Consider the following 144,179-nt stretch of genomic DNA (forward strand, 5'->3'; position numbering starts at 1 on the left):
TTAACTTTCAGACGAGTGACAGGAACTAAAAAAAAAAAAAAAAAAACCAAAAACCAAAGTTGGCCACACACACTGACACCATTAATGTTTATTGCAATGCCAAAAGTGTCAGTGCTGCAGAACATGTTCTTCCCATCGAAAACTAATTGCCTTCACTGTGCATGAAGATTCCGTTCAAACACAGCTGGAAACTGTGAAGTCAAACCACAGTCATTTATAAGATACACATTTTGCAAAATGATCTCAAACCACACATTTATAAGATACACATTTTGCAATTTGTGCCTTGTTTCCGCACTCATTTTTTTTAATCAGCATCCCACGTGGATGCTGTGTTCTTAGAGCCAACAATGTGGAGAACTAATGAAGTCATGTCGTTTTCTCATAGTGAACCTTTCAAAGTTGAACACAGTCTTTATGCAAAATCTCCTAGAATTGAAAGGAAATTATGTTCTCTTATCATTCTGCCGGAATCTTTAATAGCCAAAACACTTTCGATTTTTGACAAATAGCACAGTGGAATGCTAGCACATTTGCCTCAAAGTCAAATTTTGGTGCGAATTTCTCTGAAGTTTGCCTTTTTAGTCGAGCTTGCAAAGATTCCTTCCCTAGTTTCTTGCCGCATTTTCAAAACATACATTCTGAATTTTATTCAAGAATAAAAATCAGCCTCTGCAAGTCGATGTCATCTAAAACAAAATAAGTCTGTGTAACGTGTTTAACACTTTATTCATAGAAAACCACTGAGTCCAACACAAATCAATATAAAATGGTAGTAGCGATACATAAATAATAATAAATTCTTGCTTTATAAACAGTAGCTCAAGAATTTGCACCCAAAACAAAATAATACAAATAAAAAGTGGTGATGTTAAGCTATCATACTTCTGTGGCAACAAATACTGGAAATACCTTTTTTTTTTATAATCAGTAGCACAAAGAGGCAACAAACACTTTCAACATTCCCTTAAGTTAGAAAGAACAGAAAACCAAACAAACTGGGAAACAGTTGGTGAACTAGGCGAATGACTGCTACCAGCAAATAGTACTCTCCTACAAAAAAAAAAAAAGAATGGATGTGGAAAAATGTGAATCTCCTCTTAAACAGACAAAACAAGAGGCAGGAAGTCCCGATGTTGCCGCTTTGATAAGATAAATCACGGTAAAGCCGGCTTACGAGAGCTTCCTGTTAAACGGGCAAAAGTACGTACGTACATGCCACGGTCGTGTGTTCTTTCAATGGATGCTTTCGTCATCCAGAAGTTTCCACCTTCTGAAATGATGCAGCATGGGGTTAAATCAAGTGTACTGCAGAACGTCAATGTCACCAATGCTTTGGACAAGACAAGGCTAATGGCTTGCGGAGTGAGCCCATGACCAAACAATCTGACGTAGAAGATATCAAACAATAAATTCAAACAAAGGAATGGAGGTCATCCAAAAGGCCATCCCGTTTGTTCAGAGTTGTAACATTGAACTGTTGTTCTCTCTTTTATGAGTGCCACCACATGACGACATCTTGAGAAGACACTAAAGGCTTTTCTGAGTCCTGATTGAATCAAACCCAGAAAGAAGTAAAGCAACGATCTTTTGTACATTGATAGGTCAGAAAAGGCATTTTCTCAGGTTCAATGTTTAGCTCTCCATCATATGCCGCAACATAGTCAAGTCAGCATTGTACAATTGCAAAGCAGGCTGGACCTCGGCGGGTTGGTTGTCCCCCCCCCCCCACCGGCCGCCTCTCTAATAGTGGTTCAGTCCACCGGGTCTCATCTTGCGCTCTTAAAGAGCGATCCAAGTGGTTCTGCATAGTCAGGTTTAAGAATGTATCTGTGCCCATTTTCCTCAACTTACATGCTTCTTTTGTATTTTTTGGAAACATTTTTCTTTGCAAATGTAAAAAAAAAAAAAGAAAATACAAACAGTAAAATATAGCAAAACAGAAATGTACACAGGAGCACCTGAGAAATGTCTTTGCTCTTACAAAAAAACAAAAAATGCTGTCAAATCCCCCACATCCAAAACAGTTCAAGTACACCCACACTCCCACCCCCCCCGAAAAAACAAAATAAAAAAAAAATAAAAAAACAAAACATACTTATTATAAATAATTATAATTTTACAATTTTCTGAATTGACACTTTCATATTTACAATATCTTAAATGCTTAATGCTACTATTTTTGTTTTGTTTTGTCTCGTTAAGTGATGTCCCTGAGAACAAAGTTTAGCCTCTCTTTCATTCTTCTATTTCTTCAATTAAAATAACAGGACAAAAAAAGAAAAGAAAAGTAGATTAGGTGACGTGGAAGATCACCTCTAATGGAATGTAAAAAAAAAAAAACATGCAAGAAAATGTCCCTTTTTAAAGTTCGCCTGTCATCATCAGAGGCTTTATGACTGCCATCGTTTGTCATACAAAGCAAGCAAACAGCAATAAATAATAAACCGGCAGGAACGTACTGAAGAGGTATTTGTGTGAAGTGCTTGTACAATGACGTTTCGTCTGACCAGGAATATTAACCTTCTGAGTGACTTATCGGGAAAATGTCCAAAAAGTTGGCCCGTTCTGACATTTCAAGTAGTATTAGAAGCACATCATATATGATGCAATATATTGTTAGTGCTGTTTAAGCTTTCCTTTTAGGCTTTTCAAATAGAATGAACATTTCTTTTCTAGGTATTTTTGGAAAAGTGTCAGTGAGCAACCAAAGTTGCAAATATATTTACTAGTTTCGTAGAGGAAGTTGAGTTGGGAAATTCTCAAGTTCCCACAAAAGATCTTACGATGCAAAAGGAACTTTAGCTACAGGCAGAGGGAAGAGCCGCTGGTAAACAAAGGCCAAATATATCTCAAGCCCTCCAACCGAATACCAGATGACATCATGTGGCTTGGAGAAGAGAAACGCAGAGGCTTGACTACATATTGCTTAACAGTAAAATTAGTATGCGAAAAATCAACGCAGTCCAAACCATTTCGATTCGTGGCAGAATAAAACAAAATAAAATCCAAATTATAGTCCGCAAGTAGAGCAGCTCTGAAGGTATGTGGGAGCTAGCCTTACACTGCTTTTGGTCAGATCTTTGGAATTTTTGTTGTTGTGGCTTGAACTCTCTACGTATGAGCCCTGAATGAAACAAGGTGATTTACAGGGGTCTCAAACTCCAGTCCTCGGGGGCCGCATTCCTATTTGTTTTCCAAGTTTCCCTCGGTAAACACATCTGATTCAATTATCAGGCTCCTGCAGAACGTGAGGATGAACTGATCATTTGAATTAGGTGTTTAACGAGGGAAACTTGGAAAACATGTAGGAATGCGGCCCCCGAGGACTGGAGTATGAGACCCCTGATCAACAAGGATGTTAAGGGTGATAAATATTACTGTTGAGGTATGATCATAACACTGTGTGTTGTCATCCTCAGTGGGTTATTTTTTTTTTTTAATAAACATTTTGATGTTTCCTCCATTTTTTAAGGCCCACTTCTTCCCAGCTGCTTTTGGTTTTTGTGCCACGTGTAAAAAATAAAAGCTAGTTCTGCTTTTCACAACCTTATGACTTTTTTGTTTGTCATCATTCGTTGGTAGCGGGCCAGGAAGTCGTGATTTGTTCTTCATCTTTGACATATTGAGCCATTTGCCCCTTTTAGTAGTTTCACTAGAGCAATGCTTCCTGGTTCACATTCAACAACCAAAACCACCACGTTGGAGGGAAAAAAAAAAATAGTCAACCAATGGCTCAACTTAAGTAAAAACAAAAAATTCAAAATGTGAAACAGAAATATATAAGGTGGGTTACTTCCTTAAAAGGATGATCCTCTTGGGGTCAACCGAATCGTTCCCTAACCAGCATCATGAGTTTCTTCTTCCCCTTGTAGATTTGTTTGAGGTTGTCTATGAACTGGCCAAACTGAATGTGGCCATCCTGCGCCAACAGGAAAGTTTCCCGCGCTTTGCTCAGGAACTCGATGAACTCGCCGTAGTGCCGCGGACTGATGTGTGTCAGTCGAGAGTGCGTGGTGTTGATGTAGGCCGAGATTGTAGCGTCCAGGAGCTGGCGCAGAGGCGCCTTGTCTGTTGCCATCAGTTTCCCGGAGTTCCTTCTGCCGGGAATGCCGGCCAGACCCGGTGCCGTCATGGTGCACCGGCGCAGGATATCGGACAGCACGGTGGCGCAGTGCACTCCTTTCACCACCAGGGGAATAATTGCAGCGAGCTCGTTTTTCCCCAGGGAGTGACTGAGCGAGCAGGCCCACAAAACGTCATTAATGGCTGGGTGGGTGTCCTGGTTGTACGCCAGGTTCAAGTGGCTCATCGCCAGGGAGGCTAACTTAAACGAGCGCAGCGGGTACCCTCTGTGCTCCATGTACCTGGCGATGGTAAAGAGCTGCGAGTAGGTCATCCCCGTGGACGCCGCGTCGATGACAATTTGGTAGGCCGTCTCAAAGGTGATGTGGTCCTTCTCGCAGAGAGTCAGAGCAGACAGGGCGCAGTTCTGCGGGTCCTTCATGGCGCACTGCAGCGCTAACGTCCTCGCGCAACTAGCTAGCTCCTCTCGTTGGTTGTAATCCAGGCTGAGGCGGAGGATGGTGTTGTGGGACATGACAGTGGCTGCAACGATACTGGTGGATTCGGTGGGTGTGAAGAGGGTGTACCAGCTCTGCAGAATGCTCACGAGGGCACGAAGACCTGAGAGGAGCAGTGACACACAATGGAAAAAGATATTGGTGTGAAAAGACGTGGATTAGTAAAGATTTAGAACTTACTTCAGATGCTACAAGTCGACGGCAAAGCACTACATTTACAAGCTTTGGTCCAAGCATTACTAAATGGATTAACTGACACGTCCTTAAAATCAATCTTATCTCGATATAAGGACATGATCATGTGATGGGCAAATTTGGTTTGCCTGCTCTTGGGGAGGGCAGGATAATATTTCAACATACCGACTTCAGTGGCACAGGTTACCAGCCAGCGGACCATCTCTCTCCTTCTCCAGTTGAGCGTGGACAGAGTCATCCTCATCACCTACAACATAATTGGGGACAAAATGATTGCGCGACTGTGTACAAAGGGAAGACTAACTTCAAGTTTAACTTGGCATCTTGGCTATCTACGGGTTTCTCCATCATGCCCATTTAAATATCAGAAGAGTTGGCTTATTTATTTTGCACGTCGAAAATATTGTTTGCAGTGACGCGGATTGGAAAATAAAACAAGCACAATCGTTTGTGGAATTACAGACGTGTCCTAAAAGTCGCAAACGCACAGGCACACACAAACCTACACACACTACCTGAAGTCCCAGCTCCAAGGCCACATTGAGTAGAGTTATATCAGGCGGGCTGTCTGCAGGCGTAGCGATTTTGAAGGCATCCTGGGCTAGTTTAAAGATCAAGGATGAAGAATGGATGTTTTTCTGAATGACTTCCAGAATTGTCCGCAATCTCAACATGTCACCTAGAAATAAGGAGCAAAGGATTTGGATTGGCAAAATCTTAATGAGATGCCCGTTCTGGGTAATGCTTGGACTGTACCTTTAGCAGCAGTTAGCATCGTCGAAGCGAGCTCACACTGCTGCGTCTCCAAGTGTCCCAGAGTGAACCAGCGTGGATATCTATTTGTAATGATGGAAATACCATGGCGAGGTTGACCAATATCCACGGAGGCTGCAGATGATTCCAGAACTGGCAATCTGAAAACAAGAATGCAACAACTTCAAGCTCATACAATTCACGGACTACAGAAAAGGGTATGGTCGTTTTTATTTATTGAAAAAATTCAAGTGGTCATATGCAGGTTATGACTTTCTTATATTGATATTTTACTATTTAATAATATAATATTTTATATTTGATAGACCGTGGCATGAATTATTTCAGGATTTACTTTATAACATTTTTTGTGTGCCTAAATAGACTGAGCATATATATAGTTATTAAAGTTTCCCAGCTTAACGGCCCAAAATTAGAAAGTAGCGATTTTATTCTTCCTAGAAAAAAAACAAATCACAGACTGCATTGGGACCAAGGCGTTTTCGAACAATTTAAGTTTAGATCGAAGAAAAAAGTCTGACCTCATGGCACGAAGAGCCACCTTATATGCCAGGTCTGCATCGTGTGGCAGCAGGGCAGAAAAGAGGTACTTGGCAAAAGTGTGCATAGGAACACTCTCCCTGTGGGTGACTTCACCAAGACCGCTGAATGGACCAGCTGCATAGAAACAAAAAAAGAAATCATTCTCAGTTTTCAAGAACCATTTATCATTCACTTGACTCAAACATATTCAAATGTTCTTTTTTTTTAAAGTGATTTTAGTTTTATTGTAAGATGAGTTACATAACAATATTTCAGATATTGACTTCAATTATTTTCATCTGTATCAGACATCACAAGTCTTCTGCAAACACTGGCTTGTCATGTGTAATGTTGTACCTTCTAGTAACTGTATGGCCTGTCTCCGGAGAGTCTGAACCAGCACGTTGTCCAGCTCGAGCTCTTGCAACTTTGTCACAATTTGCTCTTCGTTGCGGCACACCTTCAAAACAACACGCATATCTCAAAGGTTACACATTGCACAATATTATGCACAGCGTATGCTCAATACGACATGTTGCAATACACACGCAAAAAACATGTTTTTTGAGTACGCGTTTGAAAACTACACCAAAGAAACGGATAGAATTCATTTGCACAAAACGTTTAATTCATCCAGATAAAAGAAATCTATTTTATGCACCTATTTTTTTTTGTGAGAACAAAACACCATACATCCATACCTTCTCCTGAGCGTAGAGACCTTCTGGCATAATCCTTTGTTGGCCCATGCCCATCAGAGTCACCTCCAAGGCGAGAGTCAGGTAAGACTCTCCTCCATCATGACTGCCCCACACTGGCACATGGTGGTAGACAGGACGCCTGTGCTCACCCTCTTATAGATGGGGAAGAAGAAAATTCACCCGTTCAATCAATCAAGTTTCTAACTGACTTTCAGCTATTTGATTAAAGCTTAACAGAAGTGTATAGGGCATGGAATGTGGCCTGCGACCAAAGGTCCACATGTTCAACTCTCTGACTACGATTGGGATAAAGAGTAAATGAGCAGCAGCCTTCCAGGAACAATAAAAACCGAGAGGGACACAGCAAAAAACGATGGAGGTACAAGTGGAGGGTCAACTGGCAATACAATGTTGTCTAGGAGCTGCAAAGATTTACCAACCTAAATCCGACCAGTTTGTGTTAATGATTTTGTACCTCCGGTGTCCATAGTGCTGTCGTCGTCGACTCGGCACGTTTCGGTGAGCGTTGTAAACAGGCAGCCAATGGGGTCCAGAGGATGTCCTACCCAACCCTCTAGGTTCGTGGTGGTCGTCACGCCCCTTTGAAGAAGATCTGGGGAGATCAAGAGCAGATTGAGCGGAACCCTGTATTGCTAAAAAAGAGAATGTGTGTGTGCATTACCTTTCTTTTGATGTCTATAGATATCCATCTCACGCTGTTGTAATAGACGGAGCGTGTTGATGATGGCCACCGCCAGTCGCAAGGCTTCCCTGGAATACCCATGGGAACGCAAGGCATCTACACGAGCGCATGCCGTCGGTACGTGATCTGTATGTTTGACAAGAGACGCGCAGAAATTCACCACTGGTCATTGATTAACATTTTCAATGTTTGACATACTTCACTCACTGTGTGCGTGTGTACGCGTACCGAGCCAGAGGGGCAGGCCCTGTGGATTAAACAGTAGACTCTCCTCGTCTCTCTGGTACGATGGAGACATGTAGTAATCGCTGCTGATGATTCTCTGAAGGTGGCTGCCCTGCCAGTGGAGGTTGCAAGCCTCAACCGCCCGGCTGAAAACGGTCCTCCTTGGCCTGGACAGAGAGTCTGACAAGGAAAACACACACTTAGCACTCGGGAATACGGCTTGTCGTTGATAATGGAATTATCATTTATAGTTGGTATCAAACAATCAAATGTACTGTCAGAACTTGTACGGTATTTTCAATGCTATCAGTGATTATCTTGAACTGCATGTGTGTTTGCGTACTGACCCTGTGCAAGGTTGCTCTGCGGCAGAGCATTAGTAATGTTCGGGAGCTCGCGACCATAGTTGCCATCTTCCAGCGGGCACACGTCCATGTCGCTCCACTTCTTCATCTGCATGAGCCAACTGCTCTTCTCCTCACTCTTACAGTGGGGGTTTAACACCACACACACCCACAATGCACCTAGAGCAGTCAGCATTTTTTTAATATCATTTCAAAACAAGACAAAGTCTGATTTTGTCAAACGTGTCAATACTGCTATTTTTTTTTCAGTCTTTGTCAAAGGAGTGTTATTCCTGTTTCAGATGCATGTCATGATCACACCCGCTCACCCAGGAAGTGTTCTCATTGACCTCCTAAATGCTCAGATTGATTGCACAGAAGCTGAGCAGCTTTATTGATTTAAGGGCTTCATTATTCCATGAGGAAAAGAAAGGCCGAGACAGAGAGAAACTACAAAAAGGTTTCACTGACTGTACTTACTCAGCTCATCCCAAAGTTGTCTACATTTGTCCGTCATGCCTGCGCCTTGTTGTCTCCAAAGTGACAGCCGAGGGTCTGCCATAAACTGTTCTGTTATGAGAGTTAGCATCCTGGCACCATTGGAGTCACGCATTCTTAACATCTCGCGCACCTAGAAATCCCCAAAAAGATAATCGTTGGCACATTTTGGAATCGGCGGTCATTCATGTCTAAGTGTCAGTACTCGGGTGGTATTTCATGGTTTGCACAACAATATAGCATATAATTTTATCTTCTGTGTGTTCAGGTTGCTTACTGGTGCATTTAAAAATAAAGTTGGGAGGAATACTGACATGAATCAAGCAGAGCAAAATGTACCTTAGCAAACATGGAGTTGATCTGCTTCCCAGAACCGTAGTATCCTCCCTGGGACAAAAAGTGCTTGACTTGTTCCCGGACTTGATCTTCATCCAGATGCCAGCAGTTGTCATCGTCAATGCTTGCGCCGGCAGTTGGATCGGGAGCACCTGAATAAAATGATTAAAAAAAGCAGGCCATCATGAGAGACACGCTGACAAAAAGGTTTTTCTACTAAACAGGTCAAGAGCATGGTAAATTGATTTAAAAAAAGACTCTGTCGAAAACAACATTAGACTTCCCGTGCTCATGGAGGACTTGCTAAGCGCTGCAAAGTGAACTAAACAAAATGTGGAACTCAGTGTTTATTTTGATTTCTGCAGCAGGAAGTTTGCCAGCACAACTTTGCTTTCCTTTTCCTTCTCTGCATGTGTTTCTACATCTAATTTGGAAAAGGGGCAGGGGTTACTTTGATCAAGAAAGAAGCTGAGCAACTAAAACCACAAATTTCAATCTGCCTGTAGGAAACAAACCAGCAACATTCCTCAATTAAAGCCTTCCATGTGGATCAACAGCGTCCATGGCCTGTTCTCTTGTTAAACACAGACAGGAAGCACGATGTGGCTTTGCTGAACTGGAGAGCTGCCGAATGTCAGCATTAACAGGAGGAGACCAAATTGGAAAAAAAAAAAATCATTGTATTGTAGGGTGTTTCGAGTTTGCTATATCCATGATGTACGTGTGTAGAGAATAGTTTCGAATATTTCTCTCCAGACACGTGAGGAAGACTAGGTTGGCGCACCGTGAACTTGGTTGATCTCAGAGTTAGATGAGAGGATCTCGTCAGCCAGTTTCTGAGCTGTGGGCAAGACCTCTGTGTGGTGGGCTGTAATCAGGTATTGGACCAACTTCTGCAACTGGTCTCTGTTCATTTGGAACAAGGTTTCTGAGATGGGCAATCGAAGCTTCACCTGCAACATACACACAAGTGACACAGGATATAAATATGTCTGCCATTTTATTTTAAGTCTTTATTATGTGTGCCTGACAAGGCGTGCTTTGTTTGTCCAGCTTTTGTTTACATTGCATTGTTATAGTTTTAAAGTTGTTCCACCTGTTCAGAATGTCTTCTTATAATTAGCTTATGTGTATATTTTACCTGTTCAGGCTTGCGGATCCTGTACAGAGATAGCGCCACCACGTGGGCGCAGTAGAAAATATCCCGATCTCCACAGCTACAGGTGACAGAGGTAATCTTGCAGCGATCAAAGCTGATGGCCACCTTGTGGGTGACCTCTGGATCCAATGTGGTGGCAGGTTCAGTTACCGTACCACTCAGATGAAACCCTGCACAAGAAAGAAGGTAGAAAATAGAATAATTAATTGGCTTCCTTTTTTATTGTGATAAAGAAATAAAACATCTCCACAATAACTTAACATTTCCCCCTCACTTTTATCATTTTAGAAATGTGTGATATTAAAAGGGAAGAAACAAGGGAGAACCTATAAGTAGTAACTTGACGCCACATATCTAAAACAGACGGCAATTGGTCAGATTTGTACTGTAAGTATTTTTAAGATGTGTACAAATTAGTTTGTAGCCTACAACAACCTCAGGGCTTTATCTAGAGCCAGACAATCAGCAAGAAGATGGGGAGGGAGGCAGCGGGAGCAAACTGAAAGGCAATGACGAGCTTATTTTGGGCCGTGGCAAAGGGAAATGTGCTAAAATCTTGTTTTCCCAAACCTACACACGCCCAAACCATAACATGACCCAACCCCCAAATCCACCCCCGCAATTAAAATCTGGGGTATGAGCCAGCATGGTGGTACAGATGAATAATAAGGGCTTCCTTAAGCCATCTCCTGGGCAAAGCCCCTCAACAGGCTTTCCTTTTCCCGACCAAATGTTGTGAGCGCACACACAAGAAAGCTGTCACACCCTGCGATATAATCAGCTGAAAACATCATTCATTGTGGCAAAGAAATAGTGATAAGAAAAGATGGACAGAAAAAAACAAGAGCTCAGAGGCTTGCACCATTTTCCAGTAATTTCACCGTCAAAATGATATCATGTCTTTAATAACGATATTTGAATAATGACAGTGACAATCTTTTCTTTAGCACACCACTTTTCCAACTGTGTCAAATAAGGGCAGAGCCTTTTTCTCCACAAGAAAGAGGAGACAGAAAAGAATGGCCATGAAAGGAGAGGCGTGGAATGAAATGAGGAAGCATCTTGTTTGCATTGCCAACAGACATGACATAGCCTGTGTGCAACTCTTGCTATCAGTCCAGATGATGGAAAACCTCCAATCACGTTAACAAATGTCATAGCTTTAAACGACTCGCTATCAAATCCAGTGCAAGTAGAACGATGAGCAAACCGTTTCGACCATTTTTTTTTGGGGAAGTTTCCAAATATTTCAAATGTGTTGATAAAAAAATCCAACGTTCACCGCTACTGGCTTATTGGAAAAATATTTCACTCGTATTGTATGGACTCGCCAATTTGTAAACTCGTAGCTGGAGGAAAAAAAATAGATTTCGGATTTTAAGAATTAAAAGATCCAGAGTGACAAATTCAGATTGTTAAACTATTGTGTGTCTGAAACATGAAGCGTTTGTTGCTGCATCAAATTATACTACAAGAGCTCCCTGTTATCTGGGTACTCTCTCATGTGAGTGCTCCTCAATGTGTGGTGAAGAGAAACAGTGTGTCTTCAGCAGATGGGGATGCAATGGCACTTGATTTAAAAAAAAAAAAAAAAAGAGGATGCTGCATCCGGCAGCCCGTGTACATGTACATACAGACATAAAACACAGCGCACAAAACAACCTTTCAAAGCCTGCTTGCTTTTTTTTCTAAATGCCAGGACCAAAATTTAGTAGCAAAAAAAAAAACACCCAGTGATATTCACAGAAGATATCATTAATCTCTCACACGACACACAGACTGCTATTTTATTTTAAATTGCAGGCAGCGTATTAATTTTGATCCAAGGTGATTTATGAGTGTGCAGCATAGAAAGATGCAGATAAATCCAAAATCCACAATCACGAAAAACTTTTCGTTTCACTTGAAATAAAAACTAATGCATGTGAACATTTAAGTCCAAGAAATATAGACGAGTGAGGAAACAATCAAATGTGAGCGTGGAGTGGGGGAGTGGAAGACAACAGCCGCCATTGTACATCTTTCCATTGTGCATCCACAATTGCGCACACAGCGCCGCCATCTGTCACACAGTGCAAACCCCGCCCACCCCGCAGCAAGTCAACCAATGAGGAGGCAAACAATTGCTCATGCTCATAGGCCATTAACCCTAATCAGCTGGGAGAATGGCGCCGGGCGGTGAGCCAAAGTATATGTATGTGCACGCACACGCATAGACGCATTTAAATGACAGCAGCCTTATTCCGTTAATGCCTCCCCACAGACAAACCCGGCCCACTCATTTCAAATTCCAAATAAATAATCCATTGATTCTCCCCAAGGTTCCACAAAAATATGACACGTTCCATATATCTCCAGAAAACTTGAATTTTAAAACCGATGCAGTTCACGCGGATTGAGGATGATGCGGCTCATGGCATGGGGGTAAATTTGCTTATTTGCCCGGTCGATCAATAATAGAATATATTATTTCGGCCCTCTGTTGGAATAAATAACCGATACACTGACAGTAAATATGGATATTTTTTGACAACACGGTGCTTAATTTCTCCATTTCTTTTCATGGGATCGCTCATCCCATAAATAGGGGTAAAGTAGGTGGAAGCAGTGGTTGGCCAAGAAGAACGGATGCTAAGACCCACCGGCAAGAGAGATGACGGAAAAACACTGGATAAAATATATAAAACGTAATTAATGTTCATGGCGTGAATTTGTTTCATTTTTGGGCTATGCACTATGCACTTTGCAGATGTACTTGATTCTTTATACATTGTATCAAGTTTTGGCATAAAATGAATCCAGAATTTAATATTTTCCTTTTTATGTATTTTTTTTCATTTTGAGTCACATATATATCGTTTTAGCACAATTACCACCCACCAGTTTGACTAATGACGTTCAAACGTCATCTTACCAAACGCGCAGGAAACGTGCAGGACGAAATAATATTTTGTGTTCCGTTCGAACCTTTTGAGAGGTTGTAAATATCTACAATACTGTAAACACAATTATTGCGTGAATGTTTGCACGCTTGAGTCATTCCTTTATGATTTGTGTAGTAGTCAAGGACACACACAAACCTTGTCTCCCATTCTTCCTCCTTACGCCCTCCCAGCTCCATGCCTTGGTATCCATCCCCCTCCAGCAGCAAACGTATCCCCTGCAGCCCTTCCCATCTCCCATCTGTTCTGACAGCTCCAAGGTTAACACAGCACCCCTTTTTGCACGCTCCCACTCACGCAGACACCCACATGGCCGTGTATTCAATCAGCCATCTATCTGTGCACAACAGACGTGCATATGCACAAATACCCATTGGCCACACTGAATCATCTCCTCCCTCTGCCCATCCATCGATGCATCCATCCATCCATCATTCAGTCATCCATCCCTTCCTCTTTGCGCTGTTTGCTGATGCGATAACAACCAGATTGTTTCATTTGTGATTTCCCAACAGCTCTGCCCCAACATGCACACAAACTCAGTAACCGCAGGGACTCATTTGTCATGTTTTCACTGAATTGATTACCTGATTTTCTCTTTTCTATTGCAACAGGGGAAAGTGGGGGGATGTCGGGGATGGGGTTCATGGCAGGTTAATTAAGTGCCTTTCATCTTATTTGTCAGTGCAAAAAAAAAAAAAAAAAGACCCAAAATACAGCTTTGGCGAAACAGGTGGTAGTCAGCGAATTCCCCACCTGACTGACCAGGTTAGGAATAAAAATAGTTTCGTCGTAAAGAACCACTATCATTATGATGAATGCTTTAAGTGCACACACACACCCCGAACACACACCTACAGCTGATTTAAGGTAAACAAGGGGTAAGGAGGAAGGTATGGCATCCTTTCCTTGCCTGCATCTAAGATTCAATCTGTCTAATTTGAAAGGAAGCCATACAAGCAGAGAGCCAGAGCAGCTCAATTCAAGACAGGCACACATTCTGTTGTCAAAGAACTCACTTGCTCAATTCAAAGCATTGTATTGTAAAGGGTGTGCATAACAGCATTTAAGAGGAAATAGCTGAAACGCTGCTTTCAGCTTCCACGAGAGCTCAAAAGGTGCAGTCTGATAAGAGCTGCCATGCTCACACACACACAAACACATTGTGTAGAACGTGAAGCTGAACTTCGGGTTTAGATCAATCGAAGGACATGTGAGTGTGTATGCCAAAAGCTGTCCTTTCACTGGTTTGTGTAGATCCTGTTAACTCAAGGCTAAATAAATCCAGGGAACAACCTTCATTTGCTCTTTGTTGGCTAGTGAAGCTGGGCTCTCTGTTCGGCTATCTTGCAAGTTCGGGCCTGAAAGTTCTCGTTTGCTATCAAAGTGACAACCTCGCAAGATATACGACATCAGCTTCCACAAGAAAAGAACAGCCATGTGACCAAACATCTCTTTGAACAACCGCAATTGACCGTGGGTCCGCACAAGACCTTGACCACGTCATTTGTCGATAACATGGTCCATAGTGTCAAAGCTGTCGTTTTTGCAGATACTGGCTGACTGTAAGGTCCATAAGGCACCAAATTCTGGTCCGCCTACACACCGACAAATCTGACATCATGAAAACCGTTATTTGACTGACCACTGTCATTTTCAACTGACCCTAACCCTAACCCTAACCCTAACTGACTTTATGACGTTGTATCAAAAGTTAAAACTCATTTATTAGTTTGATCCCCTAGTTCGGTGGAGACCACAAGAGTAGAACGCCACTGGTTACACATATCTACTGCCAATAATGAATCAATGTGAAACCGCGGCATTGCACTACTGCGTCACTAGATCTGGGGTAAAGAAGGTTACGCACCCCTGACGTACACGATTTAATCTTGTCCCTGATTTTCACAACAACTTTGTCTGAGGTGCACGTTAAAAATCTCTTTGCTGTCAACTTATTTTCCTGGTTACTACAACCACCATGGATTTAATGAAAAAAGACCAAAATAATTTTATTTTATCATGGTCCCATTGAATTTTACTTGAAAGGCATGTAAAGAATATGTATGTATTGATAGCAATAGAATAAAATGTGCACCTGAATATTGCAGTATACTGTACGCACATCAACAATGTAGTAATAGTACGTCACTGCCATGTGAAAAAAAAAGACAGAGCAGATAATTACTATTGATTTTTCAGGACACTCTTTACTTCCTAGCAGCTAGCAAGAAAAACATTGGTTGTAGTTTTGTTCAATTTTATTTCCATTCAACATTTTGGTGGAACAAAAAGGTCATGACATTTATGGTGTGGTGGGACCATCTGCATGTCTGAGGTTAGGAACCTTTCCACCTACGGATTAGACTCCACCCCTGCAGATCTGATCATGGCGAGCTTTGCACAATCACGCATGAAATGAATCATTAATGAAATGTAATGAAAACAGCTTGCCAGCCAACATATAACCTGGAAATCTACACATGCCCTCTCTCACACACACACTTTCAAATAGGGGGTAGGGACTTCTGGTTGACTTCATCGAGCTCCCATCAAGCCCTGCCACCATATGGGGATTGGGGGGGGGGGGATTTGAGTGTGTGCATGTGTGTGTATTTCAGAGACAGTATTAAAATGCACACAAAGGGCATTACCAAATCAGCTTGAATGCATTATGACGCCACTCTTGCCAGATTAAGAGGACCCCCTTTCAACTCATGTACCCTGAAGATGTGTTAATCTTAAACACTGCAGCTTTACCACTGTAGTAATAATCACATGTTATAAGTCCACCATCTTTAATTTCCAGGTTTCTCTCTTTTGCTGCTTTCTTGCTTTGAGACACACGGAGGAGCTGACGTGGCAGACAGTCATGCTAGAGGTTAATCTGATCAAGTGTGTGCGTATTTCTCGTAGCAAATTGGATGTCAGCCATGACTTGGAGTTATCCTTCGAAGTCACTCAATGTGGCGTTGGTTCGGATATCTCCAAAGTGACGCCGATGTTGCAAGGTATGTCGGCGGTCAGTGCCCACCAAAAAAAAAAAAATGGCAATACAACAAATCTGTTTAATCGTATAAAGACGTGCCAGTCAAGTGATTATAAGATAAGAATGAAAATGCGAGCTGAGTCGTCACAGTCTGCCACAGCTTCCAGCACACGCACGCCCAAAATAAAATTATAATTTGTTTACATTGTTTTCATTTCCCCCAGGGGGGCAATTTGTGTATTTTGGGTCCGGCATACCTGCAAAAGCATCTTATTTACTTTAATTTGTTTTGTTATTTACTGTGTTTTGAAGTATTTCTAGTTTCTTCAGTTTTCAGTGCAGATACTTTAAAACAGGATATAAATAAATAAATGGTGATAATATTTTTTTGCCGTATCGGCGCAGCCCTAATGTCAACTCTCACACAACGATTCAACAAAGAAGGATGCACACGCAGACGCGCACTCACACACACACACACAAACACACACAGAAGGAACAAAGATGGCGTAGGCTGGTAAACAATGCTACACAATGCCGTTTAGAAGCCTTGAGTTCACAAAAGAAAATACTTCCAAATGCCTGACATTCATTGAGTTTGTCTGTCACCCTCATACTGCTAAGTGTGTTGAGAGAGAAACCTTGACAACATTCAAAAGGGAATAGATATTGTTCCTCAGAACATTATTTCTCTCCACAAATTGCCTTGCAAATTAAATATTCATTTCACTCATTTTCACGACAATACAGATGCAGCAGTTGAAGTGTGTAGGAAAAGTTTGTCAGCAATAAAAAAAAAAAAAAAAAGCTATAACCAAAAAAAAAACCCTATACATTTGCTGCTACCATTTATGGTTTATGATCAATAAACATGACAGGAAAAGATCACAAGTCTCCAAGTCATCACTATGTTCCCAACAATGTGAAGTGGAATCCCCCTGAGCTAGGCCTGTTAAACCTTCACGATTTGTTATGTTAACAAAAGAACCTTTGTCATAGCCGTGTAGACAAAACTTCGCTCCTAAATCACCCCACAATATTAGTGTGCATAGACCACAGCGGCTACTCCTTTTGTAAATGAACCAAACCAGGATTCCAATTCCTGGAAGAAAGCGAAAGAAAGAACACCAAATTCCTGTCATAGTGCTGCTCGAAAAATAAAGTGGCCGACCATATTGGGTACGACAATATTTTGGAGTCTTTTGTGTGTGTCTGCCGATTGGCATGAGACAAAGTTACGATTCACCATTGATTGGGCATTATTTTTATTTCCCTTCATAGGTTTCATTTGACTCACTGGGTTGGTTAATGAAACCTGATGAGGAAACATTCAGGTCTGTTTCTTTTCTCTTAGCGTCCTGTGGATCAACACAAGACGTCAACACAGACTTTTGGATTCGATTTATACGCTAAAAAAACAGCTCTATTGACTCACCCCTTATATTAGATACATTGCATATTTGAATGAATCTCCTTTTCCTGTATAAATATTGCGGGTGACAGAAACAAACCGAAAACTCTCAACTGTACTTGACAATGAACTGATGAAAGTCTTGCAAACAATGCAGGGCTGAATTCTTATGACTTGCACTGGATGAATCAGAAAGTTAATGAAGAGAAGTACAAGCCTGTGCAAAGTCAGCTAGTATTCCCATAATCTTAATGACGCAGATAAGCACAATGAAATTAAAAAAAAAACTCTTCACAATTCTAAATGCGGAATTTTACTGAGGTTTGTTCTTGCTTGTATTATGAATGTGTGGATTTTAACTCATGAAACCATGAGAGTGGATGGATGGTGGGTGGACGGTATGATAATCATTTCCGAGCCATGTTTGCTTGCTGCGGTGTGAAAGTGATGATTATGATTTACACAGATTGTTACTGTAGAATGGAACGTTCATTTCTAAAGACAAATTATTTGATGATTATGGCTCAATGCATTTTTACTGGGCAACAATGATCATGAAGCGACCCGGACCGAATGTCCATGCCAGAGGTCACCAACCCATGGATCACATGGGTAGCCTGTAAGCCTGCTCTAAAAACAGCTTCCCAGTGATGGGACACTGTGATTTTCTAGGAATGATCATTAGAAAATGTAAACGCTGGCAAAAAGTTATAGAGATAAAACATCTGTTCCCAATTTTTTACGAGAAATCACATCGAGCAATAATAATTCATGAAATATGTTTACCATTAATAGTAACATTATTAATGGTCTGTTATTTCAAAGGGGGCTTTCAAAATGTCAGTATTAAATCTGTACCTCTGAGATTTAAAATGGTTGGTGACTCCTGTTACTCCAACTTTTAAAAAAAATATTTTGTTCCAGTACAAAACTCCGCACGCGTGCACAGCATCTATCTATTGAAACTCACATTTCGAGTTCTCTCCCTTGATCAATGTCAGTCCCATAAAACATCCAAACAAAAGCAAAAGGGGAAAGCAAGTGAAAGCCTCTTCACAACAATGTGTGCTGTGGGCTGAATACAGAACACAACACAAAACAAAAGTGTGAGTGACAGCCAACTGGCTTGGTACCACTTGGCACAGCCAAGGCCTGCTTGTCTTTGGCCTGACAATAAAACACACATTTATGTGCACAGACAATGCCGCCCACTCTTCTCAGGTGTAAAGAAAAGCACAGCACTCAACACTTGAAACAGGTTCTTTTCATCAGTCAAAAGATGCACAACAAGATGTCCCTCCTTTAATCCTCGGAACAAAAAACTGAAAATTGAGACTCTGATGACGGCTGGGGGGAAAAAAAACTGTAGTAGCATCCAACCATGTAAGATCAGCATCCTGACTAGTATGACTAGAGATGTTTTTGGCCAGCTCAAACTGCACTCTTATTACTTTTCTAACAATACGACATAATAAAATGATGATATAATGGCATGATGATAATAAACTGACTGGCAATTTTATTTCTTTGCCCAAAAATACAATACTGTTGTGCTTCTTTTTAATATGAGCGCTCTTTTTTTTTTTAAATACACCATCAATATCGCCGCCCACACAAAATCGTGATAATCATGCTATTGTGAGGTTTATATTGTGATAATATCACATATTTGGATATCAATACCTAGCCTCAGGTGTACAGGGTAAGAAAGCAAGTTGTGCTCATATGAAATAAGACCAAAGGGATGCAATGAAGGGCTTGTGTGAAAAGAAACAACCAGTACAAAAAAGTGCAAGCGAGGGGCGGGGGGGTGCAGGCCGGCTTACTCAGCAGGAAGCTGTCTGCCAAGGCAGGAGTCAGGCGGGGGCCGAGTGTGATGTCTGAGTGTGTGTGCACGCATGCGTTATGTCTGTGTAACGAAGGAATATAGTGGCCACGTGCCAAACACAATGCACTGCAAAACTGGACGCGCGTATTGTGTTGGGGGGGGAGTATGTGTTTGCATTCCTTGCATGCATTCTTGTGATTTCTTAGAATAAAAGTGAAAGGGGGCAACAGAGGAAGACTGGATGGAAACATCCTGCCTGTATCAGCCCACTAAGTTAATAAGTGGTGGACAAGATAAGAAGAAGCAACTGAAAGCTGCTGGAAATATCAAAAGCCTTGAAAATGAAATGTTTTTTTTTTTAAAGGCCAGTTAAGTGGGGAATAGGAAACAAACCAGTGTGGTGTGATGCTTGGAGCATTTGTGCTGCTTTTCTTAGCTCCCAAAAAAAAAAAAGCACCGGTCCCATCTGGCAAGGACACGAGCACAAAGTCATACACAGATATATAGCGCTATTGTCTTCGAAATGTGAAGAGGGTTAAAGGGTTTCTCTGCTGACTCCTGGGCACTTGGCACACTAATCCTGTTATCTATGTCCCAATAAGAAATGCATTCATGAAAAGAGCTGGCAAAGATGCTGCCCTGGAAATACTTGGAGGCTCCTCGTGTCTCCATTGTGAACTGCCAAAAGGAAGTAAAGCAGTGGCATTGAGATGGTCAAGGTAAGCGTTGCATGGCCTGGCTTGACTTTTAGAAAAATGACTTTTTCTCGCCTTTGTAGTCTTTTAATATTAAAAGCATTCATCCATTTGTGCTGCCATCTATTGAGACAGTTGAAATGGTCACCTGGCAACAGTTTCAAATGTTAACATGGATGGTAAACCCCTAAATGGTTGCATACGCCATTACCAGACATATCCTAACCCTAACCCTAACCCTAACACAACAAGCTTTTGCGTGTGTTGATTCACATATCAGGTAACCGCTGGGGAAGAGAATCTTGTGAAGAATCTAGGCCATTTTGATTAAAATTAGAGTGAATTGAAAAGGTGGAGAAAAGGAGGACAGATGAAAGGAAACAATGGGTGTTCGACAATGGCGGAGAGACTGATCATAGTCTTTGAGTATTCCCACAATGAAACACAAAAGGCCCTGCCCCCTCTCGAACTACCGGTTTCCGACTGAAATCGTCTTGGTAGGTGCGCCATGCTAAGTCTACGGTGTCCTGAAATAGAAGGGGTCAGAAAAACCAGGAGTATTTCAGACATATATATGCACAAACGCCTTCCATCAAAATCAGCATGCTGCCATACTTTTCTTGACTTGATAAGTTAGCAATTTCAGTAGAAAAAAAAAATGGAAATGGACAGCCCTTGGTAAAAATCAAAGGTAAACATACGATATGTGATGGCGATTTTCCATCTGGACGGTATTTTTGCCAGCTCTCGCTTACCACAGCACTCTTAGAACGAACAATAATTTTACCGGTCCTAAAAAAAGTACAGACGGGCTCAAATGTTCGGTTTATTCTGCCCAACAGGTAAACAATTTAAGAGGGCCTAACCGACAGCCAAAATTTGCTATATGGCCCATGCTAACCCTAACCCTAACCCAACCAGACAGATCCTCATGACTGTTGACCACATTAATCATGCTGAACGTGTATGGGGGGGTTAGTGCACTTGACTGCTCCGATCAATTTGGCTTGATTCCCTTCTTTTCTTGGGGCATGCCCATCCTCCCCCATTGTAGAACACCTTGTAAGCCCACTACCACCACACACACACACACACACACACAAACGTGTGATGAACTGCTGAGAGTGTAATGAGGACCCTCCCTTCCCATTGGCTTTGTGCGTGCATGTGTGTCCGTGTGTAGATGTGTGTGAGCCAGAGGTGACAAGTTGCTTGTGTTTATTTCTGCATTTGCCTTTCAGCTCATTTTGCGCCTGTTTCCTTCCTTCACACCTTCTTGAAATCTCCCTCCATTTTCTTCCATACTTCACACTTTTGGTGTCTGTCAATTCTCACCCAACCCCCCCCCCTCCAAAAGAAAAAATGATTTTTGTTTTTCATCATCCCCTCATGTGCTCCATTCTAGAGTTATCTCACCATTCTTTTGGGCTGTAGTAAAACAACCACTACAAAAACTCACAAAGTGGCATGATTGGCAGGCAGGCGTGAAATAGACAGTGCACACACACCGACGCACACGTATGGAAATAACTGACGGAAACTCGAAATTTATATATGACTTATACAGACCAACATGACCAAACCCATTTGAACGTGACTCATAGTGACGTGGGAAGTCTAAACGACGAAGGGCTGACTAACATCTCCTTAAACCTTTTAAAACCTGGAATTATTTGTGTTTTTAAAAGCACGGCAAAACCCAAATATGTCAAATGTCAAATAAGACGACCCAAATGATGTCTCGTGTAAACTGCCGATCGAGTTCCTCCTTCAAACGAGTCATTGTTTTTTGTTCTGCGCGAGCTCTTGCTATATCTACAAGGAATCTTGTAGTGCAGGAAGTATCTTCCTCACCATAGCTAGCCAAACCTGAGAACATTTCTCATTTTCACATTATTTTCCATCTTTACAGATGGAATAACGCAGTGTGTGCACATTTAAATGTAAGTAGACTTAGTCCATATATAATAGAATAATAAATAAATAATACAGAAATAAAAATGCAAAATAAATAAATAATAATAAAAAATGAGCCTGAAGAACTTAACCAAACTGTTTTTTTGGAAACTAATATTTTCTTTCACAGCAGTAATTTATGAGCGCTTTGGTCACTCAGCCATTCAGGGAGTGACGGTGCAGCACAGACAATGACAATTTACACATGGATAAAAACGGAGTGGCTAAGGCTTATTTTCATTTATATTAGAGTGCATGTGAATGAAAATGGCACAAAACAATGCATTCACACCAGCCCACCAATTTACTAATGCACAAAGAGAGAGGGAATCACCATAAATGGTGATGCTGTCTTCAAGGAACACCATTGTAAGGCTTTTTAATCCAACATGCGCCTTTTTTTTATACAAATGAGGATATGAACTAAATGTAAAATAAAAAGACCAAGACGGCCGGATCAAATCAATTCTAATGATAAAAATGTGAACACTTGGAGGAGGCCGGGGATGATGAATAGTGCACTTAATTTTAAATACAGCATGCTTTCATCTAGCAGGAAGAAAAACTGTAGTTGAGAGACATGTGCACATTTGCAACCAAAAAAGGATGTACATTATATTTTGATTACCATCTTGGCTGAATGTCAATGTATAGAAATAGTTTCTAATGTATCTATAATGGATGCTTCGAACACAATGTGCTCCTATGGGCACTCGTCAGTCGTGGCTCTAATAGTAGCAGCACTGTTGTTACGATTGCTGAGGATCTTGAGGAAGCACAATGGAGACAGCCATTAACTACAACTTGTATGTGTGCATGTGATGACTATCTGTGGCTGACATCTGGGAGCTACTGCTGCCTATTTCCAAGTGGCCAAAACAATAAAGCAAGACATTTTCAGGTTTCAAAAGCAAGCGAAAAATGGAAAACAGAGATGACCAATGAATGGGAGCAGAAATAGAAGGGATTTCTAGGAGGTCCTTGAGTAATCGATGGAATAATTGATACGTTTTAGGCGCTGACGACATGTCATCATCTTCCATTGCTCCAAAAAGCGCAACTAACTTTTAAGCTATGAGGGGTATTCTGGGAAGTGCAACAAAAGAGAGAAAACTGAGTAGAGTTGTGCTTGAATGACTTCTATCCAACCATCAAGTAGATGGATCAATAGAAGCAGATGAATTGCACCAAGAAAATGGGCTGGGCATCGGTAAAATGAGGCAAGGTTACGTACGGTTAATGCTGGTGAAATTATTTTGATGCAGTACAAATACAAAGCCTGACAATGTTTGATGTTTTTGAATTGCAAATTTGGCAACATGCTTTACAGAGGAAAACACCCAAAATGTACTTTTTGTTTTATTCCACCAACTAACAACTACCATGCCTTTCAAATATTTCCTTCCCTTCCATGTCTTTTCACGCACCCTTTCTCCACATTTGTTTGGCAATTACAACCATCCAACATCAGAGTCATCCATTCCTTTCAAGTCCAGCCTTCCTCTGACTGAAACATGGATGGCAGCCAAATGTGTAACGACGCACATGCACACTCAAACACAACACACACATACACACACGCAAAACTAATAAAAGACAGGTGTGGGATGGTGCAATAACTGAGAACAACAGCAAATGTCTGCTTCAAAAGCTACAAGGACAAAGCTACCATTGATCACGTCCACCCATGAATATAGAAGCACTAAAGGTGCAGGAAAATACACAATGTTGAGAAATTCTAAACACCGGACAGGAGGAACTTGAGTTTGTTTCATCCCAGCACATGTGCAGTTACTGTATATTTTTAGAACAGTTATTAACTGGAAAAAATGGAGTGGATGTGGAGGGATTTGCAAACACTGGCCACGGTTTCAGGTGACACGGAGTACAGGGCTGCCTAATTCAGATTTACCGTATTTTCCGGACTATAAGGCGCACCGTGCTATAAGGCGCACCTTCAATGAAGGGCCCATTTTGAAACGGTGTCCTTATATAAGGCGCACCGGACTATAAGGCGCACCGTTAATGCATCATGTCAGATTTTTAATCCAAATCATTCTCCATTTTAACTTTTTTATTTCAACTTCACACAAATTACTTCATAATCACAAAATAATGATCCATAGTCTTTTTGATTCATGATTCATAGTCTTTACTCCACCTATGATTGATTTCATGACACAATGCTTCGGGCCAGTTTAAATTTAGGAATTTGGTCCATATAAGGCACACCGGACTATAAGACGCACTGTCAGCTTTTGGGAAAATTTTAGATTTTTAGGTGCGCCTTATAGTCCGGAAAATACAGTAGTCCCTGTAGTCATTTCTATATAATATATATATATATATATATATATATATATATATATATATATATATATATATATATATATATATATATATATATATATATATATATATAATTTCTTTTTATTTTTCCCACCAGCCATTCTCAAAAAGAATTGGAATTTTAAATTAAAGAATTAAAGGGGAAAAAAGCTTAGTGGAAAAGTGCCGCACTCTAGCCACTGCACCAACGGATCTCAGCGCTGCCACCTGCCAAAGTGCGTGATAAAACTTATATTGCCAATATAAACAGAAACAGTATTGTCTCTAGTGTGAGAGCACACGGCACTAACTGCCCTGCGTCGACTAATGTGTAAATAGTCGCTTGAGGCACTTGGGGAGAAATTCCTTGCTTTCCTTCTCATCCATGCATTTGAACAGGAAACGTGCCAATTCAGCAATTTTAATGATGAATGCACTGAGAGCATCAATGTAAAGCACAGACCAGACAATAAAAATAGAAAAATATTTTAAATAGCAAAAAAAACCTATTTAAATATTGCTCTCTTTGAACGTTCAAGACTCCTCCAGTGCCTGCCCTGACTACACGGCCCTGCAGACTTGTGCAACTTGCAGGGGTGGGTAAAAATATTGATTGATGAATGCATCACAAAACTTTCTATTTCAATATCTATTCAGCAACTTCTATCCATAATTCAATATTGATTCCGCAATATTGATTCTTTCGGATGCCAAGCAGCGTTTGAACAAACATTAACATGCCAACAAAAACAAGCAGTAGAAGCTTAAAGTGAGCCTTCTACTTTTAAATCTGACATTTATATTTATTATGGAAATTTCCCGTTGACAACCCAAAGATGTACACAGATTTGAAGGAAGCAGTTTTGGAGTGGTTGAAGTTAAGCTTCCAGAGTGACTGACGTTGACGGAACTATCACTACTTGAGTTGTCCCCATATTTTTTTTACTCATTATTATTATTCATTTGTGTATTATTACTGTTTACTTAATCTGAGAATTTAAATCAAAATTGAATCAAATCGCAGACACGATGACACTTTGAGGCAGCAAAATGAAAAACTGAGCAGATCTACTTCCAAGAATTGAGCAGGAAATAATAAAAGCAGTTATTTCGATACTATTTGCAACTTTTGAAAACGGACACAGGTAAACCATTACCTGGGTTCAAAATGACACTTCCTACCTGGCAGTGTGAATCAGAGCCTTTTAGAAGCACTTGGAAAATCCCCCTGACTGACTGTCACATAGTTTAATCTCGTTCAAGTCTGCTGCCTCGCTTTGTCAGAGCCACCGTCGCTTCAGAAGGCATTGGGGACCCATTACAGCTTTATGTAACATTCTACAGACAGAGACGTGGAAGGGACACACATGCATTCGCACACAGATCCTTCCTACCCCCCTTTCTGTGAACAAGGTTTTTTTCTGCAGCTGGCTAACAAAGCATGACCCAATAATCCTGAAGCTGGACTCAAAGATGAGGAACCCCCCCGCCCATCCACGAACCCGCCCTTCCCTCCCCAATATCCCTTCCTCCTGCTCTCGGAGGACTTTATAACTGGCAAGGGAGCTTCTGGTCATACATGTGGCGTGTTGGGGGAAGTGGGGGTGGTAAATACACAAGCGCTCTTAGCTTTAACCATTCTAATTAGGACTTGGAGCTAGAAGTAGATTATTACACATGGGTTGATAAGTTGTTGATGAGCTCACACGTCCCTTCAATTAGACAGTGTTACAGTTAAACCCAGACAAACAAAAGACTCGACTTGCAAAGAGTCGTTTGCAATCGACTCTTGCAATCGTGTCGTTCAGGATTCTCTGAATTGCGTATAAAAGGTGTTTTCAAATCGGATTCGCTTACCATTAAGTGCCAGAACTGTCTTTCCCAGGACTATTTTAGGCTGCTTTAGTTTTGTGGTGTTACAATAGACAGACTATTATTTAAAGGGGCCCTGTTTCAGCAATTTGGGACAATATAAGTCTATTTCTGGAGTAATTTCCTTCAGTAAGTGATATATAGTTCCCCTGTTTTGAATCATTAGCTTGGCTGCTAACAGCCCGGTTGAGGTCACAGAGCTAAATCAAAGCATATGAGAAATAACTTTGGATATGCTGTTAGGTCTCTTCCTTTTCCGGTGCCTCATCGTCTGGTTCGTAATCAGGATCGTGCACATTCTGCGTCTGAGCCATTTTTGCCAACTCTCAACTCTGCAACACATGTAGGCTAACTTCATGATGCAATGACGTAGTTGGTCTGAGGCAATCACCAGGCGCTAACATCCAAGTAGCAACACTAACTGCTTATCCAGGATATTTGTGGAGACTGAAGAGTACAATTTGGAAGAAAAAAAAGATTTTTTGATCGGGCCTGTAATTTGGAAATCAAATTGTGATCAAAGAGAGAATAATGCAATTATAGTTATTATGACATTTTGGACATAAAGGTGTCATTTGGTGATCACCTATTGTAACTGAAGTGTGCAAAAGAATGTGTGAATATTTTTTTAAGGTGCGGATGTGAAAGACTCAATGCGGGACAGGGGAACTAAACCATCCTTCTCCGTCGTTCCTTTCGTCAAAGGACGCTACAGCAAATTGTTTACGTTTCAAACTTAGCTGAAGCAGATGCCTTTGATCCAATTTTAAACCTCAACTTGGAAGACTGAATCTCAATTTTCCATTATAACCGCATCAAAACACAAAACATATGGAGGGATATTTATTGTTTGCATTATTGTCGACGCTTTATGTGATCTTTTCTGTTGTTTTGGTTTCGTAAAATGCTTTGTTACTGCAAAAGTTGTTGTGAAAGTACTGTATTAATAAAGATGCATTGTGTAAACAGAAGCATGTGAAAAGCAGTAGTAATAGTAGTTAATAGTGCATGGCAGCTTATCCAAATGTCATGATTTAAATATAAAAGTTAGTAACTGGTTACCATGTACCACAAACTGAAGAGCAGGCCAAATCTTATCTTGACGTCAAACAACTATTTATACTGGTCTTGTGTTTGTTAACAGAGAGACAAAACCATGTGCGGACCTGCTGTGATTGACCTTGGGGGGAGGATGAGAGACATTTAAGGCTGCTGGTGTTTGCTTTCAGATACTGTACATTGTTTTTGTTCGTTAAAATGTCAGTTTACACCCGAGGGGATGTCACTTATTTGACCCCAAAATATGTTTTGAATGACTACATGACCTGCACAAAGCAGCATGCTGTGCAGCTTTTAAGCACGTGGCAGTGTTTATGATAACCGGAAGTGTCCTTTCTCGCCGTCGCCGACATTCTTTGCATACGGTGCTCGATTACAGGCAATCACCAACGCAGCTAGAATTATCCTGACATTAACACTTTAATGAAGGTGCCGCTTTCGGATCATATCTCGCAAGCTTGCACAAGTGCATCGAGCCAGATGGCACTAAACAAAGCTAAAAGTAAATCTCGCTTTCATATTCACAAGTCTCACGTTTCAAGATAGTAATGGAGCAGAATCAATGGCCATTTAAAAAAGATGCAATAAGATACAGCAATCCGAAAGAAGCCACAGTTTGCAGCTTCCCCTGATACCTTGAGGCAACATGAAACCCCAGACAAGCTCCAGTACCTCTCACGCCATATGGCCAAACAAGAAAAAATAGCCCAATAACACTAGGAGGCAGTTTCGCCCCCCCACTCTCCATCAATTTCAATCCCATCTATTTTCGTCATGTCCAATCTCACGTTTGGCTGTAAAGACTAATGAGGCTGGTGTTGGAGAAGGAGCTTTTGCGGAATGGCCCTTTGTTTGAAAACATCCTCTCTGCAGTGCTGGAAATGCGAGACGCTTATCGATCATTTCAACTGTGAGCCTTTTGTGTGGCAAGCGTCTGCGGAACGCACGCAAAGAACGCGTTGTAGCCAAACTACTGCCGGAAAACACCAAGCTATTTTCCACGCCGGTGGCGTCCGCTTCTCTTTGTCCACTCCGACCAGCAGCGAGTAAACACAGCCGTATGATGGGGGGACTTTTTTTTTTCTTCCACGGATTAACATCGGATTAATCATAATAAGAGACCCAATAACAGTCTTTGTTCCAAGACACTGCCAACCAACGGTTAGTTTTGGGAAAAACTCTTGCAATTGGGAACTGACACAAACAAAACATAAAGCCCCGTTGAGTCCTTTTGTATCGGTGCCTGTCAGCAAGAGCACTCGTTTGCGCCTCCCCCTACTTGGCTGCGCGTCGACGGCTCCAGTCAGCTCCGATCGTCCAGGGGAAAAAAAGTGAACATTAACTCATTTTTGGATTCTTTTGGTGGTGTTTAACTTGCCCCAACACATAACACGTCTTACTTTTATTCCAAGAGTGTGCTAAAGCGCAGCGAAGCCACAATAGGAAACCCTTCAATTTTTAAACAGCGGTTCCTCGGTTATGTTTAGCAAGCAACCTTATCGCCAGTCTCACGCGGACATGATCTTATTTGTCAAAAATGTCGATTAGGAAGCTTGAGGAAGTTAACCACATGTCACACGGTAACTACTCATTCACGCTCGGGTTTAGAATTTAAAAACAAGAGTGCGTCAATGGAGCGTGCGCGGTCAAGATTCTGCAGGGACGCGCCGCAAAAGTCAGTCTCGCCAAAAAGTTGAGCGAAAAAAAGATGTCCACTCACCGACTTGCAAAACGTTTTCCACGCAGCCGGTGTCAAGCAACCTGATACCACGGCGGAAAGGCAGTGCATCTCCCGTTCCTACTCCTCCGGTTGTTCCCACGGTCGTCGTACCAGTGGTAGTTCCTCCGCCACCAGCAGTAGTTGTAGGTCCGACTCCGACAACCACTGCCCCGCTGGTAGCCGTCGACGGACCCTCTTCGCCGAACACGCGGCATTGAAACGAAGAGTACATGCATATCTCCTTCTCGTTTCTGGGAAAGGACCAGTAGACGATACGACGCTGCACGGGTTCAGGTATCCGCTCAAAACGCTCCTCGACTCTTTCGAAGGCCCACTTTTCCGCTACTGCCTTCGCGGCACAGTCCAGGAGGGACTCCGGGGAACGTTGTCGATAGCTGGTTAAGCCGCTACTGTATCCGGGCCCAGGGCCAGGACCCCGTGGAGCTGGTCGTAGGCAGGGTCGCTTACTAGCCGGTGGTAGGGACAGGAGAGGATGGGGTGGATCTCTTCGTCCTTCCGCCATGGTGAGCCGATCAACACTGACTAGACTCAGCGTGCGCAGCGGACAGAGTTTCAGCCGGAACTCGACCACGCACGCGCGCACATACACGCGCAAACACGCGCGCACACACACGCGTTAGTTGCACGGAGTGCAGACAAGACTTCCTCCTTGATCCTTCAAAGTAAAATACATTTCAAAGAGAAGGTCGACATTCCCAAATAATAACACAATGATTAATACCAATATCTGTCATTCTAAACCTGTAAAAGAAAACAGGTTTATTTATTTTTATAGTCAATTCTAGTCTGGTTCTTATTAGTTAACTTCTTACTATGTATCGAGGTGCTTTGATGCAATTCAACAGGCGTAATAAAATAGAGAATGGTGACAAGAAAGAGTTTTCTTTGATGCAAAATGTCTTTTTATTCAAATAAAATCCTTTCTTATACTTATCGTCGGGCTTGTCAAATGTGCATTTAAGTTAAGAGCTATTATAAGAAAAATAAAACAATTCCTCCTCATGAATACCAAAGATACTGTTTTTAAGTCACACTAAACGTGTCTGATACATATCAATAACTCCATCCATCCATCCATCCATCCATCCATCCATCCATCCATCCATCCATCCATCCATCCATCCATCCATCCATCCATCCATCCATCCATCCATCCATCCATCCATCCATCCATCCAACCCACCAATTTGAAGCACTTTGAAGGAATTTTCCAGAGGTAGAGGATTGGGATACTTCAGATCCAAGGTTGAATCACCATTTTAAATTTGTTTAGGTCTTGAATATGTTTAGGATGATATATAATAGACCATGATGACAACATTATGTTTGTGCCATCATACACTTGAACACGCACATGTATACATCACTCAGAGAGGGAAAATAATTACAGAGGTCAAGACCTGTGAGCAGTAGCCATGACATCGGAAAGGGATATGCAGCAGGCGAGCCAATATTCCCAAGGCAACTGGTGCAGCTCTAAAATTTGGTTGTTGTTACTGATGATAATTTTTTTCTGCTAGTTATTAGTACTTTGATATTTTCTATTTTTGTAGTGTGCTTCATGAAACGTGCTAATAATTTTGTGCAGTGGCTGTCCCACACTTTTCGATATATACAATGATTCATTTTCATAATAAGTAATGCTTGCCTGGATGGTAAAGTTTCATCAGCTCAGAATAAAAGCAATCTATACATATAATGGCTAATAAAATTTTGAATGAATTGGTTGAGTCATGGTTGAGTCGCTCCTCTGACATTGACACTATTGAAAACGCAGGAGCGACATTAAACGCTCAACATGGAGACACAATCCAGATCTGCCTCCCTCTGTGCATCACTTTGCCTCCTTTAAAAGGCGGCTTTTTGGTATGCAATTATATTGAACAATAGGCCAAAGCCAATGGAGGATGCAATCCGTTACCATGGAAATGATTATGATGGATTTGTGGATAGACAGAGCAGGTAATTGGAAAAAGATTGATGGGTAACAGAGTGAAAGAAAGTGATAGAAAGATGGAAGAAGAGGGGGATGAATTACTAAAGCAGCCGTGGAGGGAAGAAAGCCCCATTATGCCCTATCTTTCTACGATTTTTACAATTATATAATGATGCATCTCTTGCTCATCAAGTCAATAAGCAATCACTCCGTTTTACTTTACACTGACTCCCTCTTCTTACTCCTTTTCAAGGGTTGTGCTTTCACCCTTTTCTCTTTCCCTCACTCACTATTGCAGTTCTAACATGAAAGAAAAAGCGGAACATAATAGTTAGTAATGCCTGTCATCAAATCATGCTGTGCAGGCAGGGGTTGAATAGAGATACCCCAGTGTGAAGAGCCCACACCGGCAAATAGTCTCAGCCCCATTTATTGCAATAAGAACACATATTGTGTCTTTTCTGATGTTTTGTGTTAGCAGATTTCCAACCTGGATTAGTCAGCAGTCAGGTGACAGGGACCAGATTATGATTTTTTTGGGGAGGAAGCTATTATACTTTAACAGTATCTTTCCAGTCCTTGAAGGCAAGTTCAACATCATCCTATTTACACAAAAGTCATTACCAACCAAAATGCGACCCCAGCATCGATGGATATGACCAAAACTCTATTTTGAATATGCTACCTTGCCTTTAACTTCTTTTTAGTGAGCTTCTATACATCACTGGATCAAAGGTCACATGGCTGACCCCTGACGGCACAGTATAAGATGGGTGGTGATTGACTTGGTACCAATATTATAGATATTTGGGTCAATCCGCCCACCTCTAAATTTCCTTCTTGCTTTCTCATCATTATTTTCCTCCTTAGTCCGTTTTCCTCTTTATCTATCTTAGCCACCAGTATTTTCACTCTTCTTTACAAATCTTCCTTTGTGTAGTAGCCCTCTTAAGTCTCACTGACCATCCCTTAGTCTTTGCTACCGTCACTGCTCACTTCTCTCTTCTTCACTCCACCGTGACCCTTCACCCTATATTTTTCTCTTCCCTTTCTCTGTCTACTTTTCTCTTTAGCTAGCCTTTTCTTCTTCCCTCTGGGTATCAGGGCTTTGTGGAGACCCTCAGCTCAGTCCCCGGTGGGAACCCCAACAAGAGAAAAAGATGCAGAACAAATGCTGAGTGCTGTGAGGGAGGTGTGAGCTCACTTATTCAGAGGTGTCCACAAATAGGCCTGCAGGGGTTTACCATGTAAATCGCGACCAAATGCTTAGGTGTCAACGTTGGCTGGGAAACTGGGAAACACCGGAGGATACCAAAGTTACAGCATATTATTATTATTATTATTATTGTTATTATTATTATTATCATCATCATCATCATCATCACCATTATTATCATTATTATTATTATTATTATCATCAACATCATCAATATTAATATTATTATTATTATTATTATTATTATCATCATCATCATCATCACCATTATTATTATTATTATTATTATCATCATCATCAACATCATCAACCTTATTATTATTATTATTATTATTATTGGCAATCAGATAACCACAACAACAAAAATAGCTAGCAGCCACCAATGTGAAGTACATCATTCTAACAACAATGCTATTTTAAATCCCACAATTATAGAGTCAACTTTTTGCCACATTGTTTTCAGATTTGCTCACTATCCCTTAATCACACCATGTGGTTAATGATGCCAGACAAATGAACAAATATACAAAGAAAGTAATTAACTAATCAGAGCCATGAAATGCATTTTCACTGTTTGGCCTTGTGGTAAATGGAATCTGACAAGCAGTGAAATTGCATCCATTGGACTTTTCAGTCAGTCCTCATTGCAAATTTGGTACAGACAGTGGAACCTCAATTTAAAAAACCCGGAACCAACAGTCAGCTTTAATGGACAGAAAATAGTGTGCACCCCTAAAAATACCTTTCTACCGTAGTTGTCAACGTCTATTACTTCCAGTCCTTACCATGGTTGTTTACTGTCACTGATCACACTCATCAGTACCCCATAAAATGTGTTCTAAGATATGTTCAACTGATGGAGAAAAAAAAACTTTTCCAATCAACATGTCACCAAGCGTATGAAAATAGTGACAGGATGGCAGTTCAACCATCCAAAGGTCAATGAGCAAACAATACAGAAAAGAAATTGAAACGCTATCATCAAACGATGGCACTCATGCCATCATCTCAGCCTCTCCTTCCACCTTCATTGCCCTGAGCCATCATTTTACCCTCCATAACCTCCTTTCCATCTCACCATTGCACTCCATCATCCACACCCAATGCTCTCCCCTTAATATCCAGTTAATGCAACTCGTCATTACGCAGTCCTTGACTGTGGAATGTGTGTGCAAGTGTGCTGCACAGAAGGGAGGAGATATGTGATCTATATGTTCCAGATCTCTGCTTGCATTAAAATGTGGGACTTGAAGTACATTACAGAATCCTTTTTGGAAGAAGTTCCTCAAGGGTTGTTGAAAACAAGTGTATTGGAAAATCCTTTCCATCCAACATTCAAATGTTTCGCCATGTTTCGGTATTTTAAATTAAATATATCACGAAAACCACTTCTTGAATGCTTGGTTTGCTATATTAGTCTTGGAAATCTTTCCCATCATTTAAAACCAAATAGTCGTATAAATCTTTATACTTTAAATAAAAGTAAAACCCTTATGTGTATAAATGTTTGTTCATCTGGATTATATATTTGTATATGCATGCATTATTTCTCTTGCCATTGTTCTATGTATTAAAATGTAATGAAGTGTGAAACAAGCTCTTCAGTCTCTGTGGTGAAGGCTAGAAAAAACAAAACAAAATAAAACAAAGTCCCTTGTCAACACATCACACGTTTACCATTTATCACATCCTCCCACGATGCGCATCAGCAAAACTCTGGATATACATGATGGTAAAGGTACGCAAAAACATGGCGGCAATAACATTTATTATGAATTAAATGAAAACATATCAATGGAAAAATATAAATGTGGTAACCAACACTGATCTTCTTTATTCAGAATCCTTGAATTCCACTTTGGGCCATGTACTACATGTACATACTGCAACTATAGGCAGCTCATGTCATACTTATACTGAATAAATACTTTCATGACACTCCATAGATTTGACCAAAGTACTCAAGTGCAGATTCAAGAGTTTTTTTTGTTAGCAAAAGCTTTAAATGGTTAAAAATAACTATTGATTGCACGAGTAACATGTTTTCTGTAGATATGATTAAAAGCCTTTTCTATATGTAATCTGTATGCAATTTAAAATTGCAATTTCAAGCATGTACACTGTGCAATGGATTACATTTTTAATCCTAACCCTGCCCCCAAGTGCCGGCCCTTCTACCCAACAGTGGATCTCCATTAGCTGAAACCTCCGGAGGAACATCATGACCTCACCTTGCCCCAAGGCCCTGCTCCAGTTTTCATTTATTTGCAGTGGCCAGACAAAGCCACTTGTCAGTGTTCACATCCAGCCAAGCACACAAATATGTTCCACACTGTTATTAAAAATATCTTTAAGCACAGTCGGAGGTGGAGTAGGTTTTTCGAATTTCTGGAACAAATAAACTCCTGTCTCTTCCGAATGTCACCATATGATGCTGCAGGCTAAACGCTACCTGCCAAGAAGCCCACGCCTGTCAAATTTTGGCTCAGGCAACCGCAACACACTCAATATAAAAATGCATGACCCCAGCGTGTTAATTGAAGGTGACAGCACTGCAAATTATTAATTCCCACTTAATTTAAAGTCAGTCAGATCAACATCAGACCCGACAAATTTCAAATTCTGACGGCTCGCATTTTTCTCCAATGTCTTTGTTTCCCCTCCTCCATTGGGTACCCCCTCCCCACTTCTTCTTTCCAGCTGTTAAACCAATTAAATGCTCACAGAGGGTAGACTGCCCACTCTCCTGTTGAGAAAAATACATGCAATAAAAGCCTTCTCTGTGCAGACCTATTGTGTGATGGCAAGGCCGCCATCTTTAATTATGGCCTACGCCTCCACCCTTCGAGACGCTGAATAGCACTGTGCTGTCGGTACAGACAGCTTCTGCTGCCGGATCAGCTTTTTGTATTTTGTGTCAAGCAAGTCTCACGAAAAGGACTGATGTTGGTGGGTGGTACTAATCCATTGTCAGACTTAGACAATTTGAATGGCTTGGAATCTGGAATCCGTGTGTATTATACCTGAAGAAAACTGGCAAAATGGGTGCTCAGAAACATAAAACCTACTGCGTACTACAATATTACACCACTAGTGTAGAAATCATGCAGTTCTACTTTATGGCAGGCATTTATTGGGGTTCCGGTTGTAGCGGTAATAGTGACTTGGTCATCTGTACACTTCATTAAATGGTAAAAATGGAATAGGAGGAAGCCCCTTTAAAAATATGAAGTCATGTATTCTGATTAGAATGAATGACCAAATGGGTTCGATGTCGTTTGAACATTTGTCCTGTACCGTATTTTCCACACTATAAGGCACACCTAAAAACCTCCAATTTTCTCAAAAGCCGACAGTGCGCCTTATAATCAGGTGCGCCTTATATATGGACCAGTACTGAGCCACTACAGCAGGCGTGTCCAAAGTCCGGCCCGCGGGCCAAATGTATACTATATCTTATATATGGACAAAGTTTTAAGATGGGCCATTCATTGAAGGTGCGCCTTATAATCCGGTGCGCCTTATATATGGACAAAGTTTTAAAATGGGCTATTCGTTGAAGGTGTGCCTTATAATCCGGTGCGCCTTATAGTGCGGAAAAAGAAAATGAGAGGTGAACCAAGATTGTCCATTGTCTGAAGCGCTCCCAAAAATAGAACAGGAAAGGCTGTCACGAAAGACTTCTGATGACAGAGAAAACATCCTCAGAAAACCAATATGGAATTTGTTGCAGCATTCTTTGGTTTTGTCCATGGCAATGACACTATCAAGGCATATGGTGGAGAGAGGCCAATGTTCCTCCTTGGTAACTTGGAAGGGGGGTACCCAGAGCCGGTCTAGAGAATGCGAGGCATGAAGAGTGGGGACAATGTTGACTACTGTCCCCCAGAGAGAAGCCTTGTTCCAGGCTGCGGTTGTACAAGAAGTCAGCTTCTCTTTGAATGAATGAAGGATGGATGAATGTGGGACTGACTGGCTGTCTGGATGGATACATGCCGGCCCGCTTGCCCACAGAGCAGGCATGCGAAGGAACCAGGGCAAGTCTGGGGAATGCGAGGCATAATGTGAGAACAAAGCCAGCAACTGTCCCCTAGAGAGAGGCCCTGTCCTGGGCTAAAGGGCAAAAGGAGTCAGGCTTATGAGGACGGATGAATAGATGACCAGCAAGCTTGCTGGTTAACAAGAAAGACATGCAAAAGTTTCAGTCGAATCTGGCTGAGGTGGTTTCATCACAAGAATTATTTTGAAGAAAGAGTTCGGCAGTCTTTCTACTCTTTAACCTCCTCAGAGCTTTCCCCACTTTATACTCTGCCTTTGTATGTTTTTCATGACCTTTGCCCTCATTGCATTCATTTTCTCCATTCAATAACTCCTCAGAATAATCCGTCCATGTACTCATCACCCTTTCCTCACTTATTTGTATATTTCCTTCTCTGTATTTATTTACCCTTGCCTGCTGCAGATTCTTCCCAGCTTGTTTACTCTGCCTTGCCAATAACTCCCTTTTTCTTCCCTTTGTGTCCTACCACTTGTACAACTCATCGTGTTTGGTCTTCGCCACTTCCCACTTCAACTTTTGTGTTTTCTCCTTTCTGCGCTATTCAATTTTCTGTTGCCGTATCAACCCAATCATGTGCCACATCCTTGAGACGACCCTGAACTCTTTCTTAACGTTTTTACAACATTCCTCCTTTCTTACAACTTACAAACATGTTCCTCCACTCCACCATACTCTCTTTCATTTAATAGCATTATATTTTCGAATTCTTCCCACAACATTTAAATCACAAATGTGTTCCAAATGTCTGTCTCACTATTATTATTATTATTATCATTATTATTATTATTATTACTATTATTATTATTACTATTATTATTATTATTTTATATATATCTATATTATTTTAGTCTCTTCATCTTATTTTATGCTTACTTTTTTGTGGTCCCCAGCCTTGAAATACTTAAACCCCCAACAAACCGTGTGGGATGTGAGCAAGTCATTTTCTTCCCACTTGTGGCAGTCGAAAATGAAAACCAATCAGAAAACGACAGAATGGCCAATCATCAACAGGAAAGTGAGAAGTAGCCAATTAAGCTTGTTTGTCTGCGAGAACAAAGGAAGTAATATTGCCGAATGATTGCGCCACCACTGGGCTACACAAACATGCTCAAATGATACCTTGCTTGTTACCTTCCAACCCTACTTTTCCAGGAGTGTCCGATCTTGATTGCGTCTGTGATGGAGAGAGAGAACACCTCATTATTACACTAAAGCAGTCGCCATCTCAAAGCCAAAAAAACTGTATTTTGTTTTCATCAGGGAGCTATTGAGTCACCAGCTCTCAGGGCCAACACGTGCACACACACATGCAAACACACACACACACACACGCATGCATGGACACGAATGCACACTTTGTCTGCAGACTGGCAATCTTATTTAAGATTTGCTTCTAATACCAGTCCACTTAATGAAGCTGTAAATTTGGAACTTGGGAGGAGAGCCTCTCTAGAGCTCCTCTGAGAGATTCCACAATGATCCGGAGCTGAGCTGGTTAATTAACTGATTGTTTGGTTGGCTGGAAGCCAGAGAGAAATACACATGGCTCGACAGCAAAACAGGGGGAAAAGAGTCCAGAAAAGGAGTGGACACAAAGGAAGAATAGATTTACATTAGGTTGCTTGTCATGTAAAGCGATATCACGCTATTTTAAGATGATAATTATTTGTGTACAATTATTTTAGATTTTTTTTTTTGACCATGTGGAATTTTTTTGTGATTTCTTTAAAGTGTTTTTTTTATTTTCATGAAGTTCACCGGTGATGAAATTTGTATTAGCACATTTTTCCTTGTTGAAATATGTTTGGCATATAAAAAAAAGTGTAGACTTGATAAACTGAAGGTTCAGCCTTTTTGGTTGGCTTTATTTCCCTGTAAAATTCAGATTTTTTTGTTGTTGAAGTTGTTTGAATGAATTAGTCAACATTATTGAATGTCAAACATTATTTATTGCAATAGATGTAGTCTCCAACTACATTTATAGTCAAGGATCATATTGCAGTTAGAGCTTCTTGCTGGTTCTTTTAAGCACAACAGACCCAGCTGTGGAGGTCTACAAAAAGAGAAAACGTAAATATGTTACCCAGACAGGCAGTTTGAGTTATTTTAAGTGCTTTCTTTGTTTCTCACAAGGTTATTTCATAAGCTGAGATGAGTGTGGTTACCTCAATGAGCTTTCCTCCACTGATCTCAGAGGTGTGGTGGTAGTTGGGAAAGTTAACACTCAGCTTGCCTCCCTCCATTTGCACGGTGGCCTGAAAGAATGTCCTTCGTAGTTATTTAACGGTTCCGACAACCCATAAACATGCCCTTTTTCTATCCTACCTTGAATTTCTTTCCTCCGATGGTCTCCATTTCGCTTTCCTTGCCAACTGTAAATTTGTTGGCAACCTTCGCATTCGTGGGATAGATCTGAGTCCAGGTGAAGTCGTTTCCTGCCTGGGTCACCTCTGTGATCAGTTTGTAGTCACGGCCCTTCTCAATGATGTCAGCAGGGATACCTGGAGAAAGAACGAGGCAGAATGGTGGTCAGCGCTCAGATTTGAGTTTTTTTGTCGGTCGTAAATATGAATCCAGCTTTACCGAGGAGTTTGCAAAAGTCATCATAGCCCTCCTGGGATTCAGTTTCCCATCGTCCAGCGAAGGCCATCTTGGTGCTGTTGTGTTAGGAGGTGATGAGGCAAGCTGAGGGAAAGGCAAGGTAGCGAAACCCAGACGCTTCTGTATTTATATCCTGCCCACCGCTCACCGCCTCCCAATCATCGCTGAGAATGATGACTTCAGTCAGCGATCAAGGATGAAGAAAAGTTTATGGAGGAAAAAGCTGACAGCAGGGTAAGCTTGTGTCTCACCGCCAGGTCGTTGAACTTTCCTGCAACGGCCTATTGTCACAGGCTGTAGTTTTATGCCGTGGATTGTGACATCAGATATTTGTCTTTGTTTTAAAATATGGGTCGTTTTTTGAAGCGGTTTCTTATCTCTACAACCGAAAGTTGGCTCTATAATAAAGTGGATCATTGAAACGGCGATTTATTATCTCATATTTTCTTTCTGGATTTATCTGAATCTATCTATCTATCTATCTATCTATCTATCTATCTATCTATCTATCTATCTATCTATCTATCTATCTATCTATCTATCTATCTATCTATCTATCTATCTATCTATCTATCTATCTATCTATCTATCTATCTATCTATCTATCTAATGTACATAGAAGGCACTTTTGTTTTTTATATCACAAGTCCTTGATGCAATCAACTATCCTTACTGTGGAATTAAAATATTGATCGACCCACTGTTAGAAAGCGCAATATCCATTCCAGTTCCTGGCTTTGAATCTCTGCTCAGGCCGATCCGTGCGTTGACTGGCAACTTAGTCCAGGTTATATACTACTTATATACTTGCCTTGATGCCCCTTGAGATTTGTATTCATGACAATTTGTAAGTTTGTGCCACTTGCTGCAGCACTCAGATTCAGTTTCTCATGATACAGCCAATTCAAAGAGCAATAATCGTGTTCCTAAAGCATGAAAAGTCAGTGTGGCCTTGAAGCTCTTTATTGATATATAAAACATCACGTTGGGCAAGATCCTATAAAAGACACCCGCTATCTTTATCTCTTTGGCTGACTTTTCACTCATGCAGGAAGCCAGTGCTTTAGGCCCACGCAAGATTTAAACACAAAAGAGCATGTACCTGGATTTTTCCACGAGCTGATAAATCCATGATTTTCTTGCCTCTGACTTCGACGTGCACATTACAGACTTGCTTGATGTTAGATTTGTTTTACCTTTTACTTGTTTTAGACCAGTTCTGGTTCAATCACATGTCAGTATGGTTTTGGTCTTACAGTCATTTCATGTATTCACTATAAAACACACTCCAAGCAGTTTAAGTACATTTTTTTTTCGTAAATGCATCATTAAGTTTGCTGCAAATTCTTAAAAAAAAATTGGTCAATAAATAGAACACAAAACTCAGCAATAACAACTTTGTATACCAACTAAAACCCTTCATTTGAACTTTCAAAAGCACAATTTGATTCGTTCCTTTTTAGAAAACAACTTTCCGATTCGATATATTTAACAAAACAAATCCATCAAGTCACACTTGTGCTTTCATAAAATTTGTCAGAGTAATTTTAACAAACAAGCTCTCAACTCTTTAAATTTCCCCTCAGAATCAGAAATGAGTCACTGACGGAGTCATCAAACACTTTTGTTCAAATATAGATTAAGACAGGCCAAACAAGTTTCTTTTTTATAACTGCAAAAATAATGGTTATATACTGTACATAAACCTGTAGCCTGCTCTTAATGCTTTCAAGGACAAACCAGATGAATAGTGAACAAAGTCCAGTTGTGGGCATTATAACCCTTTAGTTACTCTTTAAAAGTTCTGCACAGTTTAAACTTTTTGAACAATCAGTAACACGAACGTTACGGCTGTTACCGAATGTCCAATCACGTGCCGATGAAGTCATGCTACTCTCCTCCTCCGATGTTAGGCACCAAAAAATGCGGGTGACAAAGAGATGAGAAGAAGGCAAGAATGTGAACAAAATGAACAAGAAGTCCAACAAGAACAAAAGATGGCAAGAGAGAGGGAGGAAAAGATTCTCAGGAAAGATACATATAGATTCCTTTTATCTACAGCTCGAAAGGGGAGGCTTGTGATGGAGGGATGCCTTGAAATGCAAATGATTCTGCTGCTAATCAAAGCAATAAGATTAGCCTTCCAAATTGAGAAGAAAGGCTCCATTATCTAGGCCGAGTGTCATGTTTAATAACGTGGAACGGCATGGTAATTCACCGCTGATGCAACTGGAGCCTTCCAATGCGTGTGCGTGTTTGCGTGGATGTCTTACAGAGTTGAGTGTATGCGTGGAAGAGTTGTATGTGTGTGTAAGGAAGACACAAAAGATAAAACACTGTCGAGCAGGGGTGTCAAACTCATTTTTTTCACGGGCCGGATTGTAGTCATAGCTTCTTTCGGAGGGCCATTATGACTATTAACCCGAATAAATATATTAGCACCTCATATTATATACAGGAAAAGCTACAAAACAAAGTGACAAATAACTCGTTTTCAAATCCGATGAGTAAAAACTCAAATATTTTGAAAAACAGATATTATTAAAAGTGAAGACAATTTGCAATTCTAGTAATGACACATGAATTTGATGCACAATTTATCTTCGCGGGCCACATAAAATGATCTAGCGGGTCGTATCTGGTCCCCGGGCCTTGAGTTTGACACCAGTGCTGTAGAGCATGCCCAATTGCGCAACTTTGTGTGGGTGTGACTTGTGAAAATTTTTTTGTTAGGCTGGGCTGCCATACAAAGAGATTGTGATTATTTGATAGCGTGATTTCAGTAATACAACAATCTCTATCTCTCTTAATCCATTTTAAAATGAATATCATTCGGATAGTTTGAATCCAACTCAACCGAATTTATAGGCACTGAGAGATTTCAAAACTCATGGGAATTATTTTGTGGAAAAAAATGTCCACATTTTGATGGCAATATTTACATTTTATGGGGAAAACAATTTCAAAATGCAAACAATTCAGACTGTTGTAGGTCTCACTAAGGAAGTAATGAGATGAAATTTGATGGGCTAATAATTCAGACATGGGCCCTAAAGCAGAATTAGGATCATCTTAAATTTCCATTTTCGTCTTTATTACTGCTTTCATCATCTTTGTATAATAATAATCACTCTGCCCAAAAAGGAAAAATACTGGACAGTTTGTTCAGGCCATAGCAGAACCAAACAGACAAGATGAACGTACTCTACCGAAATAGCTCACCCGACAATCCACCAATCATTTACGCGAATATAGTAGTTCAATTTGACCATGACTACTGCTGGCTCAAAATACTAAAGATGGCAGCACCTTTCACTTTGAAAGGCTGCCTCCGTTACACAGGCAACAAGCCCGTGTATCCAATAAAGGCCGAGACAGAAATAGGCCAGAGAATCTGCCAACACTGAGCATTCTGTTGTTGTTATCGCTACCGTTTCTCAATCCATCCTGACAGCTTCCTCTCCTTTGAGGAAGGAAGCAGCAGTCACTGGTGAGCATGAAGCCTTCCCTCTTTCAGGCCCGCCTCCACCCCTCATCCAGGGAGCCAAATTATGCCTCCATTAATATTGCATATTACACGAGACTCACAGAGAAGCCACATGTGTATCAGCCCTTTGTCTTCATGTCAAATGAAATATGCTCGGCAATCATCAGAGGTTGAGCGCGAGCCAACAAGAGGAGGGGTTGGAGGTGTGGGGGTGACAGCAGGAGGGGAGGGTGACAAGGGTGAAGGCTGGAGGCTTGAGGATATGAGGAAGGAAGGAGGAGGAGGAGGGCTGCCTGGAGACAAGTGGCCTCTTAAGGGGTAAAATAATGGATGATGAGGTGAGAGGAGGGACGAGTGAAATAAAAGTGAGGTAAGAGACGAGGGGAGAGAAATGAGGAGCTGTGCAACATGGCTGGAATAGTACTGAAAAGTTCCAAACGGCAGGCAACCTTCTGGAAAATATTGTATTCTCATAATATGGAAAGGAACCTGGTTAAAATGTGTGTTATTTTTCAACAATAATAATAAATATCAGTGTCTTGAAATGGAATTATGCTATGTGACTTGAAATATGTTTTTTAAATATGAAAAAAAATCTTGGGATAAAAAATGTATAGTATTTTCTTTTACTGTCTAATTACTGCCTTTTTCCACAATTCATTAAAATATTCTAACAAGCAGATTTAAGAATTTACAATCTATTTAATTACGCTATTATATGTATTTTTTAATAATATTGTTGTGCTTCATATTATTGAGTGCTTTTGCAGGGGCTGGAACATATTAATGTCATTTCCATTCATTTCACTGGCGAAAGATGCTTTGAGATATGAATGTTTTGAGTTATGAGAGCGGTCAGGAATGTAATGCATATTTCAGGGCACCAAATATCATGCCAAGACGCCATCATTCATTCAATAGAAACAGTAGACTGCCATAAAACACCTTTAAGTGTCTATATTAGGAGCCACCAAGAGCTTCTTGGGGGTTAATCACACACACACACACACACGCATGGACACACTTGAGAATGAGCAACTAGCAGGTTGTCTGACTGATTAACACAAGCTCATCTGTGGTCGAGTACGCTCCTGACGTACTGAGATTGCCGCAGCCTCTTGTTCACCCTCATTGTAGGAAACGACACAGTGGCTCACCGTCGAGCGCACTTGTCAGCCTCTTATTGCCAAACCTCTCACAATCGGCAATTATGTCTGCATGTGTGTATGTCCCCGTTAAAATGTGTGTATCTCTGTCCCTCTCACTGACTCTCATGTCAGCAGCAGCAGCAGCTTCCAAGCACTTTTATCACCTCACTCAAACCTGATTATTAATTATAGTCGGCAAACACTGTTACCAAGGAGACAGCCATAACATCATTCATTAGCACCATCCAAGTAAAAAGTCTTGCATATGTAACCTGCTTGTTGCCATATGAAAAGTAACACACCACTTTATAATGAACCCCACCTCGGGCCACAAAGGCATAAAGTGATCAAAGTGAGGGCGGAAAGGAAAGTCTGTCATGCCTGAGTTGCACAGAGGCACTCAGCAGTGATCAGCCTGGAGCAGCGCCTGCAGCAAGGCTCTCTCGAAATTTATTTTCACTTGCGTGCATGTGTGTGTATGTGCGTGTGTTGATGATAAAGACACTTGTGCTAAAATGAAGAGCATATTACACATATTATCAGGCAATAGGAACATGGTTTACAATGCTGCACAGGTGTGAAACAAAACAAAACACACACACGTTTGCAGGCGCCACTGCAGGTCACCAATTTATGCATGCTATTGTCAATAAAGTTTTGCAGGTCACCACTGAGGTCATCGTAATTGTTAAAAAATGGCAGTCGGCCAGCATACTGACCAATATGGCTGTAATGTTTGTCTAAGAAGTTTGGTGTGTGTGACCCCTCCCACCCCCCACCAAAAAAATAATTGGTTATCGTCTGGTGGGTGCAGTAGCAGATCATGTCCTCCACTAACTACCGGACCATCTGTTTTCTTTTCATAAAGCTGAGTGCTGTTGTCTCATTTATATTTGTTACATATAAAGAGTGACGTGCATATTATATATATATATTATATCTATATTATTATACATTATATATATATTACGTGTATATATATATATATATATAAAATAGTATGATATAATAAATATATTATATATATAATTGAGTAAGTATTACAAGATGGGGCCATAGCCATTGTCTTGCTGCACCAATGCAGGCAAGTCCCCTGAGGATCTCATCATATTTGTGCACGTCAGTCATGCATACATTTATTGTCTGTATCGTTTGCCACTACACACCCCCTGTCTGGATTGTATACGTATATTTTTGTGGGGGTAAGAAATAAGTATTACAACTACCTCATTGAATATGTACATAGACAGGCAGAGGAAATTGTATATTATCAAGACAGGTTGTAAGTTGATGGGCTCCCTCTTTGACATCAACATAGCCCAGCCGATATAATAACTAACAGAAATACTGAGGCACAACAATCCTTCTGAAAACCCAGGATTTTTGCCAACTATAATATTTATAAATATAGTGGGATAACCTATGAATAGCCATTTGTAGTCACATATTTGAATCTAAACACAAATTCATATGGAAATTTGATGGGAGTATACTAAACATCTAGAATTGACTTGATGATTATGCACATTGTATAAAATATTTCTTGGATTATGGATAGAATGGTGTTAACTTGACAGTAACACGTACCAGTGCTGCCATCTATTGGTTTTCTCTCCTCTCGCATGCTCACTCACTTCTCTGTGCTTCACTTGTTTTAAAATTTGAGTCTTTTTTTTTTTTGACAAATCCCAAAGTGTTTTAACCCTGAGTAAAAACAAAAGTTGAAACGTTTACAAAAACTGTTTAAATTTTTTATAACACGTTAGTAATCCAAAGTTATGATACAGGTTTGTATTCATTGGCTTTGCCTCTTTAGCTTCTGATTTCAAGCTTTGTTGATTTTGTCTATGCCATCAAGTGGATCATTACTGAATGAAACAGCAATCATATGCATTATGTGGGAATTGTTTTCAGACACGTTAGAAAATAATTCGAGCCAACATACATATAAAATAAACCTTAGATAAACTGCTGAGTAGTCGACTCACTCTCAACCGTTCTTTCCTCCATGCAAATATATAAAATAAATTTTCTCACTGCTTCCATTTCCTTTGCTCATTGGTCCTTGATGTGAGGTAGCTGTGGTAGTAAAAATGACTGAAGAGTGCAATGAGGGTGGAAGCGTAGACAATCACGATGACGTTCAACAAGTCAGGGTAATCGCAATCGGCGAAAAAGTTGTAAACGGTGTGCAAGGTTACCAGGAAAAACTGAAGCTGTGAAGAGAGAGAGAGAGAAAACAGGAAAAATTATATGAGATTTCAAAAAAGTCACACTTCTATTCAACTCTTTCCCATTGGAAGATCAAATTCTTATCAGTACAGACCAATTACACTCATCGCACAAAATATTTGTTGAGTAATGTTTTTAAAAAAATGCCCATGATGGATTTTATTTTTCACAAAAGTGAAACTACAATACACATATGCAGACACGGCTTCAGGTCAGCCAACTGTCAGAGAAGACTATTTGCGGGTCACCACTGAGGTCGCCATAATTATTCTTACATAATAGAAGCCGTACAGAGAAGAAACAACAGCAGTCATCATTATAAAAGACAACAGATGGTCCAGAGCTGAGCTACAACTGCAACTACCAGAACAATGACCAACTAATCAGGAGTTTGTCGCACACCAAGCGCCAAGATAAACACTAGTACACATCATTATTGAAAAGACGTTTATCGTGCATATGGGCCAATAAATGATATCTCTGAAAAAAAAAGCTACTTGGGGAACAATTGACTGTTTTCTTTGTGCAGTCAACGCCAATCATCCAAAATGATTGTATCTGAAGTAGTGAGTGATTACTAAAGACTGCTTTAAGGCTGTAGAGATTTTAAAACTGTAGATCACAGGTGTCAAACTCAAGGCCCGGGGGCCAGATACGGCCCGCCACATCATTTTATGTGGCCCTTAAAGACAAATTGTGCATCAGATTCGTGTGTTATTACTAGAATTGCAAATTGTCTTCACTTTTAATCTTTTTTTTTTAAATATTTGACCAGTTTTTATTCGTCTGATTTGAAAACAAGTTATTTGTCAGTTTGTTTTGTCGCATTTACTGTATATAATATGAGGTGCTCATATATTTATTTGGGTTGATTCATAATAGACCTCCGAAAGAAGGCCCGCGATAAAAAAAAATGAGTTTGACACCCCTGCTGTAGATGGACAAGTGCAACCAACATGTCTATTCAATGCTAATGCTATTAATACTAACCAGCTGTAGGATGGTAAGGTAGTGTTTCCACCAAAGATATTTGGTCATACTTGGTCCAATTGCCGCAAGACCATAGTAGGAATACATCGCCACATGAATCAGGGAGTTGACCAGGCCACTAAAGAAAGCTTTGGGCACATATGACACAAGGAGTAAATATGTGCACGCTTAATGATATATCAGCTTTGTGTATTTGCAAACTCACACTGGCCCCCTGGTGTGAACTTCAACCCTACCCAGCAGTTCAAAATCATGGTGCTGTGATGGTAGACGTGGAGGAAGGTCAACTGGCTGTTCTTTTTCCTCAAGATGAAAAACATCTGGGTGACAGAAATAGTAAATAGATGCTAATCAAGGTTCCTTTTGAATTATGGTCAATATATTTGAACCAGAAACAATAATCATACTTACTGTGTCACAGAACTCGATATATTTGGAGATGTAAAACAGCCAGCACACACTGGCCATCTGCGCAAAATGGTCAGAAAAGGTTTTAATTAATTAGTCTGTTGTCAAAATATTTTACAGTAATTTAGGAAGAAAATTAATCTGTATTTGATAAATAAAAAAATAAGAAAATACATAAATACATACAAAAATAAATAAATAAATAAATTTAAATAAATAAATAAATAAATTTAAATAGATAAATATATTTAAATAAATAAATAGATAAACAGAGTTTATTATATATTATATATTACCCTCACGGACAGTGGATCATTGCTGTAGTCAACTGGCTGACACAACAGACTATAATTTGCCATCCAGGAAGATACTGTAAACTGCAAAAAGAGAAGAACAGGAAACTCAAAGGTAATGTAAAGACAACAGTTATGTTGTTAGTTATTTTTTTTTTATAACTTCTGCATCAGTAAAGGAAATGGAACAACACTGCCATGTATCAGTTTTTTTTAAGAAACTGTTGAGCAGGAAAGATTTTCCATTTATATGTTAAAAAGCACAGCTGACAAGGTGTCAATTTGCACTTGTGGGCAAACTGAAGTTACCTTGCTACCTCAGAAAAGCACCTTAATTGTAGTTAAGTGTTACTTCTGAATACCACTAAGGGCTCTATTTATTGTAATTGTAATTTTGCGTCATTGTGGGTAAGAACACGGGATGTTATTCACCAATCAAAACTTAAATTAACTTTCCAAATGAGAAATTCCAGCTTATTTCTTGCAAATCAAATTGGAGGCAGATGAATAAATCAGAGCGGATTCATTTGTTTGTAACTCTTATTTTTCTAAAGTATAGTTGTATCTTTTCCTCCATATATCTGAATTAGCCCATTTTGTTCAAAATTAGTAATAGAAAAATAATAGTCGTACCTCATAGAACATGTATACAGACAGGGAGACCATCGTGAAATTGTAAACTATCAAGACAAGTTTGAGGTTGACAGGCTCCTTCTTTGCCATCAGCTTCGGCCCAACCCAAACAACGAATAGGTAGCACATAATTATGAACCCAACAGGTACAGGAGAGTAGACCAGCAGCCAATTTTCTATCCTTTTGTCTAGACAGAGAAAAAGTACATCAAGAACATTCCAGAAATGTTTTTGTGATAAAAGGATAAAAGGAAAAGATAGTGAACGCATACCTCCCTTTTCCAGAAATTCTTCATAGGATAAAGAGGCTTTTTGCCATAAGGTGAGCTCCTGGGAACCCTGAATTTAAATAGAAACAATAAACATTGTGATACAAAATAAGCAACCAAGAAACACAAATATAGAGGTAATAGATAAATATTTAGAATAGCATGTTCTGTAAATGCCACATGCTAGAGAGAGAGTGAGACGTAGAGAGACATCCAACCAGTCACACCCAAGGACAATTTTAGAGCGCGCTAACGGCCTACCAAGCATGTTTTTGGGATGTGGAATGAAACGGGAGTACTCCAGGTAAATCCACGCCGAAATGGGGAGAACATGCAAATGTTTACAAAGGAACACCGGAGCAAGAATAGAACCCTCTGAACTGCGAGGCCGACATGCCCCACCATGCCAGCCCCACCCTGATATTACATTGCATTAATTATACATGATTTCTGTTGATTACATGATGAAATGTAGAAAGAAAATTCATTAACTTGCTACAAAGAAGTGAGATTTAACTTGTAGACCAAATGTCAATCAATGAAGAGTTTGGCAATGGAACATGCACACACCTAAAAAAATATCCTCAGCCACCATCAAACTTCAATTTTACTAAGAAGCTTTTACTATTCTAGTATATACTGTTAAGCATGAGGACCTACCTCCATTTAGGCGGCGATTTATTTATTTTCCTCTTCAGTTCCAACACCAGTCCAACTCATGCTCCATTTCAAACGTCAAAGTGAGGTAATGCAACTTCTCATTGAAGCATTTCCTGTTCTGCAACAATAAGTCATATTGCCTCCTAGCGACACCTCGCAACTTTCAACTGAATCATTTCTAGGTGCAACGGTTTACTACTTTCACTACCTACTTTCACGACTTAAGTTTGGCAATGAAGCAGGGTCAATATTGAAATGCAAAAACAATAACAGAAATAAGAATTCACCATTCTAGATGTGTTTTAATTCGTGCACAAACCTTACACACTTGTGACAGATTTATTTTACTTTTGACTACCTTTCATTACTTTTCATACATTCACAGAAGAACTTATAATCCCTTCAAATCATGCTTCAAAGAGTATTTCTTTCTTTTTGCACAAGCACTTCTAGCAAGTGGAAAAACTTGATATGAGTAAGCAAACCGCCCATACAGGAATGTTCCACCCATGCAGGAATTCCATTGTCATTTGCATCAGACTCATCTCAACAGAACGAACTAGCAGGTCTAAAATTCTCAGTTTTTAAAGTACACCTGATAGATACTTTCATTGGAATTGTCATTGTTTTGGTTTTGGTAAAAGATAACTATGAAAATTACTCTTCTGATATCTACCAAATCAGTGCAACCTTTAAATTTGAACACTATCTAATCTGAAAGGGCCCTATTTTCATTCCCAGGGCAAGTTCAGCACAAAACGCAGTCTAACTGTATGCATGGGTGGAGTTTTCTTTCTTTGAGGATTTTGCTTGACATGTGCAGATAGAATAGGGCACAGGTGTCAAACTCAAGGCCCGGGGTCCAGATATGGCCCGCCACATCATTTTAAAAACGAGTTACTTGTTGTTTTGTAGCTTATACTGTATATAATATGAGGCGCTCATACATTTATTTGGGATGACAGTCATAATGGCCCTCCGAAAGAAACTATGACTACAATGTGACCCGTGAAAAAAATGAGTTTGACACCCCTGCAATAGGGCGTTATGCGCCGTTGTGGGACGGAAGCAGGTGACTCTCAGCCAATCGGAGTGGTGACAGAAAACCGACATATCCGTATGAATGACTTGCACATGAGTCATAACAAGTAATTTCTCTTAAAAACTTGTGATAAATAAGTCTCATAAAAATTAAAGTTGTGCATCCCCAATGAAACGAATTAAAGAAATAGCAACACCAAAACCTTAGGACTCCGTACATGTTGTAAAATAATATAATTATATAATAATATAATTAATATTGGCATTAATTACGGCAAATTCTAATTAATGAAGCACATGAAAGACAAAATGTTTGTACACAATAAACATACTGAGGTGTACTTAGCATCTTCTGGGTCTGTCTGAGAAACAGCAGCTTTCAGTCCAAATTCAGCGTCTCTCCTTGCACATCCATCTGCAGCTTCCTGTAGCCAGGTTCAAGACTGTAGACTTCATTAATAGGAGCACACAGGGAGGAACGAAAGCAACTGTTTCAGCTCACTTAGAGAAGACAGCACAATCTTGTTTTCAGTACAGACAATTCCCTTATATTTTACTACAACTGTTGAAGATAAATGTCTACTCAAACCCAATTGTTCTCCTAATGATCTTTTACAGGATGGAGACTGTGGTTTGAGGGCGGATGATGGTGATGAAGGTGACCGAGGCTTCCAGTTGTATTATGCTGCTGTTGATGATGATGGTGAGTCGGATGGTGGTGCTCTATCGGAATGATTTTAGGTGTTGTTACTGTCATTTTGGAATCCACTGCATCCACTTGATTTTTGGGTGATGCTGTGGTGTGGTTGACATTAAATGGTGGTGTATCATTCTTTGTGAGAATGCCATTTATTGTTGTAAAATTAGCCTGGGGAGTATAAAAAAAACATTATTAACTATTAATCTGGTCTCTCAGCCTCTCACATTTTATATTCAGCAAAATAATATGATGAAAATATTACAAACAGCAGTATGATGCAAAGTCATTCAATTCCACACAGCTCTTTTTAGTAGATCTTTTTAGATTTTGCAGTCCCGTCAATTTATTTGATGTGTAACAATATTGCATTTGTGTTGAAGTGATTACTCACAGTGCAGTTGCAGATGTTTTTAAGATAGGTGGCTCTGATGGCAGCCTCAACATAAGGATATTGCAAGAAGCTGTATGGAAGCACTATATGGAATGTGAGGAGACCACACCTGGACAGGACATGAAAGAATGACCTTTGACATTTGGAGTTTCCTTAATGTTGGGAAAGCCAAGCCCTGCAATGTGTAAGATTATTTCACCTGTCGTAGACCAAGAAGTCATCTTTGTCACCGTCCAGCACCCCCCACACATCATTTTGAAAGGGAGTCTGTTGGTAAACTGGAACTTCAGGAGGTGCTTTTCTTTTCAGCTCCCAGAACATTGCTCTGGACTGAGGGTCTTGCTCATTAACTATCATGAAGGAAACCTCTGTCAGATTGTTACGGTTCAGCTTGTCACGCAGGCCTTGGATTCTAAAAATGGACCCAGAAAAATGAAAAGGTTACTAGTGTTATCTTTCACACAATCTCACCACCACTGCTTTTAAAGTAATCAATATGAAATATGAATTGGTTTTCTTACTTGGAGGCCTGAACGAGACAGAAATGTCAGCTCGCCTTGAGTAGTGCCACCACCACCACACTTCCAAGCACCATCTGCATGGGTGCTTGTCCTTTTATGTCCCAATAGGGGGCAGGTTTACAGATCCTGGTGCCTGCATCCTCCCCCTCTACTAATAGACTGGCTTGGGAGGCCAGGAGCAGGCCTGGCAAGGCTGCACATGTCCACAGCAGCAGGGGAGAGAACATTGTCCTCTCTGGCTGTTGAAACACACCCACCTGAGAAAGGGCATGAATTTAGTCTTAGTCATTTACAACATAGTGCAGGAAATAGTCTGTAAATTTGTAACAGTAGCTGAAATCGTACATTTGGTTGATAGACGATAATGATCAGCACCATGGTGTAATATTTTTTTTACATAATACCAATACTACGACTAATAATAATACATTTTATTTGTTCGCTGCCTTTCAAGACTCTCAAGGTTTCTGATGATATAATAATCATCATCAAGTGAAATTCATATTTACAAAATATAAATACAAAATCTTTTTTAGAATTCTAACCATAACAACTCACCTCTGTTGTATCCTAGCTGTCCTATTGACCTAAAGAGAAAATTAGATCTCTGCTGTTTTTGAAGCTTCTGCGCTGGACTCTTCCCCCCTAAAATCAAACAAAGAGGTGGAGTGAAACTCTGTCCACAAACAGTGCACCACGTGTCTATTTAAAGTGTTTAAGGTTGATCAAGTCCGAGGTCCATGCCTCGTAACTTTCTCCTGTTTAAAAGTAGCTTGTGTACAGTATAACAAATCCAACAAATTCTCACTTTTATCTTGGATTATACATGACAGATACCTGGCATAGTAGGAAAGCAATGAAGTCAGCTAGTTTAGGATTAGTATACTTAATGCGTTAACCGCTTTATGATGCATCCATATGGCTTCAAATCCATCAAATTTACTCTTTGGCATTCAAATTAAGAGGTAACAGTGTAAATGTAATATACTATACGTGTTGTCAAAGGCTACTGTATTTTCTGGACTATAAGGGGCACCTTAAATTCTCTCAAAAGCCGACAGTGCGCCTTATAGTCCGGTGCGCCTTATATATGGACCAAATTCCTACATCTAAACTGGCCCGAAGCATTGTGTCATGAAATCAACCATAAGTGGCCCGCTGAAGACTATGAATCATGAATCAAAAAGACTATGGATCCTTATTTTGTGATTATAACGTAATTTGTTGCGTCTGAAGTTGAAATAAAAAAGATAAAATGGAGAATGATTTGATTTGGATTAAAAATCTGACATGATGCATGAATGGTGCGTCTTATAGTCCGGTGCGCCTTATATAAGGACAAAGTTTTAAAATGGGCCATTTATTGAAGGTGCGCCTTATAGTCCGGAAAATATGGTACTTTTAAGCAATTAAACTTCTATAAATCTGGGTTGCAACAATGAAACTAAAATAAAATGGTGACAACAGCTGAGATAGAAAAGAAAACCAGTGGTCTACAATATTATGGGTAACTAAATGCCATGTGACTCAAAACTCACACAATGTGATCTTTGGAACAAAGTAAGAGGCCAAAATCAATGACAATTATCAGTGCAAGAAGAGAACCCAGTGCAAAGTTTTTCAATACTTTAAATAGTCGGCTACTCGCATTACATAACGGTATACATATAACACATTGATCAAACCAATATTTATTTTTAAACTTGCTAATTTTTATCCAATGTGTCCAATTTCAATATTGAGTGCCTTACCTGGAAATAATCTGTGCAGGCACAGAGAGAACAAATAGAGAAACAAACACGATATGCTTCAACAACAGAACTTTCATCTTAGAAGTATCATAACATTTTACCCATCGAGAAAAATGTGTTAACATGCTACATGCTTGTGCAATTGCAGGCTTTGTTGTATAATTTTTCTTAGTCTGACACATCATTATTAATATTTTCTGGATTATTGTGGTCTCTTGTATTTTTGTGTTCCTTGGGTTTTCTAAACGAGTCGTAAAATGAGAAAAAAAAGTTTGTGTTTGGTCTGCTCGTGGTCACGACTCAATTGGTTGCATGTTTTAAGTTTCTTAACAAATCTCAGCATACTTTTGTGTAACCTCGTGTTAAGCGCGTTCTCCTGCATCTCATCAAACTTAAAGAGCATCCTTAATTAAATGGTGCCAAGCAAATAGATAGCTCTCATTTGCTTGATGAGTCACGCAAACAGCAGAAATCAGGCCAAGACATCAAGAAGGTCTTTCTCATCATTGTCGCCAACATCTTCGGTTGGGCTATCACAGGTGGCCATGAGTCCCAGGCCAAGCTCTGCCAATTCCTCACAGCTCATGTCAGTCGTTACCATGATCTTGGTTTCTAGGCGGTTACATAGAGTCCGGTAGGAGGGTAACGGGTACCCCAGCTCTCTCAGGTACTCGTAGCCTTTGGTGCCCACCGCGCTTCGAATCTTTCTAGCCTTCAGGATAGTCTCTGGAGACCAGACGGCTCGGCGAGACCGCTTGGTGAGAGACAAAGCGCGGATCTGGTCCTCATATAGAAAGTTCTGGAGTCCCTTCTCAATACGGTCAAGCCTGTAGAGACGTTTCTTCATCTCTTCTGCCTAAGACACACAAAGCAATAGACGGTAAAGAATGATTTCTTGCTGAAGGCACACCCTAGAGTTAGTGAGTTGATCTACTGCACAGAGATTCCAGATTTTAATCTAAATCTCAGAATTTGCATAATCTGCATGCTTTTGTGATTCCAATCAGATTTTACTGACAGCTCACCACATTCCAAAAAAGATGCACACTTAGACATGGCAATCGAACATTGGTGTGCAGCCCTTCGACTGTATATCAATCCATACCATTAAAATCGCTCTCTCACCTCCTTTTGTAGTCTTATGGTGTGCTGCATCTCTTTTTCCAGCTGTTTTTTGAGGAGATGACATTGTGTGCAGGACTGCTGGTCCACAGCTGGCCTATCTCCATCCTCCTCTTCCAGGCCAAGCAGAGGAGTGCGTCGAGCATAGCCATGGTCACCAATATTCAGCTCCTTCTCCACTACAGGCAGAACACAACTATTCTATCGTACTTCCTTATTCTGCTGGCCATATGGTTTAAATGGAGGTGTAAAGTAGGGTAGAGTAGAATTTACCTAGCTCAGGTTTCAAGGGCAGCATAATGAATGGAGTAGTAATTGCAGGGTAAGGAGGGTCTCCGGCACTGAAGAGAGTTGGGATGGCATTGGGCTTCAATTTCTTTCCTCCAGCTGGGGATTTTGCCAACTCCTCAAACTGACTCGGCTCAAAATGGTCCTACAATATTGAGAGGATGATGTGGTCATATTGATAGATTGATTTAAAAAATAATGTTACAATAATAAATACAAAATAAACATAATACATGAACATAACAACAGAAAATAAGCGTGGCAAGGATGATCAGATTACTGTTTTTTTTTTACATAAAATCACTACTCCTTAATAATGAATATTGTGTATATTTATTTTTCACAGAGGGATTGACAGATACTGTACTCACTTGGCATAATCTCGAGTGTGGAGTTGGTTCAAAATCGCGTCGGCAATTAACAACCCATTTCTTCTTCCTGACAGGGTCTTTGGGAAATCTATACAGTTGTTTCCCGATGCTGGTTGAATTGGAACAATTAGGAGCCGAGCATCCACCCATTGTACACGAAAACAAACAAACAAAATAACACCTGCGTTAATAGTATTGTTGTTGTATGAATTTGTTATGCTGACAAACAGGCACCGCAGAGGTAATCATCTTTTTTTTTTTTAAGCAAAACTGCACATTTACATTGCTTGAAAAAAAAATAATTTGTCAATTGTCAGCTCACTCACATGACGAGACTGATTGGCATAATAATGGTAATGTATTAAACCTAAATTACAAAACATCCGTATTCAACTAAGTCTTTCTGACTTTGTTTGAGCCAAAATGGCGACCTCGTTTTCTAGTTGGGCATTTGACGTCATTTATGTGCCCGAATCAAATGCCTGAATTAAAAAAAAAGCACATCGAAACACGCTCCAAATTAACAGAAAGTCTTGACAATATATACAATAAAAAACTCTCAAAAGATTACTTTGAGGTGTATACGAAATTATATTGACATCCTAAATATTATTTTGGAAAATATCGCTGCTGGCCAAACAGGCTCATGTTATCTCTCTATGTGTATGACGCTAAAGGACCCACGGAGCACGTTGTGGACAGTCGTGTTTACCTTCCGATTTATACCCCTAGTCGGCATTCATATAGTGACTCTTATTTGTATAAACAGTTATTATTGCATTACGACTACATTACGTTATATAAAATCGAAAGAACCTGATAATGCAAATTATTGGTAGGGTTCTTTCCCCCTCCCAGCTCAGCTATTTCAACTAAATGCACAATTGACGCACGTTCGCGATCCTTTTCGCTGTCCATCAATATAAGCAGCTTCTACTTTTGAGAAAGTCAAAATGACATCCTCGTTTGTTGTTCCTGTTATTGATGTTCAGAATAGCAACTTTAAAGAACTTTGGCCTGCTATGGTAGTGGCTATTAAAACATCTTCCTTCGTTGCTGTTGATACGGTATGTGAATTAGAAAATAGGATTAAATGCTGTAGTAGGAATAAAAGATGCAACAAATGACCCCTACTTATTGCAAGTTATTGTTGTAGGAGCTGAGTGGCCTTGGAAATAGAACATCATTGCTTGCAGAGTGAGTAGAAATCTTCTGACCTTCCTAATTTCAACTGGAATTCCTCCGAATCTTATTTTGAGGCCTTCTTGCTAATGTTGTCTTGACGATTGCGTTTCAGATCTATAGAAGACAGGTATAAAGCGATTTGTCATGCAGCCCGCTCCCGCTCCATCCTCTCCTTGGGAATTGCCTGCTACAAGATGCTCAGCGATGAGGTGCAAAAGATGAGATATTTTCTGCTTTGAATTTGAGACATATGTAAACTAGCATAACATTAGCTGAGTTGATCTCATAAATTATGTTGAAGCTCTAAAATGTGCCCTTCTCACTTTTGATCCCAGGCTGCAGACACATACCTGGTCCAGGTATATAACCTCACCTTACTGTGTTCAGAGGAGTACATCATCGAGCCCCAATCAGTCCAGTTCCTCGTACAACACGGGTTTGACTTCAACAAGCAGTATGCAGGGGGGATCCCCTATCACAAGGGTAACGATAAGGTAATGATCCCATTTGAGCTTGTTGAAAATTTGGTTTGTAATTTTTTTCACCCATCATCTTGCTGTCATTCAACTACATGCTGTGGAGCCAAGCGTATCATTACTACATTGTTTGACAGATTAGAAAAAATAATGCAAATAAGTGTTGGGCTGTAGTTTTGAGGTTTCCTCTCTTTCTCTGTTTTTGCAAGGGAGGATCAGACAACCAGGGTGTTCATATCCGGGCTTTATTTACTGAGCTGCTACGTGCAAGAAAACCTCTGGTGCTCCACAATGGCCTCATTGATATTGCTTTTCTCTATCAGGTAGGATTTTTACATTCATTTGTCCCGTTCAGGTCTTCTGAATTGAGAGATTTCTTAAGCAGATAGTTTTCAGAACATTTACTTAATGGATTTTTTTTTTTTTTAGAATTTCTATGCGCATCTACCAGATCGTTTAGCCACCTTTACAGCCGACCTCTCCGAGATGTTTCCTGCAGGCATCTTTGACACTAAATATGTCACGGAATTCGATCTTCGCTTCAGTGCCTCATACCTGGAGTACGCCTATAAGAAATGGTGTGTATTTTCTTTCTGTGCATACATGCTAATGCAAGCGTCTTGCTCTGAGAAAGTAATGGGAAGGATATACAGTTAATGTCTGTAATGTATTTGACTGCTTGGTTGTCTTTCTCTATTCCTTCCAGTAAGTTGGATAACAGTCGAAATGAGGCCTCTGTTGAAACTGGTCGTCATGTCTACCTGGAGTTCTGTCAATATGCCGGCGCCATGTCCCGCTATGTGGACCACAGAATCTGTCCAGCTGGAGCTCCGAACTCGGAGAACACTGAGATTTGCCAGTCCTTCTCGGTTAGTTTCACCTAAACTTTGATCATAAATAGTCCAAGTGAAGCATAGTTATTGTTTGGAATAAAAGGGAATGGGAATCAGTCTGGAGTTTACTTATCTCAAGTTAAATACAAATGGTACACAATTTTTTTGTAGTCAGCAAATACATTTTTGCATGTCATCTCCTATCCTGTCCTAAATTTTCTGTATTTGTCTTTTCAGGCATTTGGGTGGTGTTCAAAAGGCACCAAGTGTCCTTTGTCCCACGACACTGACCTTATCATTTTCCAAGATGATAAATCAAAGGATGACAAAAGGAAAAAGAGGAAACGTCAAAAGAAGAAGAAGAAAGAAGAGGTAGAGGATGACTCCTCCAATTTGGACGGTGCTCCCCAAAACAAAATGCCCCATTTGGAATTGAATTCAGAGGAGGGTCATCAAGATGTGACAGCAGGGTTTCTGGAAATTACAAATTTGATGGACAGTAATACTCATGAAGGTGAAAATGTGAAAACAAATAGCGAGGGGAATGAATTAGGTGAGCACAACACAGAGTCCACAAACACTGAAATGACCGGAAAAAGTGAAAACAAGGCAGAGTCGGGCACCCACCGAGCCGGCTTCGATGCCTTCATGACAGGATACATATTTGCCTACTCGTGCACACTGGTGAAAAAAGAAGAAGTGAATGCAAGCGGAGAGGAGCAGATATGGCCTCCAACCTCCTTCAATAAGGTCTACCTCAGTGGCAAGTCAACGCCCCTCAACATAGTAAAGAGCACCTTCTCCAAGTCATCCAAGGCCCACATGCAGAAGATGGAAATGGTTTGGGGAAAAAAGAAATAGAGGATGGAGGATAAAAGACGAATCTATCAAGTGACTTTGGAAATTAAAAAAAAAGGTATTTCTAGATAGAAGGATGCTCATTGGGCCATCATCATTAACATTCTCATGTTTTAATTGAACTTTTTTTATAGAGAAAGCTGAAAAAAAGAGTTCTTATTTGTTTCATATTATGTTCTGTCAAGTGCAGCTGAGCCTGTGTTGAATTGAAAGTGCTATGTAAATAAAGGTAAGAATCTTCGTTTTCAAAATGGTGTGATGTACTTTTCTACTTAAATTTGTACCTAACCTTACTAGATCTGGTAGCAATTTTCCCCTACCCATTTGTCATGCATCTCATCATCAGTTTAACATTATATTTTGTGTCCTAAGGATTTTTATTTATTTATTTTCTATTTCATTATTTTCTTTCGTTTTTCTACATGGTTCAGTAATATATACTTTTCTGAATGGAGTGGAATCTTTTTAAGCTCTACTGCATTCATTCCCTGCATTATAATTTTGTGAAAAACAAAGCACACACCTCCTGTACAGGAGGGGGCAGCATTGTATCATTTACGTAGGATGATGTTTAAGAGGCCATAAGGAAGAAACAACTTCCGGCAATGCACATTGCCGTTAGTTGAGGTGACAGTCCACTGATAAACTGTATTGCACTGTATATATTATGGTACCCTAATGGCTTAATCATCCTCGCTCACTGTAATCAATCTTCCAGTCACTTAAAGCAAGCTTTGACTCCTACGAACTGAAATGGAAAATGATGGAATCGACTACAATATTGTGTTTCCAGATGAAGCGACTATCGGTGAGCATCGTTCGACACCTGTGCCGTATTCTAGTTAGCCTAGCTTACGTGCTAACTTTTTCAAATCGGCGTAAATGTCAATCTCGTATTTGCGTGCTAAATTAGGTTTACATTTGCTTAGTTTGGACGTGATAACATTAAGTGCGCATCCTTTTTCCTTTTCCAGAGGCACACTGGCAGGGAACAAAAGAGCCTGTTGTGATATTGTTGGGATGGGCAGGCTGCAAAGACAAACACCTCACTAAGTACAGCTCCATCTACAATGAACAGGTAAAATGTTTTATTGTTAATTTGAGTTATTATTTATTTGTGTGTTTTGGGGCTATCTTAAATTATTTTCTGATTTTCTTCCAACACAGGGTTGTGTCACTCTCCGTTACACAGCTCCACTCAAGACTGTATTTATCTCAGAATCATTTGGATATAGAGAACTTCGCTGTACAGCCCTCAAATTGCTGGAGATCCTCTATGACTACGAGGTGGAGCAGAGCCCCATTTTCTTCCACATATTCAGTAATGGTGGCTTCATGCTGTACAGATATATTATAGAGCTTTTGCACAACAACAAGCAGTTTAGTTCCCTGTGTGTCATTGGGGCTGTTGTGGACAGCGCTCCCGGTAGTGGGAATGTCATCGGGGCTGTGCGGGCACTGGCAGCCACTTTGGGGCCAAAAATAAGTTCTATTTTGAAGTACCTCCTGCTAGCAATCTTCGCAGTGACTGTTTTCCTACTGCGAATCGTGCTATACCCCTTGACAAAGTATGTGCATAAGAACCATTACGATGCAGTGCAAGATAGGCCACCCGTCTGGCCACATTTCTTCCTCTACTCTCGAGCTGATCAGGTGATCCGGCCAAAAGATGTCAAGCTCTTTGCAGATACCCTCAAGCTTAAAGGTGTTCCAGTGGACAGTTATGATTTTGTCTCCAGCGCCCATGTGAGTCATTTCCGGGAATATCCGGAGCAGTATACATCCAAGTGCCGCCATTTCCTAATTGCCTGTATGAAGGACACCGATGGGACACGGATAAGGAAGAGACACCGGATTCAGGATCAGTGAAGCATGGAAATGAAAGTGGTGTTCAGTAAGCTGACATCCTAACAAAATTCTCCAGGTAGTTGACATTTTTTTGGTTAATCGGATATGTACAACAATTGAATTAATTTGTCATGAGTTTGAATTATTTTTAGCACATGCCGTCTCAATTTTTTTTTAAAAAATACACACAAAACAGGTAGTTGATTCACACTGGATGAATGGGACTTAATAGAAATTTGATTTAATGTGTTTGATATGTGATGCCTTATAGGTTAGTATTAGTAGTTGGGCAAGTGAATTGTTATAGATATTGGAGCATATGCCTGCAGTATGTAATCTTTGAGATGTAATGGTGATTTTCATGAAGTTGAAAACCTTACCAGAGTGTTGTAAAGTTAAATGTGGAGTTAAAAAATGGAACATAACACATTACGGCAGATGTCAAAGATGAAATGGCTTTTGATTTGCTTTTTTTCCCAGAAGATGTTGTGATTCCAGGGTGGAGTGAAAAAAAAAAAAAAACTCAATTGGCGATCAATGCATTGTGGTTTTTAAAAAATCTACACAACCCTATTCAAAACCTATCAAATTTTTCTTTTTACATATAAAATGTAAAACCAAGATGAATCTTTTTCAGTTCCCACTTTTCTTTTTTAAACCTTCTTGAGTGCCTCTGATTAATTCCAAGTTCAGTTGTTAATTTGAAACTTCTCACTTCCCTTCTTACCTAAGGCCTCGGTTCCAGCTGAAGTAAAATAGACCCAGACACTTTTGGTGATGTGGGGTGTTGTCCTTGTGACAAACATCCTAACTTTTGGAATTCTGGCCACAAAGTTCCATCTTGGTTTTATCGGCTCTCAACAGTGAGTAGCTGATGTGATTTTTTTTTCTCAGATGAAACCAAGGTGAAATCAACTTGAGAAAAGACTTTTTGTTTCCTTTGTATGTATCCTCCACAGGTTTCAAGGTCTTCTTCCCAACTAATGTGCCTTCAATGAATCAGACTGCTAATAAAACTTCTCAACCATACTTGCGTTTACAGTAATTTGTCCTAAATGATTGCTGCCTGCTATTTTCTGTCAATATGTGGAGCTGTAGAGAGGAAAAGAAGAGAGTAGTTTGCATATGGGCACAGCCAAATAAAAATCAATCATTCTTTCATTCTACTGTATGCTGGGTCATCCACAGCTATTTAAAACCAGTACAGATGCTTGGAATGCAAGTGCTTCATAAATTCTCGTACTCTAACTTTTGAAGGTCTTTAACATGTTGAGTTAAAGTGAAATGATTCTTGCAACTTTACAAGGTTTAAAAACAATGCCCAAAATCTGGCCCGTGCTTAAATTTAGACCGACCCGATGCATTGTGTCATAAAATCAACAATATGTGGCCCACTGGCACTATCGTGGGGATCTGCACGCCCCGGGTCGAGCCATAGAAATGAAACGCATACCAACGGGAACGCGCTCATGATCGGGTGCGAGCGCGTTCTCACCTGTCACTTCCCAGTTTACGCGCAGACAGGTGTCCATTTGCAAGATCAGTGACAAACATTTCCTCATTCAAATGTTTGCACGCCAAGGATTATGAGGACGCTAAAAGCAGGGACGCTGCAATTGATGCTGCACAGGGAAAGGCAAGATTATCCACGGATTTCTGGTGAGAACTCTTGTCTACTTACTCCTAACTGTACAAACACTATTCCACTCACAGTGATTGCAAACAACAAAAAGACTGGTTTATTATTTTGTGATGATATAGTATTTTATTGCGTATGAAGTTAAAATAAAAATAAAACGGAGAATGATTTAATTTAGATTAAAAATCTGACATGATAGAACCTGGCCTGCTTACTGCAGTTGAAACACCAATATAACCCTTGTCATCAATATAACAATAATTAAACTCAATAAATGCAATAAAACAATCAAATTTCATAAAATCGTTTATTTGTATTTAATTTATTATTATATTTTATCTTTAACTATCCAGTTAATGCAATTGACAATGGATTCTCATTTGCTATATCAACCTATCTGCAGACAGTATCACAACATTTCCTGAGGAGGGCAGCATTGACTCACATTCCACATCCTTCTATAGATTCTCAAGTAAACAGTGCCCTGGGCTTCAGTAAAGACACTGCAGCATCAGTGTCACACTTTAGATCTTTCATGTTTGCACTACTTTGAGTTAGCTGTGGTCTCGTGCTTCACATTTGTTTAAGATACTGTCCCTAAAAGTTCCTAAAGTGTCTCATGCAGCAGGTTTATGCAGAGGGCACAAAAGAGCTCACGATGGATGGTTGATTGGAAGGATGGATGAAAAGACGAGGTAAAAAATGAGGCCTTGACGGAAGAAATTACCCCACAAAGTTAATGAAGTCTCACAAGCTGATGAGGGGGAAATTGCTGCGAAGCAGGGTCAGCGCTTTCTCTTTAGCCTTTCCCTCTTTTGCAGAAAATGGCTGCAGTCAAGAACCATACTTTTAGAGGACACAGACCACTTCAGCACAGCAATTTGACTTGTGTGTGTGTGTGTGGGGAGTGGGGGCGCACCAAGATTAATAGTATTAAGTGGTAGCACTCAGCATTACAGTCTCGATATTCTTTTTTCCCATTCTGACAATCGCAGGCAATATAGCGCACGTTGCCTTAGTTTCATTGACTGTGATTTACATTTTACAATGTTATGTCAGGTTGTGATAGACAATTTAAGAAAAAAAAATGCATATATGTCCATGTTCCAATTGAGCTGACTGACAATTCGACCAAGCCTAGCAGATATTTCAAAAAATGTCATTCTGGCTTTTTAGTTTAATGTCATTCTCAATATGACTTGCTTGTATTTATACACACGGTGACATTTTGGATGCTGCTCTGTGAACTCGCCTTCTAGATCATTGGATCGGATGTGCACGATTTTATCTGACAGTTGCACACACATACAATATCAGATAATATCAGATGGCAAAACTCTGATCTTCTTCGCTGTCTGGTTATTTGTTGATTGACATTTTGATTTTAAAGCTGCCTTTCTTTGACTTTTCGACCAATGATAACAAAAAAGAAAATACACTTTTTCTCTTCATTGTAGTTTCTAATCAATGTCACAGGAACATCTAATATATACCGATACTTGAGATCGATACTTCCTCCTAAATATAAGTTAATTTTGTCCTATCTGTAATTTTACACTTTTATGTAAATTAAATTAGAGATTACAGATTTGACTCCAGAAAAGACTTGTTTTTATTATTTCCAATGGGGAGATGAACAAATTCAAACAAACTGCAAACTTATATATTCTATACATTTTTATTGACTTTTTTTCCCCTGGCCATTACTAAAATGTTGTTTACTTACAGAGAGGGGGGGGGGGGTCCACTTCTTGTCCCCACTGTATAATGTTAGAAAATCTACTTTGTCATATACACCATTATATTCATTTTATGAAGGCTTAGCCCTCTCCACACATTATCTCTCCTTCCAAGCACAAACCACACGCAAGCTCCCACTCAGATATGTCACATTGGGTTTACCGGTCCGTGTGATACACCCTGTTTTGAGAACCTGGCTTTTCTTCACCGGCGTGCGCCGCATGACTGGCTTTATGATTAGGTAGAGTGGGCAGCGGTTGAGAAGTAACTCAAGTCAACCCCTAATGAGCAAAGTATCCCGTCGAAGTCAAGTTTTGAGACAGCATGGGGGCATGGACATATGGAAAGCCACAAAAAGAAGCTTATGCTTCATGAGCACGCACAGCTTTCCCTGGGTCGAAATCCAGAAGACCAAAGTCTTGGTGCCTTTGAGTAACTTTAAAAGGTCTCCTGGTGTTTTGGATTGAAGAATGAAGAGGAAATTGATGTGTGGAGTCTGAGAAGGGAATCAGTTTTTGGGGCAGGCAAGGAGGTGTCCTCACAATCTACCCTGGGCTATCTCATCCTCTCAGCCCTCTACTTAAGACCAAAAGAGGGAAGCGAGGCGATGGAATGTTAGATAAAGAGAGAGCCAAAAGGCAAGGAGAGAGAGGAAGATGGAGAGTATGAGGAGCAGCAGTGTAGCAGCCCCTCAGCATGTGTGCTTCTCGTAGCCTATTCAAAGCCAGCGTGCGCACGTGTGTGTGTTCCTTCACAGATGTCCTTGAACAGAACCCCCTCGGCTGTGCGGATCCCTGCTGCCACTAGAGAACATTTGACAAGCAGCGGGCTCTTGTTAGAGCGCTGTCAAATTAGAGGTGTGTGTGTGTCTTGGGTAAATGTCCGTGGGAGTGTGTGTGTGTGTGTTTTTTAGGCTCACACTGTCAAATTAAAAGCAGCAAACAAAATGTGCATGTCACACAGACAGCCTGCTACTGGTGCTTCTTTGTCTATTTGCTTGTAGGTGAATATTTGAACGTATGTTACATGCATCATTTTTTTTTTAACATTCTTTCAAGCCAAATATGTTGAAAGAACACAAACACCTCTCGTCAGGCAGCAAAGACTTCATACAGTGCCTTCTAAAGAATCTATTTGTGTTGCTCCACTAAAGAGCCTAATGTTACTTTGCCTTCATTAAGAAAAAAATGTTATGATTTATGCAGTTGCCGGCTGACTAATATCTTTAGAAGTTTTTTCCCCCTTATCTTATAGCTGGGCGGCCGATTCATCTTCAAGAGTGATGAAGGGAGGTTGCTCTCTATGCAAAACGCATTAAAGCTAAATGAGGAGTCTATTACTCAAATCTGCCTGATAATCCGTTAGCTAAAGACCCCTGGCCGCTAACTAAACAGATTATGTCATTGCTACTACCACTGGCTTGACAACTGTACACTCCTTCCATTCTCACACACGAGTATACAAACTTGCACAGTTGTGCACAAACATTGGCAACTTGAGCATCCCTGCATGAATTTTGACTTTTGGCCAGTTTGTTAATTCCATTTTCACCAGCACACTTCATAGAATTAATTCTCTACTCTCCGCCCACTCTTTATTTGCTGTTTATTGTGTGTGTGTGTGTGAGAGAGAAAAAGGGATGCGCAGGGGACTCATGAAGAAGCCGTGTTTGTATGAACATGGGCAATTCATCATGCCTTGATTAACATACAAGCTCATCCTCCCTCTTGTTCTCGCTGTGCTTTCGGTCATGTGGTGATAATTACAAATAATTTATTCCTACCGGTTAATTGTCTCCTATTTTTTAACAGAGGGCCGCTGTTATTAGAATCACATTTTTATTGAAGTTACTTGTTTCTCCTTGACATCACGTCAGCTTATCCAATCAAGCAATTTTTATATTGTGAGATCAGGAGCAAGTTTTGTTTTGTATGCCGTCCCCGGCTATACAATATCTGTGACGATCACTCATGCAGCATGCAAACTAATCACAATATTGACATTTTGCACCGACTCTAATGTTATCATCTGAAACACTAGTGACTGCGCCAGCTGGTGCCTCCGCTGTGAACTAATGCAACAAAGGGAAAACTAGGGGGGAATAAACCTTGAGGTCGAAACAGAATCATGCACCGCAGCTGCTTCACTCAAGCTAATGGACCTACACGGACCTGCAGTTTAATCCTGCTCCCACCACCGGAACCAGGGAAGCATGCATGAGGAAGTCAGAATTTTCATTTGAAGAATGAATGGGAAGAATATACTGTCCATAATGACAAACTATCAAATTATTATTTTTTAAAATTTATTTAGTATCATACATTTTTTTATAACTGTATTTATTATTTATATATACGTACATTCAAACTTTAAAATGATCCAGTTTTACATAAAGTGACATGACCAAGATCCATCTGTCACATTTACAAGATGATTTCATCCAACGGGTGGCAACATTTACTGTATATTATATCATATATCATCATTAGAAGCAAAAGTGACACAAGCAATACTAAGTATTGGAAATGCAGCTGCTCATTTTTGTGTCATCTTTAGTGTGGACATAGAAAGGACCTGCATCACACACGGATGCACAATTTGGTGCAAGAAGGTCGGTCTCCAAGTACCCATGACCAACTACTTGCATTTGCCAATCTCATTTTATGCACAGACCCCAGCGAGTCAAAATCACAATTCTATTTTTCTGAAATTTTTTTCCCCCTAAGTTATAATTCTAAAAGTAATCAGCTCGGCTTGAGACAATACATGATCCATCCAGGTCAGACATCAGTGTCCCTATCATGCCAGACCTTGCAGAGGGTTGACCTATGCTCAGCCTGTCTTGTTCCCAATGACCGTTTGTTACTAATTAATAGACTGAAGGCCATTGTGTCATGCTGAATGGAACACAAATTATATGCATTATACATGACCACATCTCCTTGCACTGCCAGACACACAAAACTAAAAGATTCAGTCAACAATTCTACATGTCGGCCAATGGGAATAAATGGAATTGCAAAAATAAATTCAATTACAAGCTACAAAATTATCAATTCAAAATTGTTAGATGATGGGAGCTTTACAGTTTGAATCCCACTGCCTAAGCTGCATTGAAAAGTAAAAAAAAAAAAAAAAGATAAATCTAGGCTCTTAAATGGTTGGTGTGGCTCTTTGAGTCCTTGGTGACACTCACTGGACACAAACCCACACACGTGCACATGGTAGCAGAAGTTAATGTATAAATTGCCATTATCTAAGCCGCCGCCAGTGGCAGTGGCACCCCCACCCCCTGATCACCTCAGCTGACAAAAGTTAATTTGCACTAATGATGTTTTACTCCTCTCATTATCTTAAATCATAGTCCCTTCCCTCCCCCTTCCCTCTTGCACAAAAAGCAAAGGAGAAATGCAAATAGCAAGGTGCAAAAAAAAAGATGCAAAGCAAAAGAGCCACAGAGTAAGTGTGTGTGGAATAACAATTCAGAAAACACTCAGCAGTTTGCAACTGGCATTGTTTCGGACGAAGCTGATGTTCTCGAAAACAGCTTTCTGCCCTTATAAATATTTTAAAGCATGGTATAATTACCAACGCTACTCAAGATCATTTTTGATTAAGAGATACCCACGCTCAAGTGTTTTTTACTGTACACCCTGCCAAAGAGTTGTATTTATGTTGCAGGCTTAAGTGGTGGACAAATAAGAGTTGAAGTCTAACAAGTCTAGTGTTTAATGATTTAATGAACTTTTTAATATGTAAATTGGAATATTATAGTTCCCAGTGTGAAATAAGCTAATGGGTATTTTAGTGTACTATATTGAATGTAGACCCAAATTATCCTGCAGAACTTTATAGAAGGCACATTAAGATTTTCAAACAGAGGTAACTAATATCCACCATAATAATACTTTCCATTTAATTGTTAGTGTGTATCATGCAGTCAAGACTCACTCATTAGCATAGTTGTCAATAAAAATGACGTTATGTTATGGACCAGTCTTACTATCTGACTTGTTTTGGAGGAATTTATTCTCCTTTTTGATAATTTACCATTTTATACAGTGCATAACACCTCAAGAAGGTTTTCCGGTTGTTGTGTGACCATAATTTGGATGGTCATCCATTTCAAGGAGCTTGATGGATGTTAACATGTACACAGCTGCTTTTATGTCCTTAGTGACATAAGCAATCATTCAACACCACACACGCACACACACATGCCGGGAGCATGCCATGTGAGTGATGATCACTCGCTATGAAGGGGTGAGGGATCAGGAAGTAGCTTTCGTGACGGATCAAAAGGTTACATGGCAACCAGGCGAGGGGCTTCCTGCATGACAGAAACATTCTTCAAAAGGACGGCGGCCAAAGCGATCAGTCCTCCAAATAGACAGCGTCCAGTATCTAGGCTGATGTGTTTGCTTCATCTTAAGACATCCTGTCTGTCTGTGTCTTCATCTTCATCACGTTCACCCTGATCTGGCCCTGATGCTCTCCGCAAAGGGTGATTTCGCTTTAACCTGACACATTTCCCATAAACGTCATTCTGCTTTTTTGGCTCATGTTAACTTTTCACGTGTCACCTCCATTCACATGCTTGGAGGAATTTTATTTGACTGCATATGAAGCATTTTAAGTGTCTGTGGCTGAACCATACTATTTTGGAGTTAAAAAATGATCAATCGCTATTAATCAAATTTCTCACGAGTCAAAACTAGACTTTTTAAAGAGATGGCTAATTAATTTGATCTCTTTAAAAGCTTGAACTTTTTCTGATTTGCAACAAAACATTAACAAGCACAGATCAATTCTCACTTGTTTTCTCAACAAAATTAGCAAGTCAAATGAAGACAAATGCTAACAAGAAGTTACCTTCAGCACAATGGAATGGCAGGAGGTCATCAAGTGATGAGAGGTTGCACGTTAAGTGACTATATATCATCATATCATTCTTTTTCTATTGTACTTGTCCTGTGGCCTTCGGGAAGGTATAGAATCACACCACCCCAAACATAATAAAGGTAATTTACTACTGAAGCAAATTCCTTAGCTCTGGGCCTCCACTCCATGTTAAACAGCCAGCTGACCTTTAGCGTCTGATTTCATAAAGAGGGACAAAATCAGATTAGCTCTGGACAGGAAAGGTCAAATGCACTAGCAGTTGTGGTGGGAACGTCGCCGCTAGCCGGCAAGAAATACACATTGCGACCACAGCTGTGTGGAGTGCATGCCCGAGTGTGTGTATGCATGGGTGTGTGGCAGCGCTACTGACGGCAGTTAGCCCTTGTGGCCTCTAGAGCCGTTAGCTGAAAGGGCAACATATCTGACATGGGTGCCGTGCTCCCTTTTTATGGCCCAGTGACCGCACATGCTGATACACATAACCATGTGCACATTGGCTGTGTGAGGACATTTCATCCTTGCAGTTTTTTTTTAAAAGCACAGATACAAACCATCAGCCACGCCTTATATATGGACCAAATTCCTAAATTTAAACTGGCCCGAAGCATTGTGTCATGAAATCACTCATAAGTGGCCCACTGAGGACTATGAATCATGAAACAAAAAGACTATGGATCATTATTTTGTGATTATAAAGTAATTAGTTGCATCAGAAGTTAAAATAAAAAAGATAAAATGGAGAATGATTTGATTTGGATTAAAACTCTGACATGATGCATTAATGGTGCGCCTATAGTCCTTATATAAGGACAAAGTTTTAAAATGGGCCCTTCATTGAAGTTATAGTCATTATAGTCCAGTGCGCCTTATAGTCCGAAAAATACGGTATATAAGGACAAAGTTTTTAAAATGGGCCCTTCATTGAAGTTATAGTCATTATAGTCCAGTGCGCCTTATAGTCCGAAAAATACGGTATCTATATTTTGATATCCATCCATCCATTTTCCGAACCGCTTAGTCCCCACATAAGATTAAAATCTGTACAAATAATTTTATACTATTCACCAACTCAGATGTAGTCCTAAATGAAATATCAGTAAACAATAACATACTTCTTACTGACTCCAATCTATCGCTACAAAAAAAAACTAAGGCGTTGGGTAATACTGTCAGAGGTATTCCTTTAACAACGCTTATGAATGTACAAACTATTCCCATGGATGGTATGAGTACACTTCTGTGCAAATGTGCTGCAGCACTGGTTAACAAATAGCTTACTGTATTTCAGTAACTCTAAGTTTCCTTCTTGTGTACATGGTTGAAGCATTTGCATGTGTGTCTGTGTGTGTGTGCGAGACATGGTTAATGTTGATTGGGCTGCCTCACAGCAAGATGTTGACAGTACCATGTCTGCTGAATGAAGGAGATGATGGTAACAAGCACGGGGAGGCGGTCAACACCCCTCCTGTTTACAATATGGAGGTACTCAACCTGTCGAGACCATAACTACTGCATACAACTATGTGTGTGTGTGCAAATGTGTGAGTGCAGTAATACCACCTTGTCCGCCACCACTTTGTTGTCACATGTCTCCAGCTTGCTATGTGTGGGCATACCAAGGGGGTGAGAAGGAACTTTGTAGTAAAGACAAGACACACACATAGCGCTAATTATTCATGAGCAAGGATAGATGCATTTTTTTGGTGCCCAGTCAGTGCTGTGTTAGGTGACTAGGACCAGGACCTTCTAAAGAAAAGGAATTGGGGCCCAATTCAGCACTGGCCATGTCATGGGCTTGTGCACAGCAGTTGACATTTGGAACATGGATAGTGAGGAAATTCATAGTTGTCTTAAAAAAACAAAGGATTGTATGAAGGGAATCAGAAAAGAGACCCATAGCTCACGTTGTGAAGGTGACTGGCAAACTCCTCGGTGCCCCATAGACACCTTTTTGTAAAAGCAGGTAAAAGCCATACTGGACTTTGGAGGACTTCATCTTCTCCATTGCTTGGAGGTCCTTGCCTGAGGCAGGCCCCTTAAATAGGACAAATAGGGTTACACCTTTATCGCCACAGCAATAAATTGCTTAATTTACTGTACACACTACAAAGGTTAACTATAATCACTGCATTTTCCTGTGTGTTTTTGTTTTTACTTGCCGACTGTGACTTGGACCTTTTTGTACCTTTTTCTTATGTTAACTGTTTTAAAACTGTCTTTTCTTTCTATTATTATTATTTAAAATGATAGGATTTATAGACTTATATGGGAAAAAGCATAGAGACTAAGCATTAGGAGGAATGATGTGAAAGTAAATAATCCCAGTTAGACTAAGACATGTACAAGGGCCATAATGGCTCCGATTTAATTGCGCTTGTAGAACACCTCAAGTTAAAAGCTAACACAGTTATCATAATAGGCCACGCCAAACGTCAGCCAACTCACTTTTTTTAAAGGCAAGCTTAATTTCCCATGATGATGATGATAATGATCAAGTGGACAACATGCTCAGAAACAATTAGCGCTAGCTGCTGAAGTGGACATTTTCTCTCAGTGGAACATCAAGGGCCAGGGCATAAATAAGTCCCCTTGTCAGCGATTGCCAAGTGACAGCTAATGACTCCCATTAATATGCAAAATAGACGCCATTTTTCTTTCCTTTACTTCATGTGTGCGTGTGTGTACGTGTCGGATACTTTCATGCACTTGGTCTGCCCAGTGCAAAGTGACCAGCACAAGAACATTTCTAATTTCGAGTCAATTATGTCATTGAGCTCGTTTGGATGTTCATTTGTATGCAAATGGGGAGACTGTTGAGTAAGTAGAGTGAAACTGGCATCAGACAACATAGGACAAAATTACTCACGAAATGTTGACCCACATGGACAATTTGTTGGACCTGCCTCGCATGATTCTCCAGATAATGGATGGACCATACAAAAACCTTCACATTCGATTTATTAGGTAATGAAATTACGATACTTTTTCTATTGAAGTAATCCAAGAATAACTAATAAAATTGCATTACGTCAATATTATGGTATGTGGATTATGTTACTAACCACATTTATTAACAAGTACCGTATTTTGCGCACTATAAGGCTCTCAAAAGCTGACAGTGCGCTTTATAATCCGGTGCGCCTTATATATGGACCAATATGGATTCGTGGATGAGGACTAACTTATTAAAGTGAGCTTTACGTGTTTATTTTGTGTGTTGTGTGATATTAATGTTAGAGCAACGTTGCGTGATTGATATATTGTTATTGTTTTCACTACTTCGAGTGTTACTATATTGTGATTGTATTAACGTTTGAGCAACGTTGAGTTATTTATTCTATGCGCCTTATAATCCGGTGTGCCTTATTTAAGGACAAAGTTTTAAAATGGGCCATTCATTGAAGGTGCGCCTTATAATCCGGTGCGATTTATAGTGCGGAAAATACGGTAACTGTAACAATAACTTGCACCGATTAGTTCTCTGTGGTTCTGAGCCAGGGCTGCGGTTATGATCCCCAAGTTGATGAATCTAAAAAAATTAGATGAATTCTAATCTTAAAGTTGATCTGGTTCTTATCTAGTGCAAGCTGTGGCATGAAACGGCGAGCTCATCATTTTGCCACCTGTCACCCAGAAGATTCCAACCTACGATTTAGCAAAGCAGGCCCGCTCCCAGTAAATGATTCCTTGATCCATCATTCTACTGCTATCTGATCTCATGCTGTTGATTAGATGCTTATTGGAGTGAGGAGGAAAGATATCAATATGATCAAGGGGGAGAAAAGGTTGAGCATGATGGAGAGTGGAGGATGCAGAGAGGATGGGGAGGGAAATGCATACCTAACTTCCTGGCTATGATGTGTGCTCACCATTGCTGCCTCATTAATACCACTAAAATATCTTGGTGACATCGAGCAGCCATTACAGCAGCCATCAGCAGTTAATGAACAGATAGAGTCTACAGCATTGCCACTACATTCATTATCACTGTATTGGAGGTGATGGTGCTGATTAATAATTGGTTTGTCACGCGTAGATTTTGGGTGATTAATAAGGGTATTGATTCAGGAGAGGAGGCTTTGATAAGTGTGTGTGTGTGTTTAAGCGGTGGGGTGACACGAGGAAAAGTGCATAGACCAGCATTGTGGTTCAGAAAGTCAATGTTTGGCCAAAAAGATACTGATCAGAGCAGTATATATATATTTAACTTTGGCCTTAAATTTGTCCTTATGGGTAAGCCATCCGTCCATATATATATATATATATATGTGTGTATATATAGACGTATGGATGGATGGTTTACCCATAAGGACAAATTTAAGGCCAAAGTTAAATATTTTACACAAACATGAATCCCATTCAGCGTAGAAACAAAACAGACATATCAATCTCTGCAATCGCTCCATCCAGTCTAGTGTGTGTTCTGTTCCATTATGGCTGACTCTCAAAGGAGACATCTTGTTCTGTGTCTATGGAGTAGATTCATGACTATTGATCAGCCATGTACTGGATATATAGATCTGTTAAGTATATAGATAAGACATTTATTATGGGTGATCTTCATCCAATATATATGGAGCCGCTACGTAGATATATAGATCGACCACAGACAGGTTTATAGCACATTATCTAGATCTGTACTCAAATGCTGCTTGAGGCCTCTGGAGAAACTTTCCTTTGTTTTTCATCCACTCCATCCAGGTGAAAGACCTAGATGAATGAAGATTTTTTTTTTTTTTTTTTGGCTGCGCTATCAGAGAGCCACACAGTATATGACAAAAATGCAATTTCAAATAATAACCAAAATATAAGTTTGTTTCATTGAACCAATGTATATCACAGTATTCCTCTGTCACGTTTACTTCTCTAAATAAATTTGAAATATTTCAGTACATGGATTTGGAAAATAATATCCGATTAAGTACTATGCTTCCAATGACACAAGGTGGCTATCTTGTTATGTGAGTGTAGAAAAAAATAATCTGTACATAATAAACTGGTTGAAGTTATCTTTTTGGGGGTTTAGGGTAAGGGTTAGGGATTCTTTGCAATGCTCCAATATAATCTTATCAACAATACTCTCACTGCCTTTATTTAATGTACAGAAATATCAAACATAATATATCCATCCAGACATCACTGACCAACCGTCGTCAGTATCCTTAGATGATGAAGTGACACTGAGCTCCGTTGCAACAGAGGGAGAGGAAGCCTCCCCTCCCTCTCAGATTAAAGAAAGCCTCGGTTTCCGCAGGGACAATAGGGAAGAATTACCATATGAATTTGACCACGGCCTCTTAAAACCATCAATCTCCCCACGCTGAGCTCCATGACGCCAGATAACCCCCTGAATATCCCCTCTTAACCTCAATTTCTCTGGATGCATTAAGAGGTGCTTGCTGCAAGGCGAGGGGAGAAGGAGTTGAAGGTGTTGAAGTTGGCCTGCACTGGCCTGCTGCTACATTTCTAACCCACACCCAAAACATGTTCATTGCAATTAATCATGTGTGTGTATATATATACACCGTATTTTCCGCACTATAAGGCGCACCGGATTATAAGGCGCACCTTCAATGAATGGCCCATTTTAAAACTTTGTCCATATATAAGGCGCACCGGATTATAAGGCGCACCTTCAATGAATGGCCCATTTTAAAACTTTGTCCATATATAAGATATATACATTTGGCCCGCGAGCCGGACTTTGGACACGCCTGCTGTAGTGGCTCAATATTGGTCCATATATAAGGCTGATTATAAGGCGCACTGCCGGCTTTTAAGAAAATTGGAGGTTTTTAGGTGCGCCTTATAGTGCAGAAAATACGGTATATATGTATATATCCCAATGTAAGTATGTTTTGTTAGTATTTATCTACAAAACTGAATTCCTAGACTATCTACAAAGCACTTAATTCCAATTCTTTCAGTATCGGGACACTAAAAAGAGAAATATAACGCAAGGAAAAGGTCATATAATTATGGAATATGATGGAGTTTCCCATTTGTCAGGCAGACATACAGGTGGATAACATAATGCACATGTCCGAGTTCGATACACGTCCTTAGAGGGGGGAGGTGTGTCAAAGGGAATGGAGAGGCAACAATGATATAGAGGCATCAGCCTCTACGGGGACGAGCGACAGAGAGCTGTAGTGAGAGAACACAGGTGTAATAGATTTCTGGTGTCTGTATTTCATGTTGAAAATTGGCTGGTACATCCAAGCGGTTTGATCTATGAGGGCCGTCGTCTTAAGAAAAAACCTTAGTAAATGTGTAATTTCTCCCTTGATGGAACACAGGCGAAAGGCTATTCTTCTTATTCCCTCTCACTCGCTCTTCATGTTCTGTCTTGTTCTCGCTCTCTTTTGGGATGTTTCCATGCTAGATTCCCCTCCCTCTCTTTTCTTCATGCTCGTTGATGTCTCCATTTCATTACCACCCCTCCATCTATCAACCTCTCCGAGTGATTTTCCCTCCACATCGTTGTAAATGTGCTCACTGGATTAAGTTTACATGGATGACAATAACAACATGACTCATGAGCGTATTGTAAAGAATATCTTATTTGGATTTTATTTAGACAAGACTTGCAGTCTTCTCTTGTGGCATTGGTGTGGCCTAGCACTGCAGTTAAGTTGCACACAGTACTGTTGTCTTACAAAACATACTGCATATATATATATATATAGTATATATAAATACTACCTGACATTTGCCTTTGGTAGTTTCCTTCGATAACAATCTATTTTTTGAAACGATGCCTGATTGCTTCTCATCATTGAACACAATCTCAATGCAGACAGATATTGAGAACCTCCAAAATTCCAATGCTTGACCCTGAGAGAGGTATAAATAAAATAAATGACATAAAAAAAAAAAAAAAAAAAATGGAGTAGCATGCCAATAGTCCTGATTTTAAAACAAATGAACATTTATTTGGGTGAACAAAGCACAACCACGTTGGCTGGCTTGTAATGGCTCTTGTTTGCAAAATAGAATATCATCCTACAAGAGTTTTTGCTATTTTTTGCTATTTTGTGGACTGAGGAGTAAAACAAATACGTCATATGGGTGCATCTTGTTAAACAAGAGTTAAGTGGTGAAATAATTTACTTTTTAGTGGTTTAGGTAAAATCATGTTATTCTAGTGGTGTCATTAATTAATCCAAGAGTTAACAACAAAAGAATGTGATTAACCACGATTAAATATTTTAATCGCTTCACAGCCTTTTTTTTTTTTTTTTTAAATAAGCATATGACAACTACCTGGCAGCATACAAAAGAGCCCAGTATACATTTTCCAGCTAAGACTGATGAGTGATAGATGAACAGAAGCCATCACAAATCACAAGTGGATGAAGTACTGCTGTGATAGTCGGTGGCCAACACGTGCTAATAATGTGAGATCGGTTGTCTCTATCAGCGGTGGGCTGGGCGGGCCTTTTAATCATGGTCTAAGGGGTGCCGAGCCTCTCTATCATCATTGAACTGTGTCCAGGGCTAATTGTGGCTATATTTCACTGTCCCCGTGGACTGCACATCGCAACGATCTGCTGCTTTGCTGCAAAGCCCCACACACAGAAGAAAAGTGGTATGAATGCATTGAAAAATAGGTTGCTTTTTTACTTTAAACTATTATTAAAAAAAAACAAAGATGTTTAAGTTAGGATAATATTGCTCAGTATTAATGCTGCACCAACATGGGCAACTTTCATGATGTGTCAGCACTCATTTTAATATATAGGGTCTTTGACAATTTGTTTCGTTATGGCACCGAAATGCATGGGTGCTAGTGTTGATTAATTCCATAGTGCAAAATAAAAATAATACAAATGCATATTATTAAGAACAGTTGCTTGACTGGTCCAGGTGCAGTTGAGTAAAATCCTGAATTCTATCCTGTGTTGCCAAACATACAAGAGTGCAGTGTTCAAGGACGTTTTGTAGTTTTCCATCTGTATTGTCCTTAATGGTGCTTTCATCCTTTTAATGAGCAGTTAAATAAAAAAGCAAATGTTTCAGGGAAATTGTTACAAGAGAGGTAAGTGAAAAGTAAGCAGGAAATACATTGCCTTCTCTTCAAGCCTGACATTTACAATACGTAGTAAAGTATTTAGAGTGGCCGGCGAAAGCACTGCCATGGCATCAACGTATTTACAGCAGTGGGTGTAAATCTGATAGTGTTTATGTGACTATTAGCACTGATGGCTCTCTGTGGTTTGCAGAGAAGTTGTGATCATTGTGCACATACAGTACTTATTTGCAGTTCCCTTTTGTTGTGTAACATTCACAGTGTGCAAAATTAAACAATGTGAAACATGTGCTTAAGTCTTCACCATTTTCGGCTTAATTTCCTGAACGTCTAACATTTTCTTCCCCCATTTATATTAACTGGTCACAATTTATATCTACCCAGAGGTGTTGGCATAGTACCGTATTTTCCGGACTATAAGGCGCACCGGACTATAAGGCGCAGCTTCAATAAATGGCCCATTTTAAAACTTTGTCCATATATAAGGCGCACCGCACCATAAGGCGCGGTAACAATACGCGGTACCCTCGTAGTCTGATCCTCGTGAAAATGTGGATTAAACAATATTTGTCAGATAACACTGTGCTGCGTTCACAAAATGTCCTATTTTATTTTTTGTTCTTTTCCAAACAAACCATTTTGGCCTTTTTGTCTCATGTGACTGTTAAAGCAACTGTGAGCATGGAGGCAATATTGACTCACTATCAGCAGAAGGTTTTAATGAAATGAAATGAAAATATGTGTTGCATCAGCTTCCAAGTCCCTCTTAGGAAAGATCCCATCAAGCACCTCATTAGTCCTTCTCAGCCATAAAGCCGTCCCATCAGACCACACTGTCATAACTCACTTTACAGCATTGATTTTAATCACGGCAAATGTAAACATATGTATTATCAACATCAATGCACAAAATAATGCTGTAATGTGCAATTACAGAATGGCATTGATTTTTCTTCCTCTTTTCATATGCCCCCCTCACTGTACTCTCCTCCCCACTTCAATATAATCACAACATCATCCTACATTGAACTGATTTAATAAAGCTGCTATTATAAATATATACAGCAGGTAGCCTGGCACTGGCTGAATATTACACAGAGGATTTTCATAAATTTCAATATTGTGTGGGGAGTGACTGTGTTTTGCCTGGAGGTGAACCAGGACAAAATAGGACAACCAATGTGTGATACAGGGACACTCAAATACAATTAGAATGTTGCTTCATCTTTTCACTTTTGTAGTCGAAATGTGTTAAATGTGATTAAAAAAAATACTGAAGATTCAGTGGTAGGAATATTTTGTCAGATAAATGGTAGGAGATAGCGATTGCTGTAGCATCCTGTGATAGCAAACACAATCACATCGATGCGTCCGTCCATCCCATTTTGAATTCCTTGGACAGGAATTTAATCATTGCACTCAATCTTGTCTCTAAATTGTCAAACAACTCAATTAATTCGTCCCATTTTTGTCAGAAATGCTTGCTTACATCCATCCGGACATCAGCTTGGAAAGATAAAAAGACCAAAGTGACCAATAACAGAAATAGAGGTATAGTGTCAGAAATGATACATGAAAAAAATCGAATATGGAATGTATATAATGGAATTGAATAACAGCAAGAAGGTGGGAGGGGAACAAATGTGGTGGGGGGGGGTTAAGAAAAGCACAGAAATGAGAAAGAGGTGAATTGTTTTTATGGGGGAAAATATGTCTTACTGTTCCCGTCGAGCTGCTCCGCGTTAAGGGAATGACGATGTTAGCTGAATAAATGATTAACTATATCAGAGATGCGGTTTTTATATGACCAATACATCTCTGCCTGGCTCACAGCACAATCCCGCACTTATGGAATGTGCCTAATCCATAACCATAACGTGGCTATGGCAGCATGGATTTATATATACCCGGACATTTGCTCTGAATGATAATGCTCATTGCAGCTCACATATTACTGGGGCGACTATCTAATACCTGGCAAAGTAAGAATTACCTCAAAGAGAGTATTTATATATATATATATATAGTATAGTGAGTGTAAACGAGGAAAGGAAAGTTTTATATATATATATAAATATAACTATATATATATAGTTATATATATATATATATATATAACTATATATATATATAGTTATATATAATGTACATGTAGTTGGATCTTCATCGTCTCATCGTAAATTCTAACCTTGTTATTTTTAATTCATGTGCATGGCAAGAGCAGTAAAAGTGTACAAACTAATTAAATATGCAATGAAAAATGACTTTCCTTTCCTCGTTTACACTCACCACGCTTTGTTCTCTGCTTCCGTTCAGAACCGTTCTAATGAGGACAAAGTGCTCCCTAGTTGAGCCACAATGGCTCCGCTCACTCTGACGAGAGCTAAAATGGCTGAATGGAAATGAGAGGGGCAGAGGAGGTCAGTCCATCGCATCTATTCTCATATTACTGCACATGCACAACACGCAGCCACATGTGCACAAATGACTATTGCACATTGAGGTGTCATAGATGCATAACGGTGACAGCCAGCATCTCTCTTGCCATCCCTCTCTTTAATATTTGCATTTGAATCTACCTCTCTCGCTCTCTCTCTCTCTCACCCCCTCTCTGTCTCATCTCTTAATATTATCATGTGAATTGCCAGCAGGTGATGGGGTGTTGAACGAGAGATCAAATTGGGGAAATGTATTAGGGAAAGTGGAATAACTGACCGCTAACCTTATTAGCATATCCCGGGTAAAGGCGGGCAAATGGTAATTTATTTATTCATTATTCTATTTATTTTGCCATTACATAATGTTGATAAGACCGGCATCACATTACGATCAGCAGACGACCATATAACATTTGAATTTTAGGAAGATGCACTCACTCTATGAATTGCAATATGTCATTGTCAGAGAGGTAATTAAATGCTTACGGAAAATCTAAGCATCCCCTGTTTTACACCTGTGGTTAATTTTTCTTAAAACACTCCACTTTAACCACCACAAAATAACCATGACCCCAAAAAGCAACAACTATATATTGTTATATAATACAATCTGTTTTTGTATGTGAAATACAACTCTAAGATTTGGTAAATGAGTAAAGGATAATGATAATAAAGCCCTTGCAAAAAGCATACAGAGGCTGTGATTTACCAAAGTCAAATTCCTTGTTTGGCACGCTCAAACATGGCGAATAAAAAACTCTTGAATCTTGAATATGTGAACTCCCAAAATTTTATTGGTCAATATGAAAGTTGTAGCAAAATATTCTTTTATTGACACTTTGTGTAATACAACAATATGATTATTATTGTGATTATAGTTTACAGTGATGTAGAAATGTGCCATTATGCTGAAAGCTATTTCTAATGTATTTTTAAATATAACGTACAACATAATGTATTTTTAAATATTAATACAGTTTTCAATCTGGTGTTATACAAGTATTAAAAACACCTCTGAGAATAATGCGTTCCATACTATTGCAAAGTACAACCTAATCAAACAGCATTGTCTTTGTAGAAGCAAAAATAAAACAATATTGGCTGATAATTCCATCCAGAAGATATAAATGATGCCAGTGATGTCATATTATGACATAATATATAATATATCTGCCTTGGGTATCGACAGTAAGGAAAAAAAAATATTATGGACTCAATTGAAGCTGACGATTTTCAATTAGAAAATAATCGTCATCATCTTTTCTTTAAATGCTTTTTTATTCAGAGGTACGGCAAATGTATTCCAAATGAAGACCTATGAACGTACAAAAAAAAAATAACAGCTGAAATGATGCTGATTCCCAAATACACAGAGCAAATGACGAAATAAACCGTCCTTTAATTTGTATCTTATGGCTGCAAAACAGTCCACTTTGGGCCACTGTATCTTTTCTGGAGCTTTTTGTCTTTCGCTCCTTGCTCCCTCACAGCAGTGCAAGTGAGCGATGGAGAAATCATAGAGCCATCAAAGCTCACCGGCTAGAGGAAATCTCTTCATTTGCAGCCTGCAAGCTTGACACCTGAGCTCCAGGCTCCTGGATGTTGTACTCCCTGCGCTTGGCCGTATGTGTGTGTTTGTGTGTGTGTGTGTGAGACTGATAGTCAGATATCCCAGCTTCCCAGCAGGTCTGTCGTTAAATTGTCTGTGTGTTTTACAAGTGTGTGTGTATGTGTGTATTGCGAGGCACTTGAGGGCTGTGGACCTGTGCCCCATCCATCAGTGTTAAGATGGCATATTACTGTTAATGAATGATATTTGTGTTCAGCGTGTATGTCAGAAGGGAGGACCAGCGTAGCAAAACAAGCCCTCCCCAATCACCTCTCCTCCAGCCTTCTCATTTTCTTTGTCATTTGCTCCCCTGTTTTGCATTTCGGGAAGTTATTCCAGCTGAGACGCAAATGGAATTTGGGCATTAAAACTACTATTTTCTTTTTACTCTCATGTTAGGAACGTAAATAGCAAGTACTTTAAAGAGGAGAACAGAATATTTTTGTCCATTTTCTTTCCTTTTCACTTTCAATTTCTTGATTTCAGAGTTGTTTATCACCTTCTACCGCTTAGCTGCAGAAAGTATTGAGGAAAATGTTGTTTTCTGTTCAAAATTGACTTTTAATTAGTTGACTGATTTAGGATTTTAAATGAGCAAAATATTTCGTACAAAATGACTTTAAAAAGGACTTGTGAAAACTTGTTATTAGCAGAGTAATCTTGACAGTTATATATAGTAAGTAAAAAAATGTCTGTATCACATTTGACCTTTGACCTTAAAAAAATACAATGTACATTTATCAGTGACTTCATTTGTAACGCAAAACGATGGTGCTGTTTCCCGTTCAGTGTCCGCCAGGCTGACAACTGTCACACAAACCCCCAGCAGATGTCACTCATTCATTAGTAAATGATGGGCAAGCCAGAAAGCAATAATCCAGTCTTTAAAACTGCAAATCAATTACATTTCCAATTGACTATTTCTATCTTTCCCAGAGAAAAGCAGGAAAACAATGGATGAGTGGAGGACATCCTAAATGGGTCCCATTGAGTTCACACTTGTGTCATTGTGTTGAATTAACACTATGTGAGCTTCAATAATTTATTATGTGGCAACCGGTTTCGGAACTGTTCATGTCCTGTTCTGACGTGACCGTCGGCAAAATACTTCATGAATCTGTCAAACAGGAAGTGTGAAGTCTTGCTGTTTCCTGTGAGTCTATTAGCGTCAGTTAATTTGTGCTGCACCCACATTTCGTGCAATTTTAGTGTCCTTGTCCTTCCTTTAATCAACAAAACACAGGCCAACAATCCACGATTTATGAATCAGTATGCATACAAAAACCTGCTCCTATGATTTAAATGTATCAAGTGATGGCTGTTTCCTCTCTTGGAACACCCGAGAGAGTAAGCCCGTTTTGGGAAGGTTCTGTTAGACATTTGCTTGTTATCTTTAGGCTTGAATCCACATGCTTTAGAAGGCAGGAAGTGTCAGAGTCAGAAACAGGAAGCAGGAAGTTATCAGCAAGGATAATCTGAAAACATTGGGCTGTGGAGTACATCAAGAGAATAACAACAGACTCACGTTGCACCTGGCCATGTACAGTTGCCTATTGTCAGAAATGCTTTATAGTGGGAAATTTTGCCGCATCACGTCATCTCTTATCTGGTGTTCAATATTTCAACACACAACTGTTTACTGCAATTCAGTGAGATTACTATTACCATATTTCCCGCACTATAAGGCGCACTGGATTATAAGGCGCACCTTCAATGAAACTTTGTCCATATATAAGGCATACCGGCGCATAGAATAAATTACTCAACGTTGCTCAAACGTTAATGCAATCACAATATCGTAACACTCGAAATAGTGAAAACAATAACAATATAGCAATAACTCAACATTGCTCAAACGTTAATATCACACAACACACAAAATAAACACGTAAAGCTTACTTTAATAGGTTAGTCCTCATCCACGAATCCATATTGGTCCATATTTAAGGCGCACCGGATTATAAGGCGCATTGCCGGCTTTTGAGAAAATTGGAGGTTTTTAGGTGCGCCTTATAGTGCGGAAAATGTGGTACTCCTATGCATTTTTTTAAAACTCAACCATTTACCATAAAAGTACGTGGAGAAATGACAAAATGTGTAAGAGGCCTTTTTATGTCGGTGTGTGTGTGTTGTGTGTGAGAATAAATGTTAGCATCACATCCCATGCGACTCAATATAAACTCATTTATTCACTTGCTCCCTTTGTTTGGAATGATACCTGTTGGATGTTTTGAGGAAGTGATATGATGACTGAGGGTGCAGGTGTCTGAGTAGTCACGCAAAGGGAAGAGTTCAACGTAGTTTCACTCACACACACAAAATATAGGCTCAGACCTCTGTCTCTAATACCTTCCGCTTCCTATTTTGGCAAACCCACACTTACACACACACACAGACCTAAAAGGCTCCGGGATGTTCTCACTTTCCTAAAATAGAGCTACATCAAGCAGGTGTTTCCCCTGACGGAGAGATGGGAAAGCAGGGTCAGACTGAGCGAGCAGTATGTGTGTGTGTGATGAGAATGTGTGGGTGTTGCCAGACGCTTTGTATCCTCAAAGGCTTGTTGTTTATCACGATATGTTTTATGGCCTTAACTTCCTGGGACATTTACGTATGACTGGATTGTTAGCATTTGACACACAAAATTGGAAAGCTGACTATATAATATAATATAATATAATATAATATAATATAATATAATATAATATAATATAATATAATATAATATAGTTGCATCATATTTTCCCATATTCGTATTTTCCGTACATGATGGTGAGGTTGGCTGCCTGTCCTGTATGCGATTCCTTCTAAAAATGTCTTTAATGGATGCAGTTTAAAGAAAATGAATCAGCTTTTCAATCAAGATGATTTCACGAGCAACACCTTCATTTTGAACTGACTCGTATAAGGACGGGACACGGAAATCGATCAAACCCAGACCTTGAGAATGGATGTCATAGTGGCTAGTCCTTCACTCTCCTTCCAGCTCTCTTCTCTCCTCATCCATCCCTCCATCCATCCCCTCTAATCCTGGCGGTGTTAATTGAAAGTCAGGAGAGGGCACTCTTGTGGTTTCATTATTAATTTAACACTCAGGGTAACTTAAAGTGCAATTTTCACCCACATGTGCAACAGAAAAATCAATGGCCACAACAGCAGTGAGCATCAAGGTTGATTACTGATCGCACCAGAAGAAACTGACTGCTACTTGAGGAAAGAAGATTCAAATGTGTGTGTTTGTATGTGTCATGTAAAGAGTTTAAGTGTGTCATTAGGTTACCCCCCCGCCCCATCCAAAAAAAGACCCCACCCAGTGTTTGTGGGATTATTTTGATATTTTCAATATTAATTAGTCATGCGAATGTTTAAAACATAAAAGGAAAAAATATTGTGTGTGTTTGTGTGAGTGTGTGTCAATGTGTGCATTTCTCTATGTTCAATTGGCCATATACAGCTCATATTACCTTTAGCTCTCCACTGATTGGCCCATGTGCTTGAGGATTAAATGGGGGAAATAAAGGTATATTGCTCAGTAATGCAATCTGTCCCGCCAGTTGAGAGATGAGCAGCCTGCCCTTTACGCAGAGCGGACTTGCTGGTGATTTAGAGCAAGCAGATGGAAAATTCTAATATGTTAGCCTAACCCTGAACGGCTAAAAGCTAATTTATTTGACAGAATTACACTTTCCTTCACATGCACTTCTCTCTGGCTCTTGCCCTGTTCCTTTCTCTATTGCGCACTTTCTTTCTTAAATCACATGCATTCTACTTTTATTTCTTCAACTCAAAGGAGAAAATGCAAAATTACCATAATTCATTGAGCAGAACACACTTGGATTTGTTTTTTACCGGTACCTAATGATTGTGAAAAAGGTGTGCTTTGATTTCTAATGATGCCTAATGTTACAAATAATTATGTCATTGTTCCAAACGTGTCAAATGAGCGGATTTTTCATAATAAATAATATGAGAGCCTTCAGAACCATTTTGATAAACTTAAACATATGGTAAAAAGGCTAGGTTTGTATTATTTATCAACAAATGTTGTAAGAGGCGATGTTTACCATGGAATGCGAGCTTGTTTGTTATTTAAAAAAAAAAAAAATACGAGGGCCTCGGCAGTTAACTCTATTCTCGTTATTCTAATTTATAACGATTCGGACATTGTGCGGGTTGTACTAAATGAATGAGGACCACTGATAATATGTTTGATGCTCTTTTCCTCGTTTGCCCTACTTTAAAGTACCGCCGGGTTCTTCTGTATTCAAACTACATAAAAACCTGTTTGCAACTCTGGCGACAGAACACAGGCTCGACAAATCAAAAGCGTGATTGTCCTGTTAATTAACCCAAAACACACTCACGCAGAGATACATGGTCTCCCGATTTGTCCCCTCCCCCTCGTTTTCATCAAGCTGGATGAGGTATTTCAGCATGATTGCCCCTAAGTGGACATGTCTGTCTTGATAAACACTTTATGCAGATCAGCTTCCACTTGTTTTGCCTTTCTTGCAAGGGAGAGAGAAAGAGAGAAATAATACGACTGTAATTGACCCATTTGGCTGCTTCTCTGCCCACAGGAGGGGGCTTTGGCTTTTAATGTTTGATCGGCCTAATTTCCCCAACACATCATTAGCGGCCATCTTCAGCCTCGACTCCTAATAACCTCTTTATGAGGCGAATGGATGCCGTTAAAAGTCTTTGTCTCTCTCATCTCTCTCATCCCTCTTCTACGGATGCTTCTAATTAAGTCAGATGTTCGGGATATGGTAATGGGGCCCCAAACCTGCTTGAATTGAATAAGCAAGCCTCTCTTGGACTCCTCAGCCATTTACATAATTTCTTTATCACTTAAAACACACTAATTGTTAAATGTGTATGTGTGTTGGTGCGCCGGCCGGGTAAGCCTTTGGCAGAAATGCAGCACTAATTACAAAGTGAGTGGCTACGCTCCAGAGTCAGGGTGTGTAAAAGCAACAAGCCATTTACACAAAGGCTAATAGATTCCAGAGTGCCAGTCGGCCATTCCAACAGTGTAGGGTAACATTCTCCGAGCAAATCTGGTCTTTTATTATGCATTGTATCCTAATAATAGGTCAGCACTTACAATCGAACGCTCAAAGCAACAAGCCCCGCATTCTCATTCGTTTAACGTTAACAGCAGCTTCGTAGGATGTTTGTGGAGCAATTACCAATTCAACAAACCCATTGGCTATTTCTTCAGGCACTTCTCATCATGCCAGCATTTATAAGAAACTACAGGACATTCTGAAAGTGGGAAAGTATCACATTTGTCCCAGAATAATCTCCAACTGTCGGAAGTATAGTGTGCAATTATAGATACGAGGGCCAGATCTATTGGCCAGACGGTTAAATTGGCCGATTATGGCCAATAATCGTCCAAATGGCTGATATTTGCCGATTATTTCTACCTTTATCCTTTTACAGCAGTGCTTCGTCGGGCAATGCAAGTTATGCAAGGGATTGACCTACTTTATTATTTTACACCTTTATCCTCACAAGGGTCACATGAGAATAGTTAAGCTTAATAATAACATAGTAAAGCCGAAATAAAATATTCTTAAATATGACACAAACTACCGTTAACAAACACACAAAGCGTTTTTTTCGAACCCTCTATTTACAGTTGACCCCCAGTGACAGCAAAAGTGTGCTTATAATTGAGCCCCATTGAAAGCCATTGACAGGGAAGATTTTATGCATTATATATTTTTAATCAATGGTCAAATTATTTTGTAATTTGTATTTTGTATTAAATTATCAAACTTTTCTAACACTCTACTGTACGTGCTCAGCTGGGAAATCATGACAGTAGGTTGACATCCTGCTTGTTTTCTGCGCGCTTCCTTTGTCATTCATCATTGCATGTTTTTATCAAGATCACACACAGCTGTAATTGTTCAAAAGTAAGTTTCCTTGAATAACAACCCAATCTGGTACGTTGGAGATATTTAGCAGATGATTACTGACAGTGACTAAGCAGGACGCAGCTGTGGGGAGTCATGACGTCTGTGCATTCATCAGAGAACAATAATACACCCTAAGTGCCTGCAGTGTATTCTGTTTAATATGCTGCAAGACTTAGACCAATGAAGTACTAAAGCCAGGGAGTCACGAAAAAAAAAAAAAAAAAAGACAATAGGGGAAAAGCCAAAAAACAACACGACGATCATAACTGAAAATCCCGCTCACATATTTGATTTCTTAATGCTGACAAAAGACTAATTAGACTGTTGAGTCCTAGTTTGATTAAGGATGATCACGACCATCTTTCTGGAATATGAGTGACCTTAGTGTTGCATGATTTGAGTGAAGCTCGGAGGAGTATTCTTTGAAGAACCGCTTTTGCTTTATGGTTGTTGTTCCTTCTTGCAGGTACATTAAATCATCTTTAAGCTCACCCACTTCCCCTATTATTTTAAAAATTGTAACTCATCCACTCTCCTTCTCTTTCAGACATGTGTTGCTTTTACCTAATAGTTATTAATCACCAAAGTTGATCGTAAAGGATGCAGCTAGTCCAGCACTGTTGCAATGAGTAATGCGTAAGGTGTAAAATAATGTACGAGTGTAAAATTCTCATATGTGTTCTTTTGATATTTAAAAAAATGGCTCTAATATGATATGAAATCAGTACAGAGCAAATAAGTTTTGGTCAAATGACGCTGTGCTCTTTGTACCATGAGTACACAGTAGCGTGTATTTGAGATACACAACAGAAAAATAATTCAACCACTTCTTCAGTTAAACTGATATTTATTGAGCATATGTAAATAATCAATGTAATAAATACAAGTAAAGAAATGTAAATAGACTACAACCCTAGATGGAGACCCATGTGATCCTCCATAAATGTTGAAGATTTATTATCACACTTTATTATTTATTTCATTTTCATTTTTTTATGCCATAACTTCACACACACCTTCATCCCTGTTCCTCTGTTTAGTATTAAAAAAAAAAAAATCACTTCTGAGTTTCTAACCATATGTTAATGAGGGGGTCCTGACTCCCATATCTCGGAATACCTTGTAATTGATTGCCGCCGAACAAGGGGTGGGATTTTTTTTTTCTTAAAAAAAAAAAAAAATTAGCAGATAAATAGATACCCTACCAACACCATCACTTCCTTTCTTCCACCATCTACCCTTTGCCTAATGACAGGGGCTGGGCAGCAGTAATGAAAAACTATACATCACAATCAACCGGACAGTCCTATTCATGGCTATGCATTATGCTCACTAGTCATAATCATCGCTGCTATGACAGAGGGATAGATGTGGACGGGGGGGAGAGGGGAAACCCGGTGAAAAGAGAGAGGAAATGGTGTGAAATGGCTTGGAGAGAAGAAATAAAATTGCAAGAATAGGTAAAGAGGAATGGAAACGTGTGCACAAAAGAGAGGGAAGCGAGAGGCGATGAGAGAATACATGCTAGTCTTTGTGCATTTTATTTGTTTGTAGGATTGCAGTTATAATAAATTTGCTACCCACTCAGCATTCTCTACTTTGTTCCAATTATTAGGGTATTGTGAAGTGTTTCCTGCTGTGTCCAAATGTCCACCCTTATCCCCTAACCTCTCATTCACCATATAGTCCTGCTCTATATATGGCACAAGAAAGAAGTCACTACTTTACCCCGTACGTGTCATGACAAAGCGGCAATCTCTGACCATTTATTATGAATAAAAAAAAAAAAGTAAAACTATTTATTTTCTTTTTTTGACATATTTTCAATAAAATAAATTTATTACTGCTTTGATTATCACACTTGCACCATGTTTATCTGCTCACAGTGTTATGTGGTTTATACTAAATTTTTCAGTGAACATTGATGGGTATTACTTTTCCAAGTGCATTGCGGGTAATTTTGAATGCCCCACATTTATGCTTTCTTGGACATTCGGACGCCCATGCAAAATTTCGAGATTTGAATCACATGCAGGACGAACAAATGGTAGTGCAGTGTTCCTTCACTTTTAGGTTTGGGAAAATAATAGACATATGTGCACATATTTTGTCCATATAGAAAAAAAGAATTTTTGTCATCCACACATCTGTTAGGAAGAGTACAGTTGAATGAGTCCCCCAATAGTGCTGATGAAAAATTGTGGCCCCCTCCATCATGACAAAATTATCAGTGGAAGGTCTATGTACATAAATACGAGATATAATCAAGCTCAGTAAGAAAGTTTGATCATAAACCACATTATATGACAAATTGAAAACGTAAAAAAACAGAGACAGACAATATCTCCCTCATAAACATGTCTGTGTTTTTTCCCTGGTCAATAGTTCTAAGAGTCCCTATAATTGTAACGGCAACCAGTGTCAAGGAGCGCATTTGGAGCATAAAAACATTTCCATACCCTTCCCACACTCACCTTTCTTTATTGTTCTATTTTTATAGACTGGCGTCTTACAAGCCAGCAAATGTCACTGCTGTTGTTAATCCCAAGCAGCCAGTCTAATGAGAGCATGTTTCACACACATGCTGCTCCTTTGAGGGTATGTCTACATTCAGCACAGGCACGTTATAATGTTTAATGTGTTATGTGTGTGCAGGTGTCACCCCTGACCTTGCCCTCACCCACATCTCATCCCATCTCATTAAATATGTATATCTTATCACACTCCTTCTCACTCACAGCTTCTCTCTTACACACATGGAGAAACTCAAACTACTTTGTCTTCTGTGCTCTTTCTCTGCTGTGGTGCGCACCGAATAGAAGAAGCCAAAAAATGTCTGAATACGGTTAAAAGGATTATTTGTAAGAATGATCTTAAACCATAATACCAACCGTCTGGAATGTGATCATGGTTTATCGGTAAACAGCGATAAAACACCTCTGTGGACTCCTGTAAAATACAAAGCATCCTCTTTGGCTGTAATTATTAAGTGGACTGGGGCACTGCTACAGGGTATTACGAGAGGAGAAAACTTTACTTTGAAGTGCAGCTCAAGTAATCGTTACAGTACAAGAGCAGTAACAAAACATGTCAGAGCATTTTTTAAGCGTTGTGATTGGAAAGTCAATAATCCAAAGAGTAATGATGCTCACGTCAATATAATAAATTATCCCCGACATCTGCACCATCAAGCTGGATTTACTCTGCAGGTCAATTAATTCATCTTAACAGTGTGTTTCCACTTTCATCTTGTTTTTTTTTTTATTGTTGTTGTTTATTATATTGATATTTTAAAAAATTAATGAATATATCCATTTTTTTAGATGTACTGTTCATATTCACATCTTGTGCTCAAAAATTTGGCTGCTATTCCATGATGCATGATGATGATGCAACAAAATATTTCCAAAGCATGATTCTTCTGCTACTTCCATACCATGACCACATCAGCCAGGTGATGAGAGGTTCGTGATTCTGTCCAAATAAGATGTCCAGGCAACAACATGAGCTGCAACTGGCCCCCAGTTCAAAAAAATTGGTAGCCCCCCGGTGCTTAGCACTTTGTTTTGTGCTGTAGAAGAGGCAGCCAGAAAGATCGTGAAAACCATTAGTAAAGTATTTTTTGATGGACAATGTGACGGAAATGCCCAACATGGCGTATTCTTGAAGAAAATTCCTTGGGGTTGACTTCTGCTTTAAAGTTATTATTTTTTGGCCAGATTTGGAGTTAGGATTAGGGCTCAACTTTTATTTCTTGTATTTTAAAAATGGTATTCATTATTCATCTGCGTTTTTATTTTTTTCCAATGTGACTGTGGTGGTATTAATCAGTGTATTAGGTTACTTAAGTCCTCAGTAAAGGCCCTGCACCACCTCGCCCCACTGATGGTATCACATTAAGCATTTCCCATGGAAAGGTCAGATGGCAGAACAGTTTCCGTCGTCAATACGTTAAAAGCTGGTGAGGTGCCATCTGAGTGACAAACAACATCTGTTGTTAAACGTGTGATAACCTGGGGTTGTGTAATAGTTTGGTGCCAGTACTTTTCAAGGATGAGATGGTGTGAAAAATTCTGTAACCTTACACCAAACTAGTTAAGTAAAAAATGTTGTCTCTCCATGGAAGGTTGATACTGGGATCATCTTTGGAAACAACATTTGTTAAATTCCATCCATCATTTTTCCGAACCCATAGGCACGATACGCCCTGAACTGGTCACCAGTCAATCGCAGGGCACACATAGACAAAAAAAAACATTCACACTCCCAGTCACACCTATGGACGATCTGGAGTGGTCAATTGGCCTACCGTGCATGATTTGGGAAGAGGAAACCCGAGTTACTTAACTCATTCAATGCCATTGACGGTTATAGACATCAAGGATATTAACTGGGTTGGCGGTGTATGAGATAAAATTATTCCTGATGTGTGACCATTGCATGTTACAGCCATTAAAAATCAAGACGTACAGTAAATCAGACTGACAGAAAACCTGTTGAAATATTAGCTTTATATCGTAATCCCAAAACAATGGTTCATCAGAGTGAAACTGACTATTTCTTGTGTCTTTTGGCCCTGCTTTGCAACAATGGCTTGGAAAGGAAACAAAATGGTGAGCTGAGATACAATACAAGAAGGGGGAGGGGCTGAAGGAGCGGACGAAGAAAACAGATTGCTGCATCCTGCTGTTGGTCAATAGTTATTGTACGTTTTTCTGTGACTTTATATTACCCGTATAGAAAATTTCTGGGTGGTTGGAAAAGGTGTGTGCAAGTATTTTCAAGTGAACACAGACGCGTGTGTGTTGTGTGCTTGTGCTGGATGACCTGCCGCATTTTAATCTGTAGCAGAGGGAAGATGTGGTGAAAACCATTATCACCGTCACCCTGTCGCTGATAACAGCCCGCTAATCTGTTTGCTGGAGGTATTGAACAAATGCATTTGCACCACGGACAGACAGGAGAGCAGAGGGAGGGGGTGAGCTGGCCCATTGAGTGTGTGTGTGTGCGTGTGTGTGTCAGTACGTGTATTTGGGCGAGCTGATGAAAAATGAGAGGATGAGGAGGTTGGGAAAACTTCCCTGACAGCATTGGCCTTCCCATGACAACCAGGAAGGAAGGTGTGCTGGGGAAAGAGAATGAGAGAGAGGTGAAGAAAACACAAGAAGATGAAGGAAGCACATTGGGGTAATGACAGAGACAAATGAAAAGGAATGAGGAAAAAAGACCTGCTAGAAAAAAAGAGCAGTTGGAGAAAGAGCAGCGGAAAAAAAAAATCAATGCCATGAGTGTCCTTTTGATAAAGGTGTGGCTTAAAAAATAATTGAATCATTATTATTATTATTATCATTATTATTATTATTATCATTATTATTTGGCAGATAACAGAATCTCACGGACTTCCCAATCTGGTTAATTGTATAGCAGTTATTTCTTTTCTTTTTTTTTTTTTACTTGCACTTCACCCTATGCCTCTCAGTGAAGTGCACACTGAGGAGAAGTGCACAAATTGTTTGAGCCCACTATTGAGGGGCGCAAAGCTCCAAAAGTATTTGGACAGGGCCACCATCAGCTCCCTCAGCCAGTCATGTCTTGTCCAGATGTTCCTCGCTGACTCAGTTTGCTGGTTTTGTTCTGTTTTTGTTGGATCATTGTCTTTGTTGTGAGTTTTAGTAATTTACTGTATTTGATTATTGCATGTTCCTCGATTGGCTTTTGGACCGTAAAGTATTTTTCAATCCATGATACGCTCCTCGTTCCCCAGCATCATCTGTTTCAGTATCATTTTAGCAATAAAACTTGGATTGCAACCAGTCTACGACAAAAATCTGAGTCATGTGATGAATAATGAAACATTCTTGTTTACAACTAATTTCATGTTCACCTGAATGGATTTCAGTGTACCACTGAGTGAGCCGTTGTTCATCGGAAGCTGGTTGGAGGATGGTTAGATGACTTCAGGCTATTGGGCTAGCTGTTAACCTGCTCAGCGTCACTTGAGATTGCAGGGAAGTAAAAAAAAAAAAAAAAAGAGAGAGGGGGAGAAAAAGAGAATTCAAGTCCGGTCGAGCGGAGTACTGACACCATGAAACTCAAATAAAGACACCCTTCGTCCCTTCATGTTTTCACTTCCTTTTTTCACTATCCTCTTTTCATTAGCTAGTAATGAATCACTTTCACATCACACTCTCCACTTCCATCCCTCCCACTTTCCCACCTCCACGTCACCCCCCCACTCCCTCCCCACCCTTCTGCTGAGGCCCTAGGGCACACTCTGACTGCGCTGCCGCCTAACCTCTTGTATAAGTTTTCCAATTCCAATTCCTGCTGGATTATGGCATGGTGGTGACAAGGGGACATTTTCTCTGATTATATATTTGATTCAATGACATGATTATTGCAGCAGTGTGTTCCGATGGTGGGGATGTGGAGTAGGGGACAGAGACCTTGACCTCACCCAGGGGACAATGGGCATCCTGATGCTCTCTCACTTTCTCTACACACACATGCACACACACCCACACATTTCATTCCACTCTCCACCCTCTAGCCCTGAGGTTAGGGACTATAGATGGCAGACATGGAGATTGGTTTTTAGTTAAATGTCAGTGGAGGTGAAAGTACAGCCTAAAGGCATACTGTACGTATGTGTGTGTGTGTTTCCTTTTGGAGGCAAACATCTGTATTTCTTTTCAAAATTTCCTTTTTGTTTTTCCACTCTACAAACCAGAGGTGGATAAAATGTGTTCATCTCATATACGTATTGAAAGATTGTATCGTCATTATTTACCAGCAGTAATATGACAGCTGGAGTTTGTCGGGTTGTCTTGAATTTTTTTAGTACTTTGTGTTTGAGTAAAGAAAGTACATGTAGTCGCTATCATACCGTTATTCATGGAGCAGTCGTGCAGAAGTTGGCATTCAGTGATGTTGTCCTGAAGGGTTAGATGGGTCTCACGTCAAATGCACATCGCATGACCGCATGGGCCATCAACTTTCAGCATTGCCCCTGATTGTGTGTGCAAGAAAGAATATTTGATAGGTGAATGACAGATGTCGCCAAAACCAGCAACAGATTACATATGTGGTTTGATTTTTTAATTTCTGTGTTTGAATGATTTGACTGTACCCCCCCAAAAATCAGTCTATAATTAACTCACTACATGCACAGGCACACAGGGAGGGATGTCAAATTGAGCCTTTTGTTTTACTTGTCTCACTCAGTATGTAAGTCCAGATGAGCTGAGGGAGCTCAATATTCATTCTAAAATCCAAATGACCTGGCCTCACACATTCCTCTAGTTAAAATCAACACCAATGCACAAAGTATATGGGACATTAGTGGATATCTCAGAAGGACAATATAGTGTCTTTCTGCATATGTTGTCTCTGTGGCTAAGAAAGACCATTATTCTGGCAAGCAATGTTGCCCCGAATGCAAATGTCCATAAATAAGTAATGAATTACTCATTACCCGTCACTCATTGGAGAATGAGACTCATTAATGGCAGTATTGATTCAATGATAGTTTTTTTTCCTCAGTGACTATTTTGTTCTTTTCTTCTCTTGTGGAAATTGTAATATAGGGTGAAAAGCAATGAGGATTCTTGACATAAGTTTCTCTGCCGCACAACTTTTTGTTTTTTTACTATTTTATTGTGTTGTGATCCTCCTTTGAGAATACAAACACCCATAACAGGAAGAAAGCAGTGCAGTTGGAGGCAATACTAATTTTAATATATTGTTTTGGTGCTTTTTTTTTTGTCTGTATGGTTTATGCTAAGGCTGCTAAGTAATTAACTATTTTTTGCATGTGAGTAAGTGATGGTGATTGTTTTATTAGATTTTAACTGATATGTTGTATTTCAATGCAATTTTAAGGGTAGTCTTGTGTACTATAGTCTAATCAGATGAACACCATCCTGTTCATCAATAAAAGCTTATATGTGCTCCACTTAAGTGGAAGAAAAAGAAAATGTTAAAATTACACTAATAACCTTTATTCTGTAGTATCAAACGGCGTTGCAAAGATTACGGCTTGTTTTTACATTTTGGTGAACTGCGGAGTTGAAACGATATCTTCTTGCAAATAAATTTATCACATTATTTATTTCCAGACCTGAATCATGTTTATAATCCAGAAAGAAAGGAACCTTCCTTCCCGTGACATGTTCCTTTCACAATTCACTATGTCACAACTCTGCTGTTGTCTAATAAATGGTTGTCCCTTGTGCCAAGAAACTAAAATGTCGATCTCTGTCTTACCCCGACACACACTCAACATTTTAGTCTACTAATTCCAATTCATTTTAAACAGCCACCAGGGCACAGCATAGCCTTCCTTGGCCCCAGACAGCAACCATTTATTATTCACCTGCTTTCATTATGAATGGCTTGCAGGTTGATGTTACAGCAAGTGCCCATACATCACAAAACACACACATGCACACACTGAAGATGCCTTGAGTGTGTGTGTGTGTGTCTACAAGCAATGTCGTCAATTTTCCCGCATCGCATTCTTTATTTCTGTTGTTTAATTAGTAATGAGGATAAATATTGGTTTCCACTCTGAGGGTGAGAGAGACGTGAGGACGAGCAACAAAAAATAGAGACGGAAAACAAGACTAAATTAATATCCCCCTCATTTTCTGTCAGAAACAAGTTGTTTAGCTGTTGTTTGCTCTTTATTGGAACTTAGTGATAGAGCGGCTACTATGAGGTTGTGTTTATGCCTGCTCAGCCAGGCAGCTATTTAGCATATAAGTGTGGTAAAACAAGCACCACAATAGATCACACTGTGTTACATTTGTCAACATGACACTTTCTCCTATATTGAGTTACACTTCAGGGCTTTTTTTGTTTTTCTGTCTATTCTCCATACTCTTTCTCTTTCCCTTGCCATCCCCCTCACTAACCTCCGCATTGTTTTTCTCACAACAGATGACTCACAGTGAGAAGGGACTGGCCTAGCAGAACAATGTGCTGGCCTGGTCAAGATATAGACGACACATTAATTCATGCTCACAAAATATGATGGATGACAAAATAGACTGTGTTCTCTTAGAGTCCTGTGGTGTCACACCTTAGAAGTTTTTTCTGTAGAAATACAGCAAAAAAGATTGTTACGCTTTTCAATAATAATAATAAATAATGATAATAATAATAATACTTTTTATTTATAAGGTGCCTTTCAAGGCACTCAAGGTCGCCGTACAAACATAAAATAGCATACACAATTAAAAGAAAACAAAAACGTTAAAAAAAATGACCGGCTTTCTTTCATGTTTTGATCGAAGTTGATATTAGTAGTCAACACTGTACACACTCTAATATATTATAAAGAGTGTCAAATTAAAAATTACTTGGTCTCAATATGCACATCAATGCAATTCTGCACCATTAAAAATGCTGGGTCAAAAATCCCCCAATTTGGGTTAATAATTGGACCGACCCAGGAAGTTGGGTAATTTGATGCAACTTTCTGGTTGCTTTATGCAAAACCATTAATGCATTATTTTGTACACAACTATACAACAGTTTTTTTTTTCCAAAATAACCCAAAGTTGGGTCAAATTGACCCAAATTCCTGGGTTGGTCCAATTTCTAACACAGCAGTTTTTCGTCACTATCACTTATAAAGGCAAGGTAGGGGAGGCTGACCATAATAATGTTGCAGCAGTCAATTTGGAAACTACAAATATCTTGCAGACTGAACCTGCAGGAGTTAGGATCCACAACCTTCACCGTATTCTGGTGCTGGTTTACCCCTGGAATTAAGTGAAAGTGCAATTTCTCCAGAATGACCTTCAGGTTGCACATAGACATCCACATGCTGGGTCCATATCTCTCAATTTTATTGTTAAAAAGAGGCAAGAAGTAAAGTAGAGACCCATCGATGTAGAGTGATGGGAGCAACCCATGGATAAGAACTTATGATCAAGTGATTTGATGCAGAGTGAAAAGAGTGATGGCCCAAGGCTGGACTAAATCCAGAGAGATCTTGGTTGTGAGGATGTGGAGTATGGCCAGGGTTATCCTCCAAGAGACCCGGTAGGAGCATTTGGACAGTTAAGACCCGAAGTGAGGGCAGTGGAGGAAATGTCAGGCTCAAATTACAGATGTACAGTCACGTCAGAAGGATTCTGGCTCGGTCTTAACATTTTTGAGACACTATGGTGTTTAATATGCTTTACTGTTCTCTTATATTTGCTCTGTCACAATAATATTGATCGTACAACAACAATGTAGAACATTTAATATACATTTTTGTTAGAATAGAAATTCTCCACAGACAAGCAATTCTTGTTTTTCTGAAAATTGCACTCTTGTGTTATCTTGTTTTGTAGCGCTTTGAGTTTTGGGAAAACTCCCTGCATACTCAACAAACACTTGGATGATTCATAACCCGCTGCGTTGCCTTTTGACATTCAGGCAATAGGGCCTGTGTAAGCCCAGACTTTTATTATTTCCAATTTGTCTTGCTTAAAAACAAAAGGCCTATGAGCTGGTGCATAAATAAACAAAATGGTGACTGCTGAGGGAGAGTGGAAAGAAGGAATGAATGGTCAGGTTAACCTAAAATGTGGTATTGGTAATGTTGGGTGGGTTATCTCGGTGATTAAGAAGAATATGTACGATAAAGGAGTATCTTTTTATATGTGGTAATATTTTTTTGTCTTTATGTAGTGGTTGAGTAGATACAGTTACATTGCAAGGCGACACGTTGCAAATGTGTAATTTACACATTTAGTATCTTGGATGATTCTAATTATATTCACTTAGCTCACTAAATGTAGCTTGTCTCACATTTGTATACACACACTCGTCATAACATACAGGAAAAATAAGTGTTATTTATTTTCCTATTTTCCTAATGTAAGTATTGACCACCAGATAATATTTTATATAAAAAATATATATTTATATACAGTATATCAAACATCTTAAGGGCATTTCCTGCTGTCTGTACAGTCTAGTATTGCTTCTACTATGCTATCATACCCAAAAATGTATTCATCAAATAATAACACACCAATCCAGTGATTTGTGAGCAACTTTCCTCTCTCAGGAATCATGGCAGATTTGTAAATCGTTACTCAACAGCAAATAGAGCAAACCTATTAAATATATCAGCCATTCCCTTGACAACCTCTCTCTCTTCCAATGGCATCTCGATCTTCTCAGTCCCTGGATTGGCCTGCAGTTTAAATTCACACTTTGCTGTCAACAAAAATTCATTGATCCTGGTCAGCTCACACATCCAAACAGGGAGCAGTAAAGTCCAAACCCAGAAGAAGTGGATTAAGCGGGGGTGGGGTGGGTGCTTGACTCTATGTGAGTGTGTGTCCGCCAGGTCAAGGCAATAAAAGGAATATATTTTATGACAAGTTAAACGAGCCCAGTGAGAAACTGCTAGGTTCAATACTTCATCACACGCAGCAAATTATGCCATGTCAACAACACACAAACACCCACAAGAAGAAGGAGCACACCAATTTTCATTTTGTGGAAAATGGCTGTTTACAGATGACAGAGCCTCTGAATTTCTTCCAGTGATTTCTTGGGAGTCCAAAATCTTGGTGAAGCTTGTTATGGGTATGATGTTTCAGAAAAATATCCCACTAGTCACCAAACCGCACCCTTAATTTATAAATAATGCCATATTCCATTCTATTGACACTTTATTATTATTATTATTATGTCATTATTATTATTATTACTATTATTATAAGTATAAAAATGTGTTGACCATTGGAATTCAAAATTAAATTATAGACATAATTTGATGAATAGTCTGTTTTTTGACACCTTATTATTATTATTATTATTAAAAAATGTGTTGAACTTTGTAATTCAAAATTAAATCATAGACATAATTTGGTGAATATCGTGATTTTTTTTTAAATGATTATTTGTCGAGATTTAAATTTGAAGGATTTCGGTTCCAAGGTGGGATGACGGGCAGGCAGGCTGATTTAAATTAATATTGATAGACAAAACCTAAATACATTAAATTTAATTCAGCCATTAATTGTAAACGAGGGTAAAATAGTTAATGAAAGGTACCAAGTGGTAGAATACTTTTAGTTGTGCTGCAAGATTCATGCATTTTGAAATGCATTCCAACTTAGGCCACATGCAACACACATACTGTATTGCAGAGACGTCCAGTATAAACATCCCTGGCTGGTCTAAATAACATGCCACAATTAACACCTCCTTAAACGGCGTTCACTAACCCCCTGTGCAGAAGTGTTGGAACCTAGCTACCCTTTGGAATATGGGAATCAAAGAGCACAAATCTCTCAACAAGGAACTAATTGGCCTGACCCGACGACCCTTCATGCCTCACATCAGGCACGCATCGAATCAAAACCAGCTCCTGAGATACAACCCTACTGCTAACTAGCACTTTAGTTGCTTAAAGCATAGACATTTAATGTACACAACAACACACACAAGTACACACAGAGATTCGTCATTAGCGGTTGTGTCACGCTCATTAGACCCAAACTATGGAGAGATGTTGTGTTGATGATGGCCAGGCGAAGTGGCTCCCACTGCGCACCCACTGGACACACAAACTTACTTACAAGACAAACATAAGAATAACTGAGTCTGGGAGTGACAAGAAGCAGCTTGCTAATAAGCCAGCCTTGCAAAGGAGGAAGGGGGAAGGAAATAAGAGAGAGACATGTATTTCCATTATGGTGTGGTGTAGAGATCTTATACTAATAGTTGCACATAAAGGTTTAGACTTCATTAAAGTCTTGATACTGTATCTACAGAAATTGCCCTCATTAGAGATTGCACCCACACCATCGTCAGTCTGCAGAATAACATTTTAATAAATGCCTGTCCAATCATTGATTCATCGTTTGGTCATTTTATCCACTGAGCTAATTGCCAGTCAACCATGAAGCTGACAGAAAAAGAAATAAGTTCCTGCATTCTCAAAACACTCAAACTACTCACCTTTATTCACTCTATGACCTCATACACCTTTTTTTTTTTTGTTTCCAGTCTCAGTACAATTTGAGCAGATGTTTGGTTCACATGGACTTCAGTAAGTCCATTTCTTCAGGATATTGGACTCTTGGTCTTTGTCTTGGTTTGATTTCTTATATTTTGAGCAGATTTTCCCACAACCAATGCATTGAGGAAGTCCATCCTTAGATCCTGATAGTCATATCCCTTCGCTGTAATTTGCTGGAAACCCGTCTGAGATTTATTTATTATTTATTAACTGAAGTGAGCATTCAAAAATGTCTCTACATTTCCCTGAGCAGAACATCTCTTCTTCTACATTTTTCCCAATTAATTAACCTTTATTGATCAGAATAAAAACCTGAATGATACATGAGTTAATCAACATTATTAGTGCAATTTAATAAGATCATCAATTTAGTTAAATTTCAATGTCAAGCATTTTAATGTCCTTTACAAAAAAATGCATTACAAAATATACAAAAAACTATAACCTGAAAAAAATATCTACACACAGGTTAAAGTGCACATACACAAATACACACACATGTAATATATGTAAACAAACAAACAAACATTTGAGTTAATCATACTGGTGAATAGAGAACAGATACACGCTATGCTAATCATCCAGCCTCTGTGGCTTTCCACGGAAAATATGTTTATCGCTCTATTACAAGCTCATTTCTATAATTCATAGACAGCAAGGCATTCTGGATCGCCCCCAGATGAATAGATTAGATGGAGCTAAGTGTAATTCACTGAGGTCTACTTGTGTTATGCCCCTCTACACCACACTCTTTATCTGTTCCTTTTTTTTTAGTGTCTGTATTTATGGATCATAATGTCGAGATTGTTGTTGCCAGTGCACCATTAATGATGTTGCCTCATGGCTGGAACAACTGTTTCAGCAAGTGCATGGCCTTCTGGGAACAATTAGAGGGAGAGGGAGCTCGTATAAAATGTTCAAGAATTAGCTTAATGCCAATATTTCTTTCCCTGATCACCATCCTTGCAAATGTTATTGGTGTTAAGCATTGAGAAAGAACAAATAAGGAAGCCCGTTGTAAGAGCTACTCATTAAGTCTTTGGAGATACTTTTCAAATATGTTCCTGTGATTGTTCGTGAGGAAGTTGGATGATGGTGAGTTTAACCTTTGCAGTTAAAGCGAAGCACATGTTGAATTAATCTCGAACTCTTACAGTTGTGAGATAGAAGTTACAATTTATTTCCTATCTTGAATATATAAGAAGGGCAGAGAAAAAAAATAAGACTCATTCTGGTAACGTCTTACTGGAAGGATCTACACCTGTATAGATGAAGCAATTTGATGGATGCAGAACAAGTTTTAATTCTTAATTCATAGATATATGACTAAACATTGTCGTCATGTATCAACAGCTGCACGTTGTGTCACTGCACGTTCCAACATGGCAAACCTCGGCAACAAACTACAAATGACTTCAATTTTATGAGTCCTTTGTGATATACAGCTCCTCTGTGCTCGTTGCCTTTTTACATCATGTCATGCTGGAGATAAATCTTATTGATGTAAGTCACAAGACACATGAAGGTGTGCTGTTTCCACAGCTTTTCGTTCACTAGTTTACAGTGTAGTAACAGTACAATAACACTTAGAGTGAGATTTCTCTTTGTTGGTTCCGGTGCTTGTTTGAAAGTGGGTTGCCGTTGACACATACGTACATGTTTATGGGTTAAGTGCATTCCCACAAAACTTGTTTCTGCGAAGCTGCTGGCGGTCAAGAAAATACCATTAATCCATCCTTTTGTCCATCTGTCCAGTTGTCCGTGTGTTGGTAATTGCATCCATCCATCCATCCATCCATCCATCCATCCATCCATCCATCCATCCATCCATCCATCCATCCATCCATCCATCCATCCATCCATCCATCCATCCATCCATCAATCCATCATGCAAAATAGATATGGATTCAAAATTGTATTGTCAAATTATGGCATGTGAGCTCAGTCCTTACTGACGTCACAAGTGAAAAGGGTCTGGAGGTTGATGGAGAGAGGCGACCACTCTACAGTTGCTTGGCCTTTGAAGAGTTCTTCAACTTGGACATGATGAGTTACAAGAACCCCTCTGTCAAACAATCCTAGGATGAACTCAAGCGTAGTCGGCCATGCATGCAGGTTCACTGGAATAGAGACAAATGCATGGTGGACAAGTGGAGAGACTCTTCACTCTCCCAGTTAAGAGTAAAAGAGTGTGGGCACAGGAAGAAGGGGAACCTCTTGGTTGGCTGACCCAGAGAAGAGCTCTCAATCCTGCACTCAGAGTTCCAAAGCTCACCCTCTTTTGAGACCTCTAGTCTTGCCACCCCCAGGAGTTGGTGGTAACCTATGTAACTATCCTACTCTGGAAGCTCGCTAAATAGGGGCTGGATGAACTCTCCATGGGATTAAAAGCCTCTTGGCTCCGGCCTCTTAAACTGCGTGTGCATTTTCTGTGGCTGTACTAAATCTGTTTTAGGATTTCTGCTGATACAATTTTACAATAGTGACACCAGCAGCAATTATTTTGTGAATTTAAAAAATAAGCACAATGCTTTTTTTGGAATTTATGGATAGAGTTTTAAATAATAATAATAAAAAAATACAAATAATACAAGTGAATTTTACAATAGTGACACCAGCAGCAATTATTTTGTAAATTTAAAAAATAGGCACAATGCTTCTTTTGGAATTTCTTGATGGGGTTTAAAAAGAAAAAGATAAAATAAAAAGAAAGTAAAAATAATAATTCCTTACCTAAATTTACCGCTTTAGAAATAAAGAAGAATGAGATGGTTGGTGACATGAGTTTATTATGTTACAAGAGCTCCACTGTTAATTTTTCAAGTGCCAGACAAGTATATCCATAAATCATTATACTGTATCATAAGTGATAATCCAATCTAGATTGATCAAATGATATTTTGTGCTAACACGGATCAATGTTTATTTTTAATGATAGCAAAAATGTTTTTTCGCCCCTCTCTGCTTCCCTTCGCTGCTCCTGAGATGGCTTGTCACGGTGGAGGCTGCAATCATGTTTGGGTCTGCGCAGGGTTAAACTCTAGCACCCTCATTCCACGTGGTAATTAGGGGAGCTTGTGTGATTGGTTTGTGGGAGGTATTTTGCTTCATTTTATGTAAATGTGACCTGTAGCCAGAGAAAAAAAATACCCTTTCATCCAACTTTCCACAGATGCTTTCCTTCCTCCAGTTTCATTCTTATCACCTTTTGTCTTATCCGCTTCATCACTTTATCCGTCTTCCTCTCAGCTGACAACAAGCGTCGCTTCCACCCACAACTTCCCCCTCCATGTCCGCTTCCCCTTCCATCTCCATTGTCCACATTTCCCTACCACCTTTATAAATCTCCCTTTCCTGCCCCCCACCCCCAAATTCAGCTTCAGAGTCAGGTGACACCAAGCCAGACCACTAATTAGAATTCTGTCACTAAGTAAATGCATCGGGAGTGCTTGCTGACAGTAGAACGAGTGTGTGTGCATGTCCGTGTGTGTGCGAGTGTGTGACAGTTTGGGCAGCTTGTTGGCGGTGACGATGGCAGCCGTCTGGCATTTTTAACGTGGCAAGGTGTTGCTCTTGCCACTGACCTGACAGTCATTTAAATTACATAGAAAATGTGTACGTGTGTGTACGTGTGTGTGAGTGTGTGTGTCCTAGATTGAGGAAGGACCATTAGTAGCTGGAGGATAATTCACTGACTCACAGGTTGACTGATTGTGTAGTTGACTGACTCACTGACTTGTTTTCGGAAAGCAGACAGACAGGTAGGTAAGGCTTGTTTACCATGTCAAGATGCCAATATAACACAAATCTTCCTCATTTTATCACGCACACACACACAGACGCTTGTCCCAATTAGGGTCGCATATTTATTCGCTACAGTATTTATTAAATGTTCAACTTGTTTCTATATAATTAAGTCAAGTTTATTTATATAGCCCTAAATCACAAGCAGTCTCAAAGGGCTTCACATATACAATACAAATTGACAATTATTTCAGGTTGTGATCAGTTAAACTGGATTGTGTTGTAATAATACGACGACCTATTTAGCATTTCATAATATCGTATGGACAGAACTCATGAGCGAAAAAACAATAGCCTTGTGCAAGTTTCCGAATAACGGGGGGCAACATCTACGCCGCCGTCAGTGTGAGCAGCCAACGTACCACAGTGTTTTACTTCTACATCTTGTACACACACACACACACAGCTTGGCACTTCACAAGCACAACCGTCACACTCACGGCACAAATGATTTTGTGACACTTGAGTTTCAAGCTTTTGTTTACCATCAGCGTGCTTCAGTCCAAACGTATGCGCCCGGTGTGGATATTAGTCACGCTTTTGTTTTGTACACAGACATCATGCTCACTGGGGAGAGGAGGAAAAAGGAGTAAGGTGAAGATAAATAACTGTGATAAGTCTTGTCTTGTCAGCGGAGAGGAGAGGAGCTGAGTGACATACGATTGGGCCGGCGGTCGTGAAATATGCATGGCTTTTCCAGCAGCCAGAGGAGAGGAGAGGAGTTAATTTAGGCCTCTCGCCTTGCTCGGGGTAATTAAAAGAGATGATCGATAGTTTCCCCTCGTGACTGATAACAACCACACACAAACACGCGCACGCTCACTCTTGCAGAAAAAAAATGAATGCGAAATAAAGAGGAATTAAAATGTAAAGAATGATTCAGAGTGCAATTCAAAACAAATTGTTGTTAATTATTTTGCGCTTAGTGAAGGGATTTAATCATATCATTGACAAAACAAAAAGAAAGAACGTGCACAACAGATAACAAACAAAGCAAGGGCGTTGTTTCAAAGCAATGAGGCGAAAATGTCATTATTAGGATACTTACTAGCCACATTATTATAGTACATGCAGATAAGCAATAATATTCAGTTTTGATAGACTAACTTTTTTTCCTAATTAAAAATAGTTTTCACATGCAGTACAAACAAGTGGTGATATAAGAAGACCATCTCTGTGTTTTTTACACTAATATTTTTACTCTGTGTTTGCAATTGCATGTTGGTCTGCTTCACATAAAAATATCAAGTCAGTTTTTTCTGTTCATGAAAAGGATTGAATAACCACTGTAAACTGGAACATTACATCCAAGGATTTTCCCATTTCCGTTAAATAACATTAAACATTTTTTTTTTTAAGATGGGGTGTAGGTTACGTAATGTAAAGTAATAAGCAGGATCCCGCCCACTAGCTGTAATTTTTATGAAAGCTGGACTTGCCCTCGGCCCAGCATTATTTTGGGCGAGATGAAAGCTGGCACGCTGCATGTGACCGAAAATGAGCCAATGTCACCATTGAAAGAAATATGCTGTTATCTATGGAACTTTTTGGTCCTGGAGGTACTTTGAGCCATGTTAAGAAGAATTCTCGAGGGAAAAAACATTTTTTCCTTTAATTAAAAACAATGCCATCTTTTTACTAGCAGGATAAGTTGAAAATAGTTAGTTAGTATAGTTAGTATAACTAAAATAAAATAGTTTTCAATGTGCAGGTGCACACAACCAGAGAACCAAAGAACGCACAAAAATGAAACACCAAAAATACTCTGAATATATTTTGCAAAACTGAATTACATTTTACATGCATTCTTTCACTTCTTGATGGAAAAAAAACAGAATTTCTTGCTCCCGCTATCTAATGTTGATTTGTATTCTGTGGCCTGATAACAAGGCAGAGAAGAAGCTTGCACGACGTTCCGATCTCTTCCATAAACAGGCACTCTGTCATCAATATTGTAGAAGAATCCATAGTGCAGGACAAGAAGACTAATTAGAGCCAGCTCTAAATTATTTAACTCCCTCTGATTTTATTGATTTGTCAGTTCAGAACTGTGACTCTGAGCTGTAAAATTGACTCTGCTGAAAGAGACATGCTTGTCTGCAGGTTTATGGCTGTCAGCACATCGAGGGAGACACACAATAATGTACTAATGCAGCTTACTCACACACAGCCAGCACAACACAAAAGAATCGCACACGTGGACAAAAGCACCCATGTTAATAAAGAGGCCAGTGGATAGATAATATAGTGAAACGATCAAGTCTCAACATTAAGCTTCTTAATTAACAGTAGTGCAATTAAACACGCTCATGTTCTTGATACACAGCAGAATGTGCACACCGCACACATGCACACACAAACTTGTAAACTAATTACACATCTCTCCTAATTAACACAGATCTTCATTTGAAGTGCATGGAGCCCCAGAGATCCAGTTAGCCACCTGTTACTAATATCTCAGCTCAAGCATGAGCAGCATTCGCAGATGCACAACACATACACACATCTAAACAAATGCAAGGCTTTACACTCAATAACACACAATGTAGTTTTAAGCAGGCCTGAATGGCTAGCTTTATGTGTTTGCTACATTGGTTAAACAGCTAATTGGTTAATTGCAAAGGGATTATGTTCAGATGACTGGGAATCAATCGAGCAGGCAAGTTAGCAAGGGCGATTGACAGAAGAAGCAGAAGATGATCTCTTGGGCCGTGAACCAAATGAACCAATCAGAGAAGATGTTAATTGATCGCAATGGTCTGGACGTGAGCTGTGACCATGACAGTGATCAAAAAATAAATGGTATTAATGGGATTTATTCTACCTTGCTACCTGTCGTGGTGCACTAAAAGATTTAAGCGCAAGAGCTGATTTTTCAGATGTAAAGGATTGAAGTCAGTCCATCACCTTGCACTCATTTATCAAGCTTTCTTGCTCTCTCTATCATCCGCTCACCTTCCCTATGTCCTCCTCTCTTGTCATTTATCAAACTTTCCACACCAAAAGAAAACCACTGGACCCTGAGGAACACCTGCCTACCGTGACAGCCGGCCAAAACGTGAAACACACCCGTGACAAAACAACAGTCCAACAACAAAACAATTTCATTTCTAACCCCGGTTTTCAATCGGCGACCCAGAGGTGTGAATATTTTTCATGTGGCTGAATCCTTGGCAGCTCTGAAGATGTGGTTAGGCTGCGTGTGCATGAGTGTGTGTCAGGGCCGAGTGGACACAGATTAGAAGTGGCATTACAGGCCACTCCCTCATTGAGCAACAGCCAGAGTGTGACCACTGTCCCTCTCTATTACACTCTCTCTCCCTCTTTCGTTCACTTACTGCTTTGCCCAACGGGATTTGCTCTTTCCATCTCCTCTTGTTTGATTTCGCTTTTTTTGTCAAGCCTCGTTTTATACCTTCTTCCTCAAAATGTGAGGATCAAGATCTTTGGATTTCAAGAATTTTTTTTACAGAACATCAACCTCAAAAGGTTTACAAAGTTGTTCCATATGTAGGTTTTCCAAATGTACTTGAGGAAGCAAGGGAAAACTCCATAAAATGATTCTTTGGGTGAGATGGGGAGACATAGAAAAGGGTAGTTAGTTAGTTACGGTTACATCTCAAGAAGCAGGTCATTCTTTATGTTCAAACTGTCTGGAGATAACATCAGTTGAGAATTGGTATGCTATTTAAGTAAAAGTGACTTGACTTCCATAATGGTGATGGTTTTCTTTCCAAGGTGGCCATTATTATACAGAAATAATTGAGATATTGGTTAAAAAAAAAAACCTTCTCTTGCCGTATTTTCCGCCTATAAACCTCCAATTTCTCAAAAGCCGACAGTGCGCCTTATAATCAGGTGCACCTTATATATGGACCAATCTTGAGCCACTACAACAGACGTATCCAAAGTCCGGCCCGCGGGTCAAATGTATATATCTTATATATGGACAAAGTTTTAAAATGGGCCATTCATTGAAGGTGCGCCTTATAATCCTGCGCGCCTTATATATGGACAAAGTTTTAAAATGGGCCATTCATTGAAGGTGCGCCTTACAATCCGGTGTGCCTTATAGTGCGGAAAACACGGTATATAGTGAAATTAGCATTTTTGTTTCAAACAATAACTTCTTGTCAATAAATGCGTAATAATGCGAGAGAGGGAAAAGAAGGGCGAGGCGTGTCCAGTATCAGTCCCATGAAGAATGAAGTCACCTGCCTCTCCTCTGTCTTTGAAGGTCAAGGAGACCCACTTGCATATTCATGCGTGAGCGTGTGTATGTTTACCCGGTGTGTGTTTTGAGCGTGTGTCTGCGCGTATTGATGCACGTCCATGTGTGAGTGCGTGCGCCTGGATCGATGCCTTTTAATTGTTTTTTTCCTGAGCTGTGGAAGGAAGTGGCAGCACTTATTGATTGGATGGAGGGATGGGGGAAGAGAGAGTAGATAGGAGGACAAGGAGTACAAAAGAGTGAAGATGGCGAGCGAGCGGGAGCAGTGTGGCAGACAAGGAGGAAATGTGACAAGACAGGGTGGCGACATGGAACATAGAAACGCCGTCTAGTGGGGTGATCAAGGGGATGTGTGTATGTGCAAGGGAAGGGGAGGGGTGGGTGATGCGTGACATTGTATTCATAGGTAAGTATGTGTGTGCGTTTTTGTTTTCAACATTTTTTCCCCATTGTTATTGTCTGTTAAGACAACCTTGTTCGAGGTGTGTAATTTCCAGTGAAAAGGAAAAAAAAAAGCACTTTGAGAAGACTTTTCAAATTGCAAAGTTAAAATGTATCAACGGCTTTATCAGTGGTTACCACGAAAAAAAAAATGGGAAAAGTGCGGGGGTGGAAGGGAATGGGGTTGAGTCGACCCATATTTGAAGTACGGTGCCTGATGAAATTGGAGTCAATGGTGTTGGTCAACCTTGACATGGTGTTAGTTAAGGCTTGTTTGAATGAAATGTGTGTGTTTTTGTCTGCAGTGTCTATGTGGAAGCTGGCATGGTGTGTTTCCGTGTGTTTGGACTAAAAGTAACAAGCTTTGTTCCCCAACACTGTTCTACCATGCCCTCATTACACACAGGTTAAAGTGTCACTCAGCCGTCTAGACAGCACCCACACACACACAGACACACACTGGTGGATTGCGTGCAGGTTTCTCAGCACTATCCAAGCAACAAGCCTTCTCTCAGTCTTGAGAGATTGAATTTGTGAGTTTGTTGGGAAAAATGTCTACCTGTTGTGTTGCCCCTTAATTGAATTTATTAAGGTTCACCGACAACAGAAAAAGTTGTTATGCCACTTCTGTCTCTATTCTGTATGTAAATGAGCACCATACATTCCAATTTCATCATCTATAACGCTGAAGTCCCCGGCGAAACTGATTCCGTTTTTATCAGTTTGAAATTAAAAACGTAAAGGGCCTTTTATATGGCCTTTCTAATTTCACCCTCTAATTTTGTTTTATGAAAAGCATGGCCCCTTTACTCCAAAAATAATCTGCGTGTGCAACCCAAAAGCATTTTACTGAAAATAGAGGTGCTGAGGAGATTGTAGCAACAACACACACAAGGCTCTCCTCCGCTTCTCCACAGTGTCATGGCTGCCTAGTATTCACACACACACACACACATGAGCACGCACACACATTCTCTGTAATAGATTCTCATCTTGACACTCAATTCTGTGGCGAGACGATCCCGCTTTATCCCTGCCTGCATCAAATATTTAAACACTTGTATTAGCGGCCGTGTCATCCCCTCAAACACCCGCAGCTTGAGGCCCCAATCTCGTCTCCACCTCTATTTCTCTTGCTTTCTGTCTCTTCTCATGTCTGCTCATGCACTTTCCTTTTTTTCTGCTTTTCCAGCCCTAATATCCACAAATTTATCATCCCCTCGCTTCTCTCTGCTACCCAATAATTTGATATTTTTAGGACTTCAATTTTTTTTCCCCTTATGAAGGAGTGTGATAGACAGAGGGATATTTGAAGGGTTTCATTTTTTTTTTGTCGGGGGGGGGTTCTTTCAGCCTTTTTTTTGGTCACAGGCCAAGAGCCCTATTCAATCTGAAGAAGCAAAGCTTTACAGAATTCAACAAGAAGAGTAGCAGTATAAACGAGGGATGGGGAAAGACGGTAAAGAAGGAGAAAGGGGAGGGGAGTTAGATCAGCGGTGGTCGGTTGAGGGCTTGAATGACGTCTTTCAAGAGGGGCAGTCTAGCTTGTCAAATCGCCAGCTGCAAAATGAATCGGCATATCTGCTGAGCCCGACACTGAGACGTGGCGCTGTGGAGTTTCATATTCCTCCATAAGGCCAAATAACGCAATTGTCAGGGAGAGTGTGACAGAGAATGGAGGAGTGGAACCTGTTTGAAGATGGAGGTGATGGACAGGAGAAAGCATTAACTCTTGATAGTTTGTTGATCTGTCGGTTATGGCAGGTCTGTCCAAACCCTCGGAAACTACTGAGCATGAAGAGCTTTCCAAGAACTGGTCTTTCTCAAAAAATCATGGAGGCTAGCTTACGTACCAAATTCAAATGAATAATGTAAATGTTATGAACAATACAAAAATATAAAAAAAGATGAAAAAAAATATAAATCTGAAATATTTTAATACCTATGTTTTAAATTTCATAAAACAGAATCACCTCAATCATGTTTTGAACAATGACATGCAAATTTCCTTTATTTATTGTTCTTCCATATTTCATATATATTTACTGCTCTATAAATCTTTCCTCCTGTTATGCATTACCAATTAAAATAAATATACACTAATTAATGTATAAAGACAGAGTGATTGTATTTTTCATGGGTCACCATCTTTCTGTCTCTCTCTCCATCTATGTGTCAGTATTTTGGCACATGGCAGGACTGGCTAATGGAAAAACTCCTGCTCTGGTTCCTCTTGTTCAGCAGATGAATCCGAAAGCCTCAATACACGTTACCGTGTTGCTATGACCAGGGCCACCCTGTCACACTCTACTGGTCACCCAGCTAATGGGCCCACCGAAGAAGAGAAAATGAACGGTGAGTTGTACCGGGGGACGAGGGGGGGAGCGAGGGGTGTTTTGGTCTGTTGGCGTATGAAAAGCCATAAAAAGGGTGGAAAATCTGGAAAACAATTAACAACATACTTCAACTATTTTAAATTGCATTCATAATCAAAGTGTTACAACTGTAGGCTCACGTTGTAGGGTGACGAGCATTTTCAAGACAGCTTGACCCTTGTGACCACAAAGGGGCAAGATGTGACCGAGAGGGGTTAACAACCCCTCGAGATCTCAGAAGACATGAATCTTTCTCACTGACATCCAAGCATCATTAACTGTCCTAATCCCATAATTTTTACCTTTCTTAGTAGCGTAGATATTCACCATGTCTGTTGTGTCAGCATCGATGGTACAGATAACTAATTTCAAACAAATTAAATAGATCTATTTAATTTGTTTGAACTCACGGCAGATGGTGAACAGAAAATATTTAATGTCTTTTATTGTTGCATAACATTACATAATAATCATCAACTTTATAAGTCAAGGTGAACATAGTTTGGCTTCCATCCGACTTTTCAATTTGACTTTCCAAAGTATTGATTGATAATTACGACAAACTATTGCCTAGAATTTCATCAATTGTTTCCTCATCTCGAAAAGAAGATGTGACATCTCTTTTGATACAGATGTGTCACCAAGTGTTTCACTCTTGTCTTTTTGTTTAGTTGTAATTTGACATGGAGATGCTCGTTATCACAGATCAAAGATGTCTGTCAGGTTCCCCCAAAGACGGTGGAAACTGATGAGAAATACATCAAACCGTGTATATCAGAGACAAAGGCAAAAAAACGATAAGAGAGGAATGGTATGGCATGATCAGAGTGGTAGCAGTGGCTCATATGTCAACAAAGGACATTTGTTGCATTGTCTTATGATATATCTTCCTAGACTAAAGTAATAGTGGTCAAAGTCTTTTAAGGTGTGATCCTGCCTCCCACAGAATATTGCCATATTCTGTGTCATTATTCGTCTTGTTTGAAGTCAATTCTATTTGTTTTTCATGGTCTGCAACTTGTCTGGAAGGGTGACCAATTTTTTTGGGATGGTAAATTTGTGAATGTGTTCAGGCTAACATTGCAGAACAGATTCTAAAAGACAAGCTGCCAAGAAAATGGACAGGAGGTTTATTATTAAATGTGATTAACATATTCTAAGCAATGCATAACAGTTATGCATAATAAAATGTTACTTGTTAAATTGAGTGTACAATTAAAGGTTTGGGTTAACAGGGACAGATTATTTGTTTCCATTTTCTTCCGATTTAGTTTTAGTCTCCACTTCAAGATATTGTAAGTTCCTGCATGATAAAAAAAATAACAATAAAGTTCATTGCAGTGGAACCTAATGACCCAGAATTACACATTTTATATTTGGTGTAAAGTTTACACAGACAAACATATGCAGACCAGCGTGCCAAAAAGGACTCATTCTGCTAATGCATTGCAAAATATAGTCCAGTCAGATACATGTAAATATCTTAACAGGGTCATTTTCCTTGTAGCAGGATGCTTGGTCTTTAAAAAAAAAAGAAATCATGAAGCTTTGAAAATATGTCCATTTATCATCACCCTGAGACTGTTCTTAGCCTCTGAGGGTTATTTTGTCAGATGGGACTGAGGCAGCCCTCCTCCCCAACCACTCCAATAAGTGTTTTTCAATTACTGCTGTCAGGTGGTAATCATCTAGTGATGAATAGTCTGATATCCAGCCTTTATATTCATCTTAGATTGTTTTTAGACACATCTCTGTGCGTGCGTGCGTGCATGTGCGTGTGTGTGTGAGAGAGAGAGCGAGACATTGTGAGGGCATAAGAATTAATATGTTTCTTTACGCACAAAGTGTAGAAGGTGATCTTAAATTAATGGCAAAGTTAATTAATTTTGCCTAGTTCAATTATTCACAACAGCAACGAATATAAATGTTGCTTTTCTCCACAATTAAACCATCCACTATCTTCCCAAAGAAGAGGCTGAGAATTACAGTTTGATATCAAATATTTATGATTATGACTCATCAAGGATAATGATTGCAATTTATTTCTATTTTCCAGCTCTTTCGTTACCAGTAACAAAAACACATGCAGAAATGGCTTCTCATTACAAGCTCCTTATGAATGTAGTATTATGTTGAAAGCATGTAATTGTCTTGCATAAATTACCATATCAAGAAAATGTAAGGAAATTTAGTCTGATACTCTTTGGTAACCATAGAAACAACGGCAGTAGTAAACAAATTATTTTATATATATATATATATATATAATAATTTGTTTACTTCTGCCGTTATTTCTATGGTTCATTCATAATAATAATAAATAATAGCATCTTATCATATATTATAATATATAATGTATTATTATTTATTATTATTATTAATAATACAATTAATTTGTGGAATAATGTAAATAACATACATGAATGGGGCCCTTTCTTGCAACTCACACACTCACCTGTGGTAAACTAGAAAGTCTTTGCTACTCCCACACTTGCAAGGTAGACATGAAACAAAGTTACACACTGGAGAGGAGACAATAAAATAAAATATGTGCAAGGAGAGAAGAGACTATCTATCGTCCTCCCTCCCTGCTCTTTCCTCTCTGCTCTCCATCTATCACACCCAGCAGGTAGCACAGACCACTGACCAAGCCTGTCCTCTCGTCATTAGGCGCGCTCTCTCACTACGCGATCCATGTGGCTACCCCTGTCTGCTGTCTCCAGCCCAGCACCCCATAATAATATCTCTTTCAGCCTTCACACAGTGATAAATAGGAGCATATAGAACAAAGAAGGAGGCAAAAGAAAGGTAAAGAGGAAAATGTTCGATTGAGGCCCAAATGAAGTGAATGGCAATGGTGAGGGTTCTGTGCTTGACACATTCGCTTTCAATAATCTTTGCAAATCATCTCACATCTGTGTCATCATTATATCTCTTGAGAATCTTTCTTTTTCTGTCTTAACGATAATCTCTGAAGAGAAAGGAGTTTCATTTACTTCAGCATTGCCGGTGTTTTGTCAGAAAGCTGAGAGCAACAACAATTACAGTTATCGCCATCAATCTAGCCAAATAATTTTTTTAATTATTTTTTCTTATAATTCCATCATACCTTTCGTCCTCCTCTTCCAACCACCGGACTTGCCCCCCTGTCTCTACCCAACTTGATTTAAGAGTTGTCCTTTTAAATTTGACATGTCGCTATTTCTATCAGAGTGGATTAGGCGTGTGCAAGAGAGAGAGATAGAGCATGATCGGGGGGCACAATGATTTAAATATAATAGTCCTCTAAGTTGCCTTCTCTCACACAAAGTACCATTCAGTCACAGAGATTAAATAAATGTGTGTATGTGAATGTGTGCATGTGTGTGTGTGCATGTCTGTATGCATTGCATTATAGCCCAGATAGTAATATCTTCTGTGCATACATTATCTATCCTTCCCATTATCCAGAAATCACATGCAGAAAAAAATTAAATTGTGGCTCCTCTCAGGCTTTTTGGTAGCAGAATGGACTGTGGTGCCCACTCCGACAAGCACACCAGCAGTCAGGGGTTAAGATAGCAATCAGTACAGGACCGCAGACGGAGGCAGACATTTTAATATTAGTTTTAATACTCACAGAGGCTGAGGGTTGCTAAAGGCCAGGCCAGCACTCAACGCACTGCTCTCCCTCAAATTTATAGTAGTCACACTGCTCACTGCTATTATAATTCCAATTTTAGCAAATAATTCAAACTTTATTCCATCTAGGATGACAATGAAGACACGTAAAATAAATACACTAAAAAGTGGAACCTTTAAAGTGTTCTCGGACACTGGTCAACCTCCGAACCTTCTCAGATTTCAAATACATTTTCCCTATTGGAAATAGTTCACATTTAATTTCGGCTGAAATTTTACCATTATTATCGTTCAGGGGTGAGGATCTGATTCTGGAGTTTCCTGTGTGGAGTTTGTGCGTTCTTTCCCGTGCTTGCATGGGTATCCTCCGGCTATTCCGGCTTCCTCCCACATTCCATGCATGGTAGGATAGGTGTGAGTGTGAATGCTTATTTTACTAGTACAGGCTGATGATGAGCTATTAAGATTAAACTTAGCGTACGAATAGTTCCTGACTAATCAAGCAGTGATGATACCATATACGTGCCCATTTAAATATGTAATATTCTTATTTCTGTTCTGTATCAAGCGTTATTGAGCATCTTTGGTTAAAGTCAACTAAATGAATTAACCATTAGTTACAACGCTGAGCTATCGAAGAGGACTACAATTTGAAATGCTCCGCATAAGACTGATTCAAACTCAAATGTCAAATCCAATCACGCTCTACTTTGAGATGAAGAATCAAACTTTGATTAAAGTTATTTTCCATTTTCAAAGCCTTGCATCAGAGCATCAACATCTGAGATGGCCAGACGGAACACAGCCGGTTGGAAAATAAAAAGGAGGTGACACTGAAATGGCCTGCCTGCTCTGCATGCTTCTTGCTGTTATGCATCAATCTGTCAGGCAGCCTTATTACTATTCAGATTACACACAGCGCACACACTATTCAGATCAGAGGCTGAAGTGCACAGGATGTGGAGTGGTGTTTCACAGACATAAGTGACCTTTTCAATCGTTGCTGGACACTTTGAGTCGGCAGTGAATCCATCTCTGCGAACTGGTGTGATGGGCCAATTCGTTGAGGTCCGTCCAACGCTTTGAAGATCTGCTTGTGGGCTGCTCTAATGCATGCACATTACATTTCTTCACACCACCTGCACTTGTACACTTATTTGATTTTTTTTGCCTTTTTGCAGGTTGCTGGTAGTGGCCGCTTGAATCACAAAGAAAATATTTTCTTATTGTTCTTTTTTTTACTACTTTGTTTAACCCTTGTGCTGTGTTCGGGTCTGTGGGACCCCTTTTCATTTTTTTATTAAAATAAAAATGATACAATTAATTAATTTTTCAAACTGAGACTCACTGACTTTCGCTCATTTTCTGTGAAGAACATATATCAGAATACACGATGTTATAAATGTGACCTAACAAAGGTAAAGGACAAATATTAATCATATGTATTGTTTATACTGCTTCCAATTGGGATAAGGTAAACATCTGTTCAGTATTTTAACATAAAAGTGTTTGACTGTGAGGCATTAAAAGTCACAAAATGCAATGGGTCCATCAGACCCACAAACGCTGGCTGAGTAACAACATTATGAACATTACACAACGGTTAAGACTCAAACACAGACACACACACACACACACACACAATCAACTACCTGGATTCTTCCCATTACTTCATGAATCTTTTGCGAACAGCATGGGTCTAGCAATTACAAGAGGATGCCCCCCCCCCACCAGATTTCCCACAATTAACGGACACACACACACGCTCATGCTATAATGGTGTGTTCCTTCATGGTGGCTGGTGCTCTTTCATGCATCTCAAGCTGCGGTCCTAGTTAATTATCCACACCATTAATTTATTGGGTTTGTATATTTGTTGCTTGTTAGCTCTCCAGTGAGAGTGAGAACACACAAATATCCCATCTTTTCATAATCATCTCTCTTTCTCTTCAACAGCATCAATATTTTGTTGTCTACACATGTACAATAACAGATGGCTGTGTGTATAAAATGTTGCATAACACCCACAGGAGTCAATATAGTCCCCTCCTCATAAATTGACGTGGGCTGTGTCAAAAAAATTAAATTAATGTATAAGATAGAATCACCACATGGAGATTACATTTATTTTCCTGTGTAGACAGTTAAACTGGGAGTATTAATTACTAGCCCTGTGATATCAAAAGATATCAAATGGTGTTCTTTCTTTCTTTCTTTCTTTCTTTCTTTCTTTCTTTCTTTCTTTCTTTCTTTCTTTCTTTCTTTACACACTTGCCTACAGCACATGGCTCTCACAATTGACAGTGAATGTCAGAGCACCAACCAACCAAGCATGAAGTCAAAGGAATTGTCGGTTGACCCCAGAGACAGGATTATCTGGAGCGACAGATCAATGATGTCAGATAAATGGAAGAAGTTCTGAACTACCAGGACTCCTACCAGAGCTGTCTGCTCATCTAAATTGAGCATTTGCAGGAAAAGGGCCTTCTTCGGGGTAGTGATCAAGGATGGTAAAACTACCAGAGCTGCAGCATTCCAGAAGGACAAGCATCTCTGCACCAGTCCACCGACCAGTTCTGTATGACAGGACTGAAAATGAAATGCAGCCATGTATAAAGACATCCTGGATCCAGAGCAAACTTTACAAGTCCACAATTAAATTTAATATCATTGGAGCAGGCATATGTGATGTTAATGTTAGCAGTGGCGGCTCGTCAATGGAGGGCACTAAATCACCGCTCTCCCGCCCAGCTGAGTCACATTGAAAGGGACAACAAATAAATACCAAAAATAAAAATTAATTACGCAGTTTGGAAAATGCACTTACCAACTCGCGTTGCACTATTAGAATGAAACTAGTTGTTTATTTAATGATTCCGATTCGTCTATCAGTGCAGAGACAATTAAATAAGTTGAAGAAACAATTTTTTTATTTGTTGTTTTTAACCCACTTCAGCATAATTTTGATGGTAGACATACCAATTGATATTTTACCTCATGGTACCAAATAATAACCTCCATAAATAACCTACATCAGACACTGAGCCAGAAAAGTCAGCAGTCAGAGACACAAAGAGAATGAGTGGCAGACAACTTAATGGAGGGACCGGACAAGGACTAAAAAGGAAGAGTGAAATCATTAGGATGCAAATGAGAGAGGACGATTACCATGTGTGTGAGAGATTGAAAGAGATACTGTATAAAAGGAGTGTGCGATTGAGTCGTCTCACACAGTTGTGAGACGTAACAACCATCACATGTTCAGTGTCAAGATCCAAGTGCCAGGCGCAATTAATTTTATAATGATGACTAGTTTTCAGGCCACACAAATTCTGCTATAATCTACAAATATTCCCGAACACAGTGTGAAGAGTACAATAGAATCTCAAGACGTTACTTTTAATTCTATCAGCGAAAAATACCAAAAGGACGAAAACTCAGAAATTAGGGTCCATGGTCTCAAATGGGTCCTTTAAAATGCTAAAGACCTAAAACTCAGAGTTGACAACACCCACCTATTCTTAAAAGCCGTGATCTAAATCTTACTGAACATCTTTGTAAGAAAGCTCAAGACGAAGTGACAATATTGTCCATGTGTTAAGGCATGCTAGGAATCATGATTGCAACCTTATCAGAAGGTATCAGATCAAATGTTTACCTCTCTCACCCAACCAACAAGGTGAGAGGATTCGCTAAACTAGCCTGTGTCTTTGCTCTTGAGTCTGTCCATAAAACAAAAATATATGTAGCGGCTCAGCCCAAAGCCATAACCGAATAAAATCCGTTCAAGTGTCTTCCAAGGATTTCCGATGTGTCATAAAAATCACTTTTTATTTGTTTTTGTTTCTTTCTTTATTTCGATCAACTTTGGCATTGTCCTGTCCATAAATCAACATCTTACAAGTTTCTTGTTGAATATCTCTTTAACCCTCTGTCTCAGATTTCCTCTTTAAGAGTCTCCCAGGGCAGCATGTAAGATTTATTTCTAAATATACTGCTGCAAGAGGCCATTCTTATCTTTTCAAAAGTGATGTACTTCCTGTTGAGAAGAGATCTGTTGAGCACACTTATCATGATGGGTCGTTTTTGTTTTTATTACTCGATCTGTTCAATTGCCATTATGATATTTGCTTTCTGTCACAGATTTTTTTTGTCTCTGCTCACAGCTTCTAAGTCTTCAATGCTGATTTTTTTCTGAATATTATGGGAATGAGCTCTGTCGAGTTTACCAAAAGCAGGATCTGCATGATTCAATTTGATGTTAAATAAGTTGACTTTAAATGAATCACAATTGATGATTTTGGCAGTGTCCCCTTGCGTAGGCGCCCCCTCCTTCCCCCCCTTCAGTGGTGTATCAGCACTCCATGTTAATGACACTTGACAGATAGTTGAAGGGCACGGGCTGCTCCCTGTCAGCCCTGTTTTGGACTCATAATTATTTCACCAGTGTCACGTCACTGTCACCCTTGCCTGCTTCACACCATCTCAAACACACACATACAGACTCCCTCCCCCCTGACTGCTACGCCTTGAGGAGAGTATGTCTGTTCATTGGGCTGTCACTCGACCTCAGCGCTGGCCATTTTCCTGCCAAGACAAGCATTGCTGCCACAACAAACCAGAACCACAGCTTTGGAACTGTGTCCTTAAAGGAATGTAAATGCCTTAAGTTCATTCAAACAGAGAAATTTAGAAAGTAAACATCAAATGGCCAGAACTACTATACTATTCAAATGTATTATTTTAAATTTTACCTTATCATTTGACTACCCGCAATAAAGTAATTAAATATTATATTCAGAAAATAGTACCATGTGACCAGGGCCAGTCTGAAACCAATGTGGTGCCCAAGCCAATATTTTATATGGTGCCCTCCTAGTTGAACATGGTTAGCTGTCAAGTTATTTTAAAAATGTGCAGCTCGCCCTCTTGAAAGAGATTTATCTGGATTTTACAATCAAACCTGTTTTTCTTTTGCTACTTTTTATTTGAGCATCAAAATGCTTCATACCTTAAATTCATTTTGGCCTTTCACTTGCACCTATCACTCCCTTACTCATTTATTTACCTCTCAGTGCACGTTTTGGTTTGAACACAAGAGGGTGGCGTCGACCGGGTTGTGTGGGCAGTAGTTAGGCCAACCAAGTGCACCTGTGGGCAGCTTCCACCAGGTAGAAATTGAGTAACCAGGTACGCTGCTCGAGACTATGGGTGCATGGGGAAGTGCAGACATGCACTGGTGAGTAGCCCTCAGTTTTTTTCACAGATGAATTCATTGTGGTTTTAGACTGATTAATATGTAAGACTGTACATTTAAAAGACTATTGATGTGTTTGCACTTGTGTATTTGAAACTTTATGTTCATGTGATCAATGAAGGACTTGTAGTATGCAGTTTATTTTTGGAAGCTTTCCCCTCTTTGATACTGTCGTTTATCACCAGTGAAAGTGGGAAGAGTTGTGGGTTTAATTCTCACACCTTGGAAATACAAGGGTGAAAAGATAAGAACAGATGCAAGTGTGACTGACAAACATCTTGAGGATTTAAAAAAAAAAAAGGCAAAGATTGGAAAGTGGAAAAGGACAGTGAAGATTGATAGAGAGAGAGGGAGCGATCAATGATTTAAACAATAATACAGCCTTCTGTATTCACTGTCACACTCACTCGTTGCTGCCATCACAATTGTCTCGCAGACAAAGACAAGAAGAGAATGTCTGTCTGGTACAAGCTCCATCTTTTCAAATCACCATCATCACATCGCTCAGCTTCTGGTTTCTTCCTCTTCCTCTTTCCAATGTCTGCAATTTCCCTTTTCTTGGTCCCTTTTGATTTTTTTTTGTGCGTCAAAGTGCATCCTTGGTTGGCACATTCATTTTGATTTTTTGATTTGTCAATCCCTGAAGATTTTGGATTTTTATACACATGTAAAATGGCCACGTCCCGTACTAATCTTTGCAAAGATTTTTTTGCAAAATAGAAAAATTGAGCTACAACCAGGCACTATGTGCAAAACTGCCTTGTCCTTTAAAAGCTGACACTCCCCTGCAACTGACAGGCTGTGCATTCAACTTAATTGCAAGGAAGCCAATCAGCAGCCAAATCTCCCTCACTCTTCACCTCGCCACGTTTGTGCCTCTCTCTCCCACCTCTAGCCTTCTGTTGAAATTAAGGTGGGCTGACAAACAAATTAAATCTGTCACATCCTGTTTGCATGAACCAGACAGGAAGTCAATATCATCAGCCATGTTGGTTAGCCTGTGTTGTAATCACACTTCTCTGCCATGGCAACGGAGATGAGGATTTGAGATGGACAAAGCGCCATGGGCTCACGTTTCCTGTCTTCTGCAGGGATTCAATAATTCCATATGGGTTATTGATGTTTGCTTTAAAACCCTTTGAAGCGCAACATGGGTCTAAAGTGACCTGGCATTGGGTTGCTATGTTATCATTTACAAGAATAATATGTTGAGTAAACGTACAATCTTTTTATATATATGTAGAATTCTTCACCATGTGTCCTTGTGACTGAGAAGTTCTTTAGGGAGAAACTGAATTTGACCTCTATGGAGGAAAAAGTAATCAATATATTTTTTTTATAGTCTAAAAGTTATAAATAATATAAAAAGTAATGATCTGCGGTAATAAGAAAAAACATTTCTATAACGTCCACTTGTAGTATTAAATACAAAAACCGATTTATTAAATAAGAAACAAAACTTATTCAGCGTGGGAAATGAATGGGAAATTAATGCCAATCAATTTGGAAACAAGTTGTGCATTTCCCAAAAAATTGTTCTAGGTTTAGTAAGAACTGTTCTTCAATTTGGGTGAATGAGTTTGTATCCTTCTGTTTCTCTTTATGTACCTTGCAACCGGTTAGCGCCGAGCTAGGCTGAAGTTCACTCGTGACCCAAAAGAGGTCAATAGTTAATAGTTGTTGTTTTGGTTCAGTCTCTCTGTGGTACCAAATAGTTTTGTGGTTTGGGACCCCTGGTCCAAACAACACATACAGAAACTCTGGTGAAATGATCCTATTTCCTCTGTCTCAAGGTTTCTCATTTTCCCCTGGCAGGGTTTTTTTGAGTTTTTCCTTGCCCTTTTGGGAGCTTATGATCAGGGGATGCTTTGAGAATAATTGTCAATTTTTTGGCTATGTGAAGCCCTTTGAGACTCTTTGTGATTTAGGCCTATACAAATAAACTTGACTTGACTTGACTTATCCTTAAAGCAATTCACTAATGAAAGATACCTTTAAACTCAATGACTATTTACCTGAAATGAAATTGTGTAATTTCTCACACACACACACACACTCACACACACTTGAAGAAAAGGTCAAAGGTCAACATAGACCTCTTGACTTTAGCTTCTGTTTATCAGATCAATGCAGTTCAATTCTTGCCCCCCCCCCATCCCCGCAACACTTTGTCCCTCTGTCACTTAGACATACACTCACTGCTGAGTTCCAGTCCCAGTGGAGATGGAGCTAATATCAGCAACATCAGTTATATGCTTCGGGCTGCGCGTGTACGTCTGTGCGGGGAAAGGACAAGGGTCAAAGGTCAAGTCACCTTCAGGGCTGCTTTGCCACCATTTGAATATACTAAGACATGACATGTTAAATCTATCAAATGACACATTACGTAATGAATCATAATATGAATAAAATTATTGTAATGATAATACAAACATATCAAACAAAAAAGTTGAGTTGAAAAATCAATGCTGTAACTATAGTGGACTCAACTTTGATATCATATCGATTAACATCAACTTTTGGGTTTGGGCAAGAAATGTTTTGCGTTTTCTTTATTCACTCCATTTACTGTGATATTTCCATCGCTTGATCCTGTGTTCAACCCTCTTTCCTTCCTGCCCTCCAGTTAAGTCCTGTTTACTCGTTTGACCCCATTGCTCTACTGTTTAAAAATGCATGAACAATAAATAAGGATGGTCTCTCGCCCCCTCTCAATAACTCATTCCCTCTCCATTCATCCAACTATCCATCAATCTGCTCATGTTTGCGTAGAGCTCATTCAGGGTCTTCAAGGAATGGAAATCTTCCGGAGTGACCTGGCTCTTACTGAGGTGACTAACTCATATCCTCCCTGTCAACATTTACTAGTATTTGGCCACAAGATAGAAACCTCAGAGGGACTCCATCTATTTTTTTAATGATCAGACTGACCCCAAAACATTAAAAGCCACAGCACATACAGCATTTAAACTACAGAGCCGATATTCGGGTCACTCAGTTGTCCTCATTTACACGTATTTAAAACCTGCAGCAGTATGAATTAAAAGGCCTTATTTCATAGTTACTCAGATGGGCATGCAAGCACACACAAAAAAACAGACCTGGATTAGCATTTTGTGGTAGATGACAAGCTGCAACTATGTAGCTTTCCAATTAAAATCAAAATACACACATTGTCATTGCACTATACATTAGTAGCCTACCTTGATTTACGACTGCACCAACTTGGACAGAGTTTTTAAAGTTGAGCAGGAGTTAACTTAAAAAAAATCTGCATTCAGATGATTGTATTTCATGCAACTACTTGACTAATTGAATATTTTCAACAAAAAAACTTTTCAGTGTAGATGAGGAAAAAATTGATGACTCTGATTCAGTGTGACTGTTTGATACTAGCACAATGGTTAATACAGCTCTTATGTTGGAATGGGACTTGCGTGCCGGTTCTAGTAAATCAACATAGGATTATAGCGTTATTGAACAGATGTCTACTCGCACTCATTAGAAGTGCAAAAAGTAGATGGGTGGGGTGAGGGGAGGGGGGCATTGCAAGGACAAATGTTTTAAAATTGTGAGCCAGTCATCAATCTTTCCCCAGATCAATTTTCGAAAGGCCAAGTGATCATGAATAAAGCTTGAATGGGGTTAATCTGTGGAAATTATTTCGTTATTAATAATAATTTCTCAAATATCTAATGGCTCGTAAAGACGGACTGTATCCCTAATCAAATCTGATAGGAGAGTTTGTCTTTGTGCATCAGAAAATGTCCTCCCCTTGATCGTGGCGTATGAATTTTTCCTATGAATACTTGCCGATGAAATATATTTAGCTAGCCTTCCGCATAAAACCAACGCCTGGGCTTGATAATTTTGAAGTAGTTATCAATAGTGACCCTTTATGATAAAAATGAACATTCGGTTGCTCTTGACTGTTAAATGGTAAATTTGTGCATGCGTGACTTAAACTCATGTTCCGTTGTGACAAATGTGAAGAAAACCCTGTATTAAATGTCCCGCTATTATAACCATGCTTGTGTATGTTTTGGAAGTTGAGACAAGCATAATGAAGTAGCAGAAAGCTGCCTTCATCCGCAGACCCCTTAAACAAGCAATTATGGTTAATTTGTCCTTTAAACAGACATGGGAAGTCATTTGTCTGAAAGCACACACACACAGAAGCACACACACTAGCACAATGGGAGAATATTCATGTCTCAACCTCCCCCTTCACAAACACTTAGAGCTAATTATTGTTATTAACATCATGGTTGAAATCCCTCCACAAGGACATGTCAGCACACTTCAACATCTGCACCCTTTTTTTATTTTCATCAAAGAAATGAAAGAAATGGGGGAGGAGGAGGTGGGAAGAAGTGACACATAAAGATATCTTGGGATCACCTTGAAAAAGCGTAATCAAAATGTACTACTCGTCCAAGTCCTTTTGTTTAACATACCACAATAGGAATGAGCTCTTAAAACACATTGGTCCAATCTAGGCATGAATATTGATTTAGCCATAAGCAGCACCATTCCCATTATTGGCAAAACTATGCTTATCGTATCATTATTTGAGTCACCTGCTATTATGTGCAAGAATATGACAATGGTAATATGTTGAATATAATTGTAAGCTATAAAACGCTGAAGTAATGGAATCATTCGTATTCATGATCAATGCCAGGCTGATGGGAAAGATCAATAAACCATATATGCTTAACATACATGAAAATGCATGTGATTTGAAAGAGCCATGTCGAGCAAAGTACTTGTAAAAAGGAGTGATTTGGAGTCTGAAGAGTGGTGATGACTTAACTTTACATATCACTCTGCTTTAGATGTGTTCTAAATTGTTGATTTGAAATGTCAACGGATTTTGATGCGCGTAGGTGACGAACGGCAAAGGAACTACCGTCTTTTCCGCACTATAAGGCACACCTAAAAGCCGACAGTGCGCCTTATAATCAGGTGCGCCTTATATATGGACCAATATTGAGCCACTACAGCAGGCGTGTCCAAAGTCCGGCTCACGGGCCAAATGTGTATATATCTTATATATGGACAAAGTTTTAAAATGGACCATTCATTGAAGGTGCGCCTTATAGTGCGGAAAATATGGTACCTTCGGCTGCCAAACAATATGCCAGATGCAAATAAACGTAACAAAGGACCCCTTCGACTGCTTTGGCTTGTAACATTAAATTCTGACCAAAAAAAAAACCTTTTGAACTAGTGGATTCTTCGATAGTGTTAACAATAAACCCTCAGAAAGACACGATAAGCTGTCTTGCTGTTATTTTTAATACATCTGTCAGATCACAAGTTAGCCATTTTGAACTATGCCCCCCCTTCTCACTACCACCACCAACAACCACCCAGCTCCTATTGTCTCTGACAGTTGGCTTGCTGCTCACTGAACTCATTCAGATTTCTTCTGGCCACTTGAATTTGTCACTTGACTTCTCTGTGTAATGTTCACTTCTTAAACACTGCAATGGCGGCGTGTGCAATGGGCTCACAAAATTTCATCACACGGTTGTGTCTTGGCTGAAAACACATGGCTAATAGAGTCACTGACTGTCAGGCTGCCAAGTCAGGCAAAAGGCCTCCAGATAGCCACCATGATGAACCTGTCAAAGGTGATCTCATTTTTCCTTCAAACACAATACAAAGGCCTGCTGAATCATGACAAAAAAAACAGAAGTCTGCATTGTACTCAGTCCCCCTGGGGTCCTTGTAAAACCAAAACAATCTTAGAACTGTATCCAAGGAGTCAAACGTGTGCAATTGTATAACGGAGATCAACCTAGTCAGTAGAGGGTGCTAGGGCGCCACCCCACCACACATGGTGGGCACCATGGTGGTCACTTTCCAAGAATAAAAAATAATTTTATAAAAGAAAAAACTTTAATGCAATAGATGAAAGTAATTATTAGTTTGTGAACTTGGGGGATGGAGTCAAACTGGTTGCTTTTCCCATGCTGTCTGCTGTAAATGTTAGTTTTTTTTCTTTCAAGTTTTATAAAGTGACCAAAACGTCAGGGGGGGAACACTGTTTATTCTTTTGATATACACATATCCACTGAACTCAGAATCTGCCTGGAAAATTCATAAAACTCGCATTACATCTGAAGAAGTATATGCCATGTATCTTTGACCAGTAATTCTATATCTCCATTACATGAGCTCTTGGAGAATATGGCACAATAATATGCAGCATAAAATCAATGGCTTGTTTAATTCAAATGGGGGCGGGGGGCGGGGGGGTCAGCCATCCTTGTTATCCCATTTGACGCACCATTAAACATCTTTAGAAATAAACATTATTTTTAGCTTGATCATAGATTCACAGATTCACTAGCCACATAATTGCTATAAAAATAACATTGGGAAAACTCATCAACTCGCTAGCACTGTCATAATCTTGACTCCCTGTCAGTGTAGTGACTTTTGTTTCTTTCTTATCTCTGGATCTCGTCTATAGACCCAGGGCTTCCTCTTTTGCTTTTACCGACATGTCATTTTATATATGTTGCCCTTGATAAACTTTCCCTCAGGAGATGTCAGAAATTAATTTCTTTTGGTCTTTAATTGTAGAACATGTGCTGTGATGCCCCCCCAAAACATCAGCCCCCATCCATCCCCCCTACACTGTGATTTTTCAAAGCTATTTTAAGACAATGTGTGATTATCTGTGACATTGCTTGACATGTGCCTCAAGGCTGCTTCTGTCTTCACTATCTGTGCTCCCTCCCTCCTGTCTGCTGCTCTCTTTCTTCCTGTCTCCTTCTAATCAAAAAGCCAAACCAGGCAGAGAGCTCCGAGCAAATAACAAGTCACTCCCTGTGGATGTTTGAAGATGACGGAGGGACCGGAGCGACCAGGGAGGAAATGCACTCTGACTGTTCCCTGTCTTGAAGTCAACACAATGTTTTACACCTATTGTTGCTCCATCTTTTTTCCTTCCAAATTTCTGCCCTTTTTGTTGTGTTGTGAGATACAGCAGGACATTCTGTTCCCAAACTATTAACTGAGACATTAGTGAAAGTCAAGTATTAACAATTGTGCACCAAATAGTAGCATTCACAAATGAGATGTTTTGACCAACAGCACCTTATTATCACATGACGACAAGGACTGCCTTCCAAATGGCATGGACGTTGGATTTAAGCTTTGATTAAGCAACTGGACGTTTAGGGTTTTAAGAACACAAGCAAAATATCCACATCGGTTTCCTCCGATCTAAAACTCCCACGTTTGCCATCCAGACTCTCCGATGACCTCATTAAGAAGATTTTGCAGCAGCTCGGGGAAAGCAGACAAACATTTTGCATCTGAAGAGAGTACAGTCATTAATTGTGAAACTAGAAGATCATATGCCAGCAGTGGCTGTGTGCTGGGATTGATGCCCAAAACATGGACTTTATTTTCATGGTATAGGTTTTACTCCTTGTCTAGGGATAATTTTGTATAGTGTCATTCTTGCTGGAAGTAGCATAGAGTGTAGCCTTTGTTGATGTAGGGATTTTGTTTCATTATTTCAATTCATTTCAACACTTTTTCAGACCATGATCTTCCTCAGTCATCACTAAATCTTTTACCGTAAATTTCGGACTATAAGCCGCTACTTTCTTCGCTAATTTTAAACCCTGAATCATGAATTTTACCTGGTGCGGCTTATAGTCCGGCGCGGCTTATAGTCTGAAAATTACGGTATTTCCTGTGACACAATACAGGTGCCGAAAAATGTTGCACTGGATTATCTATGTTTCCAGCATCATAGTTCTTTTCGGGGTGAACTCTCACTCATCAATCAATTTCAGTCTTGTCTGGGACATCCACTCTTTTTTATTTTTCCCTTCCCCCTTCTTCTGAATTTCTGCTCTCCTCAGTGACAAGTTATTTTGTCATCTTGCAAAAGAGCCACTGAAATGAAAATAATAATCACAACAACAGGTCATAATCTGTCACTTTTTGTTCCACATTGAAGCAATGCATTACGCCTCCATTTTTCAGCGCAAAGCCGTCGTTTGTAAGATGGGTGCTTTGTCTGGTCTGAGAGTGGCTTGAAAGCCATATTATTATTATTATTAGAGCAGAATGCAATGGCAGGCAGCGAAACATTGATGAAATTACCTGTCTCCCTTCCCTCAAAATGTTGCTCATGTATCATAGCTGAAACAAATACCACATAATTACTTTATTAATCAGATCATGTATGTTTCCTCTTCCCTCCTTTTTTTTTTTTTTGTTCGTTGGTACACGAGTCAAATGCATGTAATCACCGGTTCTGTAATGTAATCGGATCAGGGCCATGTAATTCTTCATCTTCCAACAGCTCCCCGGAGCAACGGATCCGAGAGCGAGATGAATGTGGATTCACTCTTGCCCCTCGTCTCCCCACTTTGCTTTTACTAAATGTGGCTCCTTCAGTGCGGTTAACCGCTTGGCCGTGTAGCCGCTGGCAGCTGCGTCTCCCGCCACAAGACAATATCTCTCCTTCTCACTTGTCTCTCCATCTATTTACCAATCCATCCATGCCCCAACATCCCTGTCGTCCTCCTCCTCCCCGTCCTCTTTCCTCCTTCTCGTCAACCCCAGCCACCCTTTCCCATTGCCTCCTCCTCTCTCCCTCCAGTGGCGACACCAACCATCAGGTCCCATCTATCTGTGTGTACGTCAGCAATTAGAGCGCTGTGGCAGCCAAATGCCAACCATATCCCCAAGCTACCCCCTGCCCCCCCTCGTACACACACACATACACACACGCACACACACACGTTCAGACGAAAACAGCAAGAGAGCAAATCACACCATAATTTACAATCTTGCTGTGCTAAAATCTCATTATATCATAGACATATGGATATGGCTGCATGCACGGCTCCGAAGCAAGAACTATAAATAACACCTGTCGTAAATTATTAAAAAGAACCATATGCGTGACCATTGCCCGTTCAGATTAGCTGTAAATCACAACTCATATATTTTGTTTAACAAATTAAGACCAATTTGGTGAAATACACCTTGCGTGGTATTAGTCCAATAGTTCATATCGTACCATATTTTCGCATTTCAAAAGAATGTCTGTCAACTATTTTAATCCACTCCCACCTTCTTATACATAGACATCACCCAGCACCCTTATTTAAAAAGTTATATTTGTTTATCTGGTAAGCAGAGAAATGAGACCAATATAATGCCAGCCTAACTATTCGTTTTTACTCCATCATTATGGCGTAAACAAAACGGTTTTAAAACACTAAGCGCCCTATTTTTGTTCCCAATACAGCATCCGCCACACGTTCCAACACTTGTATAGTCTTTTTAGCACGGTCTTGATAAATTCCACCAAAATCACCTTGCACCACCTGCGCCACAACTTAGACCTAGTTTTACCTGGTTTAAAGTCAAGTGTATTTTCTGTCACCCCAAAAAAAAAAAGCCAAACCTGCCCCCTGCACAAAAATGAGTGTGCCGATTTTTACGTTTAGCACATATGTACGTAGGGTCTCCAGACGTGAGTTTTTTTGAAAAGAGAATATGCACATAATGCCTCTGTCGACATGACTTTGACAGCTGCTTGTCCTGCCTTACCGATGAACATGACTGATGGACTGAATCTTGACGGAAGCCTACGACAATCCGGTGGGGTCTAGTCGGTGACAGACTTGTGACATCTCACCCTGTCCAGAACACAGAACGATATTTATCTAATAGTCTGACAGATTGACAGTTGTGAATGACAAAAAAGTCATTTAGTTTGAGATGGCCATGAAACAGAAAACAGTGCTCCAACATCCATCCTTCCTCTATGGAGCTAATCTTGGTTAGGGTCAGAGTTGTGCTGAAGCTGGCTTCAGGAAAAAAGGCAATGACTCCAGCGAATTGCAGGGCATGTAGACACGAGGGAATGCGTGCGTGTGTGTAAGTGTTTATTAATTTCCATTGCAATTAAGTAACCAAATGTGGAGGAAGTAATTTGAGATCTTGACTCATTTAGCTTCCACTCTTTAGTATATTACATTTGTGGAAAAAAACATGGCTTGTATCTACATTTCAGTTGTGTAACTTTGATCAAGGTAGACTCTAGAAAAAACCTGAGATGCCTTCATGTCAGTGTTTTTTTTTTAAACTCAAGTATGTGCATCTGAAGTGGCTTTTGCTCTCGAGTTGTGGACAGCAGCAGTGCAACAGGTGCTATCAAAGTGCTTCCTTGTCAATACACACAGAAGCAGAATTTCAAAACATCAGGGGGTTGGACTAAAGGCTGCCATTAGACTTTGAATAGAGAAAGATCTAATACATGGATGGTCCTCTTCCTCAGTCAGCCCATTGACTCCAAACTGAGCCTATTAGCAAGACAACACTGCCACTACTGCCCCTCATGTGTATGGAGACCACCCAGTACACACACACACACACACACACTCTTCACTTTTCCCACGCTATTGTTACCTAAACATCAGTATATTATAGCATGAAACTAGATCAAAGTGCAGGCTGGGTTGGGGCATTCAAACACTGTCTGATTCCAAATATGTTAAAACCCATAGTTGTAGGACAGATGTTAACATGACTAATGTGGCTGTCGATAATTTGATAATGTTTCACACTATTTTTACGTAAAGGCGAGTTTGACGTCACTGGAAGGTGATGGAATGTTTTATATATGTGTGTGTAGTATTTTGTGTGTATATACTATAGTGTGTATATATATATATGCGTGTGTATATGTATATGTGTGTATATATATATATAATTCTTTACCCACACATTACTGTCCTTAACATCTTATATCATGCCAACGAGGGGGTCTTTAGTTTCTTGCATTGCTTTTCACTTCCACGTGTGACCAGCAGGAGGTGTCGTGCAGAGATGTTAAAACAACAAAAAACAATAACAAAACGGGGACTTCCTTTGGTTTTCTCTGACCCCCCTCAACTCAACCGTTTTGTATCATTGTAGTTGTCAAATTACAATGATTTGTCACTAACCCTAACCCTAACACATAAAATAATGGAGAGTTAAAATGTAGCTTTTTTTTTCATTAAATCAGATGAGCTGAAAAATAGTTTAATACGAGAAGGGTCAAAAAGTACACATCTTTTTGGTATTTGATAGAGAAATTAAACAATTTTACTTCCCCTGATTCTGCGTGACCAAAAAGGGGGATTTGTTGGACATGCTTTACTTTTTTTTGAAGGAGTGGTGCACGAGGAGCGCAAGCTCCAATTGACTTTCTCACATCTTCACTTTTTAAGTGTCTGATTGCCCACCTCTTTAGTAGGGTGGACTTCATCGGCTTTATGGCAAGCTGTCTGTTTGACAGGAGAAAGCGAGAGAGAGAGGGGGGTGGAGAGAGAGAGCGAGAGGAGGAGGGGGGGGGGGGGTAATTCATTCACTTTGCGCACAAAGCTGTTGAAATCGCCCAGGGGACCGAAACAGCAGACAGAGAGGAGAAGAGATGGTATATGTATATACGTTTCTGTGCCTTACACGCAGATCGTGCGCCATTGTCCAGAAAGAAATAATCGAAAAGAAAATAGTCTTCTAAATTATGAACATCACAATCTGGATAACATCCCTCTTTGGTTGCTGCACAATACCTGGAAATTTTATTTTACTACCTTTGGCTGTTATTTGGGGTAAAAATATGTATACAATACGCCTTTAACATTTTTTAGTCAATTCATAAGTTGAATATTTTATTTTGAAAATACCTAATTGTGCTTAACAAAAACGTTACAATTGCTTGTGGCTCATGATAACTAAAGTTCAGACGTGATCATTTGGCTTCAGTTGCAAAAGGGACTAAAAAATAGTTAAATGAGGATTGAAGCATGAAGAATCATAGTCTTGTTAAGTATGTCCACATTTATGGTCATTACTACATTACATATTGTGCTTAACAAAAACGTTACAATTGCTTGTGGCTCATGATAACTAAAGTTCAGACGTGATCATTTGGCTTCAGTTGCAAAAGGGACTAAAAATAGTTAAATGAGGATTGAAGCATGAAGAATCATAGTCTTGTTAAGTATGTCCACATTTATGGTCATTACTACATTACATATTTAAAAAAATATATGCAAGAAGCCTCCATCGGTTGTTTCTTTACCATAGATTATTGTCATTATTTTTCAATGTTGAGTGGTTAGCGAGGGCTGCAGGTCCATTTTGAATCTTCAAGACCTTTTGGCGCAGGTGCTCTTGCTGCAGGAGTCCCCGACACTTCCAAAAGAGCAAACTGCCTGTCCTGAAATGACCAAGTCGAGATAGGAGGAAAGGTGGTGGTGGTAGTGATGGGGAGGGGGGTTCTCAACTTGTGCGTGTTTGTGTGCGTGTTCTTGTCCTTGCGTCATAGAGCGACCCGAGCACTGCGCGGCAGCACTGCGCCTCCAGTGCGCTCTTGCCCCCCGGACCCCCCCTCCTCCCCTCCCTCCTCCTCTCCGTACACCCCCACTCACACGCTTAGCTGTTGAGAGCCCACCACCACCACCTCCACCCCACCTCCTCCTGCCTGCCACCGTGTCTCGCGCTCCCTAAGCGGCTCCCACTCGCCTTTCCGCTCCGCGTTTCAGCTGAGGGGCTGCACGCGCACGTCGCGCTACTGATAGCCACTTTACACTCAGCGTGGAAAGTCAGCCTCTCTCTCTCCCTCTCTCTTTCCCCTCTCGCTTTCTCTCTTACGCACATACATTGTCCTCCTTGGGCAAGCTAACAGGGAGGTGTTAACTACTTTTACTTGTCGTTATCTCCGGTGCCGCGGCGCACGAGCCACCGCTACTGCTATTTGGCAAAAAAGTTTTGGGTTTGTTGTGAGGATAAAAAAAAAAGAAGACGGAGATCGAAAAGGTTCCACAGAAGTAGTGGATTCTCCCACGAAGACGTGAGTAATACTTTATTTGCCTACTTTCCGAGTTTAAAGCTTAGGAAGTTAGTTTTTGTGCAGTTTCTGTTTCTTTGGAGAGGATCTGTCAGTCGTTTTTAGGGCGGACTGTGCGTTTAACTCTAGTGGGTGAAAAAGGGGAGAAAGTCACGCCAAGTCACGGTGTCCCTTTGGACTCAGACCATCTGGGTGTGTGTTCATGTCCGTTTATATTGCTTTAGGTGTGTGCGTGAGTGTTTGTTTGTTTGTGTTGTATGCGCGCGCGTGCGTAAATGCACTTGTCAGGTTCCCAAACGAGAACGTGTTCTCCTGAAAACACTTGATGAGGATTATGGTGTGCGTGCGTGCGTGTGCGCGGGCGCGTATGAGTGTGTGTCTGTGTGTGTGTGTGTTGTGTGTATTGTCATCCCGTCACTAATACAGTTAGGCTAAATATACATTTAAATACTTGTTAAAAAAAAACAAAGTAATATATATTTAACGCCTACACATTGCGTTTTTGGGGAAAAGCAGGATATGGCAAGTTATGTTATGTTCGGACAAAATATCAAATAATTAATTTTCCATGGCCTTAATGAATGAAAAAGTTAGACCCCATTTTACTGTTTTATATTTACCTTTGGTCCACAGCAGGGCTTCTAGTTCATGCAGTCACATACCTTTTTAATTACAAATGCGTGTGCGCAATAAATAGTTTTTAATGGTGACATATGGCTTCGACGCGCAGCATGCACTGTTTTTAATCAAAAACATTTCCAAATTTTGGACCATAAAAATGTCTACTGATCTTGTTAAACATTTTAAAATCTTTTTAACGCAAATTCAAAAACCTTTACAAAAATAAAACAAAATAGCGTTTGTTTCTGCGAAGTGTCTAGCACAATTGCAACAAATTAATTGGAAATAATGGTGCGTCACAATCATGCACGCGCACGTTTCCACCTCACGCGTACACTTACAAAGGCCTCGAGTCGGGAGACACCTGTTAACTGGGAGCAGCTATAATTTACCCCCCGACCCCCCACCCCCCTTCCAAACAAGTAGCGTCAAGCCGGAGGAAGCCTCCCGGGGCTTCCAGATTCGTGGCCGGGCACCGCAAGCCAAAATCGGCATCCCTAAAAACCACCTCCCTTTTGTAAGCTGTCACTTTTATCGGATCCACAATTCGAGGGTATTTTAAATGCGCGTCTTGTGGATGATTAATTTCGTTGACTTTTAATAAGATTGATCACTTTTTTTGTCGTTGAAAAGCACCTTGACTAACCCCGTTTTACAAAGCAAAGAAAGTTATAGTCCCATATTACAAAATGATGGACTCTTTCTTTTTTCCCTCTTTTGATAATTAACTTTTTTTTATTATTTCAACGGAGGGCAATAGCTACTGATCGATTTAAGACGGGTGACTCTTCCCTTAGCCTAATTGTCTGCCGTGTTTGGTCTTCAACCGCAACATTATTCGCAACGGCGCACGTCACTTTTAGTATATATACCAAAAGTAGATGTGTATAAATTCTGCATTAGATTATAAAAACTCAAAAGAGGACACGGAGTTGCACTAAAAGAGGTCATCAACAGCATTACATTTAAAATTTAAAAAAGAAGAAACGATAAACCGGCATATGCCGCAAGTGATCATTACTTTGATTTCAGTGATGGATGACTTGAAATTGATTTATTGATTGTCGGATCAACCAACCCTGTCTTGTAACGACCGCGCAAGCCTGTTTAATTTCCAACTAAATGTACTCGACTAGACGACACTCATCTTTTGAATGTGTGGTAATAGTTATTATCGGAAGGCTATATGGCTTGCATTCTGCGTTATAAGCTGCCTTCACTGCACCGGGACCGGCTTGTGAAAAAGTTTCATTTTTTTCATTAAATGTAAGGCCAAGTCAGAAGAAATGAAAGTGAACAATTTCACTGACTGCGCTCTTCATGTGAAACACATGAACGGATTTTTTTTCAATTAAAAGAAGTAATTACATTTTCTTTAATTTCATATGACAATAATACCAAATAATATTCTCTTAATTCAAGTTTAAAAAATCTGATGAAATGCAGGCAAATGTATTTGATCTATATTTGTATACGATGGATAAAATCTGCTTAACCTCTAGAATTACTGTAAATTATTATTTTAATGCATATTAATCATGATTTAAAAAGGCGAGGTAATTTAAAAATAATGAAGGTCATTTTCACGTGGCGTTTTTTCTAGTTCAAGATGTCAGGATGTGTGCGTGTCAGTGCATGCAGGTTATTATTTCTCCATTTACGTTTCCAGACGGAGTGATTTATAGACCAACGCCTTTCTTTTAAATTAAACTGACTTCCAGGTTTAGTGATCCCCTTATTTTGAAGGAGCCATCTGCAAATTTTGAAAACATTTTTGTGCATGTACGTGTATTAGTCTTGAGCGAAGCAAATAAATAATCATGCCCAATAATATCCAGAAATATAAAAATAAATGTAGATTAATTTTTAACCAACCATTTGCGATTAAGATTTTCTGAAATATCTTCCTTCAAGGGGTACTTCGATAATTTTATTGATTTGGACCAATAATATATAATGTCGGCCCGCTTCTTTTTCTTTCATTCGCACGGGAAGTAAAGGAAAAAAAATCCCGAAAAGCAGCAAATGATGATTTATTTTCGAACCCCGTGCAGTCAGTTTTTATTGCTTGTCATTGATCTCCGTGGCTCCATGCTCTGTGCAGCGAGAAGTGAACTAAAATTAATGTCCATTTCGCACCTCTATCCCGGGTCGATGGCTGAGTGAGAAGTTTGTTTCAATTGGAATCCCAGGACACGGAACGTCCATTGAGGGGCGTGGAAGGGGGTAGGGGTTCCGTATGCGTAAACCCCCCCTAATTTGAGCAAGTGCGTTTCTCTAACCACGCTCCTGTTTAAAACTATTTTTGTATAATAATGATAATAATAATAATAATAAGACAAAAAATACTCAAAAACCTTTTAGACTTCTATGGACGTGCATGCCACGGCCATTAATTTGTTTCTGCTCAATAGACATAGGAAATAAAACGTTCCATAAATTCACACTTATTTTCAATATGCTTATATTTGGGAACATATTGACGCATCATTGCGCGCATTAACCCATCATGACACGGACAGTAAATTAAGCAGAGATTGCTCACTCGCGACTTATTTGATAACCCCCCCTCCTCTCACCCCCACCCCAAGTCTATTAAGCCTTATGCACTAATTCCTCATTCTTTATTATACGCAACTCCTGAGTTCTTCAACCCCCTCCTCTCCTCCTTCTCTCAGGTGTACGTTTTATTATTGTGTTGCGTTAATAAACGCAGCACACGCGAGCTAATTTGACAAGCGGAATATAATTGAAATCAAGGCGTGCACGGGTAAATAAGTGCTGGAACACACACTCTACAGGGAAATACTTGCTGCGTGCTTTGCGCCTCCCAAAACTTTGTACTTCTCTTCTTACAATCACTATCATCAAGCCTGATGTATTAATTTAATGAATAGAATATTGCAAGCTTTTTGTGGCTTAATATTTTTCATTTCAATTGCAGTCTGCAAATTGCATTTTGATGCAATCTTGCTTAGTCCAACATATTTTTTTTTTATTTAAATGTCTCTACTTATTTTCAAAATATTTTGCCAATTTTATTATTAGTTACACAAGTTGACTATGCGATAATTGTCCCCCCAAAAGAGGGAAAACTGCTGGGAGTTGATTGTAAATCAAATTATTATCTTTATTGATGACAGGAAAGAGGAGTAGCTCGAGTTCAGTCATTTTCTATTGGAAAGAAATCACTCCATGGAGGTGATCTGCACACTGTGTTTAATGGTTTGATTGCATTGGAGACGGCAGGGACTACTAATGCAGTTGTTGGGGCTGTTATGGGGTGAATATCGCTGGCAACAAGAGAAAGTCAGCCAAGCAGCCTAATGAGGGGGAAGGAGTTGTGTCGGATGTCGGATATACTTTCTCTATCGTTGGGTGTCTTTTTCTCTCTCTCTCTCAGGTTTCGTCGTTCATTTGTCAATTACTTGTTGTGCGTGCACTCACACACATACGCTGGCGCACATCGATTGTAAGAAGTCAGAATCTGTGTGGATTACTTATCATTTTTCTCCCAGACGCCAGCTGGGCATCCAGACAGGAGATGATACAAGGAGCCTGATCCTATCACACACACACTCAAGCACCACCCTGCATGTGATCATTTCACCAATATGATATCCACATTGCACACTTGGCTGCCTTGTGGTGAGTAAATGTAAAGATTTGATTCTCATTACAGAGCATCACGCCCTACCTACCGTATTCTCGTGTCTTCTCTTGAAATTTGACCTAGAAGAGTCATCAGTGTAGTTTTCTTTAGTTGTAATCAACCTCATTAACTACCTAATTGAGGAACATTAGAGAAGAGTTTTGCCTTGTTAGATTTAATCGGCTTGGATGCAGCTTGTTGTTCAAAGTAGACAGCGAGCTTCCTGTCTGCCTGTGAGATTAGTGACCGCTGCTGTGCACGCCAACGTAACGTGGCAATAAAGAGTCATCGCAGGGCGACAGAGTGCCACACACGCTCACTCAGCGGCACTCGTGAAGGGCAGACGGCGAGCTCACCTGTCAGTCAGCAAAGGCGCTGGTGTCATCTGTCAGCTTGTCGGGGTCGTTCGCAGCGGGGCGACTTGTCGCTTGGAGGCCATACTGATTTTGCTGTACAGTGACCAGGAGAAATGATTTATTTGTCAGTGAACGCTTTGTGATTCGTGTCCTGTGAACTGGGTATGAATAGAAATCCTCGCCCCAGGCCCAGGGCATGACACTGTGTCTCCAAATATCCCCAGAGTCTTACTCTTTAAATCCTATTTTCTTATTGCTAAGGCTATTCCATGTTAGCCTTTATCACATCGCTAGCACATAAAGAAAGATATTTTGCACCTGCTTCGTCATATTATTTCCACTCTCAACAAGCCGAGGCGCCTTTAGCTGTGGCACATGCTGTATAGCATGTTAGCCCGCTTTGTACAAATTTGTATTGATTTAGCGAACGGAATATCATTACCCAGCTCACACGATTATGCTGTTTGCATGTGCCGTATGAAATCTTACTGTCATATTTTGATGCCTGTGCATGGAAGTTGTTGACTGAAGGTTGGATATCATATCGTGCATTATTAAACTTTCAGCAAACTATCCAAATCCATCCCAAAATTGAATACTACATCTGCTTGCAGCTGCATGGAAATTGCGCAGTAAAACTTAACCACCTTACACTGAAAGCGTCTCGGTGTTTGGTTGCATTTGTCCATAACATTTATTAGCCACTAAGCAGAGCAGTGATAAAATAGTCTTGCCATTGCTACCAAACCAACAGACGGTGATAACTCTTGAGAAACTCCGGTCAGTGTGATGGCTTCTTGTCATTCTACGTTGTACCCCAAATGTCACACTTGGTTTCAAGCAATGCACGTAAGAAGTGATCATTTATTGAGATCACATGTTAAGTACCTGCACCTGTATTCTGTGTTCTTTTAATAATAAAAGAGGTTAACAGTACACCATAAAATGTTTATGTGTTGGATTTGTGTGGTGGTTAAAATGCAGAATGCTCGGATCAATCTGAAAGTGGAGATGCCAGGGAAGGTAAAGTTGCTGGTACAGATTTTGGGCGATGTATCAATTTAATTCTGACGTCGGTACACATCAGGATAGAAAATTCATATTATATTTATCATATTTCAAAATCTTTGTAAAATTGACACTTTCACTTTTGGTCAGCGATCTCCATCCTCTAAAAACAGCTTCACCATAGCTGTTGACATATAGTTGAACAGAATTTTAGAATGCTTTGGGATCCCCCTGGGATGAGCTAGATGAAGTGGCTGGGGGAGTGAAACTCAAATGCTAGACAAATAAAACAGGTGAGAGAGTCAGAGTGGAAAAGAGAAGAAAATAAAAACAGGTCACGGAACATGCAGAAACCGAATACTGGCCGGCAGGCGGCTCAATCGGAGGATGGTCTCTGAGACTCCAGGCCAGTGCTGCACTGGCACTTGGCCTGAGTCATCAAACATGCATGTTGTTCTTTGGCAGAGATGTTCCAGAGATTTTGGCCTCTTGAAGTAATCCTCTTGACAGACCAAAATGATTCCATGAAAAAGGCAGGTTCTGGACGACTGGGTCCTTTGTGACCCGGTCTATCCTGCCATGATAATGTAGCTTGTTGGAGTCAGATGTAGGAAAACTAAAAAGTATTTATCTTGACTTCACTCTCCAAATGCATTTTTTTTATTCCTTTGATTACCACGAGTGGAAATCTGACATTTTAGAAGGTTAACAAGTAGAAAAATCTGTGTGTACAACATTTTAATCAAAACTGAAAGTTCCAAAAAGCCGACCCACATATTACATCCCTCCGTGATCATTTCAGTTAACTATTCCAAAATCTTTCGTTTGTGTTTCTGATACATTCAACAAGTAATAAGATCAAAGTTAATCATCTTGGATGCACCACAAATAGAATCCTCATTTGATGAGGTGCATCAATGTTGACACAGCAATTTCTACATTGGTAAAACAGTCACTTTAAGTACACGTTTGACACAAATTGCCCACCCCCCACCACCCCTTGAGTGTAATATCGCAGCGACGGCTGTATCTTTCTCCTACACGGTAATCAAATTATGCTAGCGTGGTAAATGTTCCCCTGTGACATTTTCTATTATAAAATGCATATCGCCGCTGTCAGACAATGAGTGGCTGATATCCCCTCAGTAGCAAATGGGATTGTAAGTGGCACAGACTGACATTATATTTGTGCATTGGCTGTTATTGTGCTTGTGTTTTGATTTTGGGGAGATGTACAAAAGTGCAAATGCAGTTTTTGGAAATATCTTGAATGTCCTGTACCTCACTGAAAGCAGATTCTAAATGACTTAAAGTTTTTTCTTTGTGGTTAGTATGAGAATGCAACAATGACCCTACTCTTGGCCTGTAGGAAAATGACGATAAAGCTGAAATAGAAATGTTATGGTCTCCTCCAATCTACTTCAAAGGTTACACGGGGAAATGTTCATTGTTGCACCTGACAAAGAAAAATAGAGGTAGAAAAATGATGGGGAAAAAATGAATGAGAGATGATTTCTTTGTTTGACAAAAGAGCCAATTCTAGTATGGTGTGTGGATGGTCAAAAAATGAATTTGAAAAAGGGGGGCCAGATATGTAATCTGAGATCACATGGTACCAGTCCAGATCAAAAGTGTGTTAGCCTCAGCCATTCTCACCACTGCATCAGCTTGCGGTAATGTAAAACATCTCACAGTGCCCGGGGTGCCTCCTCTCAGCTTACCCTGGGCTTTGGCACGTGTTTTCTTGTTGGAGTTAGGTGAGTGCGCCAAAGCCCAGATCAAGTTTACTAATCGATCGTAACAGGTTTTACCTAGAGCCGATTTCTAACGATATCACCTTTAAATCCATAACCAAGTTCCAAAGTCTTCCTCCGCAGCAGTTTCATAGCATTTTTTAACGCTCAAAAAACCATCCACCTTCAAGTTGCCCTTTTGGGATAAACATCTCTTAAATGTTATTTTATCGTTTCATTGGCTGCCCGTCTGCATACGGCAGCTCGACCAATCGAGCACTCTGATCTAATCCCGGAGAGAATGAATTCGAGACTGTTGCCGCGGATGCTGGGGTCGTGAGGTCAAGTACAGCTAATTTATTCACTCAGTCAGATTTCCTGGATGGCAGATGGAGGGGTCTGATATGATATCACCCATCGGAATCACCCAAGGGAGAAGAGAGTTAGGAAAGGAGGGTGAGAAGGAGCTATCTGAGGAGATGAGAACTGCAAAAGGGAGGTCAGATAGTGAAAAAAATTGTCAAATTAAAAGATGGCACAGAGTGTAGAATAGCATGAAAGTTTATCGTATGTACTCTATTTGATGGGTTGAACCTCATCGATTCTTATCAGATATGTCTGTCGGCATGCGGGTGGGCGGCAAAAATATGTTTGGGCTCTTATCTTGAGACAAGTGGTTCCGGTCCAGTAAAATCTGGGAGATGGTAAGAATAAGCGGCTTAGACTGTGATCGGAGATGGCAGAGGGAGGAGAAATAGTGCTAGGAGGATGAGAGGAGATGAGGATTCTGAGAGGGGGTGGATTGATTTGCAAAATAGAGGACAAGCAGGAGGCATTCGATAAAGCTGGAATGCAACAAAGAATATGAGTGGAAAGATGTAATTTGTGAACTTTTTTTCTAAAGAGTGCGGGAATCAGGGATGAAGGTGGTAACGATTAGTTTTTTGGAGGCTTTAGAGGATTGAACAGTGGGAAGGAATTTTTGGGGCAAAATGCTAAGAAGCAGCTTCTGTGATTTTTTTTTTTTTTTTTGATACCACACTCATGGAAGAAGCAGGAGATGGCTTTAATCTAACATTTGGGTTTTGTCTCTTCACAGTTTGACCACAGGAAGATGAAGAACCCGCTGTGACAACCAACCCTCACGACAGACTCCAATTAAAGGGCTTCAACTCCAGATTCAACCGGACAGAATAAAGCAAAGAGTAGAACATCCCTGACAGAAGAAAGTCCATTCCAACACCTGTTACAGAACTAAAGATTTTAGCTCTGCTAAAGAGTAATGAAGTAAAACCGCAATCGGAGCCAGATAGCTTACTGACCTGCAAGACTCACGACTCTTATTGGAGACCCTTTCCACAGGGTCTGTTTTCAGTTTCTCTGAGGAGGAAACAGCTCCTCCTCTTCCTCCTAAAATCTTCTCAACCAATCTCATCTACTTCAACATGGACCTCCACAGAGCAGCATTCAAGATGGAGAGTTCCTCCTACTTGCCAAACCCCCTGGCTTCTCCAGCCCTCATGGTCTTGGCTTCCACCGCTGAAGCTTCTCGCGATGCTTCTATTCCTTGCCAGCAACCACGCCCATTTGGTGTCCCCGTTTCTGTCGAGAAAGATGTTCACTTGCCATTTAATAATGGTTCGTACACCTTTGCATCAATGTATCACCGCCAAGGTGCTGTCCCACCAGGTTTCCCCAACAGGGACTTTCCTCCATCCCTCCTCCACCTCCATCATCAGTTTGCCCCGCCTAATCTGGACTGCTCACCAATCAGCATGTTGAACCACAGTGGCGTTGGGGCCTTCAGGCCCTTTGCTTCTCCTGAGGATCGAGATGGAGCACCAGGCGGGTATCAGTCTGCCTTCACCCCAGCTAAGCGCCTCAAAGGCTGCCTGGATCCAGACGCTTCCCCCCATCTCCGTTATTCTGATGCTGAGGGGAAAGAATATGACTTTGGTGGTGCTCAGATCCCACCCGGGAGCTCACCAAGCAGCGCCCTGAAGGCCGTAGAGGACAGCGGAAAGAAGATCTTTGCTGTGTCTGGCCTCCTTTCAGACCGAGAGACTTCCTCCAGCCCTGAGGACCGCATGGAACGCTGTAAGTCCTCATTTAAGTTTCCTCCCTTTTGCAACACACACATTGATAAGCAACAAAAAATTAATGCAATGTTTTTTTTGCGATGTCACAAGAAGAAGAAAAAAAACTCATGTAGGCAAATCTAACTGGGGCCCTTGAATTAAAAAAGCAACTTCCAAAAGAATGTTACACACTTGCATCACACACCCCAGTAAACATTCCCATCTATGTTTTCTAGTCATCATCTCACTTGGCTCAACCAATCTTTGATTCACAACCTAACAAGCTCTACTAGTCACATTAGCATTTACCAGGGGAAGGGGATGCCATTTGGCCCTTCCGCACTCTGCATACTCCGTGTGTAGTATGTGTGTGTTCATGTACATGTTTGTGTGCGTATGTCGGCCATGCTCCTTGCCATCAGTATTCATCATCATCATAGTTTCACCCTGGCGGCCAAAATATTTGCACACATTCCCAAAACCATCTAAAATCATCTAAAATCATCTAAAATGACATGTATTTGTTAAGTTATTCATATTCACCTTTGCAGTTATCTGTTCTATTTTTCCAGTCCTCTTTCAAAGGTTTATTTTTTGTGGGATGAATCCATGAACTCATAAATGACAAAAGCTCATCTGATAAAAAAATAATGTGAGGGAAGTAGAGAAGAAAACTGAAGAAGTCTTAAAGTACATAAAACCATCGGAGAGATTATTTCAATATTAAGCATCTATTTGTATAATATTAATAATGTAGCATAAGATTTGTTAGATACTGAGAAACCGATACTGTTCAACAACACTAAAGCTTTGTAAGAACATGTAATAAAAAAAAGGGTTTCTGTGCTGTCTTTTGGAACGGCTGAATCCCAATCTAATCAGGTTAAGTCTTGGCAGAAGAAGCCTCCACCTTTACCATAGGCCTCTAATGCAATTGGATGTGTGGAGGCTCTGCTCACAGCAAAGAATTATGGGTTCTCCTTCACTGGTTCTGTTCAATGAGTGGAGATGCGTAAAAGCCCAACAACACTTTAGCACAACCCCATGAGGTTTGGAACTGGAACATTTTTTTACAGCCAGTGCTGCTAGTAGGATGTCAACAGATACATAATGTGAAATGAAACTATACCACGCAAATTAATGATTTTTTTTTTTTTGTAAAACATCAGCCATGAGGGACATATAGAATTTTTTTTTTTCTTTTCAGAAAGGAGTTTTATGTTCAGACCGTCATAAGGGGAAATATACTTCATTTACACCTCAATATTTATTGTGATTACGCACCAATCATCTCATACCTAATCCGAGGCGTGTGAGGAATTCCTTTTTCTGAACTAAATATTCTAATATGACTTAAAAAGTAGTTCATCCCGACGTTCTGCCTCCACTTCTGTCATCTCTGTACAAAATGCTTGACGGCCGCACTATGCAAAGCCCTCCCAAATCCCCCCAATGCACAGGCAGACACGACGGCTGTTGGCTAAAGCCGCTAACATATCAAGTGCTAAACCTACACATAAAGTCCCCATCACGCCTTTTAGGATAAAACATGTCATCATTATAAATGGTATTATTGTTATATAATAATACTTTAATACAAATCAGCTCCAATCAAAAGGAGGATTCTTTTAAAAAAAAAAAGAAGTCATAGAAATTATGTGTGATTGGAATTATTGCATTGTTGACAGCCTTGGCACATTTGTTTGTTTGCTGCAAGGATTCTGTTTTTGTACATATCAGTTATTCATGCACATGGTATCCAGCATTTGCTCTGATCTTTGTTTTCTTTTGGATCTGACATATCTCTCTATCTTTTCTTGATGCCTTGTCCCTAACCAGATCCTCATCGTGCTCCATTTTCAATGTGACAGCTGTGGACAGTTTGTTTTTATCATCAGATGCACACTGATCCTGACCCTGCCAAATTTGGATCACTGAACCTTCCACTTTTAACAATCCATCTTTTCATTATCCAAATCGCTTATCCTCTGTGATTTACCGAAGTCAAATTCCTTGTTTGGCACGCTCAAACATGGCGAATAAAAAACTCTTGAATCTTGAATCTTGAATCTTAAGGTTACGGGTGTGCCGCAGTTTATCCCGGCGCTCTTCAGGAAGTTGTCGTACACCAAGAAATGTTTGTTAGCCAATCGCAGGGCACATAAACACAAACAACTAGTCAAACGCAAACCTAAGGAACAGTACTCCATTGTCACTTAGAAAATCAGACTCAGCAAAAGTGAGAGTAAGTAAGAATGCACAAATGTTTTCCACTGCTGCAGTAAGTTGAATAAGACAAATGAACTAAGGTAAATACAAATCAATTGTCAAGGTTACAAAACAGACATATTGCAGAATTTATTTGCTTTGTTGAGACATTTTGTTCAAAATGTCCACAGAGAAAAGTTGTTTTGGGTCATTGGATTCATGTAGCGCAAAATGTTTTGTGATAAACATAGAGTCCTTAAAAAAAAAAAAAAGAGAGTGGAACATCATGTTGGAGATTGGGATTTAATTAATCCTTGGAATTCTCATACGTTCCATTTTTTTCCTCATGTATTTTTTTCCCCCCTTGCTGTGATACGTGTGAGGTTAAAAAAATCTGAAA

At 39.9% G+C, this 144,179-nt stretch overlaps 8 protein-coding genes and 1 long non-coding RNA gene across 19 annotated transcripts in view; 4 read left to right on the forward strand and 5 right to left on the reverse strand.

Annotated features, from left to right (window-relative positions):
• Window positions 1-710: 710 nt before the first annotated feature.
• zswim5 (zinc finger, SWIM-type containing 5) lies at window positions 711-29,411 on the reverse strand. 2 transcript variants are annotated; one of them, XM_088396960.1, is made up of 16 exons: window positions 28,841-29,411; window positions 10,023-10,210; window positions 9,666-9,834; window positions 8,885-9,033; window positions 8,528-8,678; window positions 8,051-8,227; window positions 7,686-7,883; window positions 7,458-7,604; window positions 7,251-7,388; window positions 6,776-6,927; window positions 6,432-6,534; window positions 6,074-6,209; window positions 5,535-5,692; window positions 5,294-5,457; window positions 4,944-5,025; window positions 711-4,686 (listed from the first exon to the last, which is right to left on the reverse strand). In XM_088396960.1, exons 1-16 carry the CDS (start codon window positions 29,361-29,363, stop codon window positions 3,824-3,826), a joined length of 3,498 nt encoding a protein of 1,165 aa, XP_088253086.1. In that variant the 5' UTR covers window positions 29,364-29,411; the 3' UTR covers window positions 711-3,823. The 2 variants fall into 2 exon arrangements, with proteins under 2 accessions (XP_088253086.1, XP_088253087.1); XM_088396961.1 differs by having other exon boundaries at window positions 7,707-7,883; window positions 28,841-29,410.
• Window positions 29,412-37,999: 8,588 nt separating this feature from the next.
• On the reverse strand, window positions 38,000-44,907 carry LOC148387641 (gastrotropin-like). The gene is made up of 4 exons (XM_088395626.1): window positions 38,657-44,907; window positions 38,399-38,574; window positions 38,239-38,328; window positions 38,000-38,126 (listed from the first exon to the last, which is right to left on the reverse strand). Exons 1-4 carry the CDS (start codon window positions 38,721-38,723, stop codon window positions 38,076-38,078), a joined length of 384 nt encoding a protein of 127 aa, XP_088251752.1. The 5' UTR covers window positions 38,724-44,907; the 3' UTR covers window positions 38,000-38,075.
• A 139-nt stretch (window positions 44,908-45,046) lies between these two features.
• elovl8a (ELOVL fatty acid elongase 8a) lies at window positions 45,047-48,946 on the reverse strand. The gene is made up of 8 exons (XM_088395624.1): window positions 48,795-48,946; window positions 48,138-48,204; window positions 47,866-48,053; window positions 47,236-47,316; window positions 46,943-46,999; window positions 46,737-46,851; window positions 46,532-46,659; window positions 45,047-45,525 (listed from the first exon to the last, which is right to left on the reverse strand). The coding sequence occupies exons 1-8, from the start codon at window positions 48,798-48,800 to the stop codon at window positions 45,343-45,345; spliced, it is 825 nt and encodes a 274-aa protein (XP_088251750.1). The 5' UTR covers window positions 48,801-48,946; the 3' UTR covers window positions 45,047-45,342.
• Window positions 48,947-49,076: 130 nt separating this feature from the next.
• Window positions 49,077-52,168, reverse strand: selenop2 (selenoprotein P2). Its single transcript, XM_088395625.1, has 5 exons — window positions 52,006-52,168; window positions 51,448-51,704; window positions 51,126-51,338; window positions 50,927-51,035; window positions 49,077-50,703 (listed from the first exon to the last, which is right to left on the reverse strand). Exons 2-5 carry the CDS (start codon window positions 51,672-51,674, stop codon window positions 50,437-50,439), a joined length of 816 nt encoding a protein of 271 aa, XP_088251751.1. The 5' UTR covers window positions 51,675-51,704; window positions 52,006-52,168; the 3' UTR covers window positions 49,077-50,436.
• Window positions 52,169-53,118: 950 nt separating this feature from the next.
• LOC148387644 (THAP domain-containing protein 1) lies at window positions 53,119-55,412 on the reverse strand. The gene is made up of 4 exons (XM_088395622.1): window positions 54,980-55,412; window positions 54,594-54,753; window positions 54,324-54,499; window positions 53,119-54,054 (listed from the first exon to the last, which is right to left on the reverse strand). Exons 1-4 carry the CDS (start codon window positions 55,127-55,129, stop codon window positions 53,671-53,673), a joined length of 870 nt encoding a protein of 289 aa, XP_088251748.1. The 5' UTR covers window positions 55,130-55,412; the 3' UTR covers window positions 53,119-53,670.
• Window positions 55,413-55,638: 226 nt separating this feature from the next.
• toe1 (target of EGR1, exonuclease) lies at window positions 55,639-58,586 on the forward strand. The gene is made up of 8 exons (XM_088395620.1): window positions 55,639-56,046; window positions 56,136-56,176; window positions 56,277-56,373; window positions 56,500-56,658; window positions 56,850-56,963; window positions 57,070-57,218; window positions 57,347-57,509; window positions 57,711-58,586. Exons 1-8 carry the CDS (start codon window positions 55,933-55,935, stop codon window positions 58,332-58,334), a joined length of 1,461 nt encoding a protein of 486 aa, XP_088251746.1. The 5' UTR covers window positions 55,639-55,932; the 3' UTR covers window positions 58,335-58,586.
• Window positions 58,587-58,836: 250 nt separating this feature from the next.
• On the forward strand, window positions 58,837-61,208 carry tmem53 (transmembrane protein 53). Its single transcript, XM_088395623.1, has 3 exons — window positions 58,837-59,139; window positions 59,306-59,409; window positions 59,499-61,208. Exons 1-3 carry the CDS (start codon window positions 59,085-59,087, stop codon window positions 60,198-60,200), a joined length of 861 nt encoding a protein of 286 aa, XP_088251749.1. The 5' UTR covers window positions 58,837-59,084; the 3' UTR covers window positions 60,201-61,208.
• A 454-nt stretch (window positions 61,209-61,662) lies between these two features.
• On the forward strand, window positions 61,663-116,616 carry LOC148387647 (uncharacterized). Of its 5 annotated transcripts, none has more exons than XR_015862707.1 (4): window positions 61,663-61,838; window positions 110,161-110,336; window positions 114,737-114,804; window positions 116,259-116,616. It is a non-coding gene; the product is annotated as an uncharacterized LOC148387647 (long non-coding RNA). The 5 variants fall into 5 exon arrangements; XR_015862706.1 differs by lacking the exon at window positions 116,259-116,616 and adding an exon at window positions 115,159-115,262; XR_015862708.1 differs by lacking the exon at window positions 114,737-114,804.
• A 15,347-nt stretch (window positions 116,617-131,963) lies between these two features.
• rnf220a (ring finger protein 220a) overlaps window positions 131,964-144,179 on the forward strand; it is a 101,099-nt gene continuing 88,883 nt past the window's right edge. For 2 of the 6 annotated variants that reach the window (XM_088397412.1, XM_088397413.1), the window contains exons 1-2: window positions 131,969-132,126; window positions 140,593-141,590. In XM_088397412.1, coding sequence (XP_088253538.1) covers window positions 140,939-141,590 — 652 coding nt within the window. In that variant the 5' untranslated portion in view covers window positions 131,969-132,126; window positions 140,593-140,938. Of the gene's footprint in view, window positions 132,127-140,592; window positions 141,591-144,179 lie in introns of all 6 variants that reach the window. The other 4 variants (XM_088397410.1, XM_088397416.1, XM_088397414.1 and 1 more) reach the window with 4 other exon arrangements.

Source organism: Syngnathus floridae, chromosome 14, assembly GCF_059516105.1.
Source record: "Syngnathus floridae isolate MCC-2025c chromosome 14, RoL_Sflo_1.0, whole genome shotgun sequence".
Classification (NCBI taxonomy): Eukaryota; Metazoa; Chordata; class Actinopteri; order Syngnathiformes; family Syngnathidae; genus Syngnathus; species Syngnathus floridae.

What these genes read in the sequence shown, in the direction of transcription:
- zswim5 (XM_088396960.1), bottom strand. Translation starts at nt 29,363, where the DNA reads ATGGCGGAAGGACGAAGAGATCCACCCCATCCTCTCCTGTCCCTACCA. An exon ending in ACAACTTTGGGATGAGCTGA is followed by an intron (nt 8,228 to 8,527) that starts GTAAGTACAGTC and finishes TGACTGCTCTAG; the next exon opens with GTGCATTGTGGGTGTGTGTG. An exon ending in AACCTGTGCCACTGAAGTCG is followed by an intron (nt 4,687 to 4,943) that starts GTATGTTGAAAT and finishes TGCTCCTCTCAG; the next exon opens with GTCTTCGTGCCCTCGTGAGC.
- LOC148387641 (XM_088395626.1), bottom strand. Translation starts at nt 38,723, where the DNA reads ATGGCCTTCGCTGGACGATGGGAAACTGAATCCCAGGAGGGCTATGAT. An exon ending in TGACTTTTGCAAACTCCTCG is followed by an intron (nt 38,575 to 38,656) that starts GTAAAGCTGGAT and finishes TTCTTTCTCCAG; the next exon opens with GTATCCCTGCTGACATCATT. An exon ending in GTGGAGGAAAGCTCATTGAG is followed by an intron (nt 38,127 to 38,238) that starts GTAACCACACTC and finishes CTCTTTTTGTAG; the next exon opens with ACCTCCACAGCTGGGTCTGT.
- elovl8a (XM_088395624.1), bottom strand. An exon ending in AGAATTTCTGGAAAAGGGAG is followed by an intron (nt 48,054 to 48,137) that starts GTATGCGTTCAC and finishes TTCTCTGTCTAG; the next exon opens with ACAAAAGGATAGAAAATTGG. An exon ending in ACCTTACCATCCTACAGCTG is followed by an intron (nt 45,526 to 46,531) that starts GTTAGTATTAAT and finishes CTCTCTTCACAG; the next exon opens with CTTCAGTTTTTCCTGGTAAC.
- LOC148387644 (XM_088395622.1), bottom strand. Translation starts at nt 55,129, where the DNA reads ATGGGTGGATGCTCGGCTCCTAATTGTTCCAATTCAACCAGCATCGGG. An exon ending in GCCCTTGAAACCTGAGCTAG is followed by an intron (nt 54,500 to 54,593) that starts GTAAATTCTACT and finishes TTCTGCCTGTAG; the next exon opens with TGGAGAAGGAGCTGAATATT. An exon ending in CCATAAGACTACAAAAGGAG is followed by an intron (nt 54,055 to 54,323) that starts GTGAGAGAGCGA and finishes TGTGTGTCTTAG; the next exon opens with GCAGAAGAGATGAAGAAACG.
- toe1 (XM_088395620.1), top strand. Translation starts at nt 55,933, where the DNA reads ATGACATCCTCGTTTGTTGTTCCTGTTATTGATGTTCAGAATAGCAAC. An exon ending in CCTTCGTTGCTGTTGATACG is followed by an intron (nt 56,047 to 56,135) that starts GTATGTGAATTA and finishes TTATTGTTGTAG; the next exon opens with GAGCTGAGTGGCCTTGGAAA. An exon ending in ACAAGATGCTCAGCGATGAG is followed by an intron (nt 56,374 to 56,499) that starts GTGCAAAAGATG and finishes TTTTGATCCCAG; the next exon opens with GCTGCAGACACATACCTGGT.
- tmem53 (XM_088395623.1), top strand. Translation starts at nt 59,085, where the DNA reads ATGGAAAATGATGGAATCGACTACAATATTGTGTTTCCAGATGAAGCG. An exon ending in TCCAGATGAAGCGACTATCG is followed by an intron (nt 59,140 to 59,305) that starts GTGAGCATCGTT and finishes TTCCTTTTCCAG; the next exon opens with AGGCACACTGGCAGGGAACA. An exon ending in GCTCCATCTACAATGAACAG is followed by an intron (nt 59,410 to 59,498) that starts GTAAAATGTTTT and finishes CTTCCAACACAG; the next exon opens with GGTTGTGTCACTCTCCGTTA.